The sequence below is a fragment of the Oryctolagus cuniculus genome, chromosome 7 (genome assembly GCF_964237555.1).
Source record: "Oryctolagus cuniculus chromosome 7, mOryCun1.1, whole genome shotgun sequence".
Taxonomy (NCBI): Eukaryota; Metazoa; Chordata; class Mammalia; order Lagomorpha; family Leporidae; genus Oryctolagus; species Oryctolagus cuniculus.
This window is the reverse complement of record NC_091438.1, coordinates 109894001-110029265: the sequence shown is the minus strand read 5'-3', so window position 1 is coordinate 110029265 and position 135265 is coordinate 109894001. Positions and strand designations below refer to the sequence as shown.

General features: G+C 39.5%; 1 protein-coding gene and 1 pseudogene across 24 annotated transcripts; one reads left to right on the top strand and one right to left on the bottom strand.

The window, feature by feature from the left end:
• The first annotated feature begins 13593 nt into the window (after nt 1-13593).
• On the top strand, nt 13594-111970 carry ATG4C (autophagy related 4C cysteine peptidase). 24 transcript variants are annotated; one of them, XM_051856418.2, is made up of 13 exons: nt 13846-14046; nt 27460-27572; nt 37483-37627; nt 38530-38670; nt 46803-46886; nt 57002-57235; nt 61412-61742; nt 63806-63876; nt 72400-72536; nt 77141-77219; nt 77884-77960; nt 84706-84825; nt 110823-111970. In XM_051856418.2, exons 6-13 carry the CDS (start codon nt 57013-57015, stop codon nt 110988-110990), a joined length of 1206 nt encoding a protein of 401 aa, XP_051712378.1. In that variant the 5' UTR covers nt 13846-14046; nt 27460-27572; nt 37483-37627; nt 38530-38670; nt 46803-46886; nt 57002-57012; the 3' UTR covers nt 110991-111970. The 24 variants fall into 24 exon arrangements, 23 of the variants coding, with proteins under 23 accessions (XP_008263361.1, XP_069934466.1, XP_051712376.1 ...); XM_008265139.4 differs by lacking the exon at nt 38530-38670 and having other exon boundaries at nt 13594-13907; XM_051856416.2 differs by lacking the exon at nt 38530-38670 and having other exon boundaries at nt 13770-13907; nt 27460-27566.
• Nucleotides 91979-96479, bottom strand: LOC108177574 (large ribosomal subunit protein uL14 pseudogene; annotated as a pseudogene).
• Nucleotides 111971-135265: the final 23295 nt, after the last annotated feature.

Below are 135265 nucleotides of genomic sequence, written 5' to 3'. Positions count from 1 at the left end.
GGGAGGCAGTAGGTGATGGTTCAAGTGCTTGGGTCCCTGCCATCCATGTGGGAGATTTGGATTTAGTTTCTGACTCTTGATTTCAACCTGGTCCAGTCCCAGCTGTTGTGGGGATTTGGAGAGTAAACCAGAAGATGGAAGATCTCTCTACGCCACTCTCAGTCTGCCTTTGAAATAAATAAAAAATAAATAAACAATTTCATTGAAAAGCTCTAGTCATGCAATTCCCATCTCATCACTTTGCTGCATTCTGCCTGTTGGAAACAATCCACAAGGCGCAGCCACACTCCGGGGGAGGTGATGACTCAAGGGCAAACATGGGATCATGGAGCTCATTTAGAAGATTGCTGACTACAGCTACCACATTCACCTGTGGCAAACTCCATGCTAATTCAGAAACAGCTCAAAACCACAACTGGGAATAGGGTCAGAAGCAAGCAGTGGGTGTTTGGCTCTGTTGGGAGATGAGTTTTGCTGCAAAAGAATCTATTGCATTCATGCTGATGGGAAAGTTTTGACAAGATAATTAATCTCTCTCTTTATAGAGTTTTTTTTTTAAACATTTATTATTTATTTACTTGTTCTCTTATGGAACTAACTTCTATCTTCCTTCTTCCTTTCGTTCTCCGTAGAAATATTCATTTTTCACGGACATTTTTTCTTTTTTTTTTTAAGATTTATTTTTATTTATTTGAAAGTCAGAGTTACACAGAAGAAGGAGAGTCAGAGAAAGAGAGAGAGAGAGAGAGAGAGAGAGAGAGAGAGGTGTCTTCCATCCACTGGTTCACTCCCCAGATGGCCACAATGGCCAGAGCTGGGCCGATCCGAAGCCAGGAGCCAGGAGCTCCTTCCAGGTCTCCCATGTGGGTGCAGGGGCCCAAAGACTTGGGCCATCTTCTACTGCTTTCCCAGGCCATCAGCAGGGAGCTGGATTGGAAATCGAGCAGCTGGGATTCAAACCAGCGCCTGTATGGGATGATGGTGCTGCAGGAAGATGCTTAACCTATTACGCCACAGCATCAGCTCCTCGCTCAGTCTTTTTACCTAAAACATTTTACCATTTTAATCCTGTAGGTACCGTGAAGCAGTATTTACTTTTAATGTTGCCACTAACAAAACTCACCCACCATTACAGCATTTGAACGTAGCTGCCTTTTCTAGAACAAGACGTGGAGAAGCATTTCTCTGGGTCTGGACGTGTCAGTCATGAGAACAGATGCTAAGGTTGGGGGCCGCACTGGGCCAGTGCTGAACACCAGTTAGAGAATGATAAAGACACTATCGTGTTCTTAGATTTTTTTTTTATGATTGAATACACTAGTATTATGTGCGAGGTCCTCTACAGCAGGGGGACAATAATCCAAGCGGTTCTTGAGTGGATCTAGTGGTAGAACTGCTAAGTTTAATGCACCTGGAATCTAGTATGTACTAAATATTAGTATACTCCTTGGTTCTCCAACCTTTCTCAACTTTTAGGTAATCTGAACTCAGATCAATATGACCTTAAACCCACTTTTTCTCTTTCTTTCCTTCTTTTACTATATACATTCTTTTAAACGCTACTGCTTTTCCAAAACTGTTTCCAATAAAATATATTCAGATTGTAAATTATTTGTGAGATGCAGAAAAGCAGCAAGAAAAAATTCATTAGAAGTTTCCTCACCTAAAGGCAACCACTGTTGATATTAAAAATTTATATTTGTACTTATTTATGGAATACAGTACTGTAACTTGATACATGCATATAATGTGAAATGATCAAATAAAAGTAATTCAAATTTCTATCTCCTGAAATATTATCATTTCCATGTGTTAGGAACCTTCAAACTCTTCTAGTTACTTTGTGCTGATATTTTAATATTTTCTCTTCTAATATTTCATTTTTAGCAGTTATGATTATCTTACAAGTAAAAGTTTTACCCAGTAGTTTTTACTTACATAACAATATAAAGCACTTTTTCATGTTGTTATAATCTATTCACAAGTATTATTTTTATCAAACACAGATCAGTTATTTTGTGCCTTATACTGCTTTCCAAAGAGAATAAGTCAAATATTGTTCACAAACATTGTTCTGTTAAATTTTAGCTTATCCCAAATTTTACATTCCTCTAATTCTGAAAATAGCATCATGCCCTTTTCCTAGATTGAATATTAATTATTTTGTTGCTTGGAGCCTCAAAAAATCAGTGCGCTTAGAGGAGGAAAGGGCATAAAATTGGCAATTCATCACTGGAACCAAAAGCCAGGTTTCACATTTTGAACAGGGGGATGCTCAGGAAGGAAGCTGCTTAGTTAATACTAATATCGAATCTTGACACCAGAGGTTCTATAACTTTAAAATATAGTCATATTTATATATTTTAAAATATTTAAAGTAAAAAGAAATCAGCCAGAGAGAATTCCTTTTGATATTTATTCTTTCTGAGTTTCTACAGAAACTCAAAAGCTGGGAGGGATCATGTATGTTTAGTGCCAGTACTTAAAGGTTGTTACTAAAAGTCCATATCACTGAATGACAAATACTAGTTTTAAAAATATTAAGCATGGTCCGTCAAAAACTCAACTGGCCTGGTACTTAGGTGAACAAGATGTTTATCTTGCACTTAACGAGCTTGAAATCTACTAAGGGAGACAGGTATGTATGTCATGGTGATGAAACAAGGAAGAATGAGAACAGCATTTAATAAACACACAAAGTCTTATTGTGTCATTGAATATGATTAAATTAATATAGGTTTTTGCATCAGAGATAGCAATCCCAAATGGGTTAAATATATGTATGGGTTTATATATTTGTATACATGTTATATATGCATATTTATGTTTTGAATTTTAAAATAACTCCAATTCATTGAGAAAAATCCAAACTGTGAGGAAATTAATGAGAGTACTTCAGAAAAGTTCTTGGGAAATAGAATTCGATGCCAAGTCTAGGGCAGGTGTTTGGAACAGTGTTTAAGTCACCACTTGGGATATTTGCATCGCACCCTGGAGTGCCTGAGTTCAGTTCTGGCTCCCTTGCTGATTTCAGCTTCTTGTTAACATACATCTTGGGAGGTAGCCAATGACGGCTCAAGTAGTTGGGTCCTTGCTACTCATCTGGGAGACCCAGATTGAGTTCCTGGCTTCAGGCTTTGGCCTTGCTCAGCCCTTAGTGTTGTGGACTTTTGGGGACTGAACCAGTAGATAGATGATATGTCTTTTTGTCACTCTCTATCCTTCACAATAAAATAAAATTTAAAAATTTGAAAAAATATTTCTTTTTCTGAAATTTTATATCCATAATACACATTTTCCATGCACTTTTAAAAAAAGGTTTATTTATTTACTTGAAAGGCAGAATTACAGAGAGGCAGAGAGGGAGACAGAGAGAGAGAGAGGTCTTCCATCTGCTGGTTCACTCCCAGATGGTCACTACGGCCAGAGTTGTGCCAATCCAAAGCCTGGAGCCAGGAGCTTCCTCTGTGTCTCCCACGTGGGTGCAGGGGCCCAAGGACTTGGGCCATCTTCCACTGCTTTCCCATTCCACGGCAGAGAGCTGGAACGGAAGTGGAGCAGCTGGGACTCGAACCGGTGCCCATATGGAATGCTGGCACTGCAGGCGGCGGCTTTACCCATTATGCCACAACACCAGTCCTTCCCATGCACTTTTTGAAGACTCTGTGCATGGATTTCAAATTTTTTTGTGGGGCTGGAACAGTGGTATAGTGGGTAAAGCTGCTCCCTGCAATCTGGCATCCCATATGGGCGCTGATTCGAGACCTGGCCGCTCCACTTCCCATCCAGTTCTCCACTGAGGCCTAGGAAAGCAGTGGAAGACAGCCCAAGTGCTCAGGCCTCTGCACCCACAAGGGAGACACAGAGGAAGCTCCTGGCTCTTGGCTTCGGATTGCTGCATTTCTGGCCGTTGTGGCCATCTGAGGAGTGAACCAGGGATGGAAGACCTTTCTCTCTCTCTCTCTCTGCCTCTCCTTCTCTCTATGTATAACTCTTTCAAGTAAATAATAAATCTTCAAAAAAACTTTTTTTGCAACAAAATATTTATCTTTCAATTGCATTTCCCACAAACTCTTTTAAGTACCCTCAACTGTAATCAAGACAATAACTTAAAAGCTTGATGTATAATCTCAAGTTTTTATGAATATAATCATAGAAAATAGTATTATTACAAATGTTTACTAATTTAATTAATATGGATGCACCGCTGCCTACTGTGGCAGAGGCCTTTGTCTTTTAATTAAACTTGTTCCTAACTGACATGATTAAAGTTGTGGTAGAGGCCTTCCCAAGGTCAGAAAAAGAAAAAGAGAGGAATCTGTCCTGGGAATGAAATGTGGTTGTTATCTGCTTGCCTATGAATGCTTCAACTGTAGTCCCCATCTGCTGGTATGTAACCATTTCAGGTTCTGCTTGTTAGTACAGTGCAATGGTGTTAACCCTTGCCAGACAGCCAATGGCTCAGTATATGCAAAAACAAACAAAATCTTCAGTAACTATGTGCACTGTTTGCATGTGCAGTACTGTATCAATCCTATGGCTGCCATGAAACATTAGAATATCCAATCAAATGTACACAGGTAACCATATAAGGGAGACAAAGGGGCTAAAACCATACATAAGGGAAAACCCTTCTTGTTTGGGGCTCAGGATTTTGGATAAGAAATTCCAGCTGGACCTTCTGCCGGTATAATAGAAAACTACTTCCTGTTAAGAGGCCTTGGTGTCTTGTCTCAGTACAGGAATCCTGCTACACCTACCATGAGCTAGGCACTGCTTTTAGGGGCTCAAGTTATACCAGCGAGCAAAAACAATTATTCCTACTGTCCAAGAGTTTACATTTGGGGTTGAGACAGAGAATACACAAAAACTAAGAGAGGCAAATCGTGTATCCAAACACCTACAGATTATTAATTTTTTAATTTGGAATAACAATAACTATGATGTATTGGGTATCTGTACTTGAAGCTTGTAAATAACTATTTTTATTTATTCTTTTAGTAACCTTTCAAACATTCTGGATATCATAGACTCAAAATGTTTAGCAGAAGACAGACTTTTTTTGGTACTTTTTTCCCATTGTGGAATAATATTAACCTTACCACTTCAACCACTTCAAAATGTACAGCTTGGTAACATTAAAATGGCATTTGGTAACTTTAAAATGTTGTGCAATCATCTCCACTATCTGCTTCCAGAATGTTCTTATCACCCCAAAAAGAAACCCCATACGCATTAGACAGTCATCCTCCGCTCACATTTTCTCCATCCTGCTTTCTGTCTGTATGGATTTGCCTATCCTGGATATTTCATATAAGTGGAATCAAAGAATATGTTGCCTTCTGTGACTGGCTTCTTTCATTTTGCATAATATTTCAAAAGATTTATCCGTATTGTGGCATATATCAGTACTTCATCCCCATTTATATTATTCAATTGTATAATAGTTCATTTTATGGATATACACATTTTATTTATCCATTCATCTATTGATGAACCTTTGGGCTATTTCTACTTTGGGATATCGTGAATAGTGCTGCAACAATCATTGGCATACAAGTACCTGAGTCCCTGTTTCCTATACACCTAGGAATGGGGTTATTAGGTCATTTCATAGCTCTTTGTTTAACTTTTTGGAGGAATTACCACACTGTTCCCCACAGTGACTGTACCACTGAACATTCCCACCAGTGATGTAAGAGGCTCCAATTTCTCCACATCCTTGCTAACACTTGGCATTTTCCGCTTTTTGATTATAGCCGTTCTAGTAGGTATGAAGCTATTCTAACACATTTTCTTAGATTCTGTGTTTGCCTATTTCACATTTATTCATCATGAGGTGAATATTATATTGACCATATTTTCTCTTTTCTCGATGTTCTTGCATTTGGAGAATTTTCCAACCCTAGGAAAGACTGCCTTTTCAAGACAAGCAACTCCTAAAGATAATAACAACTTGCCTAGAAGCATGCCTTTCATAAATAAATCAACCAACCCAGAGTCTACATCTTCTACTAACCATATCCTTAGCTAACTTTTACACACAAGCCAGTATTTCCCTTTCCTTAAATCATCCCAGGGCTAGGCACCAGGTAACTGGAGATTACCCTCAAAATCCATAACCCATCAGAATTATCCAAATTAGCCAGTCCTATACTGTGCCTCTTCCTTGCTGTTCCTTTCCTGCAGAAACCATAGTAAAGGCTCCTGTCTTCTGCCACCTGACTAAATCAGGCACTTTCATTGTGGTCCTCTGTGACACAGAGTGATCCTTTCTCTGGGACCCGTCAGTGTAATAAACTTATTTCAAGCCTTGTTCTCCTTTCCTGTGGCTGCACCGACTGGCTCGTATCATACCCAACATCTACATTTAGAACAAAAATGATCCCATTGTGATTCTGATTTTCATTTTCCTAACGATTAGTGATGCTGAGCATTATTACCTGGGTGAGGTAAGGGGCCACTGTCATTCTTTCTTAGGTGGTAATTGAGGGACCTTCCACCCTCAGTTCTTGAAGGAACTCGTTTCTGGCCATTGAATGATCTTGGCATATAGTACTTTTTTTTTCCTTCCAAATTTTTTACTGGAGTAAAATATACATAACACAAAATTTACCATCATAACCATTTTTAATATCTAATTCAGTGGCATTAAGTACATATATATTTTTGTGAATCACTACAGTCCATCTCCAAAACTCTTTTCTTTTAATAAAACTGAAACTCTACACCTACTAATATCTCCTCAATTCTTTTACCTTTGAGTCCCTGGTAACTACCATTTACTTTCTGTCTCTTGAATGTGACTATTCTAGGTAGTTCATGTAAGTGGAATCATGCAGTATTTACTTATTTTTTTATGACTTGCTTATTTCACTTAGCATAATGTGCCCAAAGTTCATCCATGCAGCATGTTTAAGAATATCCTTGAGCTTTAAAGCTGTATCTACATGATATTTTGTTCATTTATTCCTCCTTTCAGCTATTGCAAATAATGCAATGAATGTGAATGTACATCATGCATTGCTTATTAGGGAGAAAGACTTTTCCTAGAAACTCTCAACAAATTTTCTCTCACATCCCATTTCTTTTTTTCTTTCTTTCTTTTTTTATAATTTATTTTATTTGGAAGGCATAGGAACAGAGAAGAGAGAGAGAGAGAGAGGGAGAGAGGGAGAGAGGGAGAATGGGAGACAGGGAGAGAGGGAGAGAAAGGGAGGGAGGGTGGGAGAGGGAGTGAGAGGGAGGGAGGGAGAGAGAGGGAGAGGGAGGAATTCCAATCCATCCACTGGTTCATCCCCGAAATGGCTACAACAGCTGGGGCTGGGCCAGGCCAAAGCCAGACGCCTGGAACTCCTTTTGGGTCTTCCATGTAAGTGGCAGGGCCCCTAGCATATGAGTCATCTTCTGCTGCTCTCCCAGGAGCATTAGCAGGGAGCTGGATGGAAGTGGAATAGCCCAGACTTGCACTGCTGCTCTGGTATGATATTCCAGTCAATCACCTGCTGTATCATAACGCCACTCCCTCATAACCTACTTCTTAGAATCATGTCACATATTCACATTCAAACCAAGAAAAATGGGCCACAATGTCTAGGCTCCAAACCCTAGGTACACTGTATTTTATATCCCATAGTTAGGACTGGGCGTGGGTATCTTTCCCATGAAACCATTGACCCTGAAGAAGAGGGTGGGTTCTATTAGGAAGGATAAGAGTGTTTGTAAGTCGGTTGCACTTTCTGCTGCCAAGTCTAGTCAAAGCTACACACGCAGGGCAGGCTTATCTCGGATTTACACAGGGCTTCTGTTTTGAAACCTCAAGGCTGGTGAATACTTTATATTCCTGTCATGCTTGGTTACCATCTTCCCATTTGTGTTCTCAGCTGTAGTTTCCTATTATTTTTCTTTCTTCAAAATCTTTCTATTCCTTATTTTATACTCCAATTTACAACATCCTGATTCTCCTTAGAGAATTCTGGCTTTGCCACCTGGTTTTAGACAATGCTGACTCTCCGCTGAGAATTCTGGCCCCTTGCTACCTTCTGTAATTTATACTCTGCTGTCTTTTTCTTTGGTCCCATTTATTCATGAGTCCTGGGTGCAGATGTGAGTTCAGCTTCCTCTTAATTCTTCAATGCTACACCTAAACCAGTACTTCCACACTTTTTTGTAGAAATTCTGTTCCTTTAAAACAGTCCTTGAGATTTGCATATATAATTCTCCACCTCATCTATCTCTGTAACCTGTTGACTTTCTGGTAACTAGCTCAGATTCCCATCCACTTGACCCATAATCCTATCCATACTCATGAGTTCAAATGTCATTTAAAGCTGACGACTCTCAAAGCTATATATTCAGGTCAAATCTTCCCTTTAAGTAACTGTCTACTCCTTACAGCCATCTGACGACTCTTAACCATTCCTAACTCAACATGTGGGAAACTGAAAAGCCAGAAACTTGGAAGTTTCCCTTGACTCCTTCTCTCACACACACCCCCTCTTGATTCTATTATCTTAATGTCTCTGATCAATATTTTGCTCTTCCCTTATCATGGCTTTATTTCAGATCTCCTAGTTAAAAAAAACTGATTTGTAAAAACAGTCGCCTAACTGGTCTTATCATCCCAATCTATTCTTGATACTACAAACAACAGTCTCAACTAAAATCTAAGTGTGTCATTCCCTAAGTGGTTTCTTTTACCTCCAGCTTAAAATCCATGATCTTCATCATAGTATCCAAGGCCTCTGCATGAAATTACTCTATTCTGTTTTTCCAGAGGTATATCGGACCTTGTCTCCAACTCACTCATATTCCAGCTATAATGAATTTATGAATTATGCTAAACTAGTTTGCGCTGTCCTTTTTTGTATCTAATTCACTCTAATTTTTGTCATTTAAGCTTTCTCAAGAACTTCCTTCTCAGATTTTTCAATTGGATAGTAAGTAATTCTTATCATTCTTTTACTACCTTATCCATACCTTTATCATAGCATTTATCACACTGTACTGTGACATCATAAGCTCTTTTTTTTTTTTTTTTTTTTGACAGGCAGAGTGGACAGTGAGAGAGAGAGAGACAGAGAGAAAGGTCTTCCTTTGCCGTTGGTTCACCCTCCAATGGCCACCGCGGCTGGTGCGCTGCGGCCAGCACACTGCACTGATCCGATGGGAGGAGCCAGGTGCTTCTCCTGGTCTCCCATGGGGTGCAGGGCCCAAGCACTTGGGCCATCCTCCACTGCACTCCCTGGCCACAGCAGAGAGCTGGCCTGGAAGAAGGGCAACCGGGACAGAATCCGGCGCCCTGACCGGGACTAGAACCCTGTGTGCCAGCGCCGCAAGGCAGAGGATTAGCCTAGTGAGCCACGGCGCCGGCCATCATAAGCTCTTTACCTGAATTCTCTTCATATGCCCAGGGTCATGCTGTGATGAGATCCTGCACTGCATTTCCAGCATAAGGTTTACTTTGTAGAACTTGCTGAAGCATGGCTATTAAAGGAAAAGGAAGATAAAATAATACTGCAATTAAGAGGCAACTTGAGTTTACTAAAAGCACTTTTAAAATTATAGGGATCTTGTGCATGTTTGGATGAGGTAAAGAGGGCAGGAGAAAGAGAGAGAGATGGCTGAAAATGTAGGAGAGGTAATGGAAATAAAGAATACAGTTACTTGGAAAGGAAGAAAGGCCTTCAAGTTTCCTTTAAAATAACTTTTTTTTTTTTTTTTTTAAGCTTTTAGAAGTCTCTAAGTCGGGAGTCGGGGCTGGCATTGTGGTGTGGTGAGTAAATTTGCTGCCTGCAGTGCCAGCATCTCATATGGGTGCCGATTTGAGACCCAGCTGCTCACTTACCATCCAGCTCTCTGCTATGGCCTGGGAAAGCAGTAGAAGATGGCCCAAGTCCTTGGGCCGCTACTCCCTTGTGGGAGACCTGGAAGATGCTCCTGATTCCTAGCTTCGGATAGGCCCAGCTCTGGCCATTGTGGCCATCTGTGTAGTGAACCAATGGATGGAAGACCTCTCTCTCTCTATCTCTGCCTCTGCCTCTTTGTAACTCTGCCTTTCAAATAAATAAATCTTTAAATATTTTTATTTATTCATTAGAGAGGTAGAGTTACAGACAGTGAGAGGGAGAGACAGAGAGGTCTTCCTTCCGTTGGTTCACTCCCCAAATGGCCACAATGGCCAGAGCTGCACTGATCCAAAGCCAGGAGCCAGGAGCTTCTAATGGTTCTCCCACACGGGTGCAGGGCCCAAGCACTTGGGCCATTCTCTACTGCTTTCCCAGGCCATAGCAGAGAGCTGGATTGGAAGTGGAGCAGCCATGACTAGAACTGGCGCCCATATGAGATGCCAGTGCCACAGGTGGGGGATTAACCTACTGCACTATGGCACCGGCCCTAAATAAATCTTAAAAAAAAAAGTCTATAAGTCTACAAGGTATTTGTCTCATTATGTTTGAGTTCAGCTTATCTCAATATAATATCTCCACTGAGTCATTCATGGTACACATTCACTCATCAAATAGAACCTTCATCTTTGTCTGGGTTCAGCAGGGATAACAAGTACAAGAGGATGTTTGTGGAAAAATGGAATCACAAGATAAAGTTCCTTTTGGTGCCAGAAAGTTGAAATCTATACATAATTTTTGTATGCATTTTCCATGAACTTTTCTTTTTTAAGATTTATGTATTTATTTGAAAGGAGAGCTACAGAGAGGCAGAGGCAGAGAGATAGAGGTCTTCCACCTGCTGGTTCACTACCCAGATGGCCACAACGGCTGGAGCTGTGCCAATCTGAAGCCAAGAGACAGGAGCTTCCTCAGGGTCTCCCATGTGGGTTCGGGGGGCCAAAGGACCTGGGCCATCTTCTGCTTTCCCAGGCCATAGCAGAGAGCTGGATCAGAAGTGGAACAGCCGGGACTTGAACCAGCACCCATATGGGATGCCAGCACTGCAGTTGGTGTCTTTACCTGCTACACCGCAGTACCAGCCCCCCATGAACGTTTTGAAGACTTCTTGTACATTTGGTAGAAGTTAAGGATTAAAACTTTACTGGGAAAAAAAAAAAAAAAAACTTTACTGGGGACAGTGCTGTGGCATAGCAAGTAAAGACACCAACTGCAGTGCCAGCATCCCATATGGGCTTTGAATCTTGGCTGCTGCACTTCTGATCCAGCTCTCTGATATATCCTGGGAAAGCAGTGGAAGATGGCCCAAGTCCTTGGGCCCCTGTACCTGTGTGGGAGACCCCGGAAGAAGCTCCTGGCTCCTGGCTTTGGATCAGCGCAGCTCTGGCCATTGTGGGCACCTGGGGAGTGAACCAGCAGATATAAGACCTCTCTCTGCTTCTGCCTCTCAGTAACTCTGCCTTTTGAATAAATAAATAAATACATCTTTTAAAAAAAACTTTATCAATAAAAATGCGGAGCTTTATCACAGTCAATACTACTAGAATGGTTTGTATACTCTTAAAGTTTATGCCTAGACTATGATGACATTTTAGAAAGGCTTGACACTTAAGATAAATGTTACACACACACACCAAGTAGTAAACTTATCTTTTAGATTATTGAATATGGTACTTTCAGTAACCAAATATTCTGGTTTTAATGATTATACCTGAATTACTACCTACAAAAAGCACAGATGTTAGAAACAGCTTGCACAAAAACTGGATGGTGTCAAGGAGAAAGGAGTTTTAGTGCCTCCGTCATCACTGAATTGTCATAAGCATTTTTTGCGAGCTAGTTACTCCGTAAAAATCCTGTGCTTGGAACTGAGAGGGACACGTGTTTCAGACTCAGCTCCTGCCTTTGAGAAAGTGTACTAAACTACTGTAGAAGTCGAATTAACAAATCCATAAATGATTACTGAAAGTCGGTGTGAACACATACTGTTTTCCATTCCGGTAAAGCTCTCCCCTCTGCTTTTCATTTGCCTTTAGACCCTTCTTAATTGTCAAAACTGTGCTTCAGAAGCAGCGAGACAGAGCGCTTTGCTCCTGGCAGCACTCAGTATATGTGCTGAACTGAAATGGACAGCTTGTCTAATTTTACCTCTTGTGTAGTCGGCAATTGACTGAATCAGGAAGTCACAGACACATTTAGAGCAAGGAATACTGTTGAGTGCTACCACTGCAAGGATCTCTTTAGAAAACATGAAGTCTGTTCATAAATTATATAATCTTTAAACTCTCCCATGTTTATTTATATAACTGATCATTAAAACTGCTTTAGTAATACATGTATTAAATATTTAGCATATTTTAAAAGGTTCCTTAATACTAATTAGTAAATGTGATTATGCATTTATTTACTACAAACACTTACAAATATCGAATAACCTAATATAGTTTACCAACATTACCTTTGAATCATTCCAACGGAAATGTTCCCTCTCATTAAATTCACATTGTTTGCTGTGCGAGTAAGGAAAGCAACAGATTGTTCTCCATAATCATAGGTTTTAAATATTTACTTGCTAGTGCTGCATAATTTAGCACATTGGAGTTGAAAAGCCATTTGTATGGTAGCTGATACCATTTCAGCGTTATAGAATATAGTGTCCCTCTGTGACTTCCATGTGAAGCTGAAAAAATGAAACGTGTCCTACACTTTTTCCCAACCAATTAAAATTGGTAGTATATACACAATTTAACTTTTTCATATCAAATAGTTATCTTAAGTATTCAAACATTGTTTCTTGTGGCCTGCTAATGCATGATACCAAGAATAATATATATACATTCCCATTATCCAAGTCCTTATGGAAGTTACAAAAAGGCATCCAGATGGCTTGTTAGAGGCATATTATCTCCCCTAAAAAAATCAGAAGAGTTCTGCATTTCAAAATATAGAATCATAAGTTAATCATACAAGAAACAATTTTTGGTCGCTCACTCTAATAAATGTTCCATTTATGATCCTGCCATACTTTTGCCTTGATTGCTTAATTGGCTGCCTCACCACATCAGAAGGAAATAAACTGTTTTAGTCATGTATATGAGAATAATAAAAATAATTCAAATCACAAAACACTAAAAAACTGGAAAAAAAGTCTCAAGTTTCTTTTTAACTTTTTAACTCGCCTTCTGGAAGACTTTCATTTCCATGTGGTTCACAGTCTGGTAGTACAGGCTGTCAGTCTTTTAATTTCTAGCTTTTACTATAATTTCCTATGTAGTTCAGGGGCACGTCACACGTAGTCTGCTCGAACAAGACGATACAGAATTACATCTTGCAGTTAGTATTTCTCCGTAACAACCCTTTAAAGTGAAGATAAAGTTTTCCATTTCATAAAAGGTCTCCTCAGATTGTTCCCTGCGCTTCATCCTTGAGGATAATTTTAATGTGGAAAATGAGTGCACATATCCTTTGCTGTCTTCTTACAGGTATTTAACCTGCAGTCCCAGGCACAGCTTGGCTTGGTGTACCTTCACCTCAGGGCAACTGAGAGACGAGTATTTTACCAAAGTGGGGCTTGGTAGGAGGTCTGCTCCGGTCCGGGACAGTGAAGGATGAAGAAACGGTGCATGCTGGATCTTGTAGTTCCTGCGACAGAAGCATGCTAATTATTTCGCACGGCATGCTGGTAGTTGAAGTCCGACTATTCGCCAGGCAGCCGGAACGTGTAGTTTGTCTGTCAAAGAGACGCTGCTTACACATGGCTACTTTCTCTCGTTTCTGCGTTTGCCGCATGGCTGATTAGGGGTTGAGGTGGCGAACAGGTGGACAAAAGGGAGGATGGAGGAAGTGGAGCAGAGGCCTCCGAGCCGTTGCTACCGCGGCCGCTGCCGCCAATCCACGGCTCTGGTGCCCCGGAAGTGGCTGACCTGATAGAGCTGAAGGCGGGGCCGTTCCTCTTGCTACGGAGGCCGGCGAGCTCGGGGTACCTGTGGCTGCGGCGCTGAGGTCCGATGGTGTTGCGTGCGGGCTGCTTTTGTAGCCGGTGCTGAGCGTTTCCCGGGTTGGTGGCTCCTGCGCGTCGTTATAGCTCTCCAGCCCTTCTGTTTCTGTGAGGGGTCGACGTGAGGCTAGCGGAGACGAGAAGGTTGGGATAGTCTCTGGTCCCCGATGACCGGGTTTCTTGGGGGGGGGGGGGGCCCTTCACTTTGGGGAGACCCTGTGGCCAACCCGCTGGTTTCTCGGAGGGCTCTGGCGCCACCCTCGGGTGTCTCTTCTTGTGTCATTTGTTTTCTGACTCGTCGTCGCGCCGTCCTCGGTCCTCCAGAGGTGACAAGCCGTAAGCCTTACCTTGGGCAGCTGTTCTCGTTTTCCTTGTGCTTTTCTTAGGTGTCCCAGGCACGGTCTCTGATGTCCCCTAGGCTGTCGCATCCCGGGGACCTCTGACCCAGCGCCAGGGCTCTGTCGGGTCGGGCTCCACCCCCGACTCCCATCCCTTTGAAGGAAAATGAAGCAGTCGGATCCCCGAGCGCTTAACCATCGCATTCTTAGCGCCCTTCCTCCCGTAGGGCTTGGTTGTCACTTCCAGTTGTAGCCCGGTAGCGGGGATATAGTGTTGCCTCCCTATCCGCGTATCCACGTTCGCTCACTTTGTTTCACGAGTTGCCCTCAACCCTCCCCAGCCTCACCACAGGAAAGGGCTCTCGAGGTCGAAGGTTCAGAATAGGTTCTTAGATCTGGTGACTATGAATTGGGATCCCAGTGGTCAGCTCTGCATTACTGCTGGTTGAGGTTATGGTTCGTACTTCTTTGGCTACATTTTGTTTTGTTGTGATTTTCCCCACATGGTGTTCACTGCTGTCCTATAGTTAGGGAATACTTGATCCTACAGCTCTTTTTGTTGTTGGTGGTGGTGTTTTTTAATATCTGAATGACATATATGGGAATTTTTTTTTCTGGTGTTCTACTTGAACCGCAAATACCCAGTGGAATTTTTGTAATGATTTTGTGTCAGATGATAGCAGATAGACACAAAGAAATGATTCTTCCTTCTTGCTTGTTTGGGATTTGTTGTTAGATTAAAGTGCCCCTGAGCGATTGGAAAGGCTATAAAACTTAAAATCGGTGTATTTTCTGAGTTTCAGATGATAAAAGCTCTTTTATAAAACAAGGAAGAGTTTCTGATTAGTCAATAATCTGATATTATTTTGAATTATCAGTTCATTCGCTATAAAACAGACTTTTTAAAGATGAAAAGTCAACATATGGAATTGTATGATTTAGTAAAGTGTTTCAAAACCATTTAATTATGCTCTTTTTCTATAAATGGATGCAATTATATAAAACATATCTGTGGTAACTGTTTATGAAGCGTTTCTAGATACTTTGATAGCTCTGGGCAACTGTGTTGTAGTGTGTTCATTAGTGTTTTGTAGACAGAAATTTTGTACTGCATGCTTTCTGGGGAACATGTAACTGATGAGTTTGCACCATGTCGTCTGTTATTGCACTTGTAGAGGTTCTAATAGTAAGATTATTACTCAGTAAAATTTGTATCTGTCAGTAAGATAGAAAAATACTTGTATCCTGTCAAGTTGGGATTATTCCTAGATAATCTGTAGTGGTTTCAGCCATGCATAAAATTTGGAGCTACATGTATAGTATTTCAGAATTAATTCACTCATGAGATTCTTTATTGGAAAAAAGGATAAGCTAGATATTATTCAAACTGTTTATATTTTTCTTGAGATTTTATTCATTTACTAGGCATTAATTGAATACTTACTAATATTTAACAAAATACTCAATTTATTGATAAGAGTATCCTCTTGTTCTCTTTGTTCTAGATACTTTTAACACATTATCTCAGTTAATTATAGCAACTCAGGGACTACTGAATTTTTTTTTTTTAAGATTTTATTTATTTATTTGAGAGGTAGAGTTACAGATGGTGAGAGGGAGAGAGAGAAAGGTCTTTCATCTGCTGGTTCACTCCCCAAATGGCTGCAATAGCCAGAGCTGAGCCAGGAGCTTCTTCCAGGTCTCCCACGCGGGTACAGCAGCTCAAGCCATTGGGCCATCTTCTGCTGCTTTCCCAGGCCACAGCAGAGAGCTGGATCAGAAGAGGAACAGCCGGGACTAGAACCGGCATCCGTATGGGATGCCGGCATTGCAGCTGGAGGATTAACCTACTGTGCCACACCACCTGCCCCAGGACTACTGAATATTACATTTAGATGATGAACAAATAAATGGAAGCTCAGAGTTTAAGTCATTTGATCTTTATTTTTCTGACTCTTCTCACTGCAAATACCTGTTCTCTGAAAAATATGAAGAGCATTAATTCAACAAATTCTTGCTGAGTTGCCATTATATACCAGATATTCTTTTTTTTAGATTTATTTATTTATTTGAAAGACAGAGTTACAAAGACAGAGAGAGATAAAGAGAGAGAGAGACAGAGAGCAAGTTTCCATCCACTGGTTCACTCCCCAAATGGCCTCAATGCCCGGACTGGGCCAATCCAAAGCCAGGAGCCAGGAGCTTCTTCTGGGTCTACCATGTGGGTGCAGAGGCGCAAGCACTTGGGCCATCTTCTGCTTTTTCGGGCTACCTCAGAGAGCTGGATTAGCAGTGGAACGTCTGGGTCTCAAACCTGTGCCCATATAGGATGCTGGCACTGCAGGCAGCAGCTTTACCCGCTATACCACCCACGGTGCCAGCCCCATACCAGATACTGTTTACCATGATGAGGATTCAGCAGTGAACAAAGGAGACAACAGAAGATTCTGTTCTTTGAGGGCTTAGACTCTTACAGAATGTGTGAGATGTAAACCTTGCCTTCAGGAAGTAGAAAATGTAGCCAGTATGCCTAAGATTTTATGTGCTTTAGAATGTAAAACTTGGAAAGCCAGGTTAACTAGGGAAGGTTTCATAAAGAAGATCAGATTTAATCTGGAGCTTACACAGTGGGTAGGAATATGGTAGGCAGATAACAGGAAGAAACTAATTCCAGATGAGGCATAAAATGAGTCATAAGGGAGAGAGATTAGAGGGAGGACCAGGTTATTGGACTGTTTTGTATCTTGTTTTCTTGCACATAGTAGGTGCACAGCGTTGGTTGAATTTGAAAAAAAAGTTTAGATGAATGAATCTATAAGAGCTCAGTTATGAGATAATGAGGAATTACATAGATCTAGAGTGATCATATTCAGAGTGGTAGAAAGGAATGGACTTGAGGGCTGATGACAACAGAACCAGTAGGATCTTATTGAATGTTGGGGATGAGGTGGTGGCCGTGGGAGAAGGAGGCTAGGTTACCCCCTGAGTGGATCTGGTTTGAGTGGCTGAAGTGAATTTTAGACTCAACTACTTCATCAAACATGAATTTCTTTCTTTCTTTCTTTCTTTTTTTTTAATTCCAAAGGTGTACCATCTTTTATGAATTACTAAGAGGAAAAAATACTGCCAATTAGACCAAGGTTGTGAACTGTAAGATACATTTCAATTTCAGAGCTAAAATGTAAAATTGTGTGATCTAGAATTGATGACATGTTATTGCTTATGATGATTGATGATCCTTAGAAGCACTTTATTTTTTGAACTATTTATAAATTTATAATCTTTGACATGCATTTAATCATTTAACATTTATTAACTATGTACTCTTAGGCTACTTGATATAGTAGAGAGTAAATAGTCTCTACACTCACAGAATTTACTATGTAGCAGGGGAGGCAGATATAAATCAAATAACCAAGGAAATTTAAAGTTAAAATTATGTTAAGTGCTATTAAATAAATGTTATTTATCCAGAGGAAGCACTGAGTATGGACAAGCTAAGAGTAGAGATGAGTAGAGACAAGTTAGGAGATTGTTGAAATAGCCTAGATGAGAGAGGACATTACCTTGGGCAAAGTGATGATGAAGGTGGTTCAAAGGAAATGGGTGGATTCCAGAGAAGAATAGGAGGTGGAACTGGTTGATGAGTTAAATATGGGGGGGGGGGGGGGTGGTGCTGTTGACTACCATTGGGTTTTTTTGGGCTGTGTAACTGGATGGTTTGTAGTGTTGTTCACTGAGAGAATATTAAAAGAGGATGAGGTTTTGGGGGACATGCATTCTTTACTAAATTGTTTTTATTGTGCCAGCAGTTTTCATGGTTAACTTACTAGTTTTTTTCTCCTTTTTGGTCATTGTTTCAGTTTAGTATATTTGAGTAATAATATACCTGAAATAAGGTGGGTTTTTTTTTTGAATTTTTATTTCTTGAATGAGCAGGGATGAAGTTCTAGATGAAAGTATCTGGAAATATGTTGGTATCTGTTTTGAATTTAAATCTGCCATATTATGCCATGTATATGAAGAGATAACTGAGTTACACAGTTATATATCATCTTCATTTCACTTTTTGGGACTTGGCAGCAAATTGGACATCTGGTTAGATTCTACCTTCATTGATGCATGTGTAGTATAAACATGCAGCATTAGGGAAAAAGATATACTTTTGAATTTTCTTTGAAATATTTCATTTGTATAATTTTTAAGAGATAATGAACCAATATAATCAGTTTTCATTTGAATTTTACATTTCTAGGTAAAATGGTAAGGTGTACAGAGCAAAGAACAAGGGTGTTGGAGTCAGACTGCCTGAGTCTTTTGTTATTTATAAGCAGTATGACCTTGTAGAAGTAGTCTTGCCAAACCTTTGTTGTTTTGCCTTACAGAGTTGTGAGGATTAAATGAGATGATGTATAATTTTTGGCATAGAGGTTAAGTGTTTATTGCTGTGGTGGTGGTGATACTGCAAGGTGTCTGGCTGGTCATCTAGGCTTCTCTGACAACATTTTAATTTTAGGGATCCTTATGACAGTAAAACTCGATTTGAGGGAAAAAAATGTTGGGTAGTACTATTTGGATCTGGAGAAAATATTTAATAAGATAGCCTTGCTTGTTTACTGTTGTCTTACATGAGTCAGCTGCATGTTGTCTTTCACAGAATCCTGGGCGGAGATTATGTTTAGTCTCAGCCATAATAGAAAACTGATGGTGGACTGGTTTGTGATTACATATTTGTTATTATCTGTCTTTATTTTGTCCAAACCCTTTTGAACTTTATACTTGCTTTTAGCCCTTATGGTTAGGATGTGGAAGTAGTTAGGTTTTATAAAGTCTGATGAGTTGCTCTGAAGTCAAACTAATTTCTTACCTTTTTTCTTTTTTAAGATTCATTTATTTATTTGAAAGTCAGAGTTACACAGAGAGAGGAGAGACAGAGAGAGATGTCTTCCAACTGTTGGTTCACTCCCCAAATGGCTGCAACAGCCAGAGCTGGGCTGATCCGAAGCCAGGAGCCAGGAGCTTTATCTGGGTCTCTCACGTGGGTGCAGGGGTCCAAGGACTTGGGCCATCTTTTACTGTTTTCCCAGGCCATAGCAGAGAGCTGGATCGGAAGTGGAGCATCCTATATGGGATGCCAGCACTTCAGGTGGTGGCTTTACCCGCTACACCACAGCGCCAGCCCCTCTTCCCTATCTTTTTTCTTCCATCTTTTTTTCTTTTGAAAGTTTAAAACCTGTAAAATAGTTGAAGGACTGGTACAAAAAATACCTATACTGTATACCCTTTACCTAGATTGACTAAGTATACAAATTATGTCTTGTTTGTGCTGGTGCTTGCTGTTGTGCGAGGGAACTGTCTCTATTTAAATATACACATACACTTTTTTCCTTGCTGAACTGTTTGAAAGGGGGGTGGAGACATGATGCCATTTCACTTTTAAATACTAATTTATTTCCTAAGAACTAGAAAATTCTCCTACTAACTATAATGGCATTGACATACCCAAATAATTAAACTCAACATAATATTATCTAATGTATAGTCCATATTTAAAATTAGATTTTTTAAGTATCATGATGATATCATTATAACATTTAATAAATAGGACAGTCAGACATCATATATTGTATTTAGTTGTCATGTCTTTCTGTTTTGCTTTATTTAAAAGTCTCCATCTTTTCTCGCTTTTCCTGCCCTTGAACTTTTGATCTTCAAAGACATTGTCAATTTTGAAGAGTCCAACCCAATTGCATTGTAGAATGCCTCACAAAATTTATTTGTATGATTATTTCCTCACAGTTCTTTCCAGACTAAAGAGTTGTTTCACTTATGTAGATGATTTTTTTTAAAGATTTTTATTTATTTAATTGACAGGTAGAGTTACAGTGAGAGAGAGAGAGAGAGAGAGAAAGGTCTTGCTTCCGTTGGTTCCCTCTCCAAATGGCGGCAATGGTCAGAGCTGCGCTGATCCCAAGTCAGGAGCCAGAAGCTTCTTCCTGGTCTCCCATGCGGGTGCAGGGGCCCAAGCACTTGGGCCATCATCTACTGCTATCCCAGGCCACAGCGGAGAGCTGGACTGGAAGAGGAGCAGTTGGGACTTGAACCAGTGCCCATATGGGATGCTGGTGCCGCAGGCGGAGGATTAACCTAGTGTGCCACGGCGCCGGCCTCTGATGATGTTTTGAACTCTATTTCATCACCTTAGGAGTAATATGATGAAGATTTGTCCCATTATTGATGATGTTAAGATCTATCGGTTCAACTATATTTCTATTATTCTAAAAGTGCTTTTTTTCTTTTTATATTTAATAATCAATAGGTGAGAGTGATACTTTGAGATCATGTATATGTTCTGTTTTGTAGCAGTTTTTTTTTCATTTGGTGATTTTAATAGCCTTTGATAATTCTTGCCTGAATCAGTCATTGCACGAGTGGTTGCTAAACGGTGATTTCCCAATGCTGCCAGTCCTTCCACATATATTTGCTATTTTCTTTAAAAAAGAGCTGTTCCTCCTCAATCTTTTTTTAGTATCACTACATACTCACTACATATCCAAGGATTCTTTTTTTTTTTAAGATGTATTTATTTTATTTGAATTACAGTTACAGAGAGAGAGAGAGAAAGATCTTCCACCCACTGGTTCACTTCCCAAATGGCTGCAATTGCCAGAGCTGGGCCCTGTTGAAGCCAGGAGCCAGAGGCTTTCTCTGGGTCTCCCAGGTAGATGCAGGGGCACAAGCACTTAGACCATTTCCAGCTGCTTTCCCAGGCCCATTAACAGGGAGCTGGAATGGGGTGGAGCAACTGGGAATCCAATCGGTGCCCATATGGGATGCTGGTGCTAAAGGTGGCAGCTTAACCCTGTGTGCCACAGTGTTGCCACCCTGCAAGGATTCTTTCATCAAAATTTTTGCAATGTCTGGTCTCTAGTCTTTTGGTCATTGTTACATCACATTTGGTCAGTGGCAGTCCCTTTAAGCTGGTTTTCTATGGGCTTTAGATATATCCACATTGATCTATGAGCACTTTCTTAACTGCTTTAAGCAATAAGATGTTACAAACCCACTTTGAATATTCCTTCTTGAGACCTGAAATCAACCATTTTACTAGAGTTCATTTAGTGGTAGATGATACTTAGAAACTACAATCTGGACACTGAATAAATTAATTGCTATTAGAGTATCATTGCTTCCACACCCTTTAAAAAGACACACACCCATTTTTTGAAAAAGAAATCATGAGTTAGTATGATGCCTTCAATTGGAATTCAGTACCACAGAATTTTCTGAACCCTCCTCCAATTCAGATTTGTAGATCCTTTTTTTTTTTTTTTTTTTTTTTAAGATTTTATTTGTTTACTTGAAAGTCAGGGTTACAGAGAGGCAGAGGCAGAGAGAGAGAGAGAGAGAGAGAGAGAGACAGGTCTTCCATCTGCTGGTTCACTCCCCAGATGGCCACAATGGCCAGAGCCAGGAATCAGGATCCAGGAGCTTCCTCCAGGTCTCCCATGCAGATGCAGGGGCCCAAGGACTTGGGCCATCTTCTACGGCTTTCCCAGGCCATAGTAGAGAGCTGGATGGGAAATGGAGCAGCTGGGATTCAAACCAGTGCCCATATGGGATGCCGGTACTGCAGGCAGCAGCTTTACCCACTACGCCACAGCACTGGCCCCAAGATTTGTAGATCCTTTTTCCCAAAAGGAGAATTCTGATTCTCAGCTATGTTAACATATTTACTTAATCAATCTATCCTATAGTACACATAAAATAGTTTTTGGAATTAATGGATCAATGCTATCTCTAATAACAAATACAACTAATGAAGATTGCTTTGTTATTTTACATCCTTAGAATATATCCCACTGAAGATATATAGTGAAAGTAGATTTTCAAAGGTATTTGAATTATTTTTTCTGTGATTATGATATCAATTTAAAATAAAGTTTCCATTAAACTGCTTTTTAATAAGACTGTAAAATCAGTTATCTGTAAAACTACTAATGTAGACATAATAATTTAAAACTTTATCATAATATGTATAATTTTAACAGTTATATAAGCTGAAGAACTTGTAGTTTAAAAATTTTTAAGGCTTCTAAATTTGTAGCTCTTTTTCTCCAATTGATATTATTTAAAATTAGGAATGACAAGAAAAGTGACATCAAACAATTTCCTTTGTAAACCAAAACAATTGTGTTTGTGAGCATTTTAAACAATGCTCTTTTGACTGATGATACAATTCAAGCATCATTCTTTAACAATAGCTTAATTGTTGAAGATACTTTAACTCATTCATGATACTTCAACTTATTTGTAAGTAACACGTCTAGTGTTTCTTGTATTTATTCCCAGAAAAAAAAAGATTTATGTTATTTGTATGTCCTTGTCCTTTGTGTATTTCAAGAATACTAGTTGTGATTGTATTTTATACTGTGACATTATTTATGTGTGGATATTCTCATTGAAAAGGGAAAAATATTTTTCATAATAGTTATAACACTTTATATCTCTTACCATATTTAGCCTTTGTGTATCGTTAGTTACGTACATTTTGTTAATTAGAATGTAAGCTTAATGAGGGCAGGAACTGAGTGTCACGGCTTATGATATCTCTAATGCTTGATGAATAAATGTGATTTTTTTGTTTAAAACACATGTAGTTCATTAACTTCAATAATGTTACCCCTTTTTCTTGGCAAGAGTAGCTTGGGATTTGGAAAAGATTGTACCCTATTTACTTAATTACAAACCCCAAAAGCACTATTTGTCAAATTGAATTCCCCATCTTCACTTTAATCTTATCCACTTGGGTTCCTTGTTTCTGTGGCTGAAGCTATTGCCACCCTGACATCAGCCCTGAAATCTGAGAGTCATAGTCTCTTCTCTTCTATGTGGCCATTTGCACATTCATGTATTTGTTGTCTGTTGCTATTCTACCATCTCAGTTGGTTGCTTGTTATCCTTGTTTCTAATTTTTTTATGAGTACCTTGACAGGTCCTCATACCACTCCTACAGTCTTCTGATTGGTTGGAGGAAATGGTGATATTGATGCAGAAAAGATTGTGGAATTGGGAAGTGTGACAAACTGAGGAAGGATTAGTTTCAGAGGGCACAAGCAGCACCAATTAGTAGAAATTAATATAGGAAGACAGAATTATGGTTCCATAAAATATCTTTCTTTTTTTTAAGCTTTATTTATTTTTTTGAAAGAGTTACACAGAGAGAGAAGGAGAGGCAGAGAGAGAGGTCTTCCATCCACTGATTCACTCCCCAATGGCCACAACAGCCGAAGCTGGGCTGATCTGAAGCCAGGAGCCAGGAGCGTCTTCTGGGTCTCCCACGTGGGTGCAGGGGCCCAAGGATTTGGGCCATCATCTACTGCTTTCCCAGGCCACAGCAGAGAGCTGGATCGGAAGTGGAGCAGCCGGGACTCAAACTGATGCCCATATGGGATGCTTGAACTGCAGGCAGCAGCTTTACCCGTTATGCCACAGCGCTGGCCCTTCTATAAAATATCTTTCTAGCAAGTGTAGTTGTTAAAATTAGCAGGCATCGGCCAGCACCGTGGCTCACTTGGTTAATCCTCTGCCTGCGGCACTGGCATCACATGTGGGCACCGGGTTCTAGTCCCGGTTGCTCCTCTTCCAGTCTAGCTCTCTGTTGTGGCCTGGGAAGACAGTGGAGGGTGGCCCAAGTGCTTAGGCCCCTGCACCCACATGGGAGACCAGGAAGAAGCACCTGGCTCCTGGCTCCTGGCTTCGGATCGGCACAGCACCGGCCATAGCGGCCATTTGGGGAGTGAACCAGCGGAAGGAAGACCTTTCTCTCTGTCTCTCTCTCTCACTGTCTATATCTCTACCTGTCAAAAAAAAAAATTAGCAGGCATTATGTAGCTGATATGGATACTCTAGAACAGTTATGTTGGTGAATAAACAGTTTAAAACATTAGCCAGGGGCCGGTACCATGGCTCAGTAGGTTAATCCTCCGCCTGTGGTGCCGGCATCCCAAATAGGCACCGGTTCTAGTCCCGGCTGCTCCTCTTCCAATCCAGCTCTCTGCTGTGGCCTGGGAAAGCAGTAGAAGATGGCCCAAGGTGTTGGGCCCCTGTATCTGCATGGGAGACCTAGAAGCTCCTGGCTCCTGGCTTCGGATCGGCACAGCTCTGGCCATTGTGGCCATTTGGGGAGTGAACCAATGGAAGGAAGACCTCTCTCTCTGTCTCTCCCCTTCACTGTCTGTAACTCTACCTGTCAAATAAATAAATACATAAAAAATATTAAAAAAAAACATTATCGAATGGCGAATATTGTGGGGCAGTGGGGGTAATGTGCTGTTTGGAATGCCTGCAGTGTGTATCGGAGTGCCTGGGGTCAATCCTGCCTCTGCTTCCCATCCAGCTTTCTGCTAATCTTCACCCTTAGTGGCAGACAGTGATGGCTCAAGTTCTTGAGTCCCTGCAACTCCCATGGGAGACCTGGATGGAGTCCTGGATCCCGGCTTCAGCCTGGCTCAGCCCAGCTGTTGTGAGCATTTGGGGAGTGAATCAGTGAATGGAAGATCTCTCTCTGTTTCTCATTTTACCTTTCAAATAAAGAAAAAATAAGTAAACTTGAAAAATTAAGAATGTTTGAATTTATTTTCAACTTAGTACAATACCCAGAAAGTAGTGAGCTCCCTATTCTAGAATTGTTCAGTGGGAGGCTGATGGATGCCTTTGGCAGAGATATTGTAAAGTCTCTTATTACTGTGGATAATGATGGGTAGTTGAACCAGATTAACAAATAGTGGTTAGTGAATCTGAACCAAGAGCATATCTGATTTCTTGGATTAGGAGTGGCACTTTTTTCAGTCTTTTGAATTTACATGCTTTATTTTCACTATTCCTCTCCACCCATGTAACACTGGTTAGGGGATTTCACAGGCCTCTTGTAGCATACTGTATGAGACAATGGTCAAGAACTGCTGTTAATACTTACTGGTTAGTTGGCCGGCACCATGGCTCACCAGGCTAATCCGCCACCTGCGGTGCCGGCACCGCGGGTTCTAGTCCTGGTTGGGGCGCCGGATTCTGTCCTGGTTGCTCCTCTTCCAGTCCAGCTCTCTGCTGTGGCCTGGGAGGGCAGTGGAGGATGGCCCAAGTGCTTGGGCCCTGCACCTGCATGGGAGACCAGGAGGAACACCTGGCTTCTGGCTTTGGATTGGCGCAGTGCGCCAGCCTTAGCAGCCATTTGGGGGGTGAACCAGTGGAAGGAAGACCTTTCTGTCTTTCTCTCTCACTGTCTAACTCTGCCTGTCAAAATTAAAAAAATAAAATACTTACTAGTTAGTAGATGCTTTGTGAGTCGCCCCCCCCTTTTTTTAATATTTATTTTATTTATTTGAAAGAGAGTTACAGAGTTAGAGAGAGAGGTAGAGACAGAGAGAGAGGTCTTCCATCTGCTGGTCCATTCTCCAGATGGCCGCAACGGCTGGAGCTGCGCCGATCCGAAGCCAGAAGCCAGGAACTTCATCTGGGTCTCCTATGTGGGTGCAGGGTCCAAGGACTTGGGCCATCCTCCACTGCTATCCCAGGCCATAGCAGAGAGTTGGATTGGAAGAGGAGCGGCTGAGACTAGAACCCGGTGCCCACATGGGATGCCGGTGGTGCTTCAGGCCAGGGCTTTAACCTGCTGAGCCACAGCACTGGCCCCTGTAAGTTCTCTTTCAATCCTGATTCTGACATCCTTCAGTTCTAGTAGGGTTTAATTATATTTTGTTGGTTAGACGATTTTTCCCACTGTGTTACTTCTTATAGGTAGATTGCATATTTAACGGCTTGGGGAGTTGCATTTTATTTTATTTTATTTATTTAAAAATGATTTTATTTATTTGGAAGACAGAGATAGAGAGAGAGAGAGAGAGAGAGAGAGAGGCCGGGCTTCCATTCCTCTGGTTCACTTTCCAAATGACTGCAATGGCCAGAGCTGAGATGAACCAAACTAGGAGCCAGGAGCTTATTCTGGGTCTCCTATGAGGGTGCAGGGGCCCAAGGACTTAGGCCATATTCTACTGCTTTCCCAGGCCATTGCAGAGCTGGATCGGAAGTGGAGTTGCCGAGACTCGAACTGGTGCCCATGTGGGATGCCAGCCCTGCAGGCTGGGGCTTTAACCTGCTGCACTACAGCATCGGCCCCAGGGAGTTGCATTTTAAATTATGAAGACTTGTAATTACCTTGGGCTCATTAGGAGTCTGTGTTGGAAAAACCAGATTTCTGTTCTTCTGTCCTCACACCCCCATAATTCACACAAAATATCTGTGGCCTCCAAAAGTGTGTATGTGTAGGGGTAGTTTTACCTGCCAGTCATAAGGAGTGCAGCCACAGCAGACACCAGCTGGCTGTTGTCTAATTTAATGTAGACACCATCTACTTGGAGATCCCACAGGTCAAGGGCTCGGTCCCCAAGACTACTCCCTGACCCCTGACTCCAGATGCCAGCCACAGCCCCATGTTGTCTTACCTGAGCTTCTGACTGACTCCAGTTATAAGTGGGGGTTGCCCTCCTTAGGTTCAGTTAATTTTCCTGAGCAGCTCACAGAACTCAGGAAAGTACCTTTACTGGTTTGTTATAAAGGATATTACAAAGGATCCAGATGAAGAGATACTCAGAGTGAGAGGTATGAGGGAAGGGTTATGGTGCATCCTCACCAGGCCAGCCACCCTCCGGGAACCTCCATGTGGTGGGCTCTGTGGAAGCTTTCCAAACCCTGTCCTTTTGAGTTTTCATGGAGGTTTATTGCATGTGCGTGATTGCTAGTAGACTAGCTGGAGAAACCCAGCAAGGCCTGTCTGCTCAGATTGTTCTTGGCTCCTTTGTGCAGCATTTTTCCTTCAGGTTATGGGGCATGGCACATTCTGAAATGAGATCTTGTCTATCCCTGGACAAGGTAGGTCAGAGAATGGCAGGGAAGGTTAATGTTTCTATGATTTGCCTTTGGGAAAAGAAATTCCAGATTCTGTCGGCTGCCTTTGGGAGGGAGTTATGAACCGGGAAACTGGATGAAAACAAAATATTTATTATAATATAGAAGCTACTAAGATTCTGACATAATTAAAATGTATTTATCAAACCTTAGTATTATGTTCTTAGTGCTAATATCATCAAGACTTAAGACGTCATTAGTAATTCTTTGGTCTTCAAGTAAGTGAGGTCATTTAAGCTCCTTCTATCCCATTTAGGGTGATTGTCATGGTGACTGCACAGCTGGTGAACATGTGAAATGCGGTGCTTCACAAGTGGAGGTTCGTGCTACAGTCACGTGTGAGGACCTTTGGAGAAGTCATATGTGAGGGTAAATGTGTGTCAGCTCAATACTTACTTTCCTCTGTATGTGTTTTACTTTTTTAGAGTTAAGAGAAGAATGCCTAAATATTATATTATATTTGGGGCTTCTTTAAAACATAGCTATGCATTGAAACAGTCAGTGGTCAACATAGGTAACTGGGGAATCCTAAGGAGACCTAAGAATGCTTGTAAGATGTATCCTTGGGGCAAAACTATCTTATTAGTGTCTTTCTTCTCAGCCCTTCATTCCTCTTTTAAAGCCAGTTTCTGAACATACATGTATTGCCTTTATTGTGTTGTTGTTCCTTTTGCAATTTTTTTTCTTTTTATCTAGAAACCTTTTATTTAAGGTATACAAATTTCATATACACAAATTTAGGAACACAGTGATTCTTCCCAGCCAACCCTCCCTCCCACCTGCATTTCCACCCTTCTTTTTCCTCCCTCTGATATTCCCATTCTTCTTCTTTTTTATTTATTTATTTTTGACAGGCAGAGTTAGTGAGACAGAGAGAAAGGTCTTCCTTCCGCTGGTTCACCCCCCAGATGGCCGCTACGGCCGGCGCGCTGCGCGGATCCGAAGCCAGGAACCAGGTGCTTCTTCTGGTCTCCCATGGGGTGCAGGGCCCAAGCACCTGGGCCATCCTCCACTGCACTCCCTGGCCACAGCAGAGAGCTGGCCTGCAAGAGGGGCAACCGGGACAGAATCTGGCACCCCGACCGGGACTAGAACCCTGGGTGCCAGCGCCGCAAGGCGGAGGATTAGCCTAGTGAGCCGCGGTGCTGGCCTCCCATTATTATTTTTTACAAAGAGGGATTTTCAGTTAACTTTTGTTTTTTTCAGATTTTCAATTAACTTTATACTCCTAAGATTAACCCTACACTAAGTAAAGAGTTCAACAAATATTATGAAGAAAAACAAATGTTCCTCAACAGTTAGGACAAGGGATATTTAAAATCATCTAATTTCCAAGTGCCAATTACCTTGCCTAACCATTAGCTCTGAAAGTGGCAATTCACATAAATTATCATTGTTCCTTTGTTCATATTTGCCGTTTCTGATCCAGCTCTCTTAATGCACCTAGGAAAAGCAGCAGAAGATGGCCTCAGTGTTTGGGCCTCTGTCACCTATGTAGGAGACCTAGAAGAAGCTCTTGGCTCTTGGCTTTGGCCTGGCCCAACTCTGGCCATTGTGGCTATCTGGGGCGTGAACCAGTGGAAGGAAGATCTGTTTCTCTCTCTCTTTATCTGTAACTCTGACTTTCAAATAAATAAGTAAATCTTTTTTTTTTTTTTTTTTTTTTTGACAGGCGGAGTGGACAGTGAGAGAGACAGAGAGAAAGGTCTTCCTTTGGCGTTGGTTCACCCTCCAGTGGCCACCACGGCTGGCGCGCTGTGGCTGGCGCACCGTGCTGATCCGATGGCAGGAGCCAGGTACTTATCCTGGTCTCCCATGGGGTGCAGGGTCCAAGCACTTGGGCCATCCTCCACTGTACTCCCTGGCCACAGCAGAGAGCTGTCCTGGAAGAGGGGCAACTGGGACAGAATCCGGCACCCTGACCAGGACTAGAACCCGGTGTGCCGGCGCTGCAAGGCGGAGGATTAGCCTAGTGAGCCGCGGCGCCGGCCATAAATAAGTAAATCTTAAAAAACAAACAAACAAAACAAAACTCCGTGAAGAATGATTTAGTAATTTCTTGTTTTAAGAAATATACCATAAACACCATCTAGAAAATAATTTGTGGGGCAGTGTTGTGGCACAGTGGATTGAGCTTCTGCTTGTGATGCGTGCATCCTATATTAGAATGCCTGGTTCTAGTCCTGGCTACCCACCTCCTCTTGAACTTCCCATTAGTGCACATCCTGGGAGGCAACTGAAGATGGCTCAAGTACTTGAGTTCCTGCCACCCATGTGGGAGGCCTGGATAGAATTCCAGGCTCCTTGCTTCAGCCCTGGCTAGTGTGGGCATTTGGGGAGTGAAACAGTGGATCAAAGATCTCTCTCTCTCTCTCTTTACACCGTGTTTTTCAAATAAATAATAAACATTTGAAAAAGGAACCCAATTTGTAACTTGCAAAGAATGTTGTTTAATGCTTTTCTTGACTGAGGCTCTGGTGATACCAACGGAAGGTAGACTAAATTAGAATTTTAGCATATCACTGTGGCAGTAAAATCAGATATTTTAGATACTAAAGGGATTGAAGGGGCCAGCGCCGTGACTCACTTGGCTAATCCTCCGCTTGTGGTGCCGGCATCCTATGTGGGCACCCGGTTCTAGTCCCAGCTGCTCCTCTTCCAGTCAAGCTCTCTGCTGTGGCCTGGGAGGGTAGTGGAGGATGGCCTAAATTCTTGGGCGCTTGCTCCTGCATGGGAGACCAGGAGGAAGCACCTGGCTTCTGGCTTCTGATCAGTGGAGCACGCCGGCCATAGCAGCCATTTGGGGAGTGTACCAACAGAAGGAAGACCTTTCTCTCTCACTGTCTAACTCTATCTGTCAAAAATAATAAAAAAAAGGGGGGGATTGAAATATACTGCATAACGGTCAAATCATCCCTTCACGTTATGCTGTGTACACAGATGAATTCTAATTAATTATTTTTAAACCAGGGAAGTTTTTTGAGATGGAGATTTTGAGTGAGAATAATTTAGAATTTTGCATTGAAACTGTTACTTTTAAAGTTCATTGTGGTTTCCTCATTTGTGGTAGATTTTTGTTTTCTCACTTGTGGTTATGCTAAAAAGCACTGTTTATCATGTTTTTCCTTGGCTCATCTCATACAGATGTAAAGAAATTATTCTAATAGACTGAATATATTGAAATATTAATTTACTCTGTTCTTTCAAAATCTCACCATACTTATTTTAAGGGGAAATAGAAAACTGTGAATTAACAAGAAATAATCCTTCCAGTCTTTTTTTTTTAGCCTAAACTGCCCTGGGAAATTAAATTAAGGAAGTTAAGTTTCCACATGACTAAGTAGCTGAATCCGGTGTCTTTTAGAACCACAAAAATAGAGTTGTTTATTTTAAAAATGAAAAAAATAAAAGTGTCTCAGCAATTTTTTAATCTATTGACTGTTTAGAAATATCATAATAGGATATCTTCACTGTAAATTTTGTAGTTGAACAGTTTGATTGATTTTTAGAGTTTAAAATAACATGGGTACATTTGTAATTTTGAGTATTAAATCTTTCTTTTGAACATTTTTGAATAATTTGTTAATAAAAGAGACTCAAGGTGAACAACTTCGTTATTAAGAGAAGTTCAGAGAATGTTAAAGTCGAGGTTTCATTTCTTAGGGATTTAACATCTTAGACATCTTAGTTATTGTTTGATGCTAATTTGTGGGGATATGTGGGCCTATGCATATAAAATTTAGGCATACACATGCATGACTTGTGTGTGTGTGTGTGTGTGTGTGTGTGTGTGTGTTTTTGACAGGCAGAGTTAGAGACTTTTTAGAAGTGGTCACTTAAATTTTTGTTATAGAAGTAAAGTAGACTTCAATGTTTATAGAAGAGTAAAACTCACTTTTAATTATATGAGGAGTAATTATACTGAATAATTAAACTACTAACAGCTTATCCTTAGTTTGTATGATGGTAGTTTTATTTTTTTTATCTACTCTATATAACATTGACAAGAAAAGTATTCTTATAGAATAGTGAAAAATATGTTCCAAACACATTTTAAATATTTTAACTTTGGGGGCAGGTGCTGTGGCACAGTGGGTTAACACCCTGGCCTGAAATGCTGGCATCCCATATGGCGCCAGTTCAAGACCCAGCTGCTCCACTTCCCATCCAGCTCTCTGCTAAGGCCTGGGAGGGCAGTAGAAATTGGCCTGGCTGGCGCCGCGGCTCATTAGGCTAATCATCTGCCTGCAGCGCCGGCACCCCGTGTTCTAGTCCCGGTTGGGGCGCCGGTTCAGTTCCGGTTGCTCCTCTTCCAGTCCAGCTCTCTGCTATGGCCTGGGAAGGCAGTGGAGGATGGCCCAAGCTTGAGCCCTGCACCTGCATGGGAGACCAGGAGGAGGCATCTGGCTCCTAGCTTCGGTGCTGGCCATGGTGGCCATTTGGGGGGTGAACCAGCGGAAGGAAGACCTTTCTCTCTGTCTCACTCTCTCTCTCTGTCTAACTCTACCTATGGGGGAAAAAAAAAAAAGTTGGCCCAAGTCCTTGGACCCTGTACCCACGTGAGAGACCTGGAAGAGGCTCCTGGCTCCTGGCTTTGGATTGGCGCAGCTCTGGCCGTTGCAGCCAGTTGGGGAGTGAACCATCAGATGGAGGACCTCTCCCTCTCTCTCTCTCTCTCTGTGTCTCCTCTCTCTCTGTAACTCTGACTTTCAAATAAAAATAAATAAATCTTAAAAAATTGTTGTTATTCTGAGTAAATAGTACAAATAGCAAGAGTGTCAACTAAAAATAACAATAAAAAAACAGTCCAGCAATTTATTCTACTTTTAAGTTACTTGAAATCAGATTATTTGTTTCATTAATTTCTATATTTGTCATAGCCCATTACCTTGCTTATTTATTTTATTTAGGGGCCATAATCTAAGAACCAGACTTTCCCTATACAAAATGTCTAGTTATTCACCGCCTGTATTTTCCCCTCACTGACTTTAAGGTGTCTTGATTTCTACATTCTGGTTTAGGACTATTCAGAGTGTTTCTGGTAGCTGGTGCTAGGAACTGTTGGAACCAAAGTCTTCCCGTGGCCTGCTATCTCTCTGACTTAGGAAGGAAATACATGCATGTGCATTCTCTTAAGTTAAAAATTTTGGGCCGGCGCCGCGGCTCACTAGGCTAATCCTCCGCCTAGCGGCGCCGGCACACCGGGTTCTAGTCCCGGTTGGGGCACCGGATTCTGTCCCGGTTGCCCCTCTTCCAGGCCAGCCCTCTGCTGTGGCCAGGGAGTGCAGTGGAGGATGGCCCAGGTGCTTGGGCCCTGCACCCCATGGGAGACCAGGAAAAGCACCCGGCTCCTGGCTCCTGCCATCGGATCAGCGCGGTGTGCCGGCCGCAGCGCGCTGGCCGCGGCAGCCATTGGAGGGTGAACCAACGGCAAAAAGGAAGACCTTTCTCTCTGTCTCTCTCTCTCACTGTCCACTCTGCCTGTCAAAAAAAAAAAAAAAAAAAAAAAAAAAATTTTGGAATTAGTAGATTCAAGTTTGGCAGCTTTTTAAAACTAAACTTTTTACTTTCTTTTTTTTTTTTATTTTATTTTTTTGACAGGCAGAGTGGACAGTGTGAGAGAGAGACAGAGAGAAAGGTCTTCCTTTTCCGTTGGTTCACCCTCCAATGGCCGCTGCGGCCGGCGTGCTGTGGCCGGTGCACCGCGCCGATCCGAAGCCAGGAGCCAAGTGCTTCTCCTGGTCTCCTATGGGGTGCAGGGCCCAAGTACTTGGCCCATCCTCCACTGCACTCCCAGGCCATAGCAGAGGGCTGGACTGAAAGAGGGGCAACCGGAACAGAATTCGGCGCCCCAACCGGGACTAGAACCTGGGGTGCTGGTGCTGCAGGCGGAGGATTAGTCTAGTGAGCCGCTATGCTGGCTACTTTCTGTAAATAATATGACTGTCTTGCATAAGATTTGGAAATGTAGACATTCATAATATAAAAAACAAGTACACAGAGACTATTGTTAACATTTTTTTAAAAGATTTATGTTTATTATTTGAAAGGCAGAGTGACAGAGGGAGAGGCAGAGAAAGAGATCTTCTCTCTACTGGTTCACTCCCCAGATGATCATAACAGCTGTGGTTGGATCAGTTGGAAACCAGGAACCTGGAACTACATCTGGGTTTCCCATGTGAGTGCCAGGGACCCACATATTTGGACCATCTTCTGCTGCTTTCCCAGGCACATTGGCAGGGAGCTGGATCAGAAGTGGAGCAGCCAGGATTTGAACCAGTGCCCACATAGGATGCCAGCCTCACAGGTGGCAGCTTAACCTACTGTGCTACAACACTGGCCCCTGGAAACATTTTTTTTAAAAAAAGACTATTTATTTATTTGAGAGGTAGAGTTACAGCCAGAGGGAGAGACAGAAAGGTCTTCCTTCTGTGGGTTCACGACCCAAGTGGTTGCAATGGCTGGAGCTGTGCCGCTCCAAAGCCTAAATCCAGGTGCTTCCTCCTGGTCTCCGAAGCCTAGAGCCACGTGCCTCCTCCTGGTCTCCCACGCAGGTGCAGGGGCCCAAGCACTTGGGCCATCTTCTATTGCTTTCCCAGGTCATAGCAGAGAGCTGGATTGGAAGAGAAGCAGCCAGGACTAGAACTGGCACCTATATAGGATTAACCTACTGTGCCACACCGTCAGCCCCTGGAAACATTTGTAATGGATATATCATCCATCATATGGAGGGACTATAGATAATTCATGTACTTTTAAAAGATTTATTGGGCCGGCACCGTGGCTCAATAGGCTAATCCTCCTCCCTGCGGCGCCGGCACACCGGGTTCTAGTCCTGATTGGGGTGTCAGATTCTGTCCCGGTTGCCCCTCTTCCAGGCCAGCTCTCTGCTATGGCCTGGGAGTGCAGTGGAGGATGGCCCAAGTGCTTGGGCCCTGCACCCGCATGGGAGACCAGGAAAAGCACCTGGCTCCTGGCTTCGGATCAGCGCAATACGCCAGCCGCAGTGAGCCGGCCGTGGCGGCCATTGGAGGGTGAACCAACGGAAAAAAGGAAGACCTTTCTCTCTGTCTCTCTCACTGTCCACTCTGCCTGTCAAAAAAATAAATAAATAAAATAAAAAGAAAAGATTTATTTATTTGAATTACATAATTACAGAGAGAGACAGAGACAGAGACAGAGACAGAGAAAAGGGGAGACAAAGATTTTGCATCCTCTGGTTACAATGGCTGAGGCTGAGCCAGGCTGGAACCAGGAAGTTGTAACTCCATCTGGATCTCCCACATTGTGCAGGGGCCCAAGTACTTGGACCATCTTCTGCTGCTTTCCCAGGCACATTAGTAGGGAGCTGGATTGGGAGCACAGCAGCTGGGACTTGAACCAGTGCCCACGTGGGATGCTGATGGTGCAGGTGGCTTAATCCACTGTGCAACACCAGCCCCAGATAATTCACACATTTTATAAACTCTTTTCCAGAATTTGTGAAATTACGTATGTAGTATGCTTGAAAATGTTTCTTTTATTTCAGTTGTCAGTTGAAAATACCTAATTCTAGTGAGAGTGTTGCTCATAATGTACCTATGCTTCATTAATTTATCAGTTCACTGAATCACTGATTCATTTAATAAATATATTTTTTTTGACAGGCAGAGTGGACAATGAGAGAGAGAGACAGAGAGAAAGGTCTTCCTTTTTTTATTTTTTATTTTTTATTTTTTGACAGGCATTTAATTGATTCATTTAATTGATTCATTAATTGATTCATTTAATTCATTCATTAATTGATTCATTTAATAAATATATTTTTTTTGACAGGCAGAGTGGACAGTGAGAGAGAGAGACAGAGAGAAAGGTCTTCCTTTGCCGTTGGTTCACCCTCCAATGGCCGCCACAGCCGGCGCGCTGTGGCCGGCGCACTGCGCCGATCCGATGGCAGGGGCCAGGTTCTTCTCCTGGTCTCCCATGCGGGTGCAGGGCCCAAGCACTTGGGCCATCCTGCACTCCCTGGCCACAGCAGAGGGCTGGCCTGGAAGAGGGGCAACTGAGACAGAATCTGGCGCCCCGACTGGGACTAGAACCTGGTGTGCCGGCGCCGCTAGGCGGAGGATTAGCCTAGTGAGCCGCGGCGCCGGCCCATTTAATAAATATTTTTGTGAACTACTCACATGCTAGGCAGAATTTAAAGAGAGTAAATATTTTAATACTGAGTTTAGAAAACAAGTAATTATAGTACAGTGTGATACATGCTGTGATAAATGAAGACATATGTTCTGAGAACTAAGCCTCATTTTGAGGTTAGGGGAGGTAGTCAGGGAAGTCTTACCAATCATATTGCAGGAGGCGAAACTTAAGCAGGGTCTTAGGGACAGTAAGATAGTCATGCAGTGAGAGTGAGCAGGAAGGTGTTTGAAGTCGCGGGAACAGCATGTACAAAGGCATGGAGGTATGGGATAGCTCCTGGAAGTTCAGGAAGCTTTAATATTAATATTAAAAGTAGTTTTAGCATATGGCAATGTGAGGGAGTGGCCAAAGAGGAAGCTAAGTAGGCCCAAGTTACTTCATTAAGAGCCTAAAATAGCATCCTGAAGTACCAAGGCTTTGTGCTAAGTGCTGGAGGTACAAACATGAATGCTGCACTGTCCTTGTGGAACAGATTTATAACTAATTATCAGTTGTATGTCAGCAGTTCTTAAATTAGTATCTCAAACTCAGACCTCTCCTTTGAGCTCCACATCTACATTCATATATCCAGCTGCCTAATTAATATTTCCTATTTGTCTAGAACATAAGCTGTATGAGAACAGGAATGTCATTGCCTTTGTTCTCTGCTGCATGACAGTGCCTGGCAATAACTTACTGAATAATTAAACAAGTGTATACTTTTCTGCCTGCTTCTCTGAGATGTGTCATATGCTGAATATCTTAAATTCATGATCTCTCTCTAACTTGCCCTTCTCCTAATGTTCCTTATTTCAATGATAGGCACCAACTGTTTAGTTTCACAGCCAGAAGCCTGGTGTATCTTTCATACATTCTTGTTCCTCACCTTCCACATTCATTGTATCACCAAGATTTAGTGCATTTCTGACACATTTCTTCATCCATCTGATTCTCTCTGTTTCCGCTGCTCCGGTCCTAGTTACTGTCGTCTCTGCTAGTTCTGTACGATTGTGGTAAACTCTATCTACTCCTGTCCTCTTTCAGTCTGTTTGTCATAGTGCTATTAGAGTAAAACAAGCAAAAAACTCCCACAGAATGCGGCTCTGATATTCCTGTTTGAAACCAATTGCTTTTAGGATAAAGAACAAAATTCTTAACTTGAGTATACAGGATCCTGTGAGCTCTGGCCCCCGTCTAACTGTATAGCAGCATCTTGTGCTACCCTTTTGGACTTTCTGTAACTCTAGTCATGTCTTTTTAAATTCTTCTAATATCATGTTTTATCCTACCTCAGAACTATCATAGATAATTAGTAGCTTTCCATATATATTATAAAATGGAATATCTATTGTTAAAAAGTGAAATCTTTGAATAGATATTTATAACCCTGAAAAGGTAATGTGCTATGCAGCATTCTTTTCTTAAGATGTAAACTGTGAATCATTGCAAATAAGTACAAGCATTTTCAGTTATAATTTCCTCTTTTCAATTTATATCATATATCTCAATTTTCACACAAGTCAGTTATGAAACAAATGTTCATTTTAATAATATACATTTTTATTATTTACATTTATTATTTTAAAGTAAGAAAAAACATTTTCAGTTGCAAATGTAAGCCATTTTGTTTTGAAAAAAGTGCTGCAGTATTGAGATAGGATGGAACAGTAGGAAATGTCTTAATTTCGAAAATAAAATCCAGCTAGACTTTATACGAAAGTAGTGACTTGATACAAGTGGTACTCTCCATTCTAAAGATAGTCAACATTTTTTTATAATATTTTACATCACCTTCTCTAATTACAAATAAAACAAATCTTAGATGTTCTTACTTAGGTGACTTAGTATATTCAATTGTGAGCCTTGGGGGGTTGGTTGGTTTTGTGGGATAATTTTATTGTTACATATTTATTTGGTAGTGAAAGTTTCTTGTAATTAAAAATATTTAGAGTGTCTTACTCTGTGAGATTAATATCTATAAAGTTAGTATTCTGTTTTCTGATTCTAAGAAGTTAGTTTGCTCATTTCCAGTTCAAATTCATATTTAATCATTTAAGTGACTTTAGCAGTGTGGTACACCTCATATGTCTGATTTGCCTTTGTCTTTATTTTTTTAAAGGTCAGTACAAAAGATTAAATTCTACAGAAGAATGCAATCAAGTGATGGCTTTTTCTTTAGAATTTGAATATGGAGGCCACAGGATCAGATGAAGTTGATAAACTGAAAACTAAATTTATATCTGCTTGGAACAACATGAAATATAGTAAGTACAGTGATTTAAAAATTGCATAAATCTGAAGAAATATTTGAAGATATATATTATCTTTTCTAAGTAACTGACAACAAATGCAGTGCTTTAGTTTGAAATATTTCTGTAAGGACTGTAGATAAGAATATCTTCTGAAGAAAGAGCTAAATATCATCATAAAGATTGCTTTGAAAACCAAGCATACTGGGTGGTACTTTTTTGTTTTTTAGTTTGAGAGAGCATATTGATGTCTTCTGGCTCATGTACTTTTCTTTTTTTTAAACATTCTAAAGCAAATAGAATTTATTCAGGTGATGATACCACCTCAACTCTTCAAATTCATTTACAGTCAGCCTTATATTTGAACTACGAAGTGAGCAAAATAGACTTTTGAACATAGAAAATAGAAGGTATAAAGTTTATGCAGACACCTCTGACTTTTCTCTTAGATATACCCTCAGGTTCATATATTTATTCATTTATTTGAGAGGCAGATGGACACACACACACACACACACACACACACACAGAGGGAGGGGGGGAGGGAGAGAGGGAGAAAGGAAGAGGAAGAGACATACAGAAAGAGTGTGAATGTGAACTCCCATTTACTGATTCACTCTCCAGACAGAACTGGGCCAAAACCTAGAGTCAGGAACTTGATCCATGTCTTCCATGTGGATAGCAGGAACCTAATTACTTGAGCCATCACTGCTGCCTCCCAGGGTCTGCATTAGGGAGAAACTGGAATCACAAGTTGTAGACAGGGATTGAACCTAGAGACATGGGCATCCTAACCAGTGTCTTAACCTTTAGACCAAACTCTGCCTGGTCTCTTATTTTTAATCTAGTTCCTTTTGATTTGCCAACAAATCTAGTGAGGATTATATGGTGATTTTTTTTTTTGAAACTCACTTCAGGCTGAAAACAAATTGGAGATAAAGAAACCCTCAAAGATTGAAAAGTACTTGGGCAGAACTCATTTCAACAGGAAGTTCATATTTGTTAAAAATGGGAATGATAACAAAATTCAGTAAAAGCCTTTAATAATGCGAATCCAGGTAAGCATAATTGGCACTTGGCTCCTGGTCCACTGGAAGTCATGGCCAGCTGGCTATGTAGTGAGCTATAATTTGGCTATAATATGACATTGTATTTTGAAAATTGTGAACATTATTTTTTTAATTAAGATATATTTCACACACTATAAAAGACATCTTTCTAAAACATACATTTTAAAAATTTCATTGTCAATTTAAAAACGTATATAACTTAGTGTTTTTTACTATATCCACACTGGAGGCCATACTGTGGCGAAGAAGGTTAAGCCTTACCTACGGTGTCGGCATCCCATTTGGGCACTGGTTGGAGTCCAGCTCCAACTTCCACTTCCAATCCAGCTCCCTGCTAATGCACCTGGGAAAGCAACAGAAGATGGCCCAAGTACTTGAGCCCCTGCACCCACATAGGAGACCCCAGAAGAAGCTCCTGGCTTCAGCCTGGCACAGCCCTGGCTATTGTAGCCATTTGGGGAATGAACCAGCAGGTGGAAGATCTCTCTCTCCCTCTTTGACTGTCTCTCTCTTTGTCTCTGGCTCTCCTTCTCTACAACTCTGATTTTCAAATAAATAAATAAAAATTCAATACATATATACTTATATATATTACATATGCTATATATTAGTATATATAATGCTATATATTATATCAGTATATATTATATAGTATATAGAATATATAGTATTAATATATACTATATAGCATATATAATATAATAGATAACATTATAAGCATGACCATACATTATATATTATATATAACAATATAATACATAATTATGTATTATATAATTATTATATACCATAGATTATATAAGATTATAATAATATACAATAACACTATATTATAATAAATATTTTATATATAATTATATGTATTATATATTTATATTATGTAGAAACATCATTATATTAGATTATATATATTATAAATATATAATAAAATATATAATATGTAATGAAATGTATATAGTATGTAATATTATATAACACAAATATATATTTATATATAATAAATAGTAAAATATATAATATAATCTATAATATATAATTTATAATATATAATATGTAGTACATACATATAAATATATATAGTTATATGTGTATATATATATATTCACACTTCTGTGCAACTGTCATCACTAATTCCAGAATGTTTTCATTATCTGCAGAAGCAGCCCTGTACCCATTAGCAGTGGCTTCCTATTTCCTTTATCTCTCCATCTCTAAAAATCACTAAATCCACTTTTTGTCTCTGGATTTAACTCTTCTAGACATGCCATATGAATGAAATTTATATGTGGCCTTTTGTGTCTGGCCTCTGTCACTTAGTATAGTATTTTCAAGGTTCATTCTTGTAGTATGTACTTAGTTATTTTTTTATATGAATGAATAACATTTCCTTTTATGGCTATACCCTCCTTTTTATCATTTATGAGTCGATAAATATTTGAGTTGTTTTTACTTTTTGGCTATAATGTTGCTGTGAACATTCACATACAAATTTTTGTGTGAACTCTTAATTTTCTTGGGTCTGTAGCTAGGAGTGGAAATACTAAGCCATATGTTAACTCTTAAGTTTGAGTTTTTGAGAAACTGTAGGTTGTTCTCTAAAGTAGCTGTATCATTTTACATTTCCACCAGCTATGTTAGAGGTTTTAAATTTAGCTATATCCTCATTAACACCTGTTATTACCCATCCTTTTTATTAGAGCTACTGTAGTAGATGTGACGAGATATCACATTGTGGATTTGATATGCATTTTCCTGGTAACTAATGATGTTGAACATCTTTTCAGGTCCTTACTGGCCATTCCTATATTTTCTTTGGAGAAATTTATATTCACCTGCTTTATCTTTTTCTGAATGAGTTGGGAGAGTTATTTATATATGCTAGATATAAGTCCCTTAGAAAATATATGATTTTCAAATATTTTCTCCCATTTTTGAGATTACTTTTCACTTTCTTGATAGTGTCCATTGAAGCACTAATTTTGGTGAAGTACAATTTAACTATTTTTTATTTGGTTACTTGTGTTGATGTCATAATAAAAAAATGCCTAAATCAAGATCATAAAAGTTTGTACCTACCTTTCCTTCTGGGAATTGTATTTTTTTTTAGCTCATACATTTATGTCTTTGATTAATTTTAAATTAATTTTTACATATGATATGAAATAGGAATCTGACTTTAATTATTTGTATGTGACTATCTAGTTGTCCCAGCATTATTTGTTGAAAAGAGTGCTGTTTCTCCACTGAATGATTTTGATAGTTTTGTATAAAAGCCAGTCGGCTATAGATGTATGTGTTTATTCCTGGACTATTAATTCTATTCCATTTATTTGTATGTCTGTCCTTATTCCAGTGTAGCATGGTCTAGATTACTGTAGCTTTGGAGTAAAATTTGGAATTAAAGAGTGAATCTTCCAACTTTGTTCTTTTTTAAGATGATTTTGCTTATTCTGAATCCCTCACATTTCTGTATGAATTTTATGATCATCTTGTAAATTTCTATAAGAAATCCAGCTGGGATTTTGATAGGGGTGTTCATTGAAACTGTAGGTCAAATTAGAATATATTGTAGTACTAACAGTATTAAGTCTTTCAGTCCATAGATATGTATGTCTTTCCATTTACTTAGGTCTTTCAAAATTTTGTTCAATGATGTTTTGTAGTCTTCAATGTATAAGTTTTACACTTCTTTTGCTAAAGGTATCTCTGTCCTTTTTGATATTATTGTAAAATGTATTCTTAATTTCATTTTGGATTATTTATTGCTAGTGTATAAAAATCCAAATTTGAAAAATTTGATCTTATATCCTATAACTCTGATGTACTCCCTTATGAATGGTAATAGTTTCTTGGAAATTCTTTGTATTTTTGCATAGAAGATTATGAAGTCTTCAAATACAGACTTATATGCTTTTGAAGTGCTTTAATCTATGAATAGGTTATATGATGAAGATTTCATTAGTAAGGTCTGAAAATTGTTGTACAAGTACTCAATAATACATTTCATTTGCATCCTAGGAATTATTATTTAACCCAAACACATGTTTATATATATAATAGCTTTAATAATGTATAGCCTTCTGTATTTAGATATTTAAATGTGCATAATAAAGTTATGATAATGTCACATCTTTGAAGAACAGATTGTTCAAGGTACTTAAGTGTTCTAGATAGCTTTATGTTACAGAGTAGTATTTTATTTTGATTTTCATTGGTGAAAATCATTCTAAAATGTTTTATTTATTTCCTTCCTTAGAGTTTTTATGGTGTGGAAGGACTAATTTTTTTTTAAGATTTTATTTATTTATTTGAGAGTTAAAGACAGTGAGAAGGGAGAGAGAGAAAGGTCTTCCATCTGCTGCTTCACTCCCCAAATGGCCGCAATGTCTATAGCTGCGCCGATCTGAAACCAGGAGCCAGAAGCTTCTTCTGGGTCTTCCACATGGGTGCAGGGGCCCAAGCACTTGGGCCATTTTCTACTGCTTTCCCAGGCTACAGCAGAGAGCTAGATTGGAAGAGGAGCAGCCGGGACTAGAACTGGCACCCATATGGGATGCCAGTGCCGCAGGTGGAGGATTAACCTACTGCGCTACGGTGCCGGCCCCAGACTAATGTTGATTGCCCACTGTCCACTAGGCTTTGTAGTAAATAATTTATGTCCTCATTTAAATTTCTTATCTCCCTGAGATAGGTATTGATATTCATTTTTTATAAATTAGGAAACTGAAATTAAGTGACATGTTCAAAGTTGAATCTATACCCATCCTCACTTGTTTCCCAATCTATTCTCTGAATATACTGTAAATAATTTAGGATTATTTCAGTCGAGATCAGGACTTTGTTATGATCACAGTGGAACTAGAAATGGCTCAACAGTTAAGATATAAAATTGAACCTTTTTTGAGAAAGTCTTTACTTCTACTTTCCCCCTTTCACCTTTGTTTGCATGACTTTATGATATGTATAAACTTAACTTCCTTTTTAAAAAGATAGTAAGTAAATCACCCTTGTTTGGTTATTCTAGAAAATCATTATTATCTTTATTTCAATACTTTTTATTTTCATTTTTGGAATCTTAGTTCTGATTTCAAATTGTTGACTTAATAGACTGTTTTGTTTTGTTTTTTTTTTTTTTTGAGTGTGTGAGATTCTGTTTGTGATAGCTAATCTCCAAAGATGGTGCTCAGTGAACTGCACCTTGTATTATCTCTTCTCCCATTGAATCCGGGCTGACTATGCCTCACATTAACTGGTAGAGTGAAATAGAAGTGATGCTGTGTCAATTCCATGCCTACCAGTTTAACAGGTGACTTCTGCTTGCTCTATTTTGGAGCTCTGAACTGGCATGTAATCACTTCTGATCCTATACTGGAGAAATCACGTGGAGAAACCTTATGAAGAGGAAATTCTGGGGAACTACATGAGAAGGATCAGCTGACTCAATGTCCCACTTGAACTTCTCTGATTTCTGCTACATTAGGGACTCCAAGCAAATCTCATGAGAGGACAACCCAGTTAATCCCAGTCAACTCACAGAACTGGGTGAAGTAAGAAAAAAAAATGCTGTTGTAAATTACTAAGTTTGGAGTGGTTTGTTAAGAAGGAATAGATAGGGGCTGGTGCTGTGGTACAGCAGGTTAACACCCTGGCCTGAAGCGCTGGCATCCCATATCGGCACCGGTTCCAGTCCTGGCTGCTCCTCTTCTGATCCAGCTTTCTGCTGTGGCCTGGGAAAGCAGTAGAAGATGGCCCAAGTGCTTGGGCCCCTGCACCCGTGTGGGAGACCCGGAAGAAGCTCTTGGTTCCTGGCTTCGGATCAGCGCAGCTCTGGCTGTTGCGGCCCTCTGGGGAGTGAACCAGTGGATGGAAGACCTCTCTCTGTCTCTACCTCTCTCTGTAACTGTCTTTCCAAAGATGGTGCTCAGTGAAATAAATAAAATCAATCTTAAAAAAAAAAGGAATAGATAACTAAAATACTGTCCAAATTTATTTCTAAGCATTTTTATGTTAACTGAGGGAAAATTAACATCAAGTAAAATGAGTAGATCTTAAGTAGCATTCTTTAGAGTTTGAAACATGAACAATCCAATCAACATATAGAAAATTTCCTTTATACCAGAAAGCTTCATCATGCTTCCTTTTGGTCATTTTCTAGCTCTTGTGGGCAATCACTACTATGCATCAATTTATTGGATGGCTGGTCTGCAAAGGTCCAATTCGCTAAATGAACTTGCTTTCTTGTTTAGTTTTATTTGATTAGTTTTCATTTAGAAATTACAACATTTAATTTGACAGGTCCACCTCCCTTTTCTATATCTACATACAGAGACTAGGTGAAGGGGGGAGATTAAGGAACAGAATAATTTCTTTATTTTCCTGAATATGAAGAATTCTGTTGAGTATATTTTTATGTGTATAAGAGGAACTTACATATATTGAAGTATTCACAAGGATATTTCTTGTTCATGGGTTTTTCCTGTGCCCCAGGCTCTGTTATTTAGTCTATGGTGTTATTTATTAGATACTCTGTGTTTTCCCCTCTCTGTGCTATATAGTATCCTGATTCAGCATGAATAAGCTGTGGTAGAGATAAGTAGTAAAATTCTAATAATGCTTTTATAAAGATAAAATGAAAACAGGCCACCTAAAACTAAATAATTGAAAGTAAAAAGTAGATTAGTATTTTGGTAGGTTGGTGTGATTCAACTCTCACATGGCTGTGGGAAGAGAGGAAAAGGCTATGCCTTATGAGAAGTCCTGAGTCCTCTTATGCACCTAGCTTCACGGAGGACCAAAGGAAGTCAGTTTGATTTGAAGGATGCGGCCCTGCCAAGGTTTGTACAAGAAATAGAAGAGTAAGAGAGATATGTACCACATGACTGATGGCCGACCTTTAGATCGCTGTAAGCCTGTGGTATGTGGACTCAGAGTGCTTCAGGCTCTGACCAGATTCACTTTTCTTTTCTTGAGGAGGGACTGGTGGGTGATGGGTTAGAGAGAGAAGGAGAATGGTAAAGCATAGGGAGAAAGGCAGGCATTGCTCCCTGAGAGTTTGTTTCTTTGAACTTTTTCTTTTTTTAAGTTCTTAAGATTTGCTTTGGATATGCTTTTTTGGATATTAGAATCATTTCAGTAAGACACTAATAGTGTTACTAAAAGAAAACACATGTAAAGCTTTAGCCTAGAGGAAGTTCTGGGGAACTGCATGAGAGGGAGCAGCTGACTCAGTGTCCCACTTGAACTTCTCTGATTTCTGCTACAAAAGGGACTCCAAGCAAATCTCATGAGAGGACAACCCAGTTATCCCAGTCAACCTACAGAACTGGGTGAAGTAAGAAAAAAAAAAAAAAAAGCTAGCCTACTTCCTGGTATACAATAGGAAAATCTTAGTTTCCCATTGTAGTTTAGAGAATCCAATCCAGGTGGGAAAGGAGAAAACATAGCTTAGCAGAGCCAAACATCTGCCCCAGGGAGAAAATCTTTGTTGGAATAGCATGAGCCAAGTAACCTTCTGAGTGTAGCTCAAAGTCAGTGGGTTCTAGAGATAATGTGTGTCACATTGTGGCAAGTCTTTAATGAGACTAAGAAGTTGGTAGTAAATCTGTTATGGGGGCCTGTGTTGTGGCGTAACAGGTAAAGTCACTGCCTCCAGTGCTGGCATCCCATAAGGGTGTCAATTGGAGTCCCGGCCACTCCACTTCTGATCCAGCTCTCTGCTATGGACTGGGAAAGCAGTAGAAGATGGCCCAAGTCCTTGGGCCCCTGCACCCATGTGAGAGAACTGGAAGAATCTCCTGGCTCCTGGCTTCAGATCAGTGCAGCTCCAGCCATTGTGGCCAACTGGAGAGTGAACCAGCAGATGGAAGATTTCTCTCTCTCTCTTTGCCTCTCCTCTCTCTATGTAACTCTGATTTTCAGATAAATAAATAAATTGTAAAAAAAAATTGTTACGTAACAAGTAACTGAAGGTTGTTTTGGAGAAATTTCTTCATCAAAGCTAAGGCACAAGCAGATTATTTTGGAAGCCATATGTAACATTTGCTAAAATGGGGAAAAGACTGCCTGCCGAGAAGCTGTTTTGGAGAGTGTTACGGTAATCCAGGTGGAACTCAATGATGCCCTCCCATTCTCTCTCAGCACCAAATTCAGAGCCTTGCATCATCTTACATTGATGTATTATATTTTTATTTATTTGTACAGTACTTTTCAGGAGTACTTTCATTAAAAAAATCACTCCTTTTAAATTTCTCAACAACTCTGTTTAATGTAAAGGGCAAATAGTCTGCTGAAGACTAGACCCAGGTCTGTTGACTCCACATTTCAGATTCTGTTTATATGCTCTTGTATTTTAGCTGCTTTTACCATTAGCAGTCAGAATTTCATAGACTTGGGATTATTGAGGAATGTAGTGGGTGCATGCTTTTCTCAGGAAATTCAGATCTGTAATAGCATCATGAAAAGTCAAAAAGGACATTACCTTTTAGATTCTGACAATTTAGTAGGAAGAAAATTGAAAGAATTAAGAACATGCAGCAAAAGTTGGAGTTAAGAGTTGGGTTGTAGAAAACTGAGTTAATGATGTCTGAAAGCTTATACACCACTTTCAGACAGCCTCATTTGACCAAAATGATGAGGTTCCCTAGGAACCTTCAGAGATCCACTTTTATCAAGAACGGTCATCTACTGTGTGATCTTTTTCCTAAATTACTCAAATATTCAAATACTTTAGGTCTTAATTATCTAAGGTAGAACAAAAACAGAACATTGGTAATAGTTTTTGTCTTTGGGACAAGAATTTGGTATCAGAGAAACTGGAGTAATATTTTAATTTTAGAATTTTGTAGTATAAGAATATTGCGACCTATATGAAAGTAAGTTAAGAGAACTTTTTTCTTGTGTTTTTTAATTGGATGGAATACAGTTAAAATATTTCAAAATATTTTTGAAAGTAGCATAAATGGCTTATATTTTTGGTTCATTGTCCAAATATTTTGCAACTTTTGTAAAAAATACATATCTGTAAATGATAATTGATGGTTTGAAATTAAATAAAAGAAAATGTTGCTAGACTTTTGTCTGAAATCTTTTAATTGCAAAATTTTCTTTTTTTTGTTGTTTAGGTTGGGTGCTAAAAACAAAGACATATTTTAGTAGAAATTCCCCTGTTTTATTGCTTGGAAAATGTTATCATTTTAAATATGAAGGTAAGTGCTAAATTTGTAAACCATTTAAAAATCTTTGTGGAAATTCATTGTGTAGCTTTTTGTTATTTCCAGATCAATTTATTTTTGGCACATTTATGTTAAAAAAATCTGTATTTTATATCACATCATAATATGGCTTGAATTTCATATGAAATCCTTGAGATAAGGATCGTATTATCTTTTGCTCTATCTCTTAGTTCTGGACTTATAGTATGAGTTCTAAGTAGATATTATTTAAATAAATTTTTAATATTCCTTATCAAGCTCTTTAAAGTATGTGATAATAATGAAAATATCCCTTAGTTGACCTAAAATGATAAATCTTCCAGTTCTTAGGATGTCTCTGAATTTCTGAATATACTCATCCTTTCAATAATTCTTTTATCTTTTTTTAATAATTTAAGGCCCTATATATATATATATACATATCAAAGCTTTTTTTTTAAGGCTTATTTATTTCACTTGAAAAGCAGAGTTACAGAGAAGGAGAGCAGAGGAGAGAGAGGAGAGAGAGAGAGAGATTGATCTTACATCCACTGGTTCATTCCCCCAATGGCCACAATGGGCGGAGCTGGATCTATCTGAAGCCAGGAACCAGGAGCTTCTTCCAGGTTTCCCACATGGGTCAGGGGTCCAAGGACTTGAGCCATCTTCCACTGCTTTCCCAGGCACATTAGCAGGGAGATGGATTAGAAGTAGAGTAGCTGGGACTCCAACTGGCGCCCATATGGGATGCCAGTGCTGCAGGTGGTGGCTTAACCTATGCCACAGTGCCCACCCCTTATATTTTATCTTAATTAATGCCACTTAAGGAGTGCCAGGCATCTTGCCTAGATTTTGGGAAATATCTTGGATTCTCACAAAAAATTTACAAGAGGTGGACCCAAGTGTCTTACGAACATGAAAGTAGGAGGTTAGAGAAGTTTAATAATTTGTTCAAAGTTACATGCTGGCTAAGATGAAATTTAAACCAACATTAGTCTCTAATACTAATGTTCTTTTTATTGTATTTCTTGGCTTGGTTTTATGTGTTTGAGTGTGTTGTGTTTTGAGTGAGAGAGAGAGTAAATAAGCATGAGAGTATGCTATTAAGATTTTACTCATTTTTGGCTGATTATTTTAGTCTATCATTTAACAGCAATTTTCTAAAACCTTGTAAATGACTTTTAATAGCAATAGTAACAGTTAACATTGAGCATTTGTAATGTGCCAAGCAGTATTCTAAGTAATTTACATATATTAACCCTTTGAGTTATCACAATAATCTTGGAGGATGAGGAAGAAGTTGGTAGATAAAACAGGTGAATGGAGCAGTATGATGAAAGCAATAGCTGAGATATTAGAGATCACATTTAGGAAATAGAGGGAGGGGGAGGGGGGAGGGGGAGCAGGAGGTATTCAGGGAGAACATTTGTGTGTATTGAGTTTTCCCTCAAGTTTAGTTGTGGTGGGAGGTAGTTCAGAACAAGGAGCAAATTATGGAAGAGAATCTTAAATGCTATTCTAGCTAGGTCATATTTTAAACAGGCAACAGTATGGTGAGGAGTATGAGCTTTGAGGTCAGGCATATCTGGGTTTAAATTTTGGCTTTTTTTTTTTTTTTTTTTTTACTTTTTAGTTGTTATTTTAAACAAGTTATGTTATCTCACCAAGTATTAATGATACTTGTATCATAGGTTTTAGTTATGTGTCTGATACATATAAGTGTTCTAAATAATAATGGTAGAACAATTTTGGGAAAAAGCTTTTAGATTCCTTTTAGGCATGGCATTATATATTTTTTGAAAACTTACAATAGGTTCTTAGGGTTCCTCAGTTCAAGAGATGAAATATAATTGATGCAAAAACTACAAATGAGACAAATAGAATACTCTTCTCTTCTGGACCTGGAGGAAGGAGAAAGGTGTAGGAGGAAGGAAGAAGGGAGAGAGAGCCAGAATGGTATGGGAAGCAGAATATACCTTGAGAATTTCCTAGTAACATCCCCTAAACTTCAGTAAATTTAGCTGTGATCAAGAAATGCTTAAGAGGAATTCTTTTCGAAAAAGATGAAATTTGGCATTTGGAGCAAAAAATAACACTTATCATTGCAGGATCTAGAAGTAAAAACAACCATGAATGCTAAAGCTGTAAGCTAGCAGAAATCTTAGGGCCAGCACTAGACTTCTATGTGTCACATAATTTTTGGTTTAAGCAGATTTACTAAGATTTGTAAGAGTTGAGGTTTGTGGTGTCTTAAATACAATGATGATTATTACCCCTCCCACCTTATTTTTAAAGTCTTATTTGAGAGGCACAGAGAGATCGTTCAATTACTGGTTCTCTCCTCAAATACCCACAGCAGCCAGTGCTGGAGCAGGCTGAAGGCAGGAGCCTGGAATTAATTCTGGGTCTCCCATGTGGGTAGCAGGGACCCAAGTACTTGAGCCATCACCTGCTGCCTCCCAGAGTCTGCATTGCGAGAAGCTAGAATCTGAAGCAGAGTCAAGACTCAAATTGAGGCATTGCAGTACAGGATGTGAGTGTCTCAACCTGTGTCTTAATCACTAGACTAAACACCCACTCCATGTGTCTGCTTTAATGGTAGTACTATGCTGTTTTGGTTACTGTAGCTTGTTAGTATGTTTTAAAGTCAGGTATTTTAATGCTTCCAGTTTGTTCTTCTTTGCTCAGAATTGCTTTGGCTATTTGGGGTCTTTTGTAGTTCCATACAGATTTTAGGAGTGCTTTTATACATTTTTTAAAAAATATTCATTTATTTTTTACTTGAAAGGCAGAGTTACAGAGAGGCAGAGGCAGAGGCAGAGAGAGGGAGAGAGAGAGAGAGAGGTCTTCCATCTGCTGGTTCACTCTCCAGAAGGCTGCAATGGCCAGAGCTATGCCTATTTGAAGCCAGGAGCCAGGAGCTTCTGCTGGGTTTCTCATGCAGGTGCAGGGGCCCAGAGACTTTGATCATTTTGACTGCTTTCCCAGGCCATAGCAGAGAGCTGGATTGGAAGTGGAACATCCGGGAATCAAACCAGTGCCCATATGGGATGGTAGCACTGCAGGCGATGTCTTTACTTGCTACACCACAACCCGGCCCCTATATTTCTTTGATAAATGTCATAAGTTTTTGATAGGAATTGCATTGAATCTATAGATCACTTTGACTGTTGTGGATATTTTAACAATATCAGCTCTTTCAATCCATGAACTTGGGTTGTCTTTCCATTATTTTGTATCTTTTTCAGTTCCTTTCATCAATTTTCATTGTAGGGATCATTCATTTCCTTGGCTTAAATATAAGGTATTTTTTCCCCTAGCTATTGTGAATGGGAATTACTTCTTGATTTCTTTCTCAGCATTTTTATTTTTGGTGTATAAAAAAAGTTATTGATTTTCGGGGGCTGGCACTGTGGTGCAGTAGATTAATCCTATCCCATATGGGTACAGTTCAAGTCCTGGCTTTCTGCTATGGCTTGTGAAAACAGTGGAGGGTGGCCCAAGTCCTTGGGCCCCTGCACCCACGTGGGAGACCTGGAGGAGGTCTCCTGGCTCCTGGCTTTGGATTGGTGCAGCTCAGCCACTGTGGTCGTCTGGGGAGTGAACCAGTGGATGGAAGACCTCTCTTTCTCTGCCTCTCTGTGACTCTGCCTTTTAAATAAATAAATAAATCTTTAAAAAATACCTATTGATTTTTATATGTTGATTTTTGTGTCTTGCAGCCATACTAAATGTGTTTTGTCAGTTCTAACAGCATTTTTTTTTTTTAGTGAAGGCTTTATGTTTATATAGATATAAAATCATGTTATCTGCAAAAAGGAATAATTTGACCTCCTCTTTTTCTGTTTGTATGCCCTTCATTTTTTTTTCTCTTGCCTTATTGCTCTGGCTAAGAGTTTCTGAGCTATATAGAATAAGAGTGATGAAAGCATCTTTTTCTTGTTCGTGATCTTGGAGGTAATTTCAACTTTTCCCCCATTCAATTTGATGGAGGCTGTTGGTTTTGTTATAAATAGCCTTCACTGTGTTGAGGTACATTCCTTATAAACCTAATATTTTAGGGCTTCTTATCATGAAGCGATACCTTTATCAAATGCTTTCTGTACATCTGTTTGATAATGCATGTTTTTAAAAAGTTTTATTTATTTGAAAGGCAGAATGATAATGAGAGAGAAAATGAGAAAGACAAAGACCTTCCATCCACTGGTTCATGCCCTAAATCTCTGAAATAGTTAGGGCGAGGTTAGGCCAAAGCCAAGAGCTAGGAGTTCTATCCAGATTTCCCACATGGGTAATGGGAACCCAAGTACTTTGGCCATCACCTGCTGCCTCCCAGGTGGTATTACCAGGATGCTGGATCAGAAGAGGAGGTACAACTTGATCACAGGTACTACAGTATGGGGTGCAGGGCTTCTAAGTGTGGCTTAACCCACTGCACTACAATGCCTATGCCATAATACAGTTTTTTATCTCTTTTTTTGTTTGATGTGATATATTATTTACTTGTGTGTGTTGAATCATCATCCTTACATTTTTGAGACAAGCCCTACTTGACCATGGTGTATAATCTTCTTAATGTGCTGTTTTCTTTTTCTAATGTATCCTTGTCTGGTTTTTAATTGGCTGATATTGGCTTTGTAGAATAAGTTTGGCAGGGGTTCCTCCCTTTCAGTACTTCGGAATACCTTGAGAAGAATTGGTATTGGTTTTTTTAAATTAAAGTTTTGATTAATTTAATTTTGATTTTAAAGTAAAAAACACATTATTTACTTGAAAGATGGGGATGGAGATATGGAAATGGAGAGTGAAATCTTCCATCCACTGATTCATTCCCTAAATGTTCACATTAGCCAGGACTGGCACAAAACTTGTTGCAAAACTCCCATGTGGGTGGCATTGCCCACTTGAACCTTCACTGTTGCCTCTAAGGGTGCACATTAGCAGGAAGCTGGAATCAGAAGAATGGTGGAGACTCAAATCCAGGTACTCTGCTATGAAATGGGGGCATTGTTAGGAGACTTTTTATTATTGATTCAGTCTTATTTGATCTATCCAGGTTTTGCAGTTCTCATGGTTCTATTTTGATAGGTTAAATGTCTTTAGAAATTTATCAGGTTCTAGAATTTCTTTTTTTTTTTTATTTATTTATTTGAAAATCAGAGTTACACAGAAAAAGAATGAGAGGCAGAGAGAGAGAGAGGTCTTCCATGTGCTGGTTCACTCCCCAGATGGCTGCAATGGCCAGAGCTGTGCCGATCTGAAGCCAGGAGCCAGCAGCTTCTTCTGGGTCTTCCATCAGGGTGCAGGGGCCCAAGGACTTGGGCCACCTTATACTGCTTTCCCAGGCCATAGCAGAGAGCTGGATCAGAAGTGGAGCAGCTGGGACTCGAACCGGTGCCCATAGGGGATGCCAGCCCTGGTCGTGGCGGCTTTACCCACTATGCCACAGCACTGGCCCCAGGATTTCTAATTTGTCGGTTATATAGTTGTGCATAATGGGCCTCATGTCTTTTTTGTTGTTGTTGTTGTATTTCTTTTTATTTTAAGATTTATTTATTGATTTAAAGGAAGACTTACAGAGAGAGAGGGAGATACAGAGAGGGAAGGAGGGGGAGAGAGAGGGAGAGAGAGGTAGTAGGAGAGAGACAGAGAGAGAGAGAAGATACATACACCCCATTGATTTTTTTTTTTTTTTTTTTTTTTTTCCCAAAATGGCTACAATGGTAAGGGCTGGGTCAGGCTGAAGCCAGGAGATAGAAGCTTCATCTGGGTTTCCCACAGGGGTGCAGGAGCCAAAGCACTTGGGCCATTCTCTGCTGCTTTCCCAGGTCATTAGCAGGGAACTAGATTGGAAATGGAATAGCTTGGACACAAACCGGCACCCATGCCTGTGTCACAGGTGGTTGCTTAACCTGTTATGCAACAATTCTAGCCCTGTGCATTTTTTTTTTTAATTTTTAAATTTTTTAAGATTTATCTATTTATTTGAAAGGTGGAGTTACAGAGAGGCAGAGGCAGAGAGAGAGACAGATCTTCCACTCGCTGGTTCACTTCCCAAATGGCTACAGCAGCCCAAGCTGGGCCGATCCAAAGCCAGGAGCCAGGATCTTCCTCCAGGTCTCCCATGCAGGTGCCACAGCAGAGAACTGGATCGGAAGAGGAGCAGCCAGGTCTCAAACTGGCACCCCTATAGGATGCAGATGGCAGCTTTACCTGCTACACCACAGCGCCGGCCCACGTGCATTTATTTTTGAAGGCTATTTTTTCTACATCACTGATTTTGAACAGTTTGATTATGATGTTCCTTTGGTGTACTTTTCTTGTTTTTTTTTTTTTAATGTTTTTATTGAGCTTCTTTGGTCCTTTTGTCTTCAAACTTTTTTTTCTTTCCTTTTTACACATTTATTAGCTTACATGAAATTATCTCATAGCTCACTAATTCTCTCCCTTTTTTAAAAAAATTATTTATTTGAAAGTTTCACAGGGAGAGGAGGAACAGAGAGAGAGAGAGAGAGAGAAAGAGAGAGGGAGGGAGAGAGATCTTCCATCTGTCGGTTCATTCCCCAGCTGGCCATAATGGCCAGAGCTGTGCCGATCTGAAGCCAGGAGCCAGTAGCTTCTTTTGGGTCTCCCATGTTGGGGCAGGGATCCCAAGGACCTGGGCCATCTTTTACTGCTTTCCCAGGCCATAGCAGAGAGCTGGATCGGAAGTGGGGCAGCCAGGACTCGAACCAGCGCCCATATGAGATGTCAGCACTGCAGGCAGTGGCTTTACCCGCTATGCCACAGTGCCAGCCCCACAATTCTCTTTTAAATAAAGTTGCTCTCTCTTTTTTACTTAAAAAATTGGTTATTTTCATTTTATTTGAAAAGCAGAGAGACAGAAGCAGAGTGCAAGACCCAGAGCATTCATAAATGGATTTATGTTTCACTCCCTAAAAGCCTGCCATAGCCAAGGCTGGGCCAGGCTGAAGTCAGCAGCCTGTAATTCCATCTGAGTCTCCCATGTAGGTGGCAGGGACACAAGCACTTGGCCCATCATCTGCTGCCTCACAGGATATGCATAGCAGGTGGCTGGATTGGAAGCAGAGTAACTGAACCAGACACTCAACATGGGATGCAGGCATTCCAATGACTGTGTAACCCTGTGCCAAATGCTCGCCCACAAATTGAGCATATTTTCTTGTGCAATATTTTTACTTGTCCATTAAAAAAATATTTATTTTCTTGAGAGGCAGAGTTACAGGATGAGAGAAGAGACATAGATCTTCCATCTCAGATGGCAAAAAAAAAAAAAAAAAAAAAAAGGCCAGGACTGGGCCAGACCAAACCCAGGAGCCAGGAGCTTCTCCCAGGTCTCCCATGTGGGTACGGGGGTCCAATTACTTGGACCATCTTCCACCGCCTTCCCAGGCACATTAGCAGGGAGCTGGATCAGAAGGAGCAACCGGGACTCAAACCTGCGCCCGATGCTGGGGTTGCAGGAGGCAGCCTTACCCACTATGCCATAACTCTGTCCCCTAATTGTTCATTTTTATAAGTCTTCATTAGATCATCTGTAAATCCTTTTGTGGATATTTATAGGAAATGGCTTCATCTACTCCATTAGCTGAATTTTTCACATACTTAATGGTATTTTGTAAGAACGTAGTTCTTAATATACTTAACTTTTTAGAAACTCATTAAATTATTATCGCTTTTATGTTCTTTTTAAAAAATCTTTGTTTACTTCAAGATGTGCAGATTTTCTCTTCAAAATTTTGAAGGTCTTTTCCATTACTACTTTTTTTGTCTCGTTGTTTTTAAGATCTGTTCTTTGTGTGTGTGTGTGTGTGTGTGTATTTCATTTTATTCTGCTTAGAATTCATGTCCTTTTTAAAATCTGGGAAATGCTGGCCCCTTTTAATTATAGTTGTTCCCTATTTTTTCTTTTCTCTTTTTCCGCATCTCTGTTAAATCTTTCTGTTAAAACTTCTCCATGTCTCTGAATTTGTTTGTTTTTTCATATTTTCTATTACTTTGTCTCTGCACTATGTTCTTGGTAATTTCTTTCTTTCTTCTGATTCCCTAATTGTATCCTGAGTTGTGTGTAATTTGCTGTTTAATTGTACACCGAGTTTCTGTCTTCTGTTATTTTTCATTTCCAGAAGTTCTGTTTGGTAGACTTTCATATGTGCCTGGTCTGTTTTCTGTTATTTGTTTAGCTTTCAATCATTCCCTTTTTAAAAAAAGGCATGCAAAATTTATTTTATCCCATATCTAATAAGTAAAGTAGCTGTGTTCTTTGAGGGTTTGTTTTGCAATTTGGTTTTATCCTGATTATTTTTTGTAGTAGTTTGTTTCATTGTGTTTTTTTGATTGTGAAAATCAACCTTGACTGAGACCTCAGGATTACTAGCTGTTCTGTTCTATTTCTGTTATCAGCTTGCTTTCCCATTCTCTGTAGAGGTTTCTTAGAGTTTTCCCCATTTCCCATAAACTTTGATCTTATATCTCTCTATCATAAAAAACAAAAAGCAGAAAAACAGAACAAAAGCCTACCTCCTTTTGTTCCATTTATCTTATATTCACCTAACAATATATATGCAATAAACAGTATGGGCTGAACTGCTTGGTGCTGAAGATACAGAGGTATAGGAAATAATTCTATTCTTTTCCGTTTGGAGCACATGATACCTGGAATGGAGGAAATGTGGGTTAAAAATTATGGATATAATTAATTAAGACTGTGACAAAGTAAAGTCAGTTGGAGAGTAGAATACTGGGGACAGTATTATAGTAGTACTATAGGCTAAAGGACAACAGAATTCAGATAGTACTAGCAGTATTCCAATAATACTTATAGTAAATATTAAGAGGTTACATCTTAAGATGATAAGGAATTAATTACTTTTCCAAAGTAGGAGGTTAGGAACTGTATGTTTGTTAAGCCACAGGAGGGGATACGAATTATGTAATATTGTATTAATTTTAAAACAAATTTAAATGTCTAAAGTGGAAAATCTGGACCTATTTTTAGTGCTATGTTCAATATAGGTACTTTTCTATAATTAGCTTCAAATTTTTCATAATATTGAGAGAAAGAAATTGATAATGGGGATTTATGATTGATTTGTCTGTTATCAATACTGTATGTAGCAACTTAGTTCCATTAAGCTGAATACATGTATCCAAAGTTAGAGTGACTATAATTTTTTTCAGAATGAGGGCTTTGAAAGGGACGGTAGTAGGGAGGATGAGGAATAAAAGCAAAGTGAAACTTTTTTAGCTTTAACATTCTGCAGAACAGTCTTGGAAATTGACATCCTTAGAACTGAGAGTTGTAGGCAGGTTTATTATTTACCTACCCAAACTAATCAGCATTTATTGGGATCTACTTGGACTAAAGGTTGTAAAGATGACTAACATTTTCTTGAGAGTAATCAAGGAATCAAGGAATGAGAGTTCATTCTGAGCACTAGTGTGTTATAAATTATTGGACAATGATGGCCTTAGCTTTTACATAAAATTTGTATTAGAGATGATATATTCGGAAAAGCCTCAAAAATGGTATAAGTGGTTAGCAAGAATTTTTTAAAAATAGTATTTGAGCAGAAAAGGGTAACTATATTTTAAGAATTTTATATTATTACTTTTTAGTTATCTTTGATTTTGTAATTTGAGTAATATTTATAACAGTATGTACATTTTATTTAATGTGAAGAACTAGCTTATATGATTACACATGTTGACAAATATGGTATTTTTATTTGCAAATTAACTTCAGAGAGCTTTAATATGTATATCCTAAGCTAAGTGAAGTAAAAAGAAATTTTTATATTATTCTCTCATAAAGGGGCAGATTATATATTGATAATTATTGTTATTATTAACAATAATATTACTGGTAATACTTTACATTAGTTACTTCTACAGTGTTCAAAACACTTCAGCTTTCATTCTCAGCTGATTTTCATAACAGCCTGATAGGATAAAATTTATCTTCCTTTTACAAATCAGAAAAAGAAAGACTAGCAAGATTGTCATATTCAGTACTTCAATACTATCTCAAGATATTTTATGGTGAAATATTACAATATCAGTATCTCCTTTCTTATCTTTAGACTATAATTTGTATTTTTAATTTGTAGATGAAAATAAAATGTTACCTGCAAGATCAGGATGTACAATAGAAGATCATGTAATTGCAGGAAATGTAGAAGAATTTCGTAAAGATTTCATTTCTAGAATATGGTTGACCTACAGAGAAGAATTTCCTCAAATAGAAGGCTCAGCTTTGACAACTGACTGTGGTTGGGGCTGTACATTGAGAACTGGACAGATGTTGTTGGCTCAAGGACTTATACTACACTTTCTTGGTAGAGGTAAATTACATCTGTGTTGTTTAAACTCCATCTTGTCTATTGCATAAAATTCCATGATATTAATTTATTGACTCTCGGATATTTTCTGAAGGTGTAACTAATCTGGCATATTACAGTTTTATTGAACTGAGTGGCCAAATATAACTTTCATTATTCCCTTTTAAAAATACATTATAAATATACCTTTTTTTTTTTTTTTTTTGACAGGCAGAGTGGACAGTGAGAGAGAGACAGAGAGAAAGGTCTTCCTTTTGCCGTTGGTTCACCCTCCAATGGCTGCCGTGGCCGGTGTGCTGCGGCCGGTGCACTGCGCTGATCCGAAGGCCAGGTGCTTCTCCTGGTCTCCCATGGGGTGCAGGGCCCAAGCACCTGGGCCATCCTCCACTGCACTCCCTGGCCACAGCATAGAGCTGGCCTGAAAGAGGGGCAACCGGGACAGAATCTGGCGCCCCGACCGGGACTAGAACCCGGTGTGCCAGCGCCGCTAGGCGGAGGATTAGCCTGTTGAGCCGCGGCACCAGTCGATATACCTTTTTTTTTTTTTTTAATTTATTTATTTGTTTGAAAGGCAGAGTTACAGAGAGGTAGGGACAGAGAAAGAGAGAGAGAGAGAGAGAGAGAGGTCTTCCATCCGCTGGTTCACTTCCCAAATGGCCACAACGGCCAGAGCTTCCTCCAGGTTGCCCATTAAGGACTTGGGCCACCTTCTGCTGCTTTCCCAGGACATTGCAGAGAACTGGATTGAAAGTGGAGCAGCCAGGACTCGAACCAGTGCCCAAATAAGATGCTGGCACTGCAGGTGATGGTTTTACCCGCATACGCCACAGCACTGACCCCCTAATATACCTTTTATTTTTCATCATCACCATGAAATTTAGTTCAAATTTTAGTAACCTTTAGATTTTTTGGGGGCATTACTTTCCCTTTTAGTTGAACTCTGGATTATATTCAGTGAGTCCTGGGCAAGTGAATAGTTGTGATTTTGGTGAGATAATTTATAATTTTTATTTGTTTTCATTTGATTTGAAAGAGAGAGAGAGACAAACATGAAGAGAGCTTTTATTTACTGGTTCACTCCCCAAGTGCCTGTAACAAACAGGTTGAAGCCAGGAGTGTAGAACTTATTTTAGGTCTTGCATGTGAGCAGCAGAGACTTAGCTACCTGAGCCATCATCCACTGCTTCCTAAAGTGGGCACCACAGGAAGCTGGAACCTGAAGTAGAACTGGGCTTTAAACCTAGCTATTCTGATATAGGATGTAGGTGTCCCAAGTAGCATCCTAACCACTGTTTCAAATGTCCACCCTGTTTATGTTTTTTAAATCTTAAGAGTTTAAGAGTTAATAACCAGAATTAATGTTTCTTTATTTTTCCCTACATAGTGATAATTCTTTAAAATTATTTTTATAAATATGACTATAATTATTTACATTCAATTGATTATATTCTTTTAAATCCTCAAAAATTTTATTGACATCTAACATATACATATTATCTATATATTTCCTAATGGAACACCTTCTATTAGTCAATTTTTATAATGTGAACATTTGTCAAGGGATTTTAGTGTACTGTTTTAAGCTGTAATATCTAATTATTACTGAATATTATCATCTTTTTTTAAAGTGTTAAGCAGTATTCTTATAATGCATGACAAATATTTAGTAGGCTTCCATAGAAATTACTTAGAATGTTTTTTGTAGAGTGGTGTGAATAATATAAGGAAAAGGAATATTTTTTATTATTTTTATTTTATTTTTTTATTTATTGATTTATTTTTTGACAGGCAGAGTGGACAGTGAGAGAGAGAGACAGAGAGAAAGGTCTTCCTTTGCCGTTGGTTTACCCTCCAATGGCCGCTGCGGCAGGCGCGCTGCGGCCAGCGCACCGCACTGATCGATGGCAGGAGCCAGGTGCTTCTCCTGGTCTCCCATGCGGGTGCAGGGCCCAAGCACTTGGGCCATCCTCCACTGCACTCCCTGGCCACAGTAGAGAGCTGGCCTGGAAGAGGGGCAACCGGGACAGAATCCGGCGCCCCGACCAGGACTAGAATCCGGTGTGCCGGTGCTGCAAGGCGGGGGATTATCCTAGTGAGCTGCGGCGCCGGCCGGAAAAGGAATATTTTTAAAAAGATTTATTTGTTTATTTGAAATGCAGAGTTATGACACAGAGTGAGGGAGGGAGGGAGAGAGAGAGAGATCTTCAATCTGCTGGTTCACTTCCCAAATGGCCACAATGGCTGGAGCTGGGCCGATCCAAAGCCAGGAGCCAGGAGCTTCTTTTGGGCTTCCCAAGTGAGCTCAGGGGCTTAAGCACTTTGGTCATATTCCATTGCTTTCTCAGGCATATTAGCAGGGAGCTGGATTGGAAGTGGAGCTGCCGGGACTCAAACCCACTCCCATATGGGATGCCGGCGCTGCAGGTGGTGGCTTTACCTGCTATGCCACAGTGCCAGCCCCTGGAAAGGGAATTTTTAAACTGATTTTGTGGGTTACTTTATTTGTAGTTTTGTATAATCAAGGGCAATGATTGAATCATATAATAGTCCTCACTAGGTCTTTGAATCTATGTTTTATTTTAATTTAAAATTATGTATTTTTAATAACTTTTTATATAAAGTAACTATAACTTTTGTTATTAGAAGCAGTGATGTAATGGGTATATTTAATTTTTTTACCTTTGATCTTTCATGATTATATTAGCTTTTCATTTACTAGAGAATTGGTATTACTCCTTAAAAATATGTAGTTATTCTAAAAGAATGTGTAGGAAAATGTAGTCTAAAAAATGTAAAATTTCTGTGATCAAACTTCTGCTTTAATATGTGATCAAAACATAATCCACTTTCCAAAGATATTTATTCATGTCATATATTGTTAGTAAATATCTTTGTCATGCCTTTGGATAGTCGAGATTAGGTGTCTGATAAGCAGTCTAGTTATGGCATAAAAAGATTTTTCCATCTCAACATTGTTACAGGAAAACATATTACAGAATTCCCCTTGTCTACCTGAATTTACTATCTTTTCTTTTGTTTTTGATTTTATGTTTTCCCCTGATTATATAGATATTATCATTTTAGGAACTGAAAACTATAGAAAAGTCCAGAGAATAATATAAGCAGTCAGATATAAAAGTTATTGATATTGACTTATTTTTCTGATTGTATCATTTTTAAAGGAGCTTTTTTCTTTCAAAACATTATTTATTGGGGCCGTTGCTGTGGCACAGTGGGTAAAGCTACCGCCTGCAGTGCCAGCATCCCATATGGGCACCTGTTCAAGACCTGGCTGCTCCTCTTCTGATCCAGCTCTCTGCTATGGCCTGGGAAAGCAGTACAAGATGGCCCAAGTGCTTGGGCCCCTGCATCTGCATGGGAGACCTGTAAGAGGCTCCTGGCTCCTGGCTTTGGATCAGCCCAGCTCCAGCCATTGTGGCCATTGGGCAGTGAACCATTGGATGGAAGACCTCTCTCTCTCTCTCTCTGCCTCTCTGTAACTGCCTTTCAAATGAATAAGTCTTTTAAAAACTTAATTTATTTATTTGAGAGAGAGTGAGAGAGTAGGCTGCATGAGCATGCTCCTATCTGCTGTTTCACTCCCCAAAATGCCCCTGATGACCAGGACTGTGTTGAGACTGAAGCTGGGAGTTGGGAACTCATTCCAGGTCTCCTTTGTGGGTGTCAGGAACCTGGTTACATGGGCTGTCACTGCTGCCTCTCAGTATCTGCACTAAAAGGAAGCTGGAGTCAGGAGACAGAAATGAGAAATGAACCCAGGCACTCTGATAAGGTGTTCAGGTATCTTAAGTACTAGACCAAATGTCTGCCTCTAAGCAGCTTTATTGGGATTTATTCCGTGTACCCTAAATTCATGCATTTAGTCAACAATTAATTAGTTCTTAGGCTATTTATAGAGTTCTGAAACTATGACCCTACTCTAATTTTAGAACATTTTCATCATCCCCTAAAGAAACCTATAGCCATTAGTAGACATTCCAATACTTCTCCATACTCAATCATTATCTACTTTCTCTCTCTGTGTATTTACATATTCCTGAGTTTACTATTTTAGTTTAGTGACCCATGTAACTGTAAATTCTACCTACATATTTTAGTAGATTTGTTGAAATCTAACTAGTTAAAAAATCTGAACACCTTGCTTTGGAACTACTATAGCTTGGACCTGGCCTGATGCTTTGAACATTGAAAATTCAGACTCTGAATCGTGGACTTCTCACACCGTAAAAAAATTTACTGCATCATTTGAAGCCTCGCTTTCAGGGGAAAGAGAACTCAAAACTCCGACAATTTGTCTGAAGGAAACAATCGGGAAGTGTTCTGAGGATCACGAGACAGAAAATGAAATTTGTCATAGGAAAATCATCTCTTGGTTTGGTGACTCCCCCCTGGCGGCCTTTGGCTTACATCAACTAATAGAATATGGAAAGAAGTCTGGGAAGAAAGCTGGAGATTGGTATGGACCAGCTGTAGTTGCTCACATATTAAGGTATAATTGTTTTAAAACCTTTCATGTTTTACAAAGGTCCTCAAGCTCAGAGTTAGATTGCAATGCCTGTATATAATTGGAACTTTAAAAATGTAACTATGTTCATAAAAGAGCTCATATTTGCTAATGGGGAAAAAACAGTGTATTGCAACACTAGTTACATTTAATTTATCTACTGACCAGTTTTTCTTCTCTTGTTCTTAGGTTTAAATATCCAGGGTCTCATTAGATTAGCTTATGGAGATGTTCTAAAAAAGTGACATCTCTTTCAACCTTGGAATATACGTAGCATAGTTTTTTTTTTTTTTTTTCTTAAATAGTTACCTGGGGCTGTAATGAACTAATAGTATAATGAAATGTCAATAAAAATAGCTAAAATTGATGTTCTCAACATTTCTTTGCATACATCAGATTCTTGTGAATTGTAAATGTATGGGACTATTAATATTCTAATTATATAACAGAAAAAATAAAGGGTCTTTGACATTCTGGGTGGTTAGAAAAAAATTGAAAATTTAATTTCACTATATCTTTTCACCTTTTCGTACGATTTATTTGGATGTTAAAATTTTTTTTAAGAAAGCTTAATTTGTTGTGTGTCCCATTATTAAAATAAACTGAATCATTAATAGGTCATATAAGCATAGTGTGTTACAGTGAATTTACTACATTTATAATCATATTTAAATTTAAAATTATTACAAAGCATTTTTCTGTATTAATGTATTTATCCTTCACAGGCTAGATGCTTATGGTTGAAAAAGCGTGTGCCTAATGTTATTAATTAGATTGTTAATAGTGACAATTCCAGATTGTTGTGACATTTATTAAACATAATTTTTAAAGCATAGTTTCTACCATTCCAGATCTGTTTTTTGTAAAGTGCAAATAGTAAATATTTTAGCTTTTAGGTCTGATAAGATTTCTGTTGCCCATTTTTCTTCTTTTTTTCCTTTCAATCCTATAAAACTGTCAAAAACATTCTTATCTTGCTGGTGGTACAAAAACTGGCTATAGGGGCATAGTTTTCCAATCTCTTTTTTATACTAACATAGGAACATGCATATAATAGGGCATTATCAGTTAAAGAATTATAAAGACACAGTTAAATTAAAAAAATTGTATTTCCCCAATTTGCATAATTTTCTTTTACAGATTGTTATTGTGATTTTTTTCGAATCTTGTACACCATTGGGAACATTAAACTCACTGATAAATATTTTTCTTTCTTTTTTTTTTTTTAGACAGGCAGAGTTAGACAGAGAGAGAGACAGAGAAAAAGGTCTTCCTTCCGTTGGTTCACCCTTCAAATGGCCACTACAGCCAGCGTGCTGCGCCGATCCGAAGCCAGGAGCCAGGTGCTTCCTCCTGGTCTCCCATGCGGGTGCAGGCGCCCAAGCACTTGGGCCATCCTCCACTGCACTATTGGGCTACAGCAGAGAGCTGGACTGGAAGAGAAGCAATTGGGACAGAATCCGGCACCCCAACCGAGACTAGAACCCCGGGTGCTAGTGCCACAGGCAGAGGATTAGCCAAGTGAGCCGCGGCGCCGGCCAGAAATATTTTTTAATTTGCAGTTTTACTTAGTATTCCAAGACTTGAAATTAAGAAATTCATATTTTCAAATCATATGTTTTTGAATGAAGGAAAAGATAGTCATGTTATTGTTTGAAGAAAAATTATAAGTGTACCAGAGTACAAACGTAGTAATTCACTTCTGTGAACAAATCTTGAAGCATGTTGTAATACCACTGGTTAGAAAATGCTTAATATAGCCAGTTGAGTGGTTGGGAGGAGGGTATGTCCTTATACCCAAAGTTTTTTCACATATGATACAACTTAGTTTTAGTGTTCCTTTAGTACTTTAGTGTAATATTTGAGTTTGAAAAATTTAACTTGATTTCTAAAACTGTGCAGATGATAGTTTTTGCAGCAGATACTGTAGGTTAAGTAGGAAAGTCAGGTAAATGATGGTCTTTTTTTTCTCTCATAAATGATATCCCTAGTTGCTACCTGGAAATGCTAGTTAAGATTTTAAAGGATGACACTTGTTATTTTCTTAGAAAAGCGGTTGAAGAAGCAAGACACCCTGATTTACAAGGGATAACGGTTTATGTTGCACAGGATTGTACAGGTAATGGATGTAAATAATACTAATTTTTGTCTGTTTTAGTTGTTTAAACTTTTCATATGTGTTTAGGTTATCCTCCCATTTATACTGTAAATGATTAGGACAGTAGCATATTCCTACATAGCACCCTATATTTAGTAGGCACTTATTAAATATTTTTGATTGAGTATATTCTCTGAATTATTAAATACAATGTTAAAATAAACTCTCAAAATTTCATGATTTAAAATAACTACTTTAAAAGAGATAGATGGGAAAATTTAACATAGGTATATACTTGGGCAGCATGTGTAACAATTACCATCTCACTGGTGAATGTGTTTTAAAGAAAAGACAATCTTTAGTTTATCTTACGAAAACTGAGTATGTACTTTAGTAAATCATTTAATGCCTAATGATGCAGTTGTTGTCCAGATACAAACATTAAAAAAAATTTGTTTGAGAGCCAGAGAGTCAGAGAAAGAGCTAAAGAGAGAGACAAATCTGCCATCTACTGGTTCACTCCCCAAATGCCTGCAACAGCCAGGGCTGGACTGGGGCAGAAGCTGGAAGTCAGGAATGCTCCCGTGTCTCCCATGTGGATCACAGGAGATCACATGGATCATTTACTTGAGCCATCACAGCTTCCTCCCAGAGTCTGCATTAATTGGAAGCTGGAATTAGGAGCTAGAGCTGGTAGTTGAATCCAGGTTCACCTATTTGGGATATGGCCATCTTTTTTTTTTTTTTTTGGTAAAGATTTATTTATTATTTGAAAGAGTTACAGAGAGAGGAGGCAAGTCATAGAGAAACAGAGGGATCTTCCATCAGTTGGTTCACTCCCTAGATGGCTGTTAACAGCCAGACCAGGCTAAAGCGAGGAGCCAGGAGCTTCTTCCAGGTCTCCCACATGGGTGGCAGGGGCCCAAGAACTTAAGCCATCCTCTGCTGCTTTTCCCAAGCCATTAACAGGGAGCTGGAAAGGGAGTCGAACAGCTGGGACTTGAACTGGCACCCGTATAGGACAGCAGCATCGCAGGCAGTGGCTTTATTCACTACACCAAAATGCCAGGCCCATGATGTGGGCATCTTAATTGTTGGGCTAACTGCCTACTTCTGTTGTTCAGACTTTTGCTTTTTTGTTTATTTTGGGTTTTCTGATTGATGATCAATTTCTGTAGTAATTTGGAACTCTGTTGGGGATAAAATAGAGATTTTAATTTCCTAATAAAATAATAGTTCTTTCAATGAAAGAAGTTCTTTCAATGAAGCCACTTCATTCTGTTATTTAATATTTTAGAAATACTGTTAAGAATGAAATATATTAATGTTTTAGAGATGTTAAATACATTTCATTCATGTTTAATATAAGAATATATACAAAGTGTTTAAGATTACCCTGATAACTCACCAGTATTTGTTGTGTGGAAAGAATGGTTACCAAATACAATTTAATTTTACCTTTAGTTAAGGTTAATTTCCTTTTAAAGAAAGATTGTTAGCCATAATTATAACCATATGAAAATGAAAGTTAAAAATTTTCAGATGAATGTATAGTTTTACAGGTACTGTATTTTTCAGGTAGGTAGTCTTGCAAATAAAATGTGCTTTAAGAGTTCTGATTAAGCCTAAAGATGTGCTTAAGCAGTCATTAAATAAATTTACCTTTTTATGCTTATATAGCTATCAGTCTCAGTCTTTCTTATGTAGTTACTTAATTAAATGAACAATACAAAGTTCCTCATTATATAAGTAGTTTATGTAATTTGAAGTAATTCTTAAAATTGTTATTCATGTTTAAGAATCCTAAAGGGAGAATTTTATAAGTGTAGTTTTGATAGACTCAATTAGGATTTAGGTGAAGTCAGAATCTGTCAATGATTTTTTTTCCCTCTTCTGTCTTCATTAGTGTTTTTAAGGGTTTCACATTCCATTTGTTTCACTCTTTTTTATTTTATTTTATTTTTATTTATTTATTTTTTTAGTTTTTGACAGGCAGAGTGGACAGTGAGAGAGAGAGACAAAGGTCTTCTTTTTCCGTTGGTTCACCCCCCCAGTGGCCACCGCGGCCAGTTCACCCCCAAATGGCCACCACGGCCGGTTCACCCCCCAATGGCGCGCTGATCCAAAGCCAGGAGCCAGGTGCCTCTCCTGGTCTCCCATGGGGTGCAGTGCCTAAGGACTTGGGCCATCCTCCAATGCACTCCTGGGCCACAGCAGAGAGCTGGACAGAAAGAGGAGCAACCGGGACAGAATCCGGTGCCCCGACTGGGACTAGAACCCCGTGTGCCAGCACCGCAGGCGGAGGATTAGCCTATTGAGCCGCAACACCGGCCCCATTTGTTTCACTCTTTTCATTTGCATTCCTTTGTTTTTGCATCTATTTCCATGGCTTAAGACTGGGCTGGCATTGTGGCAATGGGGGTTAAGCCACCACCTGCTACTCTGGCATCCATATGGACGCCGGTTCGAGTCCTGGCTGCTCCGCTTCCGATCCAGCTCCTTGCTAATGTGCCTGGGAGAACAGCAGAGGAAGGCCCAATTGCTTGGATCCCTGCACCCACATGGGAGATCTGGAAGACGCTCCTGGCTCCTGGCTTTGGCCTGGCCCACACCGGCCATTGCAGCCTTTTGGAGAGTGAACCAGCAGATGAAAGGTCTCTGTCTCTCCCTCTCTTTCTATAACTCTAACTTTGAAATAAATAAATAAATATGTAGTAAATAAATAAATAAATAAATACTTAGGACTGTGACTGTACACTAAGACTTTATTTTCCCTCAAATCTATTTATTTTTAAATTTTTATTTATTTTACTTGAGATGCAGAGAGAAAGAGACCTCCTGTCCACTTTTTCACTCCCTAAATGCCCAGGAGCCAGGAACTCCATCAAGGTCTCCTGGACTTAAGTACTTGAGCTATCACCTGCTGCCTCCAGGATGCGCATTAACTAGAAGCTAGACTAGAGATTGGAGCTTGAATACTGGTGTCCCAACTGGCAGCTTAACCATTGTGCACTAAATGTCCACCCGTACACTAAGACTTTTTTTTTTTAATATTTTTTTATTTGAGAGGCAGAGTTACAGACAGAGAGAGGGAGAGAAAAAGGTCTTTCATCCTCTGGTTAACTTCCCAAATGGCTACAACAGCTGGAGCAGGGCCAATCTGAAGCCAGGAGCTTCTTCCAGGTCTCCCACGTGGGTGCAGGGGCCCAAGCATTCCACTGCTTTCCCAGGCCAAGAGAAGAGAACTGGATTGGAAGAGAAGTAACTGGGACATGAACTGGTACCCATATGGGATAAAAGTGCTGCAGGTGGAGGCTTAGCCTACTACGTAGGCCACAGTGCGGCCCCTACACTAAGGCTTTTAAAACTACATTTCTAGTTCTGCTTGTGAGGTAACTCATTTTCTGTTGCCCTCCAAATGTCTCTACCTAGGTATTGTGTTTGTTTGTTTGTTTTTAGATTTATTTACTTACTTGAAAGTCAGAGTTATACAGAGAGAGGAGAGACAGAGAGAGAAGTCTTTCATACATTGGTTCACTCCCCAATTGGCCACAGCAGCTGGAGCTGTGCCTATCTGAAGCCAGGAGCCAGGAGCTTCCTCCAGGTCTTCCCATGTGGGTGCAGGGGCAAGGACTTGGGCCATCTTCTACTTCTTTCCCAGGCCATAGCAGAAAGCTGGATCAGAAGTGGAGCAGCTGGGACAGCGTCCATATGAGATGCCAGCACTGCAGGCGGCAGCTTTACCAGCTTAGCCGGCCTGTCTACCTAGGTGTTTTAGTAGGACTTCAAATTCAGCATTTTAAAAACTAAATTTATCATTTCCTTCTGTTTCACCTTTTCCCCTTTCTGTTCTCTCCTAATAGTATCACATCCACATGAATATTCAATGTAGGACCCCCTCATTCTTGACTGTTTATGCATTGCTAATATCTAGCCAATCAGAGGCCGGCGCCGCGGCTCACTAGGCTAATCCTCCGCCTAGCGGCGCCAGCACACCGGGTTCTAGTCCCGGTCGGGGCGCCGGATTCTGTCCCGGTTGCCCCTCTTCCAGGCCAGCTCTCTGCTGTGGCCAGGGAGTGCAGTGGAGGATGGCCCAGGTGCTTGGGCCCTGCACCCCATAGGAGACCAGGAAAAGCACCTGGCTCCTGGCTCCTGCCACCGGATCAGCGCGGTGTGCCGGCCGCGGCGGCCATTGGAGGGTGAACCAACGGCAAAGGAAGACCTTTCTCTCTGTCTCTCTCTCACTGTCCACTCTGCCTGTCAAAAAAAAAATTTTTTTTAAATAAATAAATAAATAAATAAATATCTAGCCAATCAGTAAGTTTATCAATTATATTTTTAAAAATGATCTGATATCTGTTATCATTACTCTCATTGATTTATATCAGACCCTTATATCTAACATGGACTTAAACTTGATTTCCCTGCCTTTCTTTCTTTTTTTTTGAGCATCTGACCAAAAGATACTGATCGTGTCCTTTAATCTAAAAACTTGTGACTACCTATTAACTCTAATATCAAGTTTTCTGAGCATGTAAAGTCCATGAAGTTCTTCTCAGTTTGTCTTGAGCTGCATGTCTGATATCACCTTCCAATACTGTCTTCCTTACCTAGTACAAAAAGTACTGTCAACCTTCTGGCCGTTCCTCGGACATGCTGTTATAACATTTTTCTCTGTCTTTGTGCAGTGTATTGTCTCTTCTTGGAATGTCCCTTATTACTAGACTGCCTCTTAACTCACACTCAGTTTTCAGGTACATGCTCAAAAGGCTCACCTATGTTGAGGCTCTTCCCAACTCTCTTCAGGCAGAATTAATTTATTTTTCCTCTATATATTTTGGAAATTATTCTATTGAATATGGTGCATTACATTGGTGATAGCCCCATGTAATCGTCTCTTTCTCCCCGTAGTCCAGTGAATGCTAAGGTGATTGAAGTAGAGGGAAGGTATCAGAATCGTGTGGTTGAGTCACCACTGTGATGAGCCTCCGTTACAGAGCTGTGCTGTCATAGCCCTTACCTGCTGGGAGTGGAAGAAAGCTGCCAAAATGATTGAATTAGGCATTCTTTGAAATCAGGTTCTCCCCTAGCATAAAACGCATCCATAAGTAGCAGTTCCTCTATAAATGTGTGTTGAATAAAGATGAAGGGTAAGAGGCATTTGATAAAGGAGAACGACTGTGGCATTTTTGTTGCATTGATTCTAGAGGTAGGGAATGTCCGGCCCACAGGCTGTATAAGGCCTGCAACATCATTTTGTCTGGCTCTTCCAAGGCAACCGCAGGTGGGAGTAGAAATTCAATAAATCTGCAGCAGACTAATTTTTAAGTTGGTAATTTTGTGTGATCGATGAATGTTAAAATATCCAAGTGGCCCTTGGAGATAAAAGATTTACACTGACCATGGGAGATGAGGAAGCTGATATACAGAAGAATATAATTGCTCAGTCTGAATTTAGAACTTAAAGGAAAGTATTGGGATAAAAGTGGCAGAATTTGTTAATTGAGTCTTCTGGGCAGAACAAAAGAATTTGGTTAAACAGACAGGGAATGTGTCAAATAGTTTTGAATAAAAATATTTTGAGCAAAATAAAATAAAAATTTTGGCCTGTATTTGCTTTCATCAAATTCTCTTGTTTTCTCTTGGGCTGTCATACCCACAACTCTGATCAAAACTGCATTTATCCATAATTTAATCTTGCTAAACCCAGCGCTCATTTTTCAGTCCCACATCTCTCATTGGTCAGTTAACTACTTCCTCCTTCTCCTTGTAATATTTTGTTTACTTGATTTCCAGAACACTACTCTTCAGGTTTTCCTTCTGCTTCCTTGTCTACTTCTTATTTATTTATTTATTATTATTTTTTTTTTATTTTTGACAGGCAGAGTGGACAGTGAGAGAGAGAGACAGAGAGAAAGGTCTTCCTTTTGCTGTTGGTTCACCCTCTAATGGCCGCCGCGGCCGGCGCACCGCGCTGATCCGATGGCAGAAGCCAGGTACTTATCCTGGTCTCCATGGGGTGCAGGGCCCAAGCACCTGGGCCATCCTCCACTGCACTCCCTGGCCACAGCAGAGAGCTGGCCTGGAAGAGGGGCAACCGGGACAGAATCCGGTGCCCTGACCGGGACTAGAACCCAGGGTGCCGGCGCCGCAAGGTGGAGGATTAGCCTAGTGAGCCGCGGCGCCGGCCTCCTTGTCTACTTCTTTACAGTCTCCCTTGTTGGCCCTGCATCTCCTTGATCTTTAGAAGTATTGGTGTTTTTAGAGCTCAGTTGTAAGACTTCTCTGTCTACACTGATTTGAATTCACCCAGTATTATGGCTTTTCAATACCTTCTGTGTCCTGGCAACTCCAAATTTATGGGTCAATCCCGGTTCTCTCTCCAAACCCCAGTCATTTACTTCCCTAAATGCCTACTCAACCTCTCCACTTGCATATTGAACAAGTGTCTCAAACGTACAGTGTCTAAAACTGAATTCCCAATCCTCCCTTCTAAATTTCCTCCTTCTTCCATCTTCCCTGTCATTGTAAATGATAACTCTCTTAGTTTGCTTACACCAAAGCCCTTCAGTCACCTGTGACTTTTTTTTCTCTCAAATGTTACATTAAACATATTTATTTAAAAAGCAAAGTGATAGAGGAAAAGAGAGCACAAGCGTGAAAAGTTCTACAGCTGGGGCTGGCCAGGCTGAAGCCAGGAACCAGGAAATCCATCCAGGTCTCCCGTGGTATGGCAGGAACTCAAGAACTTGAGTCATCATGTCCCCTTATTTTCAGGTGCATTATAAGGGAGCTGACTTAGAAGTGGAGTAATGAACTCAAACTAGCACTCCAATACAGGGTGTGAGCTTTCCAAGCAGTAACTTAACCTGATTTGCCAGGACACCTGCCTCACATCGAACATATGATAGTCCTTACTTTATCTTAAGATATGTGAACTTGTCGTTTTTCACCACCTCCACATGACCATCTTATGGCCATTTTCTTTTCTTTTCTTTTTTTTTTTTAAATTAATTTATTTGAAAGGAAGAGTTATAGAGAAAGAGGGAGAGACAGAAAGAGAGAAAGAGAGATCTTTCCTTCGCAGTGTCACTCCCCAGATGGCCGCAATGGTCAGGGCTGAGCTGATCTGAAGCCAGGAGCCAGCAGCTTCTTCTGGGTCTCCTGCGTGGGTGCTGGGGCCCGAGCACTTGGGCCTTCTTCTACTGCTTTCCCAGGCCATCAGCATAGAGCTGCATCAGAAGTGGAGCAGAACCGGCGGCCATATGCCTTGCCAGCACTGCAGGTGGCAGGTTTACCTGCTGTGCCACAGCACAGGCCCCATTTCCTATTTTTAATTGCTGCTTTTGTCCAAGCCACCATCAGCTCTTCTTTGATAACTGCAGTGACTCTCTAACTGTTCTCCATGCTTCAGCCCTTGCCCCTACAGTCTTTTATCAGTATGGGAACTAGACTGTTCATCTTAGTTCAGGACATTCCTTTCCTTCAAAACAACAAAAAAAATACCCCTCAAAACTTCTTCATTGACTTCTAATTTTTGATTCTCTTATTTGATTCTTATTTTGATTCTCTTATTTTTGACTTCTCAAAAATAAGTCATCCAGTGACTTTCAGGAGTTTGCATAATCTGTCTTCATTCTCTCTCTCTCTCTCTCTCTCTCTCTTATTTATTTATTTATTTATTTGAGAGGCAGAGTTACAGAGAGGCAGAGGCAAAGAGAGGGAGAAAGAGAGAGAGTCTTCCATCCGCTGGTTCACTCCCCAATTGGCCACAACGGCTGGAGCCGGGCTGATCCGAAGCCAGGAGCCAGGAGCTTCTTCTGGGTCTCCCATGTAGGTGCAGGGGCCCAAGGACTTGGGCCATCTTCTACTGCTTTCCCAGGCCATCGCAGAGAGCTGGCTGGGAAGAGGAGGAGCCAGAACTGGAACCAGCACCCACATGAGATGCCAGCACTGCAGGTGGATGCTTAGCCTACTATGCCACAGCGCCGGCCCTGTATCCTTTGCTCACTTTGCTCCAGTAGCAGTGGCCTCTTCTTTCTTAAACCTGCTACCTATGTGTCTGCCGTAAGGCAGTTGCTCTTGTTGATCTTCCTACCTGGAATGTTCTTCCCTAGGTATCTGCATTACTTGTTTTTTTAAAGTTATGATTCAACTATTACTTTCTCATATGACCTTTCTTAATCACTTTATTTTAAATTGTGCTCACCTATCCTGTCGACCTTTTTTTTTTCTTTCTTCAAAGTACCGATCACCATGTGATATACCTTTTATTTTACTTTTTATTGTCTGTTTCTCACCATTCGTGTATATGCTGTGTGAGGGCAGGAATTTTCCTGCTTTGTCTACTGCTGAATCCCCAGCACCATATAGATATGTATTCAATATATAAATGAGGTAGGTCTTTGTAACTTGCTGAGACCTTGGTAGTGATATCAGAGATCAGATGATGACCAGTGCTGGGGGTTGGAGGGATGGTAATAAAAATGTTTCTGAAAATGACTTCTATGAAATTTAATAGAATATTCATTATATTTTTCTCAGTTTACAGTTCTGATGTAATTGATAAACAGAGTGCTTCCATGACTTCTGATAATACAGATGACAAAGCTGTTATTATTCTAGTTCCTGTTAGACTTGGTGGAGAAAGAACCAACACTGACTACTTAGAGTTTGTAAAGGTATGAACTAAGTGCTCAGTTTTTTAAAGCAATACCAGCCAATATGAAAAATGCAGAAATTTTGCAGTGTTTTTCTATTAATTGAGAGTGCTTTTACTGTTGTTGTCCATTGCAAAGTTGGACATTAGAGATCTTAAATTTCAAGATGAGTTATGACTTGGAGTACAATATTCTATACCAAAATGAAAAGCTTTTAACTTTTGTAGCTAATCAAGGAGGCACAGATGCAGTAATAGTCATGAATAATAGACTATAGTTTCATTGTACTTTTGTGATTTTTAAAAGTATGTTTATTTATTCATAAAACTGACATTATATAGAATTGATTATTGAAACAAATGGACTTTTCTAATGCTACTGTATTCTTATGCCACCATGACGTCAATAAAAGATTAGATTCTTTATATACACCAAAATAATTATGGTAGTATGAGGAGGTTTCTAGCTTTGTTTTCTTCATACTTGCCGGTTTAAAATCTGTTCTATTTCAGAACTCATAATTCTGTTTCTTGCACCACAACAGTCTGTTTAGTTATGTTGTCTTGGGCACCAAGATATTCAGTTATGATGAAACGACTTTTGAAATACTTAGTTTCTGATTAAAATTATCGTTTTTATATATTCTTTTCATAGTTTCAACAAAATTTCTCATTTTTTAGGAGTCGATTTTCAAGGCCAGAATGGAATTCTTTTTTGAATGAAGTATTATAGGCTATAGTAATGTTGAAATAAAGTCTAAATCTGTCTTTTATGGTTCAGTCACAATTTGTTCCCAACCTGAAGCATTAATCCTGTATTATGGTCCCTACATATATATAGGTCAAGTATGTCCTCAGGCTAGATTGTGCTAATTCTAAAAATCTAGAGCTGGTGTTCTTGATACATGCTACATTTCTGACTGGTATACTGGCTTTTCCTAATAGTTACTAAAATTTTGGAGGAACAGTTGTTATTAATAATAATACTGTAATATATTGATAATGTGAATTCAACAAATACAGATGCATTTTGATATCTGACATGTGGGCTCTTTATTAGTATTATCAGTGGAATGTGAGAAGTTGTGAAGCATTTCATCTAGCAGATCTGTTGAGGGTTTTGGAACTTGTGGTATATTGTCATCTCTAGATGGATTCTGAACAATCTGATTTAGATTCTTTGTGCCTTCTTTACTACCATGAGAAAATTAGAAACTGACGTAATCTTGGAGTGAACTCCTTTAGCCAAAACCCCATTCCTGGTGGAAGAGGCTACAAATGACCTGCAGGTGTGTTTCACCTGCCTGAGGGCTTAGCTCTCTAGTGATGTTGTTAGTATTCATCAGAGGGCTGCACTGCCTAATGCTCTTGAGTGATTCACTGGAGCCTGAACTGTAGTGAAACAAACCACAATTAAGTGGTTAAAGTGATCCATAGTAACTAGAATTCAGGTGTAACACTTTTTACCTTATTTAAATAAATTGATTGGACTTGCCTGCCTCCAGAACTGTGTGAGAATAAATTTCTGTTCCTTATAAATTACCCATTCTCAGGTATTCTGTTATAGTAGCACAAAATGGACTAAAACACCCTCTCAAGAACAACCTTGTATATTCAGTCTTGTAAAAATGTCATAGAGGTTTCTTGAAAAGGAGAGCTGCAACTGAAAGAAAAAAATAGAGAAGACAGCTTAGGTTCAAATTCTAGAGCCGGCTGAAAAGTAAAGATGAAATTGTGCCAAAACAATAAAAACCTCTTTAAACTAGAACTTTCTTGACTATTCATTGTTTTTTATATTTTTTCCCTTAAAATAAGAACTTTTTAAAGTATAACATTTTTTTGAGTACCTACTAACTTGATTTATACTGTAGTTCACTAAAATGAAAGAACAGTGATTACTGAGATATTTTAATTTTTCAATTATCAGGTAAAATGGCTGAAATGGTTGAATGAAGAAGTTTATGTGATTGGTGTTATGCTTGGCCAAAGGGAATGGTTGGCCAGAAGCCAAAATGAGAGCATATAAAGAGATACTCACTTAGAAACGGAAAAGCAGTGTATCTGATAGCCTAAAAGTGTGTGTGCACTATTTAGCAATTGTATTTTTTCCTAACAGACAAAATACAGAAATACAGTCTAAAATTCACCATTCTTTTTTCAAGTATATTAATTAAAGTAACTCCACAGTACCTGTAATTCAGATATGGTACCATCCTAGCATCCTGCTACATTCTATGACAAGAAAGGAAATTGGTGTATGCTTTATCAAAGCTTACCAAAGGAGGCTTATTTATTTACTTTTTAAGGACCTGGAATGAGGAAAGTCTAATATGTTCTTTTTCTTCAACAAAACAACTTCAAACTTTCCTTTGTAACTGGTTCTTCACTCTTATTTATTGCTTCCTGGATATAGCTCAGTAAGTTTTCACCACTAGTTAACTAAAAAGAAGCTCTTTTAGGAACTGAAAAGTGTTTCAAGTTTCAAAGATACAGCCTTTTATGTGTAATGGCATTCTAGCTCCTAAGCTGCTTCTAAATGTTTATTGCTGGATCTTCCCTAGTGTTGGAGGAAAATATAGCTGTCAAGGACCACAGTCTTTCTTCTATTATTCAGGACCATTCTTTTCTGGAGGATGGTCAGTGATGATTCTTTATATATATATATATATATATATATATATATATATATATATATTCTTTCTCTTCTTTCTCTTTTTTTAGCTGTAAAGAGATACAACTTTCACTTCCTCGTAGACCCTATGATATAAGCAATGCATAACTGTATTACTGTTTTTTAAAAATTGGCATTTATTTTTTATTTTATTTGAAAGACAAAGAGAGACAGAGATAGACACAGAACCATCCAATGGCTTACTCCTCAAATGTATATAACAGCCAGGGCTGGGCTGTAGCCAGGAGGCTAGAATTGCTGTCAGTCTCCCACATGGGTAGCAGTGACCCAAGAACTTACACATCACCATCTGCTTCTTAGGGGGTGCATTAACAGGAAGCTGGGTCAGAAGTGGAGGCAAGAATGGAACCCAGGCATTCGCAAGTGTGTTGTGGATCCCAAGAGGCACCTCAGCCTCTGTGCCAAATGCCTATCTCTGTGTTACTATTAAGTGGGTTTTTAAAAAAATACTTTTTATTCTTTTCCAGAGTTGTTTAATTTTTATGTGTGTAACTTTTTTTAGATTTATTTATTTATTTGAAAGGCAGAATTACAGAGAAAGAAGAGAAAGAGAGATTGATTTTCTATATACTGGTTCACTTCCCACATGATTGCAATGCCTGGGGCTGAGCCAAACCACAGGGAACTCCATCTGGATCTTACAAGTGGGTCATAGGCACCCAAGTCCTTGGGCCATCTTCTGCTGCCTTCCCAGGCACATTAGTCAGGAGCTGGATCCAAAGTGGAACAGCCAAGATTTGAACCAGTGCTTCTATGGGATGCCTGGGTCACAGGCAGTGGCTTAATCTGCTGTGCCATCATACTGGCCCCTGTATTTTTTTTTTTGGACTTATTTCATAAATTTATTTCTTAGCTCAGCAATGCAGTATACTGTACGGTGTTGGTTGTTTACCTTCATGATCACCTGGCTGACTGGGAGCTGTGTCTGCTGCTGTTGCTGCCTAGCATCACAGGGGAGTACCATACAGTGTATTGCTAGCCTGGGAAGAGGTCAAAGTGCAAAGTTGAAGTGCAGTTTATACTGAACACATGTATCTTTCACACCATCATACTAGAAAAACCATAAATGGAACCATTGTAAGTTGGGGACCATCTGTATTCTTCATGTTTACATATTGTAAATTTTAAAGCATCCTCTCATTGAAGAGATGGGAGGTTTGACTTTGTTTAATACTTTGTATATTTTTATCATTATTGGTGTTTATAATATGTCCAAATGAATGCAGGAACTATTGATGACATTGATACCACTGGATTTTTTTTTACTTTTGTAATGTAAAGTGTTATTTGGATCAACTTACAGTTTGCTTAGAATAGATGCCCAGGAACATTCTAAATAATTTATTGAGGTATCCTTGCTATTTTATGATCAATAAAATAAATTGATTTTAAATGCAATAATAATAATAATCCTTGGGTTAAGTTTTCATTATTCTTTATATTTATTTTGAATGAAGTTGCATAAAAATTATAAAAATTGTTTTCAGTTTCACATTCTAAGACTCAAGTGTCAGTGAAAACAGTAATAATGTCTAAGAACTGTTGTTATCATTTCAAAAAGCCTGATGAAAATGTTACATTGGTCACAATAAGACTGTACCAGCTAACTGAAAGGCCAATTATTTTCACTTTGGTAGGAATTTTATTGCCTTTGTGTGGTAACATTAATTATCTCTGTATCTGGCATATAGTAGTGGTTGAATGTTGTTGAGCATGCTGATCAGAATATTTGATTTAGTTATATTAATGTTGAGTGATTTAAAGGAAAGGAAAATGGGTTTAAAGAAAAGAGTTTCAGAACATGCTATCAAATACAAAAATGATACCATATGATGAAAGGTTTGGAAACTACTAACTTTGGTAATACAAATTTGATTGTTTTAGATAATTACCATTTGTCTTGGTTCTAAATACATATTAATTTCTTTTGGCAGGGTATTTTAAGCCTTGAATATTGTGTGGGTATTATTGGTGGCAAACCTAAGCAGTCATATTACTTTGCTGGATTTCAAGGTTAGTGATTCTGTAAAATATGTCTCTTAATTGTTTTCTTTTAAAAGTCAGAAAGTTAATATGAGATCATCCGGAAACAGGATGGATGATTAGCAGAGTAAAATGAGTGCCTTATCCATTCATCAGTCCAACCATAGCCACTCATTTGTCATTTGGTCCACAGCATAATTGGATTCGGTAAAATGTATGTTTAATTTCTGTTGTTGCATAAACAAGGCATAATTGATTGGTTTCACTAAACTTCAGAAGACACTGCTGCCACATTCTGGCAGTTGCTATTTACATATTTACTTTTTACCAGTTTTAGTGGTGCTAGTTGATGATAAAATGACAAGCAATATGTTCTTCCTGTCAGGATAAAGAAGTGCAATACATTTTTCATATGCAAACTGTAGAATATAATTGTGTGTTTGTGAAAGTAATTTTATCACCAAAAATTAAATGACAGTCTCATCACTTTATAAAAATTCTGCTTATACAAGCATATTTGATTATGCAAAAGTTAATCTATCCTGTGCAAACCTATGTTTCAGTCAATGAATATCAGTCTGGCAAGCTGTTACGGCTTGATTTTTTTTCAGCTGTTCTACATAGAAATTGGATTGTAAGCAGTGTAATAATAAGGTGTTTTTTGAATTACTTGTCTTCTGTTTTGTCCTTGTAGATGACAGTTTGATTTACATGGATCCTCATTACTGCCAATCTTTTGTAGATGTCAGCATAAAGGATTTCCCTCTTGAGGTACTATGGATAGAGAGCTGGTACTGTTTTCTTACTTTATGAAGCAAGCTATTTAGAGATGTGCTAGGTAGTATGCTTTTATGGTATTATAAGTTAATAATCAATGTTTCACTGATTTATAAAACCATAATCAACACGACGGTCAAAGGTTAAGTACTTTGGTGCTGAATTTTAATTTATGATACACTTTCTTCTTCATTTATCTTTGTCTCTAACTTGTTAGATACCCTAGCCCTACTAAAATAAATGATCAAACCTCCAAGTAATTTTGTGGAAAGACAGCTAAACAGTACTGAAGAATTGTAAATGTTAGGCATGTTAAAAAAAAAAGAGAGAGAGAAAGAGGGGGAAAAATAAAAGAAAGTAATACACGCGGGTTAGAGTGACAGTGTAACTTACTGAGCTTTTCTGCTAAATTATTTTGCTTTAAGTACAGCAATTAAATCTTAGCCTCATGTTAAGAAGTTTTCAAGAGCTTAGTTTATAGAATTTATACAATTTATGTTAGAATATAATTTTTAGAATTTATTTTAGCTTTTATTTCTTAACCTCTCCTTTTCCTTTGTGTGTAGGTCCCTTTGTGATCCAGTATTTTAATTCAGAAAAATTTGAGAGTGCATAAGTGAGACATGTAATTATTATATGATTTTGGTTCTCATTTTCCCAGTTGATGTTTTTGCAGACTAAAATGATTTGGTAGAATAAAATAATTTTATTCATTTGAGTGGCATGTATCACTAATGCTCAGGGGCTGGGCAAGTTAGGAATGTAGTTAAGTGCTTTGAGTACTAGCTTGCTAGCTAATATTAATAACCTGTTAGTATTTTAGGGGTAAATTATGAACATAAATAAAGTGTAAGATTTAAATCTGCTTCAGAAAGATATATTATAAAACACCTTAGAATCTTTTGTAAATTATTGCTTCTGCTAAAATATAAGTATTTTGAGGCCAGAGATTAGATTTACTTTCTTCTTTCATAATATCTTGCATGTAAACTTTAAGAAATGTTTGCTGGTTGATTGATTGATACTGAGGGTGGTGCACCATAGAACTGTGCTATGAGTCACATTGTAATTCTGTTTGTTGCATTGGGGGCTTACAGCACTGATTCTTATGTTTAAGTAACATTTCCAATGTAACTATCAAATTGACTCCTTATAAACAGTAGATACCTGAGATTCGGATGGAAAATTATTCATAGTATTTTACTATTACCATTGGCCAGTAGAGAGTATCCATCTATATTTTGAGAGACTCTGCAAAGATGCCAGGTGAATGACTAGCCTGGTTATGTGTACACAATCAAGATTAGAAATACTGCAATTCATTATTGGAAGACTGGCGCAACATGCCAGAGTGAGTCAGAAAAGATTGAAGTAGGATGCTAGTAGTAAAAATGGAAAGGAAGAATTGATTTTAAGATTTTACTTGGTGAATTAAAATGTCATGAAATTAGCTACCTTCTTAAATGCACAGAGGCTCCTAGCCTTACATATTGGAGCACTAAAGAGTAGGTTTAGATGCTGTATTTTTGAGATTCTGATAGAATATCTCAAAAATAGGTAATTCCTGTTAGAAACTTTTCACTTTTCCTCAATGTAGGGCTTTACCTTGAGTAATTTAATTAATAACATAATTTATTTTCCTATGGCTGTATAACACAGAAATCAAAGCAAGTTATCTTTCTTTACAGAGGAATAAAATTTCACATTCTGCCTTTTATCTTAGGTTTATAATATTTGAGATGATTTTAACTACTCTGTATTACTAATCATCCTTGCTTTGCTATATTGATTGTGTGTTAATATGCTATTGAAACTTTGCAGTTGATCATATAATACATTATATGCATTTTGAAAACTGCCTTTTGTAATTCAATGATTAAAATTACTTTTGTTGAAACTTTTTGATCAATATTTCTTTTTGGTCAATAGATGGAGAAATTGAAATCTTAGATCTTCTGTCCAATTCCATGTAAACAATTGGTAATAGTCCTGATATTTTAAGTGAGTGCCCTAAATCTAATAGGATTGTGAATTTTAAGAAAGTAGTAAGATATCAGAATATTTGAGATTGAAGAAGCAGTTTAAACAGATTATATCTATTCTTATAGTTTTCAGTTCCTACACTTCTAGAGTTGAACTTTTTAAAAACCAAATTGGACCAACTTCATTCTTTCTTTTAAACTATCATTTATTAAGCTCTTTCTAGTTGCAGAGTAACTGTCCTAAGCTCTTTAGAGTCCTCTGTTGGACTCTTTTCTTGCCTGTAGTTCCAAATGCTTTGTGTTTTAATTGCTAATTTTTGTGGTTTTCTTATAAAATATATTAGTATATAATGTTAGTTTCTATACTGACTTTTAGAGACTTTTTGGCTGTCTTCACTGACTCTTTAACACAGTGTGAAGTAAATGTAGACAACCATATTTAGATCCTGGGTCTGGCAGTGAGGATCTAACAGGGAGATCCTTGGTCAGAACTGAGGAATGAAGCACATGGCTCATTGTGAATGCCAGTTATAGTGTATAAACTCACACTTTGTAATTTTCATAGAGATAAATGGGGTTCAAATGCGCAGCAGAACAACCTTAAGGACAAAGGTCATAAGGATAGCTTGAGATGAGAACAGCATGAGACGAACTTAAGTGGGCTTAAGCTGTGAGGGTATATTGAGTTGTCAGTGGTTAGGACAAAACAGAGTTTCAGTTGTTGGAGTGCAAAGATTAGTGCAGATGCACGTGTATGCATACAGTACCTAAGTATATGTATGTGCGTTTGCATATGATGCATATATGATGCTTCTGTGTATTATATATACACAGAATTTTATTTGCATCATTGTATGTATGTATAAAATTAAAAAATTAAAGTTTCTTAAACCAGAGACTATTGGGTAATGCTGTTTATGATATGCTTTTGGAATAATAGCTTCTTAACTCTTACAAATACCAAATCCTCAAAAGTAACATAGCTTTCTTAATAGACATGTTAGTCTGTTCTGATTCCTGGATCCCAATTCCAAGTTTCATATTTTAGGACATTTATATATAGTGTTATTTAATCTATCCTTATAAATTCAGAAATAGTAGCTTAAAATCTATTATAATTATATGACCTGAGCATCTAGATAGATGGGTGAGTGAATTTGTCAGTAAAAGATACGTGTCCTTTGTGAGTTACACATGTGAACTGCACTTAGTAGGAAGCGTTTTAGTAAGGGTGTTCTCTAATTATCTTAGGAAGTTTCATCAACATCACCAAAATGGCATAGCTAAATACCTAAACATTTTTGTTTCAGTATTGTTTGTATATTTAGATAATACGAGCCATTATTCCAAATAATAAGCCAAGAACAATGCCTAGCATTTAGTAGGTACATAACAACCATTTGTTGAGGCAATGAATAAATAATACATTGAAAAATGAAATGAATGGGAATTGATTCAACTTGTCCAGTTTGTTCAGAAACATAATTCAGTATCATGTATCTACTGAACACTTCCTAAGATGCATTTGTGAAGTAGAAGTAACTACTCTTCCCAATCATCAGAATGTTTTAAATTACAAAAGAAATCTTAAGTATGTACCTTAAAGAATTATTGCAAAGTGAACATAGCCCTGTAATACTGTTTGGGAAAATATTTGAAAGTCTAACTTACTCTGTGATAAACAGAAATAATTCTGAATTATAAATGAATGTTTGTCTGACTTGAAAATCTTCTTGGGTGAATGAAACAATAATTTTAAGTAATAGAGAATACCTTTCTGTGAGTCCTAGTGTTAATGCAGTAGTTCCCAATAGCATTTTCCATTTCAGTGATCAGAGGTTTATGTCTGTTTTTAATATAAAATGTTCTTTGTATATATCAGAACAACCCTGAATAACAATTTAATGTTTACCATTATATTCTATGATGACTGAGGCAATACAGTGAAATAGCAGTAAGCCTATCCTGATTAATGTTGCTGGTTCCTATGCGAAAACTTTCATCAGTACTTTTGTGTAGGATACTCTCATGGATGAGTTCAGAAACACATGATTGAACCTTGCACAAACTTTTTGTCCCTCTTCTCTATTCCCAAATAGTGAAACTGAGAAACATAGTTTGTATTGGCTTTGGAATTAGTTTAGCAAATGACTGTTTTTAGACACGTATATTTGTAGATTAATTTCTGCTAACTGTTGTGCCTTATACCCTAATATAGGCCTGTATATTGTAAAAGATATATTTTAATACCACTTTATAAATAAAACAGGCATAACAATGTCAGCAAAAGTCTAATCAAGACAATACTTGTGTTAGGTCCCAGCTAGCTAGGCTGGACCTCTCTATGTAAAGCAAGTGTTAGCTAAGATTTTGTAGAAGTCATCATTTTGAAAATTCATTTATTTGGTCTGTAATTACTAGCATATTATTGAATTAGAATCTAAGCTACAATTGAATTGTTCATAAGAAAAAAAGGAAATTAGGTAGAAGCACAGGGACCACTAACTGGATCATTTAGGATGTAGGGAAAGAGAAAAAGAATGCTTTTGGTTGATTTACTATGAACCTAAAAAGTCTAACAGCCTATATTTTTCCATATATTTAATAATAGTTCCAAGTTAAAATCTCTTAGTTTTAAGCATTGAATGTAGAGAAATCCTTTTTAAAGATTATTTATTTATTTGAAAACTGGAGTTACAGAGACATGGAAAGGCAAAAAAATCTTCCATTTGCTGGTTCATTCCCCAAATGGCTGCAACAGCCTGGGCTGGCCAGGCTGAAGCCAGGAGCCAGAAACTTCATCCGGGTCTCCCACATTGGTACAGGGACCCAAGCACTTGGGCCGTCTTCTGCTGGTTATTAGCCGACTGGAAATGAAGCAACCGGGACTTGAACCAATGCCCATATTGGGTGCCAGTGATGTAGATGGCAGCTTAAGCTACTGCACCATAGCTGCAGCCCAAAATGTAGGGAAATTTTAAATTTATGAGTTCAGATCCAGCCTAGATTATTTCTTGAGCTTGTTCTTTAATTTAAAAACTGTCTCACACTCTGCTCTCATTTGTCCTCCTTTCCTTCTCCCTTAAGCTTGTTAGTATTTCTATTTCCCCACAGAGTTCATTTGTGAAAAGCGTAAGCAATATGAGTAGGTAGTTTTATGTCCTACTGTTTCACAGACTTTTTATGCATACGGAAAAATACTTGGTAGCATTAGTGATCTTTTAGGGATAAGTTATCCAATGGCCTTTTAAAAAAAGACTTTTTTTTTTTTTTGAAAGGCAGAGAGAGAACTGATACCTTTCATTGTTGGTTCACTCTCTTAAATGTCTTCAACGGCTGGGGCTGAGAAAGATTTATCTTTTATTGCTGGTTCATTTTCTTAAATGTCTGCAATGGCTGGGACTGGGCCAGGCGGAAGCCAGGACACTGAACTCCATCCATGTCTCCCACATGGGTGTCAGGAGCCCAAGCACTTGGGCCATCTTCTGCTGTTTTCCCAGTACATTAATTGAGAGATAGATTGGAAGCAGAGCAGCTCAGACTCGAATTGGTGCTAATATAAGACGCTGACGTCACAGGAAGCGGCTTAACCCTCTATGCCACAATGCCAGCCACTCCAATAGCATTTTAAAAGATGCTTAACATGGTACCAGAGTATGTTGGTTAAGAATAAAAAGATTGGGCCGGCGCCGTGGCTCACTAGGCTAATCCTCTGCCTGTGGCGCCGACACCCCCGGTTCTAGTCCCAGTTGGGGCGCCGGTTTCTGTCCGGTTGCTCCTCTTCCAGTCCAGCTCTCTGCTGTGGACTGAGAGGGCAGTGGAGGATGGCCCAAGTGCTTGGGCCCTGCACCCACATGGGAGACCAGGAGGAAGCACCTGGCTCTTGCTTTCGAATTGGTGCAGCACGCCGGCCGTAGCAGCCATTTTGGGGGTGAACCAAGGAAGACCTTTCTCTCTGTCTCTCTCTCTCACTGTCTAACTCTGCCTGTCAAAGAAAAAAAAAAAAAAGAATAAAAAGATTGGAATTATTTGTTTTATATTCTGTCCTTTTCTACTTTTGTATTACCTAACCATGCCAAACCCTCTAGCAAGAGTGAGAACCAGGGCAGCCTACCTAGCTCACCCAGCCCATTTATATCTGTGGCACCTAGACCACTTGAGAGACATGAACTGAAGGGACAGGAGGGCAAGGACTAAAATGGAACAGGCTGGTGGGAACAAAGAAGTTAGAGCACCATTGAGGAGCAGATTAGAATATGCAGTTATGCTCTAACTCGCAAGTTGACTTCAGTATAAAACATTCACATGAATCTGTATATTTGTTTAAAAAATCTTGATATTCTTATTCAAAGTTTCATAAAGATTTTTTAAAAGCTCAAGACAGACTTCACTGCAGTGTCACAGAACTGGCTAACTTGCTACTAAGCCTTGTCCTAGCCTAGGTATGTTGTCTTTTTTAGTGGCACATTTCTCTTCCCCTCTTCAAGTGTTACAAATGCATACCACTTGCTCATGCTTCCTTTCTTTTGTAGGATGACACTGATCTCACATACGGTGCAGCTTTGGTGAATTCAGTACACACAGTGTTGGCTCTTGTGTTTTACAGCTTTAGAGAATGGGAAGGACTATAATAGCAGCCAGCACATGTTTTTAGTTTTGAGAAAAAGCTAGATAGCACATTTTATATAATATTCTTTTATGTACTTAATGCCATCAAAAAAAGGAAAATTAATCCTAAAGGACTTTAAAAATTACAGACATTCCACTGCCCTTCTCCCAAAAAGATGTCATTTCGAAAAATGGATCCTAGCTGTACAATTGGATTTTACTGTCGAAATGTTCAGGACTTCAAACGAGCTTCTGAAGAAATCACTAAGGTACCTTTACTTAAAATTGTATAATAAAATCTATAAATGATCAATTCGAATTAGAGATGGGATTTCAGAAGACAAAACTATGTGAATTAGGATATTTTGTAAAATTGTCCTTTTAATGTTAGTAGGAGTGGAGAAATTTGAGACAAACCAGTAACCAGTTGAAAATATTGATTGCTCCACTAGGTGGCACTGTTGAAACAAAAATCCTGTTACAAAATGTAGCCCCGTACAAGCAATTAGGTTATATTCTATTTGAAGAGGATTTTAAAAGGGCAATTCCTTAGGGGTAGAAAAAAATTAATGAAGTATTTGATCAAGCCAAATTGTGCATTATTTCTTGTTAGTCCAAGTGCTTCTTTTATTTTTTGTAAAGAGAAATGCTATTTTTTGAATTTCTCAGAACTGCTTTATCAAATGAACTGTGTTGTTACTTCCCAATAAGCTTATCTAACCTGATCTCTTCTATTTACAGAATCTTTGAAGTAGGTTTATTTAACTTCTTATTACCTTAAACTGCATTTTTTTGGTACTGCTAAAACATTTACAGAACCTTAATATCTGTCTGTATATTTAGTACTTTAGAAAATAAAAAAAGCTTGTTATTTAATAATTAAGTATATAATTAGATGGGTCTCTTTACTACTGCCAGTAATGATAGGTTATCATCTTATGATAAACCAATACTAGAGTCATTTTTGGAAATTCTTAACTTGAACTTATAGTAACTTATTTACTTTTTTTACTTCCAGCTAAGTTTATTTAGATTTTGGATATGGAAGGTTGAAATTTTATTTTTACAATGTTAAATAAGTAAATTAAAAAGCTTCATATAAACTTTAGGTTTGGTTTACTTGATCTGCTATCTGAAAAGAAATTTAACAGAAATATGACAGAGAAATGCATAAGGAGAGGAGAAAATGAGATATGTGGGAGCCTCCTTTTCCTTCATTTCTCACAGTTGTCTTTTCGTTCTCCTTTTTACCATGAAAGGTCAAGTGAACGGAAGTAAATATGCATTCTCCATTTTTCCCTCCTTCATTGCTTGAAATTAACATGCACATTTGTATATTTTAGCCTGACAATTCTTTGTCTTTATTAAATATCATGTATATGCTGCAGTACATGAATGTTGGTGATATTGGGAAATACATTGATGCTGATTAACATTTTCCATTAAAAAGTTCCATTGATTTTTTTATCTAGGTTAAAATAAATATATTTGAAACAGTAAAGCAGTTTACCCCTAACATAGAAACAAACCAGATTATTCCAAATTTTAAAAAAACAAGATTAACAAATGAGTTGTATATTGATATTTTCTGATGAAAAATAGACAGTGATTATGGTTTTTACATTGAAAAGTATTTAAATATTACTCTTGATACATCAGAGTAATATGCATTATTAAGGCAAGGTGAGATCGTATTTAAATATCTTTTGAAATATACTGAGAATTTTCTTACAGTTAGCTAGCTTTGCTTTAATGTTAGTGTTCTTAATAGCTTTTGTAGCAACAATGAAAACTTACTTTGTCAATTAATAGCGTGATCATGTACTTTTGCCTGGATGGTTGTAAGTTAAGCAGTTTCTGTTTCTTAAAAGCTGAATTTGGTACTATTACTTAAACTGTTGTGGTTTTTTTCTCTTGAAAAATTGAAACAACTTAAAAATTATTTGTTTCTATTTTTTTTTTTGGTTTCTTTTTGAAAATGAAGTATAGTTGTCTAGAGTCTCATGTTTAATTTGTAATGCTCTTGGAATGGATATTCTAACTCTTTGTGCTTTATGATTTTTAAAGTATTAGTAGAAGTCATTAAGCTAATTCACTGTTGAGTAGAATTCAGTCTAGCAGGTATTTGAGTAACTATCATATACAAGGCATGAAGTGACCAACTTGCAGTCTCTGCTTTTGAAGAAGGCATTAAGCTTCTGCTCTCAAGTAACATTTATACTTGCAGAGGGGAAAAAGACAAGTAGACATATATTACTTTGAATATGATAAGCATCCAGATGGAAATAGAAATAAATGGATAGGGGAAGAAAGAGCGTGGAAATGAGAGAGGTGTCACATCCAAGTTGAGGTGCTTTATTGTGATGGTGATATTTAAGATGAGCCTTAAAGTATGGGCTTAATTTTCATTGGCTCAGGGAAAGAGAAGGGGACTTCAAGACAAGGAGATAACAAGAAAAGGCACAGGGAAGAAGAGTATAGAGCTTACCTAGAGAGTGGCACATAGTCCAGTTTGGCAGGTGCCACAGATGTATGTAGGGCAGGATTTCTGTCTTCTCCCTGAATCAGAATCTCTAGGGGTATGGCCTGGGGGGGCCCCCATTTTAAATATGTCTCTCCAGTGATTTATACACCAAAGCTGAGCACCATTGACATTAGACAGTGCAACACAGAGTATGACACCTGATACTCGTCAGATGGCATAGGACAAACATTTTAATACTTACATATTTTTATAGTCATTTCAGAAAAATATAACTAACCTATTAAAAATGTCATTTTTCCTTAAATTAAAAATGATGAAAAGAAAACTAATCACAATAGAGATTGTATACATAGCAAAAAAGAGTAAAGGGGCGGTTTATAAATGTTCAAGATTTGAGAAACATTGCTTTAGGAAAACTAGGGTGGAATAATGTTGTAGAGTGTCCTGAATGTCATTCTAAAGGTGACATACTTCATGTTAATTTTATTAAATTAATCTTTAAATTTCCCTTTGCCTCTCTCTGAAGAACTTCCATTATGATTTCTTTTAGTGTTGCTTGATGGTGATAAATTCTGTTTTTATTTGGATACACGGTTATTTTGCCTTCATTAAAATACTGAAATAGTTATAAATTTACAGAAAAGTTGAAAATATAATACAAATATTTTTTCCTGAACCACTTGAGAATAGGTTGCTAATGCCTGTCACTCATGGATACTTTAGTATGCAGCTCTTACAAACATATCCACTGTACAACTTTCACCATCTAATTCTCAGAAACTATTCCAGTTTCACCATTATCCCAGCATTGCTGTATGTAGCAAAAGGGATCCAATAGAAAAATATGTTGCATTTGTATACCTTGAATCTCCTTTAATTTAGAATGGTTATTCATCTTTCTTGACTTTCAAATAACTTCAGTTTTTTTTTTTTTTTATTTGACAGGAAGAGTTATAGACAGTGAGAGAGAGATACATAGAGAAGGGTCTTCCTTCCATTGGTTTACTCCCCAAATGGCCGCTATGGCCGGTGCTGCGCCGATCCGAAGCCAGGAGCCAGGTGCTTTCCCCTGGTCTCCCATGCGGGTGCAGGGCCCAAGCACTTGGGTCATCCTCCACTGCCTTCCCGGGCCACAGCCTACAGTGGTCTTCTCATTGCATCCAAGTGGTTGGCACCTAAGTTTGATTTGTTCCTTTACTAGTAATATTAACTAATTTTGGTTACTTGGTCAAGGGGATCTTTCTCTCTCTCTCTTTTTTGACAGGCAGAGTGGACAGTGAGAGAGAGAGAGGAGAGAGGTAGAGCGAGAGAGAGAGAGAGAGGTTTTCCATCTGCTGGTTCACTCCCCAAATGACTACAACAGTCAGAGCTGAGCCAATCCGAAACCAGGAGCCAGGAGCCAGGAGCCTTGAGCTTCCTCCGGGTTTCCTACATGGGTGCAGGGGCCAAAGTACTTGGGCCATCCTCCACTGCTTTCCCAGGCTATAGCAGAGAGCTGGATCAGAGGTGGAGCAGCCAGGTCTTGAACTGGTGCTCATTTGGGATGCTGGCGCTTCAAGGCTGGAGCTTTAACCTGCTGTGCCACAGTGCCAGCCTGCAGTGGTCTTCTCATTGCATCCAAGTGGTTGGCACCTAAGTTTGATTTGTTCCTTTACTAGTAATATTAACTAATTTTGGTTACTTGGTCAAGGGGATCTCTCTCTCTCTCTCTCTCTCTCTCTCTCTCTTTTTTTTTTTTTTTTTTTGACAGGCAGAGTGGACAGTGAGAGAGAGAGACAGAGAGAAAGGTCTTCCTTTAACATTGGTTCACCCTCCAATGGCCGCCGTGGCCAGCGCGCTGCGGCCGGCGCACCACGCTGATCCGATGGCAGGAGCCAGGTACTTCTCCTGGTCTCCCATGGGGTGCAGGGCCCAAGCACTTGGGCCATCCTCCACTGCACTCCTGGGCCATAGCAGAGAGCTGGCCTGGAAGAGGGGCAACCTGGACAGAATCCGGCGCCCCGACCGGGACTAGAACCTGGTGTGCCGGCACCACTAGGCGGAGGATTAGCCTATTGAGCTGCGGCGCCAGCCAGAGCAACTACTTCTACACTGGCATGGATGCCTACTTTTCTCAGACCCATGTAGAGGCTTTAGAAATGAGTTATTTAAGGGGGGAAAGAAAAAAGAACTTGCCTTTATTATTGGAGGGTATTTTCTCTGTATATAGAATTCCATGTCAGCATTGTTTTCTTTCAGTACTTTAAAGATATTTATTCTATTCGCTTCTCATTTCTATCTTTTCTTGATATTCTTCATATCTCTAAGATTTTCACTTATCAAAACCTGTTCATCATGATTGCTCTCACATGCTTTCCAGCAGTTGTTTTAATACTCATTGTCAAAAAACAAAAAACAAAAAACAAAAAAAACCTAATTGTCCATTTCTTCTGGTTGTATTTGGTGCCAGGGTTAATTTGATACAAACTACTTCATCATGTCCCTTTTAATAATTATATTTATAAAATACTTGTTATAGTTATTTCTTTGAAGCTTATATAAAATGTGACTATAAAATAAAAAGATCCAGTTTTCAAATGATAACATAAAATTAGTTTTATTTCTATATTTCATTGAAATCTTTACCACTTGAGTACTATTTGTAGAAAGATAAAGGTTTATAATTTTATTTTATATCTCCCCAAGGGAATTTTGATATTAAAGTAAATTATAAAAGAAGACAAAGTGAATTTGGTTACTGTATAAATAGCAACTCCAGTTTTCTGGGTGCTCAGCATAAAAACTGGATCCCTTGCTCTATTTCACACCCTGTGTCTGATGCATCAGCAGATCCTGTCATGTCTCCTTCTTACATAGAATTTGATGGCTTCTCACCACTGTCATCATTTACCAGGCTCATTATGTGGATTATTGCAGTATCTTCTGATTTCCCTTATTCTGCCTAAAATCTGTTAGCAACAAGCCACCAGTGGTTTTGTTACAAATATAATAACTAAGATTGTGATAATTTTCTTCAAGCCCTATAGTAGCTTTCTGACTCATTTGGAGTAACAACCCAAAACCTCACAAACCCACAGGCCTTCTATACATGAATCTCTCCTTCCCCTTCTCCCCATTGCCTCTATGACCTCCTCACCACCTACCACTTTTGCCTTAGCTCTCGCAAGTCCCATCACTTCTGTTGATTCCTGTGCCTGGAATTCTCTTCCATAGATATTCTCATGGGTCCCTCCCTCATTTCTGTAAGGTCGTCACCTTCTTGGGCCTTCCCTACACACACACACACACACACACACACATTCTGCTCTGTCATATATACATGTATAGTCATATTCTATGTGTTTACCATCTGTCTATTTCACTGTACTACTATCTCTGCAAGGATAAGGATTTTGTTGGCTTTCTTTATTGTATTAACAGTACTAGAATTGTTAAGCACATTGTAGGAGCTTAGTAAATATTTTTTGAATGAAAGAATGAATTAAAGGGATATTGTTAATAGTTTGTCTTCTAAGTTAACAGAATCCTATAATTGAGGTATAGAAAATAACCAGTGTGTTTTCATCTATTTCTTTTATTGTATTTTCTTTACATTGCTGTGTCTTTATCTTACAATTTATAATAGTCCATTTATTTAATATATAATTCAAAATGCTTTCAAAAAATTAATTTTAATACCTATCAAAGTCATACATACATATCTTAAAATGTGAAGAGGTATAAAAAGTGTATGCTGAGAATCAGGAGTCCTTTGCCATGTTATCCCCCACTCTAAAAGAATCTCCTGCAAATCTCCACTTTTTTTTTACTTTTTTTTATTTTTTTGACAGGCAGAGTGGACAGTGAGAGAGAGAGACAGAGAGAAAGGTCTTCCTTTGCCGTTGGTTCACCCTCCAATGGCCGCCGTGGCCAGCGCGCTGCGGCCGGCGCACCGCGCTGATCCAATGGCAGGAGCCAGGAGCCAGGTGCTTTTCCTGGTCTCCCATGGGGTGCAGGGCCCAAGCACCTGGGCCATCCTCCACTGCACTCCCTGGCCACAGCAGAGAGCTGGCCTGGAAGAGGGGCAACCGGGACAGAATCCGGCGCCCCGACCAGGACTAGAACCCGGTGTGCCGGCGCCGCTAGGCGGAGGATTAGCCTAGTGAGCCGCGGCGCCAGCCGAAAATCTCCACTTTTAACTCTCTTAGTGGTGTCTCTAGGATTTCACCTCTGTTTTCTAAGTGCGTATTCTTCCATTTCTTGATTGACTCACTTTAAAGATTTATTTATTTATTTATTTGCAAGTCAGAGTTACACAGAGAGAGAGAGACAGAGAGAGGGAGAGAGGTCTACTTCCCTTCTCATGCTGTGTCTCTCTCCATTGCTTTGTTTCCAGCCGTCCTGCTAGGGTAGTTACAGCACAGATGTGGGTGAAGTCAGTGTTCAGTGTTTACCTTGTGCTTCCATAACATCATCTGGTAATTATCCTGTATATAATTATTACATTTCTTTTTTTTTTCCTTTTTAAAGATTTACTTATTTATTTGAAAGGCAGACTTACAGAGAGGCAGAGGCCGAGGCCGAGAGGGAGATCGTCTGTCTGCTGGTTCACTCCCCAAATGGCCACAATGGCTGGAGCTGGGCTGATCCAAAGCCAGAAGCCAGGATCCAGCTTTTTCCAGGTCTCCCACATGGGTACAGGGGCCCAAGCACTTTGGCATCTTCCACTGCTTTCCCAGGCCAAAGCAGAAAGCTGGGTTGGAAGTGGAGCAGCTAGGTCTTGAACCGGCCCCCATATGGGTGCCTACACTGCAGGTGGCAGCCTTATCCTCTATGCCATAGTACTGGCCCCATACATCTCTTTTTTTCTAACCTTTGTTTTTCTTGGACTTTGGGAAGGGGTGTAAGCAAATACTTCCTAATGGGTTATTTATCATTTTTACAAATACACTGGAGAATCATGCAGTGCTGCCTGCATTGGGTGCAATCCTGGGCCACAAGTCTGCACACTCCTTTGCAGCTGGTCCAGTGATGGCAGAACCTTTATTGTTTACTATGACCTCTGCATTATCTTCAAAATATAGAGGCACGCCATCTTTTCTCCAATGTGACTTTCATTGTGGAATTACCACTGCTGGATGCACCTTCTTTCTGAGCTCTGCTTGCCTTTCTTGACCGTGGCCATCAAATGTCACCCACACCAGCGGCAGGAAGTTTGTTCAGCCATCCCTTGATCCCCTTCACAGAGACAGATGATATACAGATTTTTGGCTATGTGTTGTCAGCACAGTTGATCACCGCGCCTACCAGAAGATGCAGGAAAATCTGGAGTTTTGCACAGGAGGACTCACCACATCTTTGCTTCAACACCTTGAACGCCGGAAAGAGACACACAAGTTTTCTTGGACTTAATACTGCCCCCCTCTTTTCATTTCCTTAATTTTCTTTACACCTAATTTTTTTACACGTTCAGTCATTTTGATCAAATATCTAGCATATATTATTTTGTAAGTACAACCATAGGAAAAACTCTCCCCCTCCTCCCCTTCACTTCTTTTCTGGAAACTTACCTCCCTTTGACTTCTGTTCACTCCTACCTGAACTCTTCTTCACGTCTGGTCATTGTCATTGTGGGACTTTTTTTTTTTTTTTTTTTTTTTGACAGGCAGAGTGGACAGTGAGAGAGACAGAGAGAAAGGTCTTCCTTTGCCGTTGGTTCACCCTCCAATGGCCGCCGTGGCCGGCACGCTGTGGCTGGCGCACCGCGCTGATCCGATGGCAGGAGCCAGGTACTTATCCTGGTCTCCCATGGGGTGCAGAGCCCAAACACTTGGGTGTGGGACTTCTTAATACTGCTCTCCTAGTTTGCATCTCCTATTTTCTGAACCTCTTAGTTTATTTCCTTCTTTTGCTGGAATGTACTTTCTGGTACCTTCCTAAGAAAGTAATACATAGGTGATACATTTTTTGAATCTTCATATGTCTGACCACCTTTATTCTGTCTTAAGTTATTGAAAAATTGGGTTGGATACAGAGTTCTAGAGCAAAAACAGTTTTTCCTATGAATTTCTGAGGCATTGCTCTGCTCCCATCTAGCATTTAGCGTTTCTGTTAACAAATTTGGTGTCATTTTGAATTCTTTTCCTCTGAAAGAAAACTCTTTTTTAAATCTGAAAGTTTTTAGATTCGAGTTCCAGTTACATTGCCGCCTCTTTTGTATCCATGGGCACACTGCTTAATCTCTCTGTGTGTCCATTTTCTCCTGGAATGAGAATAATAGCTACCTCTTTCTATAGCATCATTAGAAGGTTAAAGATTTAATAGACTAGTACCTGGCATATAGAAGCACTGAATAAAGTTAGTTATCCTTTCTGTTCTGAAGCTTCATTTTGTGCTGCCTTAGTTCATGCCGCTTCTCATTGGTTGTCCTGTTTCCTTCTATTTGGGGAAATTTTCTTGAAATTAAAAAAGTTTCCTCTTTTGTTTTCAACGTTCTTTGTTTCTGGAACTCATTGTACAGTGGTTGAAACTTTTGAATTGCTCCTTTAATTTTCCTATCTATTTTCCATGTTTTTATATTTTTGTATTGGGAAATTTCCTATATTTATCTTAATTCTCCTATTGTTCTTAAATTTCTCTTATATTTAAATTTATAGGTAATTTTACTTTCTAATATTCCTCTTTTACAGTATTATATGTCTTTTTTTAATGGCATTTTCTTTTCTCCCTGAGGAAATTAATTATAGTAATTTTAAGGTTTTCTTCTGTTTCTTTTGTTGTTCACATTTCCTTTGAAGCTCTTGTTCTGTTGTTTTTTTTTTTTTCTTTTAATTAATCTAATTTTCCATTGGATGCTTCTCCCCAAATGACTGATGGTCTTCTGCGTCTATTTGTGTTTAAGAGTGGGTCACTAGGCCGGCGCCGCGGCTCACTAGGCTAATCCTCCGCCTAGCGGCGCCGGCACACCGGGTTCTAGTCCCGGTCGGGGCGCCGGATTCTGTCCCGGTTGCCCCTCTTCCAGGCCAGCCCTCTGCTGTGGCCAGGGAGTGCAGTGGAGGATGGCCCAGGTGCTTGGGCCCTGCACCCCATGGGAGACCAGGAAAAGCACCTGGCTCCTGGCTCCTGCCATCGGGTCAGCGCGGTGCGCCGGCCGCAGCGCGCCAGCCGCGGCGGCCATTGGAGGGTGAACCAATGGCAAAGGAAGACCTTTCTCTCTGTCTCTCTCTCTCTCACTGTCCACTCTGCCTGTCAAAAAAAAAAAAAAAAAAAAAAAAAGAGTGGGTCACTAAAAAACTGAGCAGAAGTTCTATGTGTTTGGGCATGGCTTTTTAGCTGATGACTTTCTTTTTGTAAATAATTTTTTTTTTTTGACAGGCAGAGTGGACAGTGAGAGAGAGAGACAGAGAGAAAGGTCTTCCTTTGCTGTTGGTTCACCCTCCAATGGCCGCCACGGCCGGCGCACCGCGCTGATCCGATGGCAGGAGCCAGGTACTTATCTTGGTCTCCCATGGGGTGCAGGGCCCAAGTGCTTGGGCCATCCTCCACTGCACTCCCTGGCCACAAATTTTTAAAAAATTTATATAAGGTGACCAAATTTCATGTATTTTCTATATGCAGATTTAAGAACATAGTGATACTTCTCACTCTGCTCTCCCTCCCACACATGCTCCTTCCTATCTTTCTCCTTCTTTCCTTATTCTTTCTTTTAATCTTTACAATGACATTTTTTTTTTATTTTATACTCATAAGATTAACCCTCCAGTAAGCAAAGAATACAGCCAAAAGTTGTAAGAAAAAAACACTCTTCTGCAACAGTAGAGACAGGGCTGTAAATAATAATCAATTCTCTAAACATCAATTTCACTCACATACATTACTTTTTTTGTATTTTATTAGTTACCACAGATCAGGGAAACATATGGTATTTGTCTTTTTGGGACTGGCTTATTTCTGTAAGTGTAATGGTTTTCAGTTGCATCCATTTTGTTGCCAAAGACAGAATTTCATTCTTTTTTGTGGCTGAGTAATATTCCATAAAGTATATATATAGCACATTTTCTTAATTCAGTCATTGGTTGATGGGCTTCTGGGTTGATTCCATATTTTAGCTATTGTGAATTGAGCTGCAATAAATATGGGGGGGTATAGATAACTCTTTCATATGCTGATTTCCTTTTGTTTGGGTAAATTCCCAGGAGTGGGATGGCTGGATTATATGGTAGATCTCCTTGCAGCTTTCTGAGGAATCTTCATACTATCTTCTATAATGGCTGTACTAGTTTGCATTCCCACCAACAGTGGATTAGGGTACCTTTTCCCCCAAATCCTTGCCAGCATTTATTGTTTCTGATTTCTGTATGAGAGCCATTTTAATTGGGGTGAGGTGAAACCTTGTTGTGGTTTTTATTTGCATTTCCCTGATGGCTATTTGATCTTGAGCATTTTTTCATGTGTCTGTTTACCATTTGAATTTCCTCATTTGAAAAATGCCTGTTCAAGTCCTTTGCCCATTTCTTAACTGGATTGTTTTGTTGTTGAATATCTTGAGCTCTTTATAGATTCTTGATATTAATCCTTTATCAGTTATAACTTGCAGATATTTTCTCCCATTCTGTCAGTTGCCTCTTCACTTTGTGAAGTGTTTCCTTTGCCTTGTAGAAGCGTCTTAGCTTAATGTAATCCAATTTGTCAATTTTGGCTTTGATTGCCTGTGCTTCTGGGGTCTTTTCCAAGAAGGCTTTGCTTATGCCAATGTCTTCCAGAGTTTCCTTAATATTTTCCTCTCATAATTTTATGGTTTGGGTTGTAGATTTAGATTCTTGATCCATTTTGAGTTGATTTTTTTGTAAGGTGCAATTTAAGGATCTTGTTTCATATTTCCACATACAGAGATCCAATTTTCCTAGTAATATTTATTGAAGAGACTATCCTTTCTCCATGGTTTGATTTCTTTGAACCAAAGATTAGTTGGTTGTAGATGTATGGATTGATTTCTGGGGATTCTGTTGTGCTCCACTGGTCTACATCTCTATTTTTGTGCCAGGACCAGGCTCTTTTGATTATAACTGCCCTGTAATAAATCTTCAAATCTGGTATTGTGATGGCTCTGGCTTTGTTTTCATTGTTTAATATTGTTTTAGCTATCTGGGGACTCTTGTGTTTCCATATGAATTTTAGCATCAGTTTTTCTAGACCTGAGAATATCTTGGTATTTTGATTGGGATTGCAGTGAATCTGTAAGCTACTTTCGGTATTGTGGACATTTTGATGATATTCTTCCAATCCATGAGCATGGAAGATTTTTCCATATTTTGGTGTCTTCTATTTCTTTCTTTAATGTTTTATAATTTTTATTGTATAAATCTTTCACCTCCTTGGTTAAATTTATTCTAAAGTATTTAAATTGTTTTTTGTAGCTATCATGAATGGGACTGATCTTACAAGTTCTCGCTCAGTCATGGCGTTGTCTATGTAGACAAAGGCTATTGATTTTTTTTGTGTGTTTTAATTTTATATCCTGCAACTTTACCAAACTCTCTTATGAGTTCCAATAATCTCTTAGTGGAGTCTTTTGATTTCTCTATATATAGAATGATGTCATCTGTAAACAGGGATACTTTGATTTTTCAATTTGTATTCCTTTGATTTCTCTTTCTTGCCTAATGGCTCTGGCTAAAACTTCCAGGACTATTTTGAATAGCAGTGTTGAAAGTGGGCATCCTTGTTGGATTCCAGATCTTAGTAGAAATACTTCTAAATTTTCTTCATTGAATATGATGCTGCCTCTGGGATTGTCATAAATTGCCTTGATTGTGTTGATGAATGTTCCTTCTACACCCAATTTGCTTAAGGTTTTTATCATGAAAGATGTTGTATTTTATCAACATCTGTTGCATCTATTGAGATAATCATATGGCTTTTATTCTTCAGCTTGTTAATGTGATGTATCATATTTATTGATTGGCATATGTTGAACCATCCCTGCATACCAGGGATAAATCCCAATTGGTCCAGGTGAATGATTTTTTTGTTGTATTGTTAGATTCAATTAGCTAGTATTTTGTTGAGGATTTTTTCATCTGTGTTCATCAATGATATTGGTTGGTAGTTCTCTTTCTTTGTTGTATTTTTTTTGGTTTTGGAATTAAGGTGATTCTGGCCTCCTAGAAGGAATTTGGGATGATTCCTTCCCTTTCAGTTATTTTGAAAAGCTTGAGAAGAATTGGAATCAGTTCTTTAAAAGTCTGGTAGAATTCAGTAGTGAAGCTATCCTGTCCTGGGCTTTTCTTTGTTGGGAGGGTCTTTATTACCTATTCAATGTCCATCTTGGTTATTGGTCTATTTAGGTTTCCAGTGTCTTCATGGTTCAATTTTGATAGATTATGTGTGTCCAGGAATCTATCCATTTCTTCTAGATTTTCCCATTTGTTGGTATATTACTGTTTGTAGTAATTCCTGATGATCCTTTTTATTTCTGTGATATCCGTTGTTACATCTCCTTTTTCATCCCTGATTTTATTAATATGGGTCTTCTCCCTCTTTTGATTAGTTGGGCCAGTGGTGCATCAATTTTGTTTATTTAAAAAAAAATGCTCTTCATTTCACTTATCTTTTTTATTGTTTTTGTGGTTTAAATTTTGTTTATTCTCTAATTTTAATTATTTCTTTCCTCCTACTAATTTTGGGTTTGGTTTGTTATTTTTCTAGGTCCTTGAGATGCATTGATAGCTCATTTATTTGATGCTTTTCCAATTTCTTGATGTAGGCACTGATTGCTATAAACTTCCCTCTTAACACTGCTTTTGCTGTATCCTATAAGTTTTGATATGTTGTATTGTCATCTTCATTAATTTCTAGGAATTTTTTGATTTCTCTTTGGATTTCTTCTGTGACCCACTGTTCATTCAGGAGCATGTTGGTCAGGCTCTGTGTGTTTGTATATTTTCTAGAGATTCTTAAGTTGTTAATTTCTAGCTTCCTTCCATTGTGTTCAGAAAAGATACATGATATCATTTCAACCTTGTTGATTTTTCTGTCTAATTGATCTATCCATTTATGAAAGTGGTGTGTTGAAGTCTCCCATTACTATTGCATTGGAGGCTGTGTCTCCCTTTAGATCCATTAAGATTTGTTTTAAATAGCCAGGCACCCTGGCATTGGATGCACATACCTTTATTATAGTCATATTTTCCTGATGAATTGATCCCTTAATCATTACCTAATACCTTTCTTTGTCTCTCTTTAAAAAAAAAAAAAAAGATTTATTTATGGGGCTGGCGCTGTGGCAAAGAGGGTAAAGCTGCTGCCTGCAGTGCCGGCATCCCATGTGGGCACTGGTTCGAGTCCCGGCTGCTCCACTTCCTATCCAACTCTCTGCTATGGCCTGGGAAAGCAGTAGAAGATGGCCCAAGTCCTTGGGCCCCTGCAACCACATGGGAGACCTGGAAGAAGCTCCTGGCTCCTGGCTTCAGATCAGCACAGTTGCGGCTGTTGCAGCCAATTGGGGAGTGAACCAGCAGATGGAGGACCTTCCTGTTACTCTCTCTCTCTCTCTCTCTCTCTGTCTCTCTCTCTGCCTCTCCTTCTGTCTGAAAGGCAGAATTACAGAAAAGGAGAGAGAGAGTCTTCCATCTACTGCTTCACTCCCCAAATGACTGCAACAGCTGGGGCTGGGCTGATCTGAAGCCAGGAACAAGGAGTTTCTTCCAGGTCTCCCACATGGGTGTGGGGATCCAAGGACTTAGGCCATCTTCTACTGATTTCCCAGGCCATTGCAGAGAGCTATATTGGAAGTGGAGCAGCCAGGACTAGAACCAGCTCCTATATGGGATGCTGGCACTACAGGCAGTGGCTTTACCTACTATGCTACAGTACCGAGCCCTGTCTCTCTCTTTTTAAAATATTTATTTATTTATTTGAAAGTCAGAGTTACAGAGAGAGAGAGATTGGGGCAGGGGGGAGGTCCTCCATCTACTGATCCATTCCCTAAGTGGCCACAATGGCTGGAGCTGGACCGATCCAAAGCCAGGAGCCAGGAGCTTCTCTGGGTCTCCCATGTGGTTGCAGGGGCTCAAGCACCTTGACCATCCTCAACTGCTTTCCCAGGCCACCAGCAGGGAGCTAGATCAGAAGTTGAGCAGTTGGGACTCAAATCAGTGTTCATATGGGATGCCAGCACTACAGATGGAGGCTTAACCTACTACCCCACAGTGCCCACCCCCTGCTGATGGGTTTTATCTTTGAAGTGTGCTTCGGTGGCTTAGTGGAGTGTCTGCTCCATTACTGAATACCCAGAGGTTTGTGGGTGGGCCCAGGGAGCTCTGATCAGTCTCCAAGGTAGGGTAAGAATCCAGGGTAACACCCAATTTGGGCATAGTGGATCTCTGTTGTCAGCGGGGAGAGGTTATGATCACGCCTGTTGGCATAATCACAACCTCACCCCTCTCTTCCAAGGTTATCAGTGCCTGGGGTTAGCTCACTGTGGGTACAACCCTCACCCATGCTGGCTCACAGACTGCACAAAGGATCTGTGCAGTCCTCAGTGTGAGCACAGAACTCCCTGCTACTACCCTAGGAAGTCAGGGAGTTTTGAGCCTCTGACACCAGACACAGTGATTGCCCAGAGACCCAGCTACACTCCACGCCCTATTGTGCACTCACAGAATTCCCAGTCACAGCATGCAAGTCTCTCACAATCACAGGGTGTGGAGGATCCACTCTCTGCCTTGCAAGCCTGCCCCGTCCATGGAGAGAGCAGAGTGGTTTCCAGAGCTAGCTGTCTGGGTGCTCCACTTTGGCAGTTTAAACCTCAGAGCCTACAATGGTTGAGAGGATAGGGGCACTTCACAATCCCAATGGTTGCCCAGTCCCCTGTCAACCCTCCCCACCAGACTCAAAGTCAATGGGAAACATGGATTTTTCCCTCTGGTAAAATCCTCTGGTCATGTGTGAGGCTCCAGTGTCTACTAATGTCAAGATGGCACCTTCAGCTGCTGATTGCTGAGTGCTCTTGTCGGAGATGGGGAGAAAGAAATGTGCCTTCCCTTTGCTGGGTTAGGTGGGTAACTGTCCCTTGCTAGGGCTCCAGGTGAGACTAACGTCAGTGTGATTTGCAAGGTTCTCCTTCAGGCAGTGTCGCCAGCAGCATGGCTGCTGCAGTCTGCTCTTACCTCACTCTCAGCACCTGGTGTCTCCTCCAGCCTCCAGCTGTGGGAGTCGTACGTGGTGTTCCCTATTGCTGCTACATGTCCGCACTTCCCATGCTGCTCCAGAGTGTCCCTCTTCTTTCTGTAGGATTTCCACTGCAGACTTAGCTCCAACTTGCCCCTGGGAATATAGTTCCTCTGCTTTTTTTCTGCTGTCTTCCTTGATCAGAATCAGCATGTCTTTTCCCTAGTCAGCCATCTTGGAATCACTGGTGACTTTCATACCAGGGTGATCATGTACTGAGCTTGTTTTTTGTTGGGTGATCCCCATATGTTAGTAAGTGGTGGTCTTTTCTCAAGGATTGTTTGGCATTCTCAGACAAAAGTTCTGCCATTTCCTGCCTATGGAATACCTTTTGCCTGCTAGTGCTTCCACAGTGGAAACTGAAGGATGCTAAGGACCCTACAGCTGAGTGTTTTTTGACCATCGCTTAAGCCCTTAGCTTCTGAGGTGATCACTGTGCTTGGTTTACTAGGATCCATATTGTAACCTATTTAGTTTTTCCAAAGAATAAATTTTTACTTCCCTATATGGGGGATGACTAGAAGGAGGCAAAAAGAAAAGTGTTGGTTGCAAGGAGGAAATTGAGTCTATTACAGGCTTTCAGTCAGCGTCCTGTTTTCAGTGTTGTTTCTCGCTTCTGTTTTATGTACTGTTCTTGGCAAGTTCTACAAGATTAACTTGCTCATTTTCACAGGTATCTCACCAACATATCTCTTCCCTAACTTGTGAACTTAGGTTTTATCTCCTCTGCTCTCTTGTTTTACAAATAGCCTGATGCAGATTCTTTTATCTGATTCTTGCTCTTTGTACCTGTTTTCAACCTAATGATTTCTATCAAATAATAAATCTCAGTTCAACAATAAGCTTATTACCTAGCAGTGTTCAGATTTGAGGCCAGAAATTTGCAAATGGAAATGTATTAAGAAATTAATCATTTGATTATGCAATGGTTGTCAACACAGGGAAAAACACATATGGCCAGTTATCCTGAAGCTACAGAACAAAGTTTATAATAGCATTGAATCCTAGAGATCTGAGCAATTTTTCAACCCACAGCTAGTATTTGTTGAGTCCTCAGTATGTATCAGGTACTATCCTAAATACTTTATATATATTATCTCAATCTATATAAACCTTCTGATGTGTAGGTACTGTTATCTCCATTTTATAGTTGAGGATTTTTTTAAAAAAAGATTTACTTATTTGAAAGAGTTACAGAGAGAGAAAAAGAGAGAGATATCCTTCATCTGCTGGTTCACTCTCCAAATGGCACAATTGCCTGGGGCTGGGCAAGGCCCAAGCCAAGAGCTAGGAGCTTCTTCCAGGTCTCTCACATGGGTGCAGGGGCCAAGCACTTGGGCTGTCCTCTGCTGCTTTCCCAGGCTCGTTAGCAGGAAACTGTATAGGAAGTGGAGCAGCATGGACTTGAACTGGCACCCATAATGGGATGCTGGCATCATAGACAGAGGCTTTACCTGCTGCACTATAATGCCAGCCCCAGTTGAGGAATCTTATGTTTGGAAAGGTTGAGTAACTTTCACAAAGGTCACCCTGATAAATGGTAGTGCTGAGATTTAAACATCAGATAGTAACTTGAGAATATGTGCTCAACGGCACTATACTGTACAATCTCTTATTTATATGTCAGTCTGTCTTCCATCTGCTGGTTCACTCCCCAGATGGCTGCAACAGCTGGAGCTGTGCTGATCTGAAGCCAGGAGCCAGGGGCTTCTTCTGGGTCTCCCATGTGGGTGCAGGGGCCCAAGGACTTAGGCCATCTTCTGCTGCTTTCCCAGGCCATAGCAGAGAGTTGGATCGGAAGAGGAGCAACCCAGAATAGAACCGGCGCCCATATGGGATGCTGGCGCTTCAGGCCAGGGTTTTTAATCCACTGTGTGCTGGCCCCAGACAGACCCTTATTGTTAACAAAACATGTTCTTACATTGAGTTGGAATCAGCCTCCAAATAACTTTTTTTAAAGAGATTTATTTATTTATTTGAAAGTCAGAGTTACACAGAGAGAGGAGAGGCAGAGAGAGAGAGAGAGAGAGAGAGAGAGAGAGAGAGAGAGAGATAAAGCTGGATAGGAAGTGGAGCAGCTGGGTCTCGAACCGGTGCCCATATGGGATGTCAGGCCAGGGCATTAACCCGCTGAGCCACAGTGCTGGCCCCAGCCTCCAAATAATTTTTATTCCTTAATTTCATAGATTAAGAGAGTCAATTTACTTTTTCTTCTAAACATTCCCATTTTCTGCAGTGGTACACAATTCCCCATACCCGTCACTATTTTGGTAATGTCTTTCTGAAATCACTTTAGTGTTTCAGAGTTCGGTTCATGATTCCATTTCATAGAGATCCTCCATGTAAAATCTGAGGGATATTTTTCTTTTTTGAGTCTTTTTTATTTCTGGGATCTGATGATAGACACTCTGATTTCTTTAAAAATCTTCAGGGGCCTGTAGTTTAGTTGGGAAGACATGAAATGAACATTAAAGATAAATGACTCAAAAGTATATTTAATAAATGCCAGAAGACTAATATCATAATAATAGCAATAATAATAATAAAGCCAACACATTAGATGCCGGTAACCTTCTAAGTACTTTACATGCATTAACTGATTTAATCTGCACAACAACTCTGAGATGGAGACTGTCATTACTGACATTTTACTGCTAAGCAAAGTGAGACAGTCTGGTTGAGTAACTTGCCCAGGGTCACACAGTTAATAATCAGCCAGGTTTTGAACTGAGACTGTCTGGTCCTATAGTCCATGTCTGTAATCCTCACACTATACTAGACACATCTCTAGGACTTTGGAGAACAGAGGAATCACTGTAGACTCAGGTAGTTGTCAGTGGAACTTGGACTGGGACTTTAATAACTGATCAAGTTTGTACAATCAGGAAGTGTAAAGGGTGATTACATGAAAGAAATATCATGAGCATAAACACTGGGTAGAAGGTTATCAGAAATTTATGGTAGAATGTTTAAAGTGACAACAGAAACTAAATAATTTGTTAATTTGGCTTGGAAGGGTATATGTAATCTGGCCTTTGTGTATCATTCTTGTTCTTTTCCTTTACCCTAGATACACACTGGCCTTTCTTTTCTTTGAAAATGCTAAGTGTGCTACCATCCAAGGGTTTTGCACAGCTGATTTCTTTGTCTAGAGCTCTCTTCTCCCAGACCTTTTATGACTTCAAGACTCACTTTATTGTCATTTGTATGTCAGTTTGACCATTTTTTAAAAAAAGATTTATTTATTTATTTGAAAGAGTTACACAGAGAGAGAAGGAGAAGCAGAGAGAGAGAGAGAAAGTGAGAGAGGTCTTCCATCAGCTGGTTCACTCCCCAGATGGCTGTAACGGCCGGAGCTGTGCCAATCTGAAGCCAGGAGACTCCTCTGGATCTCCCATGCGGGTGCAGGGGCCCAAGGACTTGGGCCATCTTCCACTGCTTTCCCAGGCCATAGCAGAGAGCTGGACTGGAAGTGGAGCAGCCAGGACTTGAACCGGCACCCACATGAGATGCCAGCACTACAGGCAGCAACACTGTTGCTGTCATTCAATGTATCTTCCTTTTTTGCTAAGAAATCCTGATCTTGTCTGAAGTGACAGCGTGACCACCCTAACACTCGGTTTTTGAGTCTTCCATATATTTAAATACAGTTTGATCAATGAAATGTATGTAATGTGTTCTGGGAGTTTCTGGGAAAGCTGCTGTTCTCTTGATGAAATGGGATGGAAACACAATGCTCTCATTCCTCTTGCATCCACCTGCCCCAGCCTAGAATGCAAACTAAATGTAGGGGGTTTCAGCAATGCTCTTGTCATTATGAGGAGAAGGTCAAGAGAGTTGTAGGAACTGTTTATTTCATATTAATTAACCAAAGCTAACATTAGCAGGTTTTTTATGTGATAAGAACAGTTCCTATTATTCAAGAACCATTATTCATTTTTGTTTTATGTGTATATATGTTTTTGTCACTTATAATAATTAACATAAATGATACTACCATTGGTGGAAATCGAGAAGTCTGAAAGGGACCTAATTTGGGGAGGAAGAAACTGTAATTTTATTTCAGTTTGAGCACTTTGAGTCAGTTTTGTAGTATGCGTCAACTCCCTGTTGGGGGTGGTAGAATGAAGTGGTAATATTAGAACCAGACTGCTCATTGCCCGTTGCTCAAATTCTGACTGTTAGTTGCTGTGTGACCCTACTCAAGTCACCTAAAGCCCTCAGTATTTCAGTGCCTCATCTCTAAAGCCTAATGATAATAAAGCCTAGCAGAGAAATGATTGATACTGAGAGTACTTAATCTTTTTAAGGGAGAGAAGATGAATGCATTACTCTGTAGAGAAGACAAAGGATCAATAATTGATTTGTATCTGCATTTAGGGATGTAGAAATAAGTGGAGATAATGAAGGAGGAGGTGAGGAAGAAATTCAGAAATAGAAACAGGAAAGCAAAATTGTTCAGAAGTCAAGGAGAATAATATTTTAAGAAAGAAATGCTGAGCAGTGTTGATTGCTGTAGAAACTAGAGAGGGACAAATGAAAGGACCTTTCTTTGTGAGGCCTAGATGGGAGTATTTTCAGTATAATGAGGAGTAAAAGTCAGTTATAAGGATTTAAGATTGAGTAATGAGGAGACAGAACGGAGTTAACGTCACTTGCATGTTTAACTCACTTTTGCTCTTATAATAAAAAAAAAAAAACTAGGACATTTTTCTTTTGTACTCTTTATCATATATATTACTACTTATTATACTTTACACCTGTTATTGATAGGGTTGTATTCATAAGACCATAATACCACCCTTTAAACAATTTAAGGGCTTATCAAATGTGATTTTGATTGTTTTGACAGTATTTGATTTTCACGCTGTAGGCTGACTTATGAGCCTAACCCCTACCTAAGTCAGCTCCGATGTAGTGAATAAGATCCACTTAGGTATTACTGCTGTGTACAGGACACACTTCTCTGTGTATGGGGGCAGAGACAGGTAGAAAAGATTTTGGCTTGAGCAGTAGGGATCTTCTGTGTTTCTGTTTTTCCAACTACTAGCTTATGGTACAATAAATCCCTTGACTTGTCGTTCAGTTTTTTCTTAAGTAAATTCTGAAACCTGTCAAATCAGTACATAGGGAAGGTATGATAAAATATTTGACCTCCTGGGAAGAAATTTATTATTTGCTTTTTACATAATAAAGCAACTCCAGTATATCTTTAGTTGTATTATTAGACCAGAACAGAGTTTTGTCTTGCCTATTCTGATTTGTTGAGCAAACCTCTGAAGTCCCTTTTGAAAAGCAGCTATGAGTATTAAATTTAGTGTCTCAAATTTAAAAAATGATTTTTTCTTAACTATAGAAGAAATATAAATAAAAAGTTTAGAAAATAAAAGTTTAAAAAAGAAGCAAAATCACTTCTAGTTCAAAGACAACTGTTAATATTTTATTGTAGCCGGCGCCGTGGCTCACTAGGCTAATCCTCCACCTTGTGGCGCCAGCACACCGGGTTCTAGTCCCGGTCGGGGCGCCAGATTCTGTCCTGGTTGCCCCTCTTCCAGGCCAGCTCTCTGCTGTGGCCCGGGAGTGCAGTGGAGGATGGCCCAAGTGCTTGGGCCCTGCACCCCATGGGAGACCAGGATAAGTACCTGGCTTCTGCCATCGGATCAGCGCGGTGCGTCGGCCGCAACGCGCCAGCCGCGGCGGCCATTGGAGGGTGAACCAACGGCAAAAGGAAGACCTTTCTCTGTCTCTCTCTCTCGCTGTCCACTCTGCCTGTCCAAAAAAAAAAAAATATATATATATATAAATATTTTATTGTATTTCCTTCTGGTCTCTTCAAAATACATATTTAAAATTACTTTACCATAATTGAGATTTTTTTTATATATGAGTATGGTTTAATGTATTATTTTTTCCTGCAGGATTATATGATAGACATGTATCTAAGTTATTAAATAATTTACATTACCTTTTATTTTGTATAGTGTTTTAATTGGTGTTGCTCTATGTGACATAGATAATCTGATATTGAACTTTTTTCATGTAAATTTTTTTATTTTAAAAAGATTTATTTATTTTATTTGAAAGGCAGAGTTACAAAGAGAGATGGAGAGAAATCTGCTGGAGTTGGGCTGATCCAAAGCCAGGAGCCAGGAGCTTCTTCCTGGTCTTCCATGTGGGTACAGGGGTCCAAGGACTTGGGCCATCTTTTGTTGCTTTCCAAGGTGCATTAGCAGGGAGCTGGATTGGAAGTGGAGCAGCCAGGTCTCAAACTGTGGCCCATATGGGATGCAGGCACCACAGATAGCAGTTATATGATAACTGCCACAATGCCAGTCCAATCACTAGTTTCTTTTTCTCCTAATCATCAGCGATCTGTTGGACAGTAGTAAGGGTCTTCCTGCTGTTTCTCTGTTGAATTCTTATATGGATATAATCCTCAGTGCCAGCAGGAAGTAGGTCATCACCCTTACTTGCATCAGCAAAGGGGTCAAAAGATTGGAGTCTGGATAGCAGACATACGATCAATAAGATTCCTGTTGGAAATGGCCTGCGGCAGGCTGTAGTTGGAAGAGGTGGACACCGGGTTACAGCATTAGGAAACAAGGGCTAAGAGGGAGGCTGTGAGTCCTCAGCAGCGGCTCAGTAACTAGGGCCTGAAAACTTTTTTTTTTTTTTTTTTTTTTGACAGGCAGAGTTAGAGAAAGAGAGAGAGAGAAAGGTCTTCCTTTTCCGTTGGTTCTTAATATGGTACTCAGAGCTATAAAGAAGTATTTGGAAGGTATGTTGATAGTCATTGAGGTCTCATATCCCAATAATTCATTATTGGTTTATCTCTTTTTGGCTTTTGTTGGTTCATTTTTAAAATTTAGTTACTTATTTGAAAGACAGGAGTTAGGGGCGTCATGTGGAGGAGGAGGAAGAGAGAGTGGGGGTGGGGGAAAAGAGACAGACAGATCTGCTATCACTAGTTCTCTCCCCAAATGTCCATGGCCTCCATGCCAAAGCCAGGAAACTGGAACTTGATCCAGGTTGCCCACATTGGTGGCAGGGACCCAACCACTTGAGCTGGCTCCCAGGGTGCATGTTAGTAGGAAGCTGGAAACTGTAGTAGAGCCAGGACTCACACACAGGCACTCTGATATGAGATGTGGGTGTCCCAAGTGGCATCTTACCTGCTAGGCCAGATGATTGCCCCATCTATTTTTATTGTTGCTGCTATTGTCTTATTATCTTAGAAAAGTCATTTAAATCTTTGATTCTGGGTTTTTCCAATTAGGAAATGAGAGTGCATTAGATAATTTCAAATGCTTCTTTGGAATTTCCATTTTTACTTGTTTTAAAATTACTTCCTTGCCATATCACAATGATGTCCTTTTTGTTGTCACTTACCTTATTATGTAACTATCCCTAATATATATACTTTAGTATACTTTATTTATATATTTATTTATATTTTAATATACTTTATTTTTTAGAATTTTAGGTTTATAGCAAAATTGATCTTAACCTACAGAGTTTCCATTTACTTCCTCTTATCAATATCCCACCACAGAACAGTACATTTGTTACAATTGATGAACCCATATTGACACACCTTTATCATCCAGAGGCTGTTACTCTGTGTGTTGTATATTCTGTGGGTTTTGACACCAATATAGCATAATACAGGATAGTTTCAATACCATAAAAATTCTCTCTCCTTTGTCTGTTCATGTCTGCATCCCCCCTACCTCCCCCGGCCAATGATCTTTTTACTGGCTCCATAGTTTGACTTTTTGTTGTATAGTTGGAATCATACAATATGTAACCTTTGCAGATTGGCTTTTTTCACTTAGTAATATGCATTTAAAGTTCCCCTATGTCTTTTGATGGCTTGACAGCTCATTTCTTTTAAACACTGAATGATATTCCATTGTCTGAAGGTACCACATTTATCATTCGCCTGCTAAAGGACATCTTGATTGCTTCCAAGTTTTATTACAGCTACCATAAACATCGTCATGCAGTTTTTTGTATTGATATAGTTTTTTAACTCTTGAGTAAACCCTTAACGTCATTTGATAATCTTTAAAAATTATTTATATATGGGATGGGTGTTGTGGTACAGTGGGTTAAGCCAATGCTTGGAATACCTTCATCTCATATCAGAGTACTGGGGATGGAGTACTGCCTCCATTGCTAATCCAGCTTCCTGCTGATGTGCCTGGGAGGCAGTGTATGATGGCTGAGGTACTTTGGTTCCTGCCACCCATATGGGAGACTCAGATGGAGTTCCTGGCTTCTAGTTTTGGCCTGGCCTAGCTCTAACTATTTTGGGCATTTGGGAAGTGAACAACAAATGGGAGATCTCTGTCTGTGGCTCTGCATTTCAAATAAATAACAAATAAATATTTAAAAATCATTTAATTAAATTAGAAAAGTTATAAAAAATGAAAATTCTCAAGCTGATTCAATGAATATTATATATAAGGAGAACTTATCTTGTAAGAGAATTTGCAAAATGTTGGAGCATTTTATAATTTAAGGATAAAGGTTCCTTTCTGACATTTTTCCTGTGGCACAGATTTGAATCTTATATTTTTTTAAATTTTAATTTAAATTTTTATTTTTGACAGGCAGAGTGGACAGTGAGAGAGAGACAGAGAGAAAGGTCTTCCTTTTGCTGTTGGTTCACCCTCCAATGGCTGCCACGGCTGGTGCGCTGCGGCTGGCGCACCGCGCTGATCCGAAGCCAGGAGCCAAGTGCTTCTCCTGGTCTCCCATGGGGTGCAGGGCCCAAGCACTTGGGCCATCCTCCACTGCACTCCCGGGCCACAGCAGAGAGCTGGCCTGGAAGAGGGGCAACTGGGACAGAATCCGGCGCCCCGACTGGGACTAGAACCCGGTGTGCCGGTGCCGCAAGGCGGAGGATTAGCCTATTGAGCCACGGCGCCGGCCTGAATCTTATATTGATGAGCAACTTAGTGCTATACTCGTAAACCCCAGTGACTTCTTTCTTGATCTTGAAAGAAAGGATGAAGAGATGATATGATGATTTGAAAGTGGTAAAATGTGGATATCTGCCCCTTGGATACTGTGCTTTTACAGTGACGTTAAATGAATATAAAATGACAAACAGTTTTGGACTGTGTTCCAGCTACTGGCTGGCAGTGAAAGATGATTCATCAGATGCCAGCCCTCTCTGCATTTTCCACGTTTTTGCCCTTCTCTCTCTTTTTTTAAAGGATGTAAATAAAATAAATTTGAACAGTGTATAAATTAGAACCATAATATGAATTATAAGATCTGATTTTTATCACATTTAGTTTTTTAGTACTTTATTTTTAAGTGGTTTGTTTCTATGCAATTAAAATTATATTTCATAATTTTCTCATTGGAACATTTTGAATTTAACATTGTATTCTTATGCTAGACCTACCTATTTTAGATATATTTCAAAAGAAACTATGAATATAATACAAAAAAGTTTATTGATCCTTCAGTTGAATATCAACATTTGGGAGAATTTAGTTGTACCTTTGAACTTAACTTTAGAAGAAGATTATATTTAATTCATCATGATTAATAACCTATTGATTTTTTTCCAGCATTCTCTGTAACTCACACAAACTTGTAGAATCTTTCATATGTGGTCCTGATTACTAACAAAACTAAATTTATTTTGCCAAAACATCCTTCATTCAAAAGTTTTTATTCATTTTTTAATGAAAATTGTTTAAAATTTTCCATATAACTTATTTATCAAAGAGATTTAAAGTTGTTTAGGATGCTTTTGAATCCAAAATTTACAGATTATAAAGGTTGTGGATATTTTCGTAGTACTCTAAATATTGCTTTTTTCATATGTGATACAACTTTAGGAGGTAATAAAGTGTGGGTTATTACTGTGTATGAGAACAGAACACTGTTTTTTGCATATTAACTCACGTATTGTGGAAATATTTCAGTCAAATATTTTTAAAGTACAGAAATATTTGGGAAGGTGAAATTTAATTTTTTAAATGACTATATTATTGTTTTTGATCTTAATAATTCTTCACAGTAGGAAATCAGCTATCTTTTGCCCTGTTTTGTTAATGATACTCAAGTAGAGTGATTTGTACAAGGTCATATCAAGGTAAATTGCAGAACTGAGATTAGAATGGACCAAAATGCCTGCCTTTTTTCTGTGCTGGGTTACCAAATAGATTTTCACAATATTTTATCATAATCAGTGATACCATTTTGTTCCATTATCTGTTACTACCCAAAGAAGATAAATCACGACTTAATTCTTCAGTATGCCTTCAAAATAATGTGATCAGGTGACTTCTTGGGAGTTGGGGATGAAGTGAATGTAAACTTAATTTCTGATTATCTAATCCTAATGGAGAAGAATGTATTTACTTACAGATAAGCTCTATAGTGGTAATCAACTATGTCTTTTAGCAAAATAATTAAACAAAAACACTTGATGAATGTAAATGAGAGAAACTTATGAGAAGTTCTGTGCTAAAACATTAGATTTTGTGATGTGAGCCTAGTGTGCGCTATTGCATGCAATAAGGGATTCTTTTGTACTTTCTGTTGCAGATGCTGAAAATGTCTTCTAAGGAGAAATATCCGTTATTTACTTTTGTAAATGGTCATTCCAGAGACTATGATTTTACATCAACTACAACCAGGGAAGAAGACCTTTTCTCAGAGGATGAAAAGAAAAGATTAAAAAGACTGAGCACAGAAGAATTTGTCTTGCTTTAAAGATCAGCACATTTGTACTGGATGGGAACTCTTTGAAAGCAGAAAAGTGAAGAGAAACAAGTACACTTGAAGCTGGTTTATTTTCACAAATATCTGAATTTTATATGTTCTTTTAAAAAAGAACATTTGAAAATATACAAGTTTAAAGATATTTTTCTGAAAGAGAAATGATTTAATGAACTCTACTTCATAATAAATAATAAATTAAGTGATTCTGGTTGCATTTCTATTTCCCTAGGATTTGCTAATGATAACTCAACCTTTAAGGAAGATTTTAGTCTTCAAAGCTTTCCACCTGAACCCATTGGTTTTCTAGAGCTTTTATGATAAAACTTCCCCTCCTCCTGCCCAAAGAATGGGATCACTAAATAGTTCCAAAATCCTTAGTTTGTATTGATAACCAGGAGACCAGAGAATGAATCTTCGTTGCTACTACCATCCTGCTGTTAATTCAACCAAAGGGTACTTCGGGATGTGTTTTGATCATTAAATGCTATTTATTACCTGGACTATACATATAATTCCCTAAGCAGAAGCGAGTTAAGGTAGTACTTAGCAATATGATTTTATAATGGCTACTCAGTATGCTTGCTGTTGAACCTTCCATGAGGAGTGAATTCAAAGTATTGGTTTTTCCCACAAAATGTAAAGATGTTATTAATAGTAACTGCAGTCATTCCAATCAGATGAATGCAATTATAAAATAGTAGTAGTGCTTCTTTCTTATCTCAAAAATGAAGTTTTATGCATTTTTTAAATCTAAAGATAAGCACCAAGGGAAACATCAGTAGATGCTCCTCTGTGTGATTTTTGTTATTTGTATGAAGCAGTGTAGTGATGTTTAGAAGCTGAGGTTATCCCTGAGGTGGATCTGCCTTAAGTGTGTTATGTATTACTCAAAGGCAAATTTGTGATATAAAAGTATAAGAGTTATTACTGAACCAGAATAAATACTTTAATAAAGATGTGAGAACATAAAATGCCTTTGTTTTGGTTTTAATGTTGGGATTATTTTAATCCTTTCATTTGAAAAATTATTCTCTCAAGTTCTATTTATAATGAAGGCAAATGATATTGTTGTTCTGAAAGCAAAATATTCACTTATGTTACAAAGCTTCCATATTTCAATTTGGAAAGGTGACTTATTATAAACATAAAATTGCGTATCACCTAAAGCCATTGATCTCTATCAGAAAGCCTATTTGTTTAGAGTTGCATGCAAAGCTGAAACAGGGCAAATTGCTTTAGTATGCATGATGAGGGAAATCAGATTTGACATTTCCCAGTGAGAATAGTTTATTGAATTTAAATAAATAGTCTGAAATCTGAAATTTTCCTTTACTCTTGATAAAATCTGGACAAATTAAGTCCAATACTAATTTTCCTAGAATATCAAAGCAGTCGAGGAATAAGCAGCCAGTGGTATGTCAGATTTAATTTCATACGCTGCAGTCCTCTTATCTAAACTGTTGCCATGGACTGTTCCTACACAGCTGTTGTATTCACAGTATTCTAGAACAAACACATCACATGAGAGCGTTCAGACTTTCAAATACATCAGAACTGGTTATAAGTGTTCTCTTAAAAACTTAGAAATACAGGATGGCATGATTTCCCCCAGCATATTTAAGGATCATTTTAAAGTAGAATTGTGGATTTAGACAAAATTACATTTGAATTGTTTTGAAAATACTGTACTTGGAATATTGTACAAACAAAGCAATTCGTATACCGTAGTCATCATCATGACTAGGAATAAGTGTTTCTAATCAAATTATTAGCATAATTATATGCATATAAAAAGTATCCAATGAGGTGTATGAGGAAGTGAATTCATGGCTAAAAATTGAAAGGGACTGATAAATTTATCTTACCTGCCTGCTAACTGAACTGAAGCCAAAAGTCATGCTAATTATTTATTGGGAAGGCAGCAACAAAACTGTGTTGTTACATTTTGGAGTAGAGGTACTGTGTATTCTGGTTTCAGACTTGGGTTTTGAACACAGACTTGTGGCAGCCAGTAAGCTCCATCAGTAAAGCTGGGAGGGATGATCACTTTCAGCCTGGAGTGCCGGACAAGATTCTCAGGTGTTCTGTTAGAATTATGACAGGAGGATCCTCCATTTAGACATCAATATTAAGATACTGGGTCTTACCATTAACACTTCAGAAATGAATTTTTAAGGTTCTTGATGTGACTTTTTGATGAAGAAGGTTTTTTGTCTCTTCTTCATAAAATTTGATACCGTGAATTCCCCTTTGTCAAGGTAGTCACCACCAGCAGGCAATCTTGGGAGTCATCATTTGCTGATTGAGTGAATGGAAAAAGAACTTTTATAGTATAAGCATATCCAAAAAAGTTCCCCTGAGGTATTCATTTTTCTGTTTTTACATTAAGCCAACTCCATTGAATCTGTAATAGTGAGAAGACAACTTGAGGATTAAAAATTTAGGTCACTTTTGTGATCTGTTAAACAAAATCGTTTAACATTAAGGCCAAACATATCTGAAAGAATGTTAATTCCGTTCTGTATTCATAAGAGTTAAAAAAGAACAACGAAAATGACTTATCTATAAAACCTGTGCAACTTTAGGTTACAAATATTTGTTTCTTAGAGACCATTAGGTGCCTGCTTTGATTCCATACCAAAAAACACTATTTCTGGCCAAGTTACACTAATCCTCCCTCTCTGTATTCTCTTTCTTCTAGGAAGAAGTTTGAAAGTTTGCCATAGATGACCCTCAATTGCTTGCATTTGACATTTAGGTCTTTTTAAATATATTTTCATATACAATCCTAAAAAAACTATAAAGGATTTTTCAAGAACAGGAATTAAGAGGAGGGACAGATAATTTTTAAAAAGTTTGAAAATATTAAATTACTATATGAGTTCTTATTGAAACAGATATAAGGGGAACTGAGAATTTAAATAATGATGAAATATAAGCAGGATATTCAGAATATATGATAGAGGCAATTTTTTGGAAATGATAAGGGATTATTATCTTCTATAAAAAGAAGGGCAAATGGCTTCCAAGAAAATACTAGCAAGATAAATATCTATCATGTGGTGTTTACTGTACTCTCAGTGTTGTCAATCAGTCCCAATTCAATAGTGCTATTCACTTCAGCATTTATACTGAGTACTCAGATACTGAATTGAAAAGATGAGACATCAGAAAAAACTGGAAACATCCTATTGATTCTAAAATATAAACTTTATATCATTTTATAGTGTGAATCTTAAGTCAGTTTAAAAATCTTAAGCATTTTTGTGTGGTTTTCATGGTTATTTAAAGGCTTTCTCCTTGCCTATAAACTTTGAAAACTATAAGAATTGGCATTGCAGGCACATTTTTGAGTTAGCATTTCCCTCTCCTCTTTTACCATCCTTCTTGACATTACTGGTGGCAAGCAATGGCCCAAAATATTCATGACTATTGTTATAAAATTTCACTTATTTTCTCACAGTGATAAGAAAAACATGTTAAATGTGGAGAATGCATGTTTATTATTATGTGGAAAAATCACTTTTTTACTTTGCTACCCTCTAACCTACTATTCCAGAAATTTACAAACTAAATCTTCCCAGGTTGTCTTCCAAGTTAATCATAAAAATGTATTCTACAGAGGTAATTATCTTTCATCTTAATAATTAAAAATAATTATATATTTGTATTTTATAAAAAGATAATATAGGTAAATAGAAATTAGAAATTCATGAGTTATAAAATAAGTTGTTTTACAAGCAGGAAAAATAAAGGAAATTTGGAAATCCAACAGAAGTCGGATACAAAAGGTTGAGAGAACTATAAACAGCAAAGTTTGAATTTATCTAGGTAATTACATCATGGTAAGCTGACACAGATAAAAATATGTGAATGAAAAGGCTTGCAGATTATGCTGATTTAAAATTGGATGTAGGCACTGGAAGAAAGGAAGTACTGGTAATGAAAAGTGGGTATGGGGCTGCCATATTGCAAAAGTCCAAGGGGCACTATATGTTACGTGAATGGTACTCCTTGGAGTTGTGCAATGTGGCATCCCTGTTTCCTAATATTTACATACTACTTGCTGTTTACTCAGCACTGTTTTGAGCAGTTCACATCTATTAAAATATAGCTAATGAATCTACAATGGGGAATTAGGTCTGAGATTAACAGGATAATTACTATGAATCCTAGAACATGAATGATCACATAAAGAGTCCACAGTTAAGGATGTAGATACACACTTCTAAAGTAGCTTAAATAGATACTACAGGAAGAAAATCCACCCATACTTGTGTTACTTAAACATACTACCCTCATTTTTCTATACTTCTATATTTAGATTCATAGTCACATTACTTTAAGCATGTTCAGTAGGTTGAATTTGGATTCCTATTTGTTTAACTATTTTCTAGTTGATGAAGAGGGCTGTCAGTCTTTAATCTTGGTTTATGCCTCTGTCTTCATGGTAATCTTTCCTGTGACTTGTGACTGGTTCTTAGACCTGACTCATTGTGATTGGCCAGTTTTGTGGCTGCCAGCCACTTTCTGCACCTACAGGACTTATTTTTCTACATGATTTGTTCCTGCAAACACTTGAGACAGTTGAATTTTAAAGAACTGAATAGCAGATACTGTAAAACAATGTTTTAGGGATGATTCTATCCAAGAGAGTTTAAAATATAAAAATATTAAACTTTTTAAATTTATTTTTAAAGATTCATTTATTTATTTGAAAGAGTTACAAAGAGAGAGAGAGAGACGGAGAAATCCATCTTTCATCCAAAGGTTCACTCCCCAAATGGCCACAATGGCCAGGGCTGTGACAGGAGCTTCTTCCAGGTCTCTCACGTAGGTGCAGGGGCCCAACCACTTGGGCTTCCTCTGCTGCTTTCCCAAGCACATTAGCAGGGGAGCTGGATCAGAAGTGGAGCAGCCAGGGACACAAAACAGCACCAATATAGGATGCCGGCCCTGCATGCAGTGGCTTAACCCACTGTGCCACAGCACCAGCCCATATTTATTTATTTTTAAAGATTTATTTACTTGAAAGGCAGAGTTACAAAGAGAGAGAGCGAGAAAGAGAGGGGTTCCATTTGCTGGTTCACTTCCCAAACGGCCACAACAGCCAGGGCTAGGCCAGGCCGAAGCCAGGAGCCTCTTCGAGTCTCCCACATGGGTACCAGAGGTCCAAGCACTTGGGCCATCTTATGCTGCTTTCCCAAGCACCTTAGTAGGGAGCTGGACTGGAAGTGGAACAGCCAGGACTCAAATCAGTGTCTATATGGGATGCTGGCATTGCAGGCCATGGTTTTACCTACTTCACCACAGCGCCAGCCCCTTAACACATTATAAAATTAATTTTTTTAAAGATTTGTTTATTTCAAAGTCAGTTACACAGAGAAGAAGTAGAGAGAGAGAGAGAGAGAGAGAGAGAGAGAGATCTTCCATCCGCTGATTCACTCCCCAGATGCCTGCAATGGCCAGAGCTGCACCGTTCTGAAGCTAGGAGCCAGGAACTTCTTTGGGTCTCCCACACAGGTGCAGGGACCCAAGGACTTGGGCCATCTTCTACTGCTTTCCCAGGCCATAGCAGAGAGCTGGATTGGAAGTGGAGCAGCCGGGTCTCAAACTGGCGCCCATATAGGATGCCAGCGCTGCAGGCCAGGGCATTAACCTGCTGCGCCACAGCACCAGCCCCTCTACTTTTTTTTTTTTTTAATATTTATTTATTTATTTGAAAGTCTGAGTTACTCAGAGAAAGAAGGAGAGGCAGAGAGTGAGAGAGAGAGAGAGAGAGAGAGAGAGAGAGAGGTCTTCCATCCGCTGGTTCACTCCCCAATTGGCTGCAACAGCCGCAACTGTGCTGATCCGAAGCCGGAGCTCTTCCAGGTCTCCCATGCGGGTGCAGGGGCCCAAGGACTTGGGCCGTCTTCTGCTGCTTTCCCAGGCCACAGCAGAGAGCTGGATCAGAAGTTGGGCAGCTGTGACTCAAACCAGTGCCCATATGGGATGCTGACACTGCAGGCGGCGGCTTTACCTGCTACACCACAGCGCCAGCCCCAGCCCCTCTACTTTTTTACTAACCCTAGTTATCTACCTTTTCTATGTTAGCCATTCCAGTATGTATGAAGTGGCACCTTATTGTGGATTTGATTTTCGTTTTCCTTATGACTACTGATGTTGAACAAGCATCTTTCCATGAGCTTGTTGGTCATTTTTATATCTTTAAGGAAATGTGTATTCATTTTCTTTGATCATTTTAAATTGGGTTATTTGTCTTTATATTATTGAGTTGTAAGAAATCTGTGTATGTTCTAGATACAAGTCTTTTATCAGATATGGTTGACCAGCATTTCTCACATTTTGTGGGTTGTCCTTTTACTTTCTTGTGTTCTTTGAAACACAAAAGGTTTTCATCTTTATAAGGTCCAATTTCTCTGTTTTCTATTTTTTTCCCTTTGGTTGGTGCCATACTTAAGAAATCATTGCTTAATCCACGGTCACAAATATTTATACCCATACTTCCTGCTTAGAGTTTTATAGTTTTAGCTTTTTACATGAAAGTCTTTATCCGTTTTTAGTTGAATTTTTAATGTGATATGAGGTGGGTGTCACATTTACTCTTCTGTGCGTGGATAGCCGGTTCCCTGAGCACCATTTGAGTGCTGCTGGCACTCTTGTTGAAAGTCATGGAGCCATGAATGTGATGGTTTATTTCTGGACTCTAAATGCTATGCCATTTATCAAGCTTTATGCCAATACCACGCCAGTTTTGATTACCATAGCTTTGTAATAATTTTGAAATTGGGAAGTGTGAGTCCTCCAACTTTTTCTTTTTCAAGATTGCTTTGGTAATTCTGGATCCTTGTATTTTCATATGAATTTTAGGATAAACCGGTCAATTTTTGATAGACTTGTCTTCCTTTTTAAAACATAAGGTGCGGGTCTGGCACTGTGGCGTAGTGGGTAAAGCTGCCACCTGCAGTGCCGGCATCCCATATGGACGCCGGTTCGAGTCCTGGCTGCTCCACTTCCGATCCAGCTCTCTTGCTATGGCCTGCGAAAGCAGTGGAAGATCGCCCAATTCCTTGGGCCCTTGCATTTACATGGGAGACCTGGAAGAAGCTCCTGGCTCCTGGCTTCAGATCGGAGCAGCTCTGGCCATTGTGACCATTTGGGGAGTGAACCAGCGGATGGAAGACCTCTCTCTCTCCTGCGCTCTCTCTCCCTCTCTGCCTCTGCCTCTCTGTAACTCTGACTTTCAAATAAATATTTAAAACAAAACAAAAGGTATTACTGAAATTTTACATAGTATAAAATTGGCCCCAAAACATTTAAAATATGTGTTTAGAAGATAAAATATGCAAGCCATAGCTCTTTTTTTCTGACAGGCAGAGTTAGACAGTGAGAGAGAGATACAGAGAGAGACTTATAGACAGTGAGAGAGAGACAGAGAGAACCAACCTTCCGTTGGTTGACCCCCCAAATGGCTGCTGTGGCTGGTGCGCTGCGGCCAGCTCGCTGCGCCGATCTGAAGCCAGGAGCCAGGTGCTTCCTCCTGGTCTCCCATGTGGGTGCAGGGCCCAAGCACTTGGGCCATCCTCCACTGCACTCCCGGGCCACAGCAGAGAGCTGGACTGGAAGAGGAGCAACCGGGACAGAATCTGGTGCCTCGACCGTGACTAGAACCTGGGGTGCCGGCGCCGCAGGTGGAGGATTAGCCTAATGAGCCATGGCGCCAGCCAAGCCATAGCTCTTATAACTATATATAATCTATGTTGTATAAGAACATATCAAATTATAATAGATTGCATTATACCATATCATCAGCCAGAACAAGTGCTCCAAATCAAAGACTTTACATATTCACTCGGTATTACTGGTTTGAGAAAAACTTGGAATCCTTATATTTAGGGTAGAACAAGTATTCCATTTGTCAAATTCCAGTATTACACAGTGGCGATTGTGTAATGAATTGGTTAAATTGTAGGGTCAGGGTGTCTCAGCCCAAGTTGTGACTTCAGCACATTTTAGCGACGTGGCCCTGCGAATTACTCAACATGTATCAAATGGGATATCAGGAACCATCCAAGTGCGGTGGCAGGTTAGGGCTGTGGTGAGCGTTGAGTGGGGAAGCAGATGCAAAACGTTTAGAAAAATGCCTGGCGCATAGTAAGTCCTCAGTGAGTGATGGCCTTTAAAAGTGTTGTCAAGATTTGATTCACGTCTGTCTTTTAAAGTTTGCAAAGACTGTAAAAGACTTGAAAAAAGAAACTGGCATTTGAGTACAAGAATCAGGAAAGAAAAGGAAAAAAACCAAAGACATCAGTTCTGTTCCCATATTGAAAGCTCTACAGAGAACACGGAGATAAAATTTAAAAAGTGACACTGCTCTGTCAGAGAACTTAGAAATTTACTTCAGGATGGGCAAATACACAGGAAAAACTGTCACATATGGTCGGGAAAGAGAAGACTTACAACAGAAATTCTACAGAGTAAAATGATATTTAGTTTCTAAAGACAGCTCCCATCTGGTCCTGAGGATTAGGAAAGTCTTCATGGAAGAGGTGGCATTTGAGATGAATCCTGAAAGTCTGTAGGATTTTTATATAGGCAGGAGTGAGGTAAGTACCTGGGCTAATAAGAACCAGTACCAAGATCCAGAGACAGGACCCATGAAAGTGTTTTCTAGATGAAGCTGAGGCTGGGACGGGACACAACCCCAGAGGGAGCATTTGTGGCGCGTGCGGCCGGCTTTGGGTGTCGCCTGGGGAGGGCGCCCTGCTGGCGTTTAGTAAGGCGGTAATGCTAGCATCCTGCAGTGACAGAGGGGTGGGTGATAAGAATGAAATGTATGTCGAGGCCAGGTTACTACAGGCCATGCGCATCAGGCTGAAATACACACCAGGGAGATGCCTGAGAGAGACACAGGAGGAAGGATGTGGGGGAAAAACAACAAAAACAAAAGGTACAGAAATCAGAAGAAATGGGGTCTGGTTTTGGCACTTTAAAATATGAAGACTTAAAATTGGAAGGTGATTTCTCCAGCTCTTCTCTTAGAGCTGCTTCGCCTGGATATAAATCCTCAGCTGGAGCTTGAATCAAGAAGGGGCTGAGAGATAGTAGGTCACTTATCGCAGGGGTTCATAACCTGAGGAACCCATTCATAGAATTTAGGGATCCATGAACTTGGATGGGAAAAAATTGTCCATCTTTATTTTCGCTAACATCCAAGTGGAAACTGCCAAAGTACAGTACTGCTAGCAGGAGCTAGGACTTTGGCACCAGTAGAAATCAGACATTTTCGTATCACAGTGAATGCAGATATCTTGAAATATTATTTTCCTTGCTTTGAAATCTCAGTAGACCTTGCTGCTAGGATTTATTAATGTGTTGCTGTATCTTGCAATATTACTATATATCACAAATTTTAACATTTTAATAACTATTCCCTTTGTCATATGCATTCTCATTATTATTTAAAAGCATTTTTCTCAGGCTTTACCAGACTTCCCAAGTGTGTAAAGTAAGGAACTTAGAGAACTAGAAGGTTGTGAGAATGAGAGGAGAAGCAGATGTGCACCCTGGAGTTGCAGTGTTTTGAGCATTGGAAGTAGATGGGATGAGCCTCAGCAGGGGAGGGTGTGGGTGGAACTCTGGAAGTGGAATGTAAATGGATGGAGGAGTCTATTTCCTGGTTAAGTTTAAGAGGGAATTGTTCACTCCCCAAATGCCAGCAACAGCTGGTGCTGGGCCAGGCCAAAGCCAGGAGCTCAGAATTTGGGTCTGTGGCAGGATAAAGGAAAGTTTGAGTCAATGTGAAGGGATGGAAGAGTAATCACCACAGTGATGCTACACCAGTGGTAACAACTACTGCTTAATGTGCATTTAATAAGCATGTTCTCTATCTCTCTCTCTTTTTTTTTTAAGATTTATTTATTTATTTGGAAGTCAGAGTTACAGAGAGAGAAGGAGAGGCAGTTACAGAGAGAGAGAGATCTTCCTTTCACTAGTTCATTCTCCAGATGGCGGCAATGCTTGGGGCTAGGCCAGACTGAAGCCAGGAGCCAGGAGATTCTTCCAGGTCTCCCACATGGGTGCAGGGACCCAAGCACTTGGGCCATCTTCTGCTGCTTTCCCAGTAGCATTAGCAGGGAGCTGGATCGGAAGTGGAGCAGCCGGGACTCACACTGACACCCATGAAGGATTTTGGTGCCATAGGCCTCGGCTTAACCTGCTGTGCCACAGCCCCAGGCCCAATAAGCATTTTCTAAAATACTCATTATTTTGCTTAACCTTACAGAAATCCTGGAAAGCAGATTTTTCTATCTTCTCCATTTTACAGGCAAGGAAATGGAGGGTCAGACACTGGAAGGGAGGAGCTTGCCAAGTTAGCGCAGTTGGCCAACTTAGAGCAGTTGGTAATGTGCGGTTCTGGGATTTAAGCCTCTCCGGATTCCAAAGCCTGTTCTAGCTTTCCCTGCGGTATCCCATTGAATTAGACATTGCAGAGGATCAAGAGGAAGACACTGGGAAAATGGCACACAGAATGGAGAAGGAGGAGGACTGAGCCGCATGGGGATGAGAGGAGAGAGAGCTGGGACAGGAGCGCTCACCTAATTTTGGAAGAATTTTGGAAAACGAAGGTTAAAGCCACAGGCAGTCCAGGTAGCAGGCTGGAGGGGATGAGATGGGGTGATGTGGCACTGGATTGAGATTTGCTTCTGGTCTGTGGGGTGGGGGAGGAGCAAAAGCAGAAAACTACATAAAGATTGACTTCTATTTTAGTGACGTCGAGTATCTGGTCCCCGCTGTTTCAGAAACTGCGAGGTCAATGGGAAAATTGTGTAAGGTGCTGCTTTTCTCTCTTCCCTTCCAGTGGTGCACCCTGCCCACCCGGAGCCGAGGAGCCCGATCCTAGTAGCTCCATGAGGCGACATTTTGAGCTTTCTCTACTTTGCCTGGCCTTCAGACCCCAATTTTCCAGAGGCTGCAATTGAGAAAGACCTTTTGTTACTGTACAAGAGGGGGAGAAGTCCCAGTGGTATAAAACAGACTGAGGACTTTGCAAAATATAGCAAGTTCATGTCTGCTAATATGTTAAGTTATTTGGCCTCTCTAGTTTAAGTAGTGATTTGTTGTTTTCATGCTAATACAAATTCTTGTATTAATAGGAGCATGGCCCTGGGTTTCTTCATTCGCCTGGGAAAAAATTACTTGTTTGATGGTAAACAATGAACAGAAGAATTGATTCACTGTCCTGGTTTTAAAAAAAGATGGTATGAAGCAATAGTGAAATAATTTTAATTGTAACCATCTAACACTTGCAATCAGTAAGCTCATTTATGTTCTGTTTTTAGGAAATGGAGTATTAAAGAGGACATAGTACATTAGAAATGCAAAACATGACCACATGTTCTCGGGATTTTGTCAGTGTTACATGAAAGAGCACTTGTATTGGGATGCTCAGCTCTGAGGGTGTGCTCTGTTCAGTGTGTATTTACAGAGATGTATGAATATTTGATTAATGAGTCATGGTCTCTGGAGAAATTTAATAACTGTATTGCTGTACAAAGCCAGGCCCTTAACTGTTAACACAGCTGCCAATAGTGTCATTGACACGGCGGCCCTTTCTGAATCCAATATATTCTGTGGAGTAAATGCCTTGGTTAAAAGGGGATCTGTGAGAGACATTCAGTTATCTGTTTTGAACTTGACTCAATTTACGGGGTCTGATTTGTAAAGATTTTTCCAGTGAAAGCAAGCAGCGATAGGGAAACTTAAAGATAACTTTTGAAAAAATAATTATTTTTCCCAGAAATTAGTTGGAAAATCATCGATAAATAAAAAGCATCTGATTAGCTTTTTCAAGATGAGTGGTTGGGGATTCGGTGATCATTTAGTCTTGTTTATCATATGAAAAATCTGTAAGAAATAGAAATGGAAGATCCAGTTGTGATGTGGGTATGTAGATCTCACATCTATTTGAATGCCATAATCTACATTCACTATTAAACACAATTCAATGATTTTTCAGCAATAATTGAGGGCTAATTTATCCTTTTTCCATCCTTTTTTGTTTTTAATACCTATGGAGAAATCAATTTTAACTTTCAAAGTTCGGTAGGTATTTTAGTAATGTTACCTAGGCTTAACTGCTTGAGTAACAGGGAGAAATGTCAAAAAAAGATAAATTTAGTGCAAGAGCTTTCGCTGGAAGCTGTAACTGCAGGTTGGAATTATCCATGCTATGCAGAATTTCCTGCAACACTTCTCCTTAGGGCCACAATGCATTACAGCAGACGTATAATGAAGCTGCTATAAAATCTCTGGTAATTAAGGGGGATTTGACAGTAATTGCAACAGTGAATCAACTTAATTATTACCTGCTTCAAAGAGAGCTAACCTGATGTTATAATCTAACCTTTTCTACTTTTAAAATGGGAGATTAAACAAGTATATGTAGCATTTAAGAATTAAATCTGTTGAGATAGAATGGTATTAATACACTTCCAGTATACATTTTATGCACATGTACACACCAGCTTCTCACGACCTAGCATTCGGCTGCCTGTGATCCATTAAAGGTATTTGGTATGCTCTGGAAATTATTCCAAACCCACATCTCTTATTCCAGTCAGCTTCCTCCCAAGCCACATACAGGCCTTACTTCTTCAAAATAAAGGATATTTTCTTCGTATCAGCACGTACAGAAAAGAAACACCAAAATTATTATCACTGTTTCCATCCAAGTAGGCCATCTCTTAGAATCCTAAAATCTCACCGAAAGCTAAGCAAATGGACATGAAGGTGAAGATCTAGAACCACGTGAGAGCTCGGATAAAATCAGGTCCATCCCACCCCGGCCACAAGGAGGAGTGGGGTCCTCAAGGTGCAACACCAGGCACAGGTGCAGCAGTCCTTCTCACAAGAATGAGACTGCAGAGAGAGGAAAGCAGTCAGTGTGCTTTTGACATGAATTCACGTCCTCCGATTATCAAGTCACTAGAAAATGGAATTAGTGCCGGCACCTGTACTGTGGTTCAGTCCCTATGGGGCAGGTTTCTTCAACTCTCTTTTCTGCATTTAAGCTTTATCATACCTACTTACGGTCAGCTTTACTAATAGCTGCGGTAACTCTGTCATTATAGAAAGACTGTTCTGCAGTAAATTTGGAGTGTGAATCTGTTTGTTTGCTCTTGTGTTTGCCATTTGTGGAGACCCTGTGAATTGGTTCATTTCACAGGAGATGATTGAGGAAGCATAGGTTTGGAATACTCTCATCTCCAATTGGTGTTTGCCAACACCAATATACTAAAAGTATATTCATGTGAAAGTGAACCAGAATGGAGTCTCCAATTGGGGCAGAAGTAGGTTACCATCCCAGGCCCCTGGGGCTGGCTTAAACCCTTGATCTTTGAGATCACTGATCTTCCAAGATCTCTTCTGGTATGTTGCATTTGCAACCTGAGATTCCCTGAGGGAAGTTTGAGAACACATGTTATGTATCTTGTTTTCCAATGTTGCTCCATACACTTCTCTCTTACTATGAGAGGCACATAAGTATGATCAATAATTGAATAATGCATAGGGAAAAAACATTGTGGATTCTGAATTTGTTTTGGTCACTGGGTGAGTTGGGGCAGATTGTCTAGAACCTCTTTGTTTTATTCAACTGCCAGACTAAATAGCTACTCCACAGTACCTAAAACCTGATTCACTTGTTCATTAGAAAGTTTTTACTGGGGCCGGCACCATGGCTCACTAGGTTAATCCTCCGCCTGCGGCACCGGCATCCCATATGGGTGCCGGGTTCTAGTCCCGGCTGCTCCTCTTCCAGTCCAGCTCTCTGCTGTGGCCCGGGAGGGCAGTGGAGGATGGCCCAAGTGCTTTGGGCCCCTGCACCCGCATGGGAGACCAGAAAGAAGCACCTGGCTCCTGGCTTCGGATCAGCACAGCGCCAACCATGGTGGCCATTTTGGGGGTGAACCAACAGAAGGAAGACCTTTCTCTCTGTCTCTTTCTCTCTCACTGTCTGTAACTCTACCTGTCAAATAAATAAATAAAATCTTAAAAAATACTTTATTAAAAAAAATAAAGCTTTTACTAAAGCAGATCACCAAAGTAGCAGCCTTCACAAGTTAGCACAACCTCCAAAGGTACCCGTTGAATGATCAGAGATTCTCCAGTTCCATGTGAGCCATGGTTGTCTTTAATTCATACTCATAACTTTAAATTTACCAGTGAGCTATATAGAGATTATACCTCTGATTTTGTCTTCGTATTTTAGATGGTTCATTCTTTGTTAGTAGTGAGCAGAGGAGGGTAAAGGGTATGAAACCCAAATCTAGTGATTACTCTTAGATGAGCAGTGTGAGGCCATGGGGAGAAGGCAGTTATTGGCCAGAGTAGTAATCTTTTACTAATACAACTTGGCTATGCAATACAGAAAGAAAGGTGAACAGATCGGGCATGATTCCTGCTCATGTAACTCTAAGCACTTCTATGCATTATCTCATTTTTATGCTATAAACAGGAATCTATGCTTTATAGAGGAAAACCTAGTGACTTAGAGTAAGCAAATTGCCCAAGGAGGGGCTGGTGTTGCAGCGTAGTGGGTAAAGCCTCTGCCTGTGATGCCAGCATCCCATGAGTGCCGGTTTGAGTCCTTGCTGTTCTGTTTCTGATCCAGCTCCCTGCTAATGCACCTGGAAAACATCATAAAATGGCCTAAGTGCTTGGACCCCTGCTACCCATGTGAGAGACCTGGATGCAGCTCCTGGCTCCTGGCTGTAGCCATCTGGGGAGTGAACCAGTAGATGGAAGATCTTCCTCTCTGACTTTCCCTCTCTGTAACTATGTCTTTCAAATAAATAAATCTTTTAAAAACTTGCCCAAGGATACCCAGCTAGTAAATTATACATTCAGGATTCAACCTCAGATCTGTTTGATTCCATAACTGATTGAAACCACCAAATTTTGGAATTATCTGTAGAATTAATGAAACACATAGTTCCTTTCCTAGGTATAACAGGTAAAAATGTACATGTAAATAGTTACAAGGTCTCACTGAAGACCCCCTGAAACACAAAATAATTTTCAGTGTCAACATTTTCAGTGTCAGAGGTAAGAACCAGTGTTTTGAAGCTGTCACTGTCCATGTGAAAGCCTTCTCCAGTTCTTGGGTCTTTTCCACAAGCAAAACATTTATGAACTTTTTAAAGGCTTGTTTAAAGATTTGTTTTTATTTATTTGAAAGGCACAGCAATAAAGAGAGAGAGAGAGGGAGACAGAGACAGAGAAATAGAGACAGAGATCTTCCTGGTTCACTCGCCAAATGGCCATAACAGCCAGAGCTTGGGCCAGGCTAAAGCCAAGGAGCTAGGAGCTTCATCCGGGTCTCCCACCTGGGTGCAGGGGCTCAAGCACTCAGGCCATCTTCTGCTGTTTCTCAGGCACATTAGCAGGAAGTAGAGCATCTGGGACTCAAACCAATGCCATATGGGATGCTGGCATCGCAGGTGGCAGCTTTATGGGTTACGCCATAATACTGGCCCCTACTTACTTCTTATAACCTTTCTGAAGAATGGTATACATCTAGAGATCTTGTGATGATAAAGACAAATTTTCCTACTCTTTAAAAAAATTTTATTTATTTGAAAGGCAGAGTTACAGAGAGGCAGAGGCAGAGGTGGAAGCAAAGAGAGAGAGAGAGAGAGAGATCTTCCATCCACTGGTTCACTCCCCAAATGGCTGCAATGGTTGGAGCTGGGTTGATCTGAAGCCAGGAGCCAGGAGCTTCTTCTGGGTCTCCCATGCAGGTGCAGGGGCCCAAGGACTTGAGCCATTTTCTACTGCCTTCCCAGGCCATAGCAGAGAGCGGGATTGGAAATGTAGCTACCAGAACTCGAACTGGCACCCATATGGGATGCCGGCACCACAGATGGTGGCTTTACCCACTATGCCACAGCACCGGCCCCTCCTTTGTTCTTATAGAATAACGGAGTAAAAAAATAGGATTATACATTAGAGAAAGCTAATTACGCGATCATCTCAATTATTCAGGGACAGAGTATTAGACTAAGGGTTCATCCTTGCCGTGGGCAATAGAGACTGGCTTTTCGGTTGACACTAGGTGATCAGAATATGGGATGAAGAGAGAATTGGGACCACCTGAATAATGAAGGGTGACATCGAAAGTGGCAAAGTTTTAAAAGACCTTAAGGATTAGTTAGTCCAGTGTCTTCTTTTTACAGATGAGGCCCAAAAGGTGAAATTACTTGCCCAAGTTACACGGCAGCATTTGACAGAGCTGTTGCTAGAATCTAGTCTGCTCTTTTATCTGACAGCAAATTCATCTTAAAAAGCTAGTTTATGTTGGTCAACTTTAATATAACTAGGAGAGCATCTGCTGATGTCTTTTAAAAAGTCTACTCTTGGGGTAGGCAGTTGAGGCAGCAGGTAAGATACCACTTGGGAAGCCCACATCCCAAATTGAAGGGCCTGCATTCAAATCCTGAATTGTACTCCTGATTCCAGCTTTCTGTTAATGTGCACTGTGGAAGGCAGCAGGTGCTTGGGTCCCTGCCATCCACATGGGGGACTCAGAGACTTCTGGCTTTGGCCTGGCCCAGCCATGCTGTTTTGGGCATTTGGGGAGTGAACCAGCAGATGAAAAATATCTCTCTATATCTTCACTCTCTCTGCCTTTCAAATAAAATGAAAATAAATGATTATTTAAAGTTTTTAAAGAATTTGACTCTTTAATGTACATTGGTTTATGAGGTGATTTTCAAGACTTTAAATGAGATGGAGCTCTTGTTACAGAAACTGCCTTTCCTATGGTGTCCAATTTGAACATTGATATAGACTTGGGATATTGAGTAAAGCTATTTAAAAAAAAAAGAAAATAATAAGCTAATAACATAGAGAATCAGTCTGAACAGTTTTTCTTTCTTTCATTCTTTTTTTTTTTTTTTTTTTTTTTTTGACAGGCAGAGTGGACAGTGAGAGAGACAGACAGAGAGAAAGGTCTTCCTTTTCCGCTGGTTCACCCCGCAATGGCTGCTGCGGCCGGCGCGCTGCTGCTGGCACACTGCACTGATCCGAAGCCAGGAGCCAGGTGCTTCCTCCTGGTCTCCCATGCAGGTGCAGGACCCAAGCACTTAGGCCATCCTCCACTGCACTCCCGGGCCACAGCAGAGAGCTGGATTGGAAGAGGAGCAACCAGGACAGAATCCGGTGCCCTGACCGGGACTAGAACCTGGGGTGCCGGCGCAACAGGCGGAGGATTAGCCTATTGAGCCGCAGCACCGGCCTGAACAGCTTTTCAAAAATATTTCTACCTCTTCCTCTAACTCATATGTTAGCTTTATGCTTTATTGTTACTGGGTAGCCTCTGCAAGAGGCATAGGAAGATGAGTGAGCATTGCCAGTTGTCATAATCTTACAAGGAGGGCAGGATCTGAAAAGAAAAAGAACAGAGATTTTTATTATAAAATCTCAACTTTAAGTTTTCTATTGCTGTGAAACAAGTCACCTCCAAACTTAATGTCTGCTGATGCTGTGGGTTGGCTGAGCTCAGCTGTGAGGTTCTTCTGCTCCACATGGTAAAGCTTTGGTCACTCATCCAGCTGCCTTCAGCTGGGGGCTTGACTGGAGGTTGAACAACCAAGATGTTATCTCATCTTTTTATTTTTTTAATATTTATTTATTTGTTTGAAAGGCAGAGCTACAGAGAGGCAGAGGGAGAGAGAGGGAGAGAGAGGGAGAGAGAGGAGTCTTCCATCTGCTGGTTCACTCTCCAAATGGCTGCAATGGCTGGAGCTGAGCCAATCCGAAGCCAGAAGCCAGGAACTTCCTCAGGGTCTCCCTTGTGCAGGGGCCCAAGTACTTGGGCCATCTTCTGCTGCTTTCCCAGGCCATAGCAGAGAGCTAGTTTGGAAGTGAAGCAGCCAGGTCTTGAACCAGCGCCCACAAGGGATGCCAGCACTGCAGGCAGCAACTTTATCTGCTATGCCATAGTGCTGGCCCTGGTGTCTCATCTTACAGGACTGCTCTCCAAAGGACAACTTATCATTTGGTTATCTAATTCAAATCTTTAAAAACAATTTATTGTGTTTATTTGAAAGGCAGGGAGAGAGAGAGAGAGAGAGGGAAATATCTTCCATCCACTGGTTAACTCCCCAGATGGTCATGGCAGTCAGTGCTCCAATGTGAGATGTCATAAGTCCAGCTCAAATTCAAGGGTAAGGAGAAATGTTGAAGAATTTTTTATCCATTTTTAATCCACCACAATCTCAACTTTTTAGGATCTCAATTTTTATTTCTCAATAAATCTTCTATCTTTTAACTTTCTTAATATTTCAATGTCTGCATCAAATATTCAACAAATGCCAATATTTCCTTAGCAATAACTTATTTATTTCCCTCATTTTCTTCAAAGACAAAGAAGTTCACAGACATATGAAGGGATTTTTATTTATTTAAAGATTTATTTATTTATTTGAAAGAGTTACAGAGAGCGGGGAAGAGAGAGAATGAAAGAGAGATCTTCCATCTGCCAGTTCACTCTTCAGATGGCTACAACGGCCAGGACTGAGCTAAGCTGAAGCCAGAAGTCAGGAGCCAGGAGCTTCATCTGGATTTTCCACGTGGGTGGCAGGGGCCCAAACACTTGGGCCATCTTCCGATGCTTTTCCTAGGCCATTAGCAGTGAGCTATATCAGAAGTGGAGCAGCCAGACTCAAACCAGTGCCAATGTGGGATTCTGGCATCCCAGGTGGTGGCTTTACTTGCTGTACCACAATGCTGGCCCCTGAAGGGGCTTTTAAAAGTCATGGAAAAATAATGGGGCAGGTACTGTGGCATAGTAGCTAAGCCTCTGCCTGCGGCACAGCATTCCATATGGGCGCTGGCTCATGTCCTGGCTGGTTCTCTTCTATTTTATTTTATTTTGCTCTTCTTCTGATCCAGCTCTCTGCTATGGCCTGGGAAAGCAGTAGAAGATGGCCCAAGTGCTTGGACCCTTGTACCTGCGTGGGAGAACTGGAGGAAGCTACTGACTCCTGGCAGATCAGCACGGCTCTGGCCGTTGCAGCCATTTGGGGAGTGAACCAGCAGATAGAAGACCTTTCTCTCTGACTCTCCCTCTCTCTCTATATATATATATCTACCTCTCAAATAAGTAAATAAAATCTTTAAAAAAAAGTTGATGGAAAAATAAGCATCTTTTCATTCCATTTTCCATGAATTTTTTGAGGTACCCTCATAGCTCAGCAAAAACACTTGTATTGTGACTTCATGAAATCCTGTTTCAGAAGTTACAAAAAGATCCCTCAGGGGTAGGTGTTGACACCAGCAAGGATGCCCGTGTCCTACAACAGAGTACCTGAGTTCGATTCCAAGCCCCAGTTCCTAATTTCAGCCTCCTGCTAATGAGCGCCCCGGGGCAGCAGTGGTGACAGCTCAGGTTGTTGAGTCCCTGCTAGCCACGTGGGGGACCTGGATTGAGTTTCAAGTTTCCTGCTTCAGTCTTTTTCTTTTCTTTTCTTTTTTTTTTTTTTTTTTTTAAGATTTATTATTAAGAAGCCAGAAACTTCTTCCAGGTCTCCCACATGGGTGCAGGGACCCAAACACTTGGGCCATCCTCCACTGCTTTCCCAGGCATATTAGCAGAGAGCTGGATCAGAAGAGGAGCAGCTGGGACTCGAACCGGTGCCCATATGGTATGCCAGCACGCAGGCTGGGGCTTTAACCCACTGCACCACAGCTTCGGCCTCCTAGTTCCCTGGTTCTTGCAGGCATCTGGGGAGTAAAGCTGCAGATGGGAGATCTCTTTGTCTCTCTGTTTCTCTACTTCTCAAATGAATAATTATTTAAAAAGATCCCTAATTATCTGTGTTAGAGCTGAAGCGGATTTTCTGGCTTCTTTCACTTTTAAGAGTGTAAACAGCAGGCCTTAAGTTCTAGGGAATTTAAAATTTGGAATACAAAGAAATATGAACATGTGAGAAGGAGCCAGGGAAAAAATTTTGGCTGGAAATTGAGATGAGGAATTTGATTCAGTAAGAAGACCCTATCCATTTTCCCTTTGGCTGCCTAATTCTAATTTCTCTAATAGAGTCGGAATTTAGAGAATCATCTCTGACCAGGTATTCCACTGCCAGAAACCCAGCAAGTGCCAAACTGCCTGAGCCGTGAGGGCCAATGTGACATGGAGATGTAAAAATAGGATTGAGGGATCAGCTTTGATTCCACTAAATTTTATTTGTTTAATACTTACAAAGAGTCTCCACACAGGCAGCCATGGCTGCTTTTTGTGCCGAAAATGCAGTCCGTGTCTAAGAGCCAGTACCTCGGGCTGAGGCATTTACACAATGGTGGGAATGGGCGTTGGGGAGCGGATCACACTGGGAAGACGGGGATGTGATTTTGAATCCCCTTGTCCCTGAAGGCACTAGAAGAATCACCAAGAGGCAGCCTGCTCCCCCTCAAATGAGATACAGCAGTTTATCATGTCAGACGCTGCCACGGAGGGGTAGGGCTGTGGGGCTTCTGGCTGTCGCGAGCCGGATTTCATCTTGGGGCCCCTCTGGCCATCTGGAGGAAGCCTAAGAAGTTCATTCTGCCGTCCCATTGTCTGCTATCTTGTCTCCGTTTCCCATCCCAGAGTCCTCTTGACCAACCTTAGAGCCCCAAATCCAAATGGGGTGTGTGTGAAATCAGCATCATACATTTTTTTCTTCCCATCCATGGAGAAACGCCTCCCATAGCAGCTAAACACATTTAGTAAGGAGAAATATAAAAGGATGGGTTTTTATTTTAATTTATACGTTTTAATATGCTCCCACAAACTTGGAGAACTAGCTTTTAACCCTTGGAACCATTCTGTGAAAATAATTTGAAATGAATTTCTGCTGGATAGAGACGGAATCTGTGGAGCCAGGATCATGAGAGGGAAATATACATATATAATATGTTCTGTGGAGCTACCATATTGAGATTCTGTTCACGGCTCCGGTTGGAGTTCCTCGCCACCTATTTCCGATTTTGCACACAGTAATTGTTTCATTGTAAAAATCTTTTGTGTCTATTTTCTGAATTGCTATGTTGTCTATAAATATTTAGTGATAATTCATGATTGGGTTGTATTTCCCCCTGTAGTTATGTATTACAAATGAAACGACAGCATCTGCTGAAATTAAAAGTGGCCACATTTTCACTGGAGCTTAATTAAATGCCAAAATTTATCTACATTAACAACAAAGTAGTGAAATTTATTGATCAATTCACATGATATAAGTTGACAAATGGCTTAAGCAATTTCCATAATTTTCTACACGTGTTAAAATTTGTAATGAAAACGAACACTATATTAACATTAAATGGGAACTGAAAGGGAGGTTTTGTGTCGGGCCCAGTGCCCTGGAGCAGTGTACTTTGTTTCCCGGGCCCTGTCCGGGCTTGCTGTTTGAGCTGTGTACAGATGGGTCTCTGACAGTCCTACAGCTGTTCGCCTAATTGTCCATTAAGTGTTCTATTGATTCTCTGATTCAAAGTACATGTCTTTCAGCTCAAGCTATCGTGTGAAGTGGCAGACACATTCCTTGTAGAATGACAGAGCTGCCTGAAACCTAAAAATGTGGTCTGCCAGTTTCAATTGAGGATGCTGCTTTCAAAGGAGAAGGCTTGGTTAAAGGCGCTTTGTAATAGCTGGTTAGGTTGTATTTTCTAAACTTTTAGCATCAATCAATTAAAGCAGCACAGCACGGAGAGTTTTAATTCCTGGCTAAGCAGGTACAGATTGCACCTGGCGGTTACAGGGCAGGGCGAGGGGATCAGGGTGGGTGGCAGAAGAGCAGCCGTGGTTATGCAGATTCCTTCTCCCTGTGCAACTGACATGCGCAAAGTCATTTTCATTTGACTTGCAAGTTCACTTTTAGCATTTTTTAAAACACTGGGATCATCTGCAATTCCAGATTATGCCAGTCAGAAGCCTGTTTAAGATCATCTCTCTTTAATCTGGAAAGTGAAAGATAAAATGCATATCTGTGGCAAGGACCATAAATCTTCGGAGAAACAAATAACCAGAGATAAAACTGTAAAAGTTATTTAGTTCTCCGCTGCAAGAGGTTGATTCATCTGAAATTTCCAGTCCATTGTGTCATGATTTGGTTAGCACTCTGTATCTCACTTTGTGCAATTGGACCTCAAGCTAAGACTCTTTGGAGTTTCCGCTTTCATCAGTGGTGGAGCTCAGTTGTAGTCTAGATACAAGGAATTAAACAAAGCCTGCTCTCCAAAGACCAGACCACAGTTGCCGCTGCATGCAATAGTACTGACCCTCTTGTCTTAATGAGATGGTATGTCCTAATGTATTTATCGTCTAGATTTAACTCTTCATTTCTCTACAATGCAATGTTTCAAAACCAAACAGCCTTATGATCTAGTAATCCTTCCTTTGTATCATTAATTTAATTAGGAGCCACCCCCAGTGGCACTAATTACAGTTGAGGTTCTCTAGTGTGATTTTAACTATTAAGTAAGAGATTCATTTAGATTTTCAAGGGGGAAAATGCTATCAAACATATATTTAAATAGGCTTCGTGTATTAAATATACATATTTAAATGTGTCAAGATGGGAAATAGAGATTCTATGCAGAGAAATCTCTTTAAGAAAAAGAGTAATTAAAACCTCTGAATGAGCTGTTCCTTTTCTAAGGGTACCTATGCATCTGTTTACAATAGCCTCTTTTGAACACTCCCTTGCGTTTTCCTCTCATTGCTGGGTAAAGGAGCTTGGCCACTGAACCTAGCGTTCCTTTTGTCAACAAAGCAAGTCATTTGTATCCTGAAGCTTGGTTGGTCTGAAAGGGGACTCCCAATCCACCAGTCTCCACAGAGTGGGAAGGAAGGCAGTTGCCTGTGCAAGCGCAGAAGAAACAGGGAGACAGGATGTATTTGTAATTTTTTCGAAGCAATAGGAATCACAGAGTATCTTTGCTTTGAAAATGTTTTTCTTGAAGTTACAAAATGTGTGAACGAATGACATATGTGGTCTGTATTACAGAATCTAATCTGAATTTAGGGACTTGTATGTTTCAGAATGTGGAAACCTCAACCAAAATGTTCTCTTGCCAAAGGATGATAAATCCTCCCTCTCCACTTTTACTTGGAAAACAAGTGAAAAATCTATTTCTAACATAGTAATATAGTGTATATTGATACCTGCAAAACATTATGTGAATCTACTTAGACACCAGCACTTTCAATTACACTGTTAGCCAGTTTTTAAAAAAGATTTTTAGAAGCTTTCAACTGTAGACTTTTGTCTTGTTGAATGAACTTCAGCTACACTAAATTTTAAGTAAATTTGTGATGACTGAGCAATATACATTGGCTGAGCTAGAATCCAATAACCCACAGGACAAATTAATTTTCAACAAAAAGGGCAGAAACCTCAAGTGCCATGAGTATATGGAGTCTCATTCCATCTCTCTGGAGCCATTTTTGCAAATCACTACAGCTATTCATAATCTAAATCAGTCTCCTTTAGCAGCAGAAAGATCTTTTTTCATGACAAAACAGAAGATGACATTCATTAGTGCCTAACTTGCATAAGCTACCTTAAATTTATTGGTGCTCTTCTACTTATCTGGGTAAGAATTCCTTTGTCTACAGCTATAGGAAAATTCCAGTTGTACTACTTAAAAAATATAAATTGTCACTTTTATCAGAACTTTTGGCAGTTTACTTTATTTTAGAAGTAAAACTGGTGGTTAAGGTTTTAAGACTTCCAATGGGCGTTGTTTCAATCATATTTAATAGGTGCCTAGGATAGTAATAGGATTATGGATAAGCCCTGTGCTGCAAAAAATCCGCCTTTTCATCTGTGTATTGCTGGGGAGGTTTGTGAGGGAATCAGTCTTTTTGCTGGAGGATATGGCTCTATCCATCGTATTATCTGCCAGCTCAGGGTGGCCTGCAAGCCACCCACTTTGCTCATTGCATTCAAGGACTAGGTAGGATCAAACAGGAGGTGATAGGTTTGCAGGACATCATTTTGAAATGCTACAGCCTTTCTACAGGTCAGTGAGAAACTTCCGCTTACATTGTGTCCATAGTCTTCTAATTAGATTCCGTCTTTCATTGGCCAGATTGTCTTTCCAGATCCAGCCTTGTATCTACCTGGAAAAACTGATCATGTGTTTTGATTTCTGTCCCCTCCATTCTCTGCCTATACTGCTTGAAAAGCAATGAGGAAAAACTGAATCCCCAG

What these genes read in the sequence shown, in the direction of transcription:
- ATG4C (XM_008265139.4), top strand. Translation starts at nt 37,552, where the DNA reads ATGGAGGCCACAGGATCAGATGAAGTTGATAAACTGAAAACTAAATTT. An exon ending in TTATCATTTTAAATATGAAG is followed by an intron (nt 46,887 to 57,001) that starts GTAAGTGCTAAA and finishes TTTAATTTGTAG; the next exon opens with ATGAAAATAAAATGTTACCT. An exon ending in TGTTGCACAGGATTGTACAG is followed by an intron (nt 63,877 to 72,399) that starts GTAATGGATGTA and finishes TATTTTTCTCAG; the next exon opens with TTTACAGTTCTGATGTAATT.